The sequence below is a fragment of the Phaseolus vulgaris genome, chromosome 10, assembly GCF_000499845.2.
Source record: "Phaseolus vulgaris cultivar G19833 chromosome 10, P. vulgaris v2.0, whole genome shotgun sequence".
Lineage (NCBI taxonomy): Eukaryota > Viridiplantae > Streptophyta > Magnoliopsida > Fabales > Fabaceae > Phaseolus > Phaseolus vulgaris.
This window is the reverse complement of record NC_023750.2, coordinates 32,046,652-32,190,830: the sequence shown is the minus strand read 5'-3', so window position 1 is coordinate 32,190,830 and position 144,179 is coordinate 32,046,652. Positions and strand designations below refer to the sequence as shown.

At 39.6% G+C, this 144,179-nt stretch overlaps 6 protein-coding genes across 6 annotated transcripts; 2 read left to right on the top strand and 4 right to left on the bottom strand.

The window, feature by feature from the left end:
• Positions 1–27,857: 27,857 nt before the first annotated feature.
• On the bottom strand, positions 27,858–28,340 carry LOC137817922 (uncharacterized mitochondrial protein AtMg00810-like). The gene has a single exon (XM_068621148.1). The coding sequence runs from the start codon at positions 28,338–28,340 to the stop codon at positions 27,858–27,860; it is 483 nt and encodes a 160-aa protein (XP_068477249.1).
• A 14,865-nt stretch (positions 28,341–43,205) lies between these two features.
• LOC137817921 (uncharacterized) lies at positions 43,206–44,378 on the bottom strand. The gene has a single exon (XM_068621147.1). It carries the CDS (start codon positions 44,376–44,378, stop codon positions 43,206–43,208), a length of 1,173 nt encoding a protein of 390 aa, XP_068477248.1.
• A 2,815-nt stretch (positions 44,379–47,193) lies between these two features.
• LOC137818146 (uncharacterized) lies at positions 47,194–63,584 on the top strand. Its single transcript, XM_068621399.1, has 19 exons — positions 47,194–48,185; positions 50,545–51,087; positions 51,180–51,299; positions 51,378–53,348; positions 53,422–53,538; positions 53,858–54,040; positions 54,138–54,200; positions 55,379–55,450; positions 55,555–55,806; positions 56,565–56,684; positions 56,975–57,034; positions 57,327–57,367; positions 57,469–57,546; positions 57,630–57,714; positions 58,564–58,731; positions 61,868–62,185; positions 62,270–62,354; positions 62,815–63,139; positions 63,261–63,584. The coding sequence occupies exons 1-15, from the start codon at positions 47,373–47,375 to the stop codon at positions 58,687–58,689; spliced, it is 4,644 nt and encodes a 1,547-aa protein (XP_068477500.1). The 5' UTR covers positions 47,194–47,372; the 3' UTR covers positions 58,690–58,731; positions 61,868–62,185; positions 62,270–62,354; positions 62,815–63,139; positions 63,261–63,584.
• A 7,683-nt stretch (positions 63,585–71,267) lies between these two features.
• LOC137818574 (uncharacterized) lies at positions 71,268–72,965 on the bottom strand. Its single transcript, XM_068622082.1, has 2 exons — positions 72,523–72,965; positions 71,268–72,357 (listed from the first exon to the last, which is right to left on the bottom strand). The coding sequence occupies exons 1-2, from the start codon at positions 72,757–72,759 to the stop codon at positions 71,617–71,619; spliced, it is 978 nt and encodes a 325-aa protein (XP_068478183.1). The 5' UTR covers positions 72,760–72,965; the 3' UTR covers positions 71,268–71,616.
• A 2,872-nt stretch (positions 72,966–75,837) lies between these two features.
• Positions 75,838–82,286, top strand: LOC137817920 (uncharacterized). Its single transcript, XM_068621146.1, has 3 exons — positions 75,838–76,173; positions 81,968–82,159; positions 82,224–82,286. Exons 1-3 carry the CDS (start codon positions 75,838–75,840, stop codon positions 82,284–82,286), a joined length of 591 nt encoding a protein of 196 aa, XP_068477247.1.
• Positions 82,287–102,544: 20,258 nt separating this feature from the next.
• On the bottom strand, positions 102,545–106,099 carry LOC137819036 (uncharacterized). The gene is made up of 6 exons (XM_068622747.1): positions 105,746–106,099; positions 104,598–104,657; positions 104,388–104,500; positions 103,972–104,040; positions 103,176–103,227; positions 102,545–103,003 (listed from the first exon to the last, which is right to left on the bottom strand). The coding sequence occupies exons 1-6, from the start codon at positions 106,022–106,024 to the stop codon at positions 102,872–102,874; spliced, it is 705 nt and encodes a 234-aa protein (XP_068478848.1). The 5' UTR covers positions 106,025–106,099; the 3' UTR covers positions 102,545–102,871.
• Between the last annotated feature and the right edge of the window lie 38,080 nt (positions 106,100–144,179).

Here is a 144,179-nt window from a genome sequence, read left to right as displayed (position 1 = left end):
TGCGAGAGGCACTAAGTGATGGTCGTGCGATCAAACCACGTGTCAAAAGATTAAAGCGCAACTTAAGACGTCACGTCTTTAACGCATAAAACGTCACATCAGACTCTCAGGGAGTGTCAAGTCAAACTGAACAAAGGAATGTCACGTCAGCAAGAATGCCACGTGGATAATGGGCGAGGCCTTAGTCTTTTCGCTGAAACAAGTGTCAGCTCAAGACTGGGGGGCTTGTGTACCGCCCCGGGGCGTTGACCAAAAGTCAAAGTCAAAATCAATACATGGTGGGACCGTTTGGGGCCTCGCCTAAGAAAGGCGTCACCTCGCAAAGGCATCGCTTAGGAAAGGCGTCGCCTCGCAAAGGTGTCGCCCAAGAAAGGCGTTGCCCCGCAAAGGCGTCGCCCAAGAAAGGCGTCGCCAGACTAAGGCATCGCCAGGCTAAGGCGTCATCAAGTTAAGAAATAGTCAAGTTAACACATCGACAGTGTTACCCCGCGATACCCATGGGTAGGAAAGACCATGGAGGGGGCAACACCGTGAGAAAGTCTCGGGCTCCGATGACTCAGAACAGCAATGAAGAAAAAGGTGGCTTCAAAGCCATAAGTTCTAGTACCAGTAGGGGGTAACCTGACTCGTGAAGTACCCACACCACCGCTGGGAAACCCTGAGACAGATACGACCCATGAGGAGGCCACGACCAGGGGAGAACCACGTGCATGGTACAAGAGAGAGAGGTAGATACACCCCCAAGGTGAGTGACTAGAGGTTGGGGCGCATGAGTTGGCACCCAGAAAGTCACCCCACGCGCCAGATGCACTTCAAGGAAGGAGGACTCACACGATGGATTAACCCTAAGCTGGGTTACGGCGCTGCGAGGCCCTCCGCACAGAGTAACGATCAAGTCAGAAGGACACGTGGCAATTAGCACGTGCTCATTAAATGTTTAAGTGAAAGTTTGCCAAGGTGTGCGTTAATTCAGTTAAGATTCGAATGTTCCAAGGAATATTTTTATACGCATTCAATGCGCTTTAACGCGCTTTAACCATGAGAGCTGTATAAAAAGGGACCTTGGGGCATTTGAAAGGGATCCGATTTTTAATCTAATTCTCGCAGTTTCACACAGAGCACTAACCCTAGTTGTTCTCGCTGCGGACCCACTGTGAGCACAAGGCAAAAAGGGCAACTCAGTTTTAGTCATTCAACATAATTTTCGACCACCTTCAGAGGGTGTGTCACCTTTGATGTTTCTCGCTAGCTGACTTGATCGTCGGAGTGCAAACGGCCGCGAGGGCGCCCTTTTGTTCACTTCTTTTCAGGTATCACAGACGGAGCATAACGAAGGTGCCCTAGCTCGCAAGGACAAGCCACGCACAAAGACGACCCTGGTCAACCGGCGGGAAGAATCTTATATATTAATCCAACAAGAGAGATGGGTTTGTACTCATCCAAATTCTTTGGGTCCTTTACCTTTGGTACTAGAGCAATGAATGAACAATTACAGCCTTTTGGTATAATACCTGAGTGCTTAAAGCTTTCAAACGCATGTACAATGTCAAACTTCATAATTTTCTAACTTCCTTTAATGAAGTTGTAGTTAAAATCATCTTCCCCATGGCTTTTTGAACCTTCACATTGCCAAATTGCCTCCCTTATCTCTTCCTCAGATATCTTTTCAATCAATCTTCCATTTTCCTCCCGTTTGAGTTCCATGAAATCCACGTTCCCAAGCCTTATCTTAAAATAGTTTGACTCCGAAAAAGCGTTTTTCAAATATGCTTCTAGCCTTTATTCTTACAAAATCGGGTTCCTCGTTCCACACACCATCCACCTTCACACCTTTGACTTGATTAAACATTCTCCTCCATGAAATGGACGAGTGGTAAAATTTTGTATTGCAGTCACCCGACTTAATCCAATTAATCCTCGCTTTTTGCTTCAAAAAATGATTTTATTTGTGATTGATAGTCCTATTTCAAAATATTGGTTAATGTCTTTTATTACATTTTTGGTATTTCGGGGGTTTTAGGGTTTATAATGATTGTCTTAAATTTATGGTATAAATTTGATTGCATAGTATTTGTGATTGGTTATTGAAGTTTGTTTCTGATTTTGGAGGGTGAGTTGGGTACCAATCACTCATTAAATTTAATTTTAGAGACACCCATGAAATGTTTGATAAAATGCCTATATGAAAGTTATCTTGCAAATCATATGAATTAGTTGAAAATTGGATAAATAATTTTGGCATGTGATGGAGATCAAGATCAAGAGAACGTAGAGGCCAATCAACAAGATCAAAAGGAGGTGGAGGCACAAATAGAAGACGCCCATGGAGGTCAAAGTCCACCTCAAAGGCTTACAAGAAGCATGTTTAAAGCTTTAGGAACTAGAGGACATTTATTTTCTCTTTTTGTAATTTCTTTAGTTGAAGGTGCTTAGAGGGAAACTTTAGAAACCTCTTTTGTTATAGCATCTTTTAGGCTTTAGTTAGGAGCTTTAGGGGGGTGTATTAGTAGATAGGTGTAGGAGTAGAATATGAGGTGCCAAAGTGAAGGAAAGAGTCACACCTTCCTCATGCATGGAATAGGCGCCGGTTTTGAATAGTTTTAGGAGGGAATTTTGAATTCTCTTAGCTTTGTTTTTCAGCACCTTAGGCTATAAATAGAGGTGCTCTCCTTGTAAAATTCAGATTTGAATTTATCTAAAGAAACTATACTCAAAATTGGAGTGAGCATTGGAGAGCTTTTGAGCCTTCTTCTCTAGTCTTATCTTGGTGGATCCATGGAGTCCTCAAGTGGCGGCAGCACTCTCATCTAGGAGCATTCCACACTTCTAGTGGCGAGATCATCCATCATCCTTCCATCTTCATGAGCAATTCTTCTCTCCTTCCTTTCTTCTTTGTTAATTCCTTGTTCTAGCTTGTTGTCTTGTTGTTTGGTTCGGTTTTTCTTGTTTTCCAACACCTATTTTTCTGTTCTTTGCCTTTTAATTTCACTTTGTTCGGTTCAAATGTGTTCTTATTCAATTCTGTTCGGTCCTTTTAATTTTACCTCTCTTTGTTGATTCAATTTGACAATATGTGGAGCATCCAAATGAGTATGGGATTTGGTACTAGTTTTTGGTGAGTTCTTGTCTTAGAACAATGATCCAACTCTAAGAAAAGTGCCTCAATAATGTCCAGCTCAAGGTGATTCCTAAGAATGTCAAGAATCATTCTCTATATGGCTAGTGGAATCACATCAGCATGTCTACATTCTTTATACAACACTATGAGAGTGGAATTTAAATAAAATACTCCTATGATGTTTAAGATTCTTTATATATATATATATATATATATATATATATAAAATTATAGTGTTACAGAAATGGGTCGTATAAAAAGCATCGCAACACAAATTGCCAAAGGCAAAAGAGTTAGAATGGACACCAATTCTCTTGAACCACTATCAAGAAATAGGTTCAAAAACAAAGAAAAACAACGAAGATATGAAGAAATCAATAATTGGGCATTCATCTGTTTAGCCAATCATTCCAATCAAGTAAGCCCAACTGGGAAACCATGAAGAATACTAAGAAAACATAAGAAGATCTTATCCATCTAGGTAGTTCATCAGAGCAGCTAGAGCCCTCGCCCATGGATAAAGTACTGAAGTCTGGATGGTGTTTATGTTAGCTAATATGGTGCCCATTGGTCATGTGTGAAACTCGAATATATCTAGTTGTCATCTTCTCTATTTCCTCTTGAAAGAAGATTATTATGTTGATGTAGCTAAAATTATTTGTTATGAGATATATATAATTTTTTTATATTATAAGTGAGCCAAAATAATCAGAAGGCTAAAGGTTCCTTGGGGTTCCCTACTTTGATAACTGCTCTTTGTTCATCTCATTGATGACTATTTTACGACAATTGCACCTTATTGTCAGAAGTAATAATTTTTCCTTAAGGACGGATATTGAACCCACAAGGAACAATTGAATAATCAAGTAAAAGATTCACTAAATAGAAAAAAAAAAACAAAAGTTGGTTGGGAGTTTGTTATGATTAAAATGATTAAAGAGAAAAGAAGTCAAAGAGTTTAATGGTTCAATTGGGATTAAGGTTCATCCTTTTTACTCTTTTGTATTTTGATTAGCATGGTGATATTCTATCCTTTGATTGATGTTAATGCCCGTATGAATGTAATTTATAACAATTCCTCGCATACAAAATTATTAAGAGAGTCTCCTAAATATCGATTCCTCGCATATTTATAAAAACTTCTTATCATTACGATTAGACGTTGATAGAAATTAACATTTCAAATTTATTCCTAGCATTAAAATATGTTAAGCATTATCATTTGGATCAGAAACTTGGAAGTACTTTCCAGTCAAATCTAAGACTCTAGATCATAGAAACAAGCATTACAAATAAAATGACAATACCAATCATAAATCAAAAACAAAATATTATATTTAAATATCACCTCAATACATAAGAGTTTGAACAAATTACTCATAATCCCAAAGGTAGAATTAACCACTCATGTTGGCTATTATAAGCATGGAGAGCAAAAAAAGAAGATCCAAGATGTTTCTCCTTAACGACTATGTCCTCTAAGGTTTCTAACACCTTCTTTGATTTCTTGGGTTGTGTCTCAAGCCTCATATTTAACCTAATTGGGCTTCGGTTTAGTGATTTCTCACTTGGGTGTTATTGGGCTTGCTTGGGCGAGTTAAACGAAAAACAACCCAACGTCACTGGAGTAATCTCATCTGGGCGAGATCCTCTAGGAGGCTTCTAGCTTGGGCGAGTTTTAGCGAGCTTGGGTGAGTGCTGGTGCATTCCTGCATTCCCCTTTTACCTTTGTCTATTCTCATTTTGCCCTTTCATCTCCATTCTTCCCTAGAATCCTGAAATTAACATAAATTTGGGAATAAATCGTTCTAATTCAAATTATAATCATAAAATATGTAAAAGGGTTAAAATTCATAAGTTAGGGGTTATTTTATAGTATTTTATCAATTAATATTTATAAGTGTCTGTATTTTAATATGAAATATTACTAAATTCTGGCATTTATCAACTCCCCCCAACTTAGAACCTTGATTAACCTTAAGCAAAGTAAATGAATATAATTAAATGATATTTGAATTTAAATATCAAAATAGCTTAATTCACTAAACAACAGATTAAATCAGAAACTTATGTTGTTTCCAAATTCAATTATAGCAAAATATAGATACAATCAACTTCCAGGATCAAATCAAAACTATAAAATGACAATTCATCATGGAATTTCTTCTCATATGCTCACAGGTAAGTGTTTCTCTCTATTTTCACTTAATCATAACAAATCACAAATACTTTTTATTTCATCTTCATAACACAAACATATTAGAAACATGAATCTTGAAGTCTTTTACAAGGTTATAATGAGGCTAGGCTTCAAAAAAAGTATTAGTTTTTCAGATAACAAAATGTACATTTTAAAGAAGAAGAACATACCTACAATCCAATTATAACACATATTTTTATCTAATCACCTTTTGACTTCAAATTTTTCCTCATTTTCTTTTTATTTTTTTATGATTTTGTTTTTTCATCAATGGGAATAGATTCTTCCTATTTGAACTTTCAAAAATTAGAAGCAACCATTCCCTTGATATCTATATTTCATCTATGTTCTCCTTCCTTAAACATGTCAAAGGGTAGGAAAAGATATCATTAAAGGTTTAGGGTGCAATAATAACAAAAATTCTTGGCTCAAAGGGGATATATAAAAAAAATAAATTCTAATAACACAAATGGCTCAATCATCTTCATGCTCTTTTATGATGTAACAAAAAAAATAAAAATTAAGAAACAACAACTTTCAAGTCATCAATAAAACTCTCAAAACTTGTTTAAGGTTCACACACTCACTTGGTTTACTCATTCCTTATTGTTTTGTAATTCTCGGTTCTAATCAATCATCCTGTTAAATTTTCATGTATCAAAATTTCAACTACATTTGAATAGACTCAATCACATTTTCTTTTCTAACTTGTGTCTAATTCATCTCACTGTTTAATATTTAAACACAAAGTCCTTTTCTCCACAATTCAAATTTTAATATTCCAGATCTTTTTTATTTAAGAAAAATAAAACTACTTAAGAATTAAATTAAAACTAAAATTGATTTAAGAAAAATAATTCAAGACATAAAAATAACAAAATAGCAAAGAAAATTATTCAAAAATACCAACACAAGCCATTTAAAAAAATAAGAAAATAAACACATAAAACAAACTAAGCAAATAAGCAAATAAATAAAAATAAACAAATAAAGCAAAATTTAAAAGAAAAACTGAAAGTAAAAGAAAACTAGAAAAATAAACCATATTTTTGCTCAATCCTTCCTTCTTAAGAAGTCATTCAGCTGTGTTAAAGTTTTCATCTACAGTTGTGGACGACCCTACTTCGTTTGCTGGATCTGCCCCCTGAATAATAAAGTTTGTTGGGACTTTGTTACGATTTCAATGATTACAAGTTTATTTTTGTATCTTGCCATCTGCATGATAAATGTTTTAGCTTTGCAGGTGCTTATGGTGCTAACACATACTTGGCTAGACGGTTTTTGTGGAGGGATCTTAGTTCCTTCATAGGGACTTTGTGTATTTTGGGAGATTTTAATGTTGTGTTATCGAAAGATGAATGTAAAGGGGGTGGCTCCTAATTAGGTTTCTTGTAATGGTTTCCTTGATTGGATTAATACTAATGATCTTGCTTGTATGCATTTTACTGGATCTGGTTATACTTGGTGTAATGGAAGAAGAGGGTTGCATAGAGTTCATAGAAGACTGGATAGGGCTTTATGTAACGAAGTATGTTTGGACGAATGGCATTCATGTTCTTATCAGGTTTTTGTTAGGAATAGTTCTGACCATTCCCCTATTCTTGCTAGTCTGGCCAGTAATTCTTTGAAAAAGGTTAGCAATTTTCATTTCTTTTCTATGTGGCTTCAGGACAGTTCATGTTTGAAGGTTATTCATGACTCTTGGAGTAATAAGGTTGTTAGGTGTCCTATGCTTATTTTGCAACATAAGTTAAAAAGGTTGAAAATTGAGCTTTGTGATTGGAATAAGAACTTTTTTGGTAATGTTCACAATGTAGTTATTCTTAAGCAGGGTCTGCTCCTTCATATTCAACACATTGATATTCAACAAAATTTAGAGACTACTAGTATGTCTGATATTGATGGACTTCTCTGTCAAGAAAAAATAGCTAAGGAGGAGCTTGATCATGCTCTTCACTGTCAATATTTGTTTTTGGAAAGAAGGAGCTAAGATGCTTTGGTTTAAAGATGGGGATAGAAATACTGCTTTTTTCCATGTTGTGGTTAAAAGGCGAAATAATTGTGGTGGGATTCATCATTTACAATTTGATAATGTGGTTATTGAGGATCCTAAAATCATTGAGGAACATATTTTGGACTTTTATAAAACTCTTTATGTTGAGTCTATTTCTCATGATCAGGATACAAGTAATATGGAAGATTTTATTGGTACTTATGTTCCTAATCTGGTTTCCCTTGAGGAGAATATGATGTTGATGAAATGTCCTTATTTTTTGGAAATCAAGAATGTTGTTTTTAACCTTAATGGTAATAGTGCTCCTGGTCCTGATGGTTCTAGTAGTGTTTTCTATCATTCTTGTTCGGATATTATTGGCACAAATGTTTGCAGTGTTGTCCAACAGTTTTTTAAGCAAAGGTGGGTTCTCCCTAGAATGAACAGTAATGTGGTATCTCTTATTCCTAAGTTTCAGGGTGTTAAATCCATCAAAGATTACAGACCAATAGTCGTTGCTAATTTTAATTTTAAGATTATTTCCAAGATTTTGGCAGATCGGCTTGCCCTTGTGGCTACCAGAATAATTTCTTCTAATTAGTATGGGTTTGTGCAGGGGAGACTGATTCAGGATTGTATTGGTATTGCTTTAGAGGCTATTAGCATGCTCTCTAAAAAGGTTCGAGGAGGTAATGTGGCAAACAAAGTTGATATTCATAAAGCCTTTGATACTCTGAGTTGGAAGTTTTTATTATTAGTTTTGACACGCTTTGGTTTTCACCCCTCGTTTGTCGGTTGGATTAGTATTATTCTCCGATATGCTATGCTTTCTATCAGAATAAATGGCAGTCTGATGGGTTTTTTTCCTTGTAGTAGAGGGATTAGACAAGGTGATCCTTTGTCTCCTCTACTTTTCTATCTTGCAGAGGAAGTTCTTAGAAGAGGTCTTTCTAAGCTTGTGAATGATAAGAAGATTCTACATATGGCTGGTCTGCAAGGTTTTCACACTCCCTCCCATGTTTTGTATGCTGATGACATTTTTGTTTTCTGTAGGGCGGATAATAAGTCCCTTAGAAATTTGGGTACTTTTCTTAAAACATATGGTGATTTCTCGGGTCAATATGTTAACAATTCTAAGAGTAGTTTTTTCACCATGGATAATTCTACAAGATTTGTCACCAAAATTCAACGTATTCTTTCTTGTAGCCATGATTGTTTGCCTTTCATTATTTAGGAGTTCCTATCTTTGTTGGTGCGCCAAAGAGTCGTTTTCTTCAACCTTTGGCGAGTAAGGCTAAATTAAAGCTAGCATCTTGGAAAGGTAAATCTCTTAGCATGATGTGTCAGATTCAGTTGGTCAATACAGTGATTACGGGAATTCTAGAATATAGCTTTAATTTGTATAAATGGCCTATTTCTCTTCTTAAGTAAGTTGAGCAATGGTGTCGAAATTTTATATGGACTGGAGATATTCTTAAGAAAGGCATAGCTACTATTAATTGGGTTACGACTTGTTCTCCCCTTGAGAATGGAGTTTTGAAGATTATTAACTTTCACCATGAAAATAATGCATATCTTCTTAAGCTTGCTTGGAACTTTGCTTATAGCAACAGGTTTTGGTCTTTGCTCTTGAAAGCCAGAGTTCTTAAATCAAAATATGAGTTTAAAATGGTTTATAGATCCTCATCTCTTTGGCCTGGAATTAAGCATTTTTATTCTACTATACTTGATTATACTTCTTAGACTGTTGGTACAAATTCTTTTATTAATTTTTGAAATGATAAATGGTGTTCTACTACTCATTTAGCACATATTGTAGGGTTATCTGATGGTATTAGCATTCCGGATACAGTTTCTCAGTTTTGGACAAATCGTGATTGGAATATTCCGTTGTCTTTACAGCAGATGCCTCATCTTTTTAGTCATATCATGGTTAGGGTAGATCAGGTTGTTCCTAATTAGATTCTAGATAAGTCTGGTCGGTTCACTCTTAAATCGGCTAAGACTTTTTTCTTGGAACCAGTTGTTCCCTGTGGTTGGGGTAAATTTATTTGGTCTTCAGATATCCCACCTTCCAAAACTCTTGTCCTTTAGAAAGTTTTTCAGGGGCGACTTCCTACAGATCAGCATATTCAAAATAAAGGTCTCCATATTTATTCTATGTGTACACTTTGTGAAAGGCATGAGGAATTCATTCATCATTTATTTTTTGAATGCCCTAATGCTTTGTATATTTGGAGTTAGGTTCGGTAGATTTTTCCTACTTCTCATTTCTCTAATAAGGATGATCTTCTTTCTTTTATTAAGAGTGATGATAGTCCTTTGGTTAAATTGATTAAGCTTGTTGTGATAACTTTTTCTATTTGGATGTTATGGCGTATGAGGAATTATGCTCATTTTCAGGATAAGATTGAGGTTTCTAGGGCTATTTAAGTTATTAAAGATTTAACTTGTCTAGTGGGAAAATCGTCTAAAGCTTCAAGGAAGAATGATATGATGGATTTTAGTGTGATTATGTTTTTTGGTATTAATACTCATACTGGTAAAGTTCTTCGTCCTCTTTCTATAAGATGGGAGTTTCCTTCACCAAGCTGGGTTAAAATTAACACTGATGGAGTTGTTAGGGGTTATCCAGGTCTTGTCACTTGTGGAGGTATTTTTCGTGGGAGTATGAGGGAGTTTATTATAGATTTCTCTGTTTTTCTTGACGTTCAGACTGCTTTGGAGGAAGCTCAAAAGTTGGGACTTACTAATGTCTGGCTGGAATGTTACTCTGCCTTGGTTTGTGCTTTGTTTACTGCTTGGACAAATGTTCCTTGGATGCTTCGTAATTGATAGAATACTTGTCTTAATTACTGTGGAAAAATCAGGTTTAGGGTTACTCATATATTTCGTGAAGGAAATGCGTGTGCTGATAAGTTGGCTAATTTAGGATTTATTCATAAAGAATCCTTTCATTGGTATAATAGGCTTTCATCTAATCTGTTTTTAGAATTCTTTATTAATAGGTATAGTCTATACCTATGTATCGTTTTTGTTAACATATGGATTTTGGCCTAGTCCCCCCATATTTTTGTATTTTCTTTCTTTTTCTTTTTTGTAATAATACTTTTTTCATGTGTTGGCAAATGATTGTTGTTACTTGAGGTGTCAGCCTAGCTTGGATGTCAAGTAGCATAGTGATGCCTAACATGAAAGCATTTTATAAAAAAATAAAAATAAAACAAGTCAAAGAGTTTGTTGGTTCAATTGGGAAAATTGACATTTAGGTTCATCCTTCTTACTCTTTTGTATGTTGATTAGCATGGTAATATTCTATCCTTTGATTAATGTTGATGCTCGTATAAAATTCATTTATATCGATTCCTCACATATAAAATTATTAAAAGAGTCTCCTAAATATTGATTCCTCGTATATTTATAAAAACTCTTTATCATTACAATTAGATGTTGATAACAATTAACATTTCAAATCTATTCTTAGCATTCAAATATGTTAAGCATTGTCATTTGGGTCAGAAACTTAGCGATACTTTTCAGTCAAATCTAAGGATCTAAATCATGATAAACACACATTACAAATAAAATGACAATACCAATCATCAATCAAGAACAAAATATTATATTTAAATAACACCTCAATACATAAGAGTTTGAACATATTACTCTCAATTCCAAAGGGTAGAATTAGTCATTCATGATGGCCATTACTAGCTTGGAAAGCAAGAAAAGAAGATCAAAGATGTCTCTCCTTGAAGGTTGCCTCCTCTAGGGTTTTCTAACAACTTCTAATATGATTGTTATTGGAAGATGAAATGAAAGGTAATTGTGATTTGTTAGGATTCAATGAAAATAGAGAGAAACAGTTACCTATGAGCATATGAGAAGAAATTCCTTGATGAATTGTCATTTTATTGTTTTAGTTGGATCCTGGAAGTTCATTGTATTTATATTTTGCTATATTTGAATTTGGAAACAACATAAGTTTCTAATTTAATATGTTGTTTAGTGAACTAAGTTGTTTTGATATTTAAATTCAAATGTGATTTAGTTATATTCATTTACTTTTCTTGCGGTCAATCAAGATTCTAATTAGCATATTCTCCCCCTATTTGTCTTCACAACAATCAATCAATTAGTAATCAAACCAGCATATTCTCCCCCTATTTGTCTTCATAAATAGAGTAAAACAGTTTGATAATATCAAGTTTAAGAAAGATTTTGAGAATCAACAATTCCCAACTCATTTCTTAAGAGAAAGAACCTGTCCTTTGGCAAAGGCTTGGTGAAAATGTATGCCAGCTGCTTTTCTGTTTCAATAAATTTCACTTCACAATCTCCATTACGGACATGATCCCGGAAAAAGTGATGTTGGATCTCAATGTGCTTTGTTCTGGAGTGTTGAATCTGATTTTTTGTGAGATTTATAGCATTTGTGTTATCACATAGCAAAGGCACCTTGCTAACATGCAATCCAAAATCTTCCAACTACTGCTTGATCCAAAGAATTTGTGCACAATAGCTCCCAATAGCAATGTACTCAGCTTCTACAATTGACAAAGCCACACAACACTACAAAAAAAAATCACTTTTAGCGACACCAAATTCGGTCTCTAAAAGCACTATAATCGGTCACTAAACATATCTGCGACCGAAACAGTCACCAAATAAAGATGGAAGCGAAAACCCTAGTCGCAAAGCCTTTAGCGACCGAATTATAAAGTAGTCGCTAATTTGCAACCGAAATTTCAGTGGCTAAATTGGTCGCAAAAATTTGGTCACCAAAATTCAGAAACCAAATTAGCAACTAAAATTTTGGTGGTTAAATCAGTCGCAGAAAATTTGGTCACCAAAATTATGGAACCAAATTAGCGACTAAACTTTTATATAAAAATCGATGGCTAAATCGATGACTGAAATAGAAAATGATAGCGACCACCATTTTTGGTCGCTAATGGATTAAAATAATTAAATAAAAAAAACTTTTGTTGACTAATTCGGTGGCTAAATGAAGACCCCTATAGCGACAAATTTGATTTCGGTGGCTAAATATTTTTTTAATTTATAAAATGATCTCTAATTTAATTAATTAGTAATTAATTATTTTAATTTCTAAAATTAGTTTTATTTAATTATTTTTTTAGTGATATTTATTTTTATACTTATTACATATTTACTCTTTAAGTTTTTATAATTTATTTAACATAAAATGTGTACTTTCTCTTGATTTTACAACACCAAACACTTCTTGAAAGAGTTTAAAGAACAAAGTTAACATCAATTTTCTTTAACAAACAAATTGTTTTCGTGCCCTAATAATCAAGAACAACACAGTACAATCACGTATGAATGTATAAGTGGCATATCTCGAATGCTAAAGTAAACATATAATCCACACAAATCCCAAAAAGAAAAAGAAAAGACACGAAGAAACAACATAAAGAAAACCGTGGCCTTCAATTTGAAAATCTTGAACATGTGAACTTTCCCTGGTAGTGCAGCTGTTGATGTGAAATTCACAAAAAGTTGGGGAAGTTACTCAGACTTGGGGATATAATATAAACAAAAGCACTGGTCATACTCGTGTCCACAAAGGATGTGTGCATACGCAAATTTGGGATTCAGTTGAACAGCTCACTGAAAATTCTTCAGTGCAGTTTCATGATCCTTTTGCAGGCTGTAGCAATTACCCATTGCACACCTGCCAAAGCATTCAACCACAATTATAAACCCAGATAAAATTATAATAATCATAATAGAAAATCCCAATAAAGCAGAAACATCTACACACTCACGGTTCTCAAATAGCAGGTAATGATAATAAGTATACTTTATGAAAAGGTTTAGAAAAAAACATAGGTCAGGTAAGAAAAACAGTGATGTACACAAATGGGCTAGATATGGGAGAACTCCTACGTCAAATGGAAGTAGGTAAGAATATAGATGCTAAAGTTATCATATATATGTCTGAAATGTGGCATAAGCCGACAACAAATGCACTTGCAAACATACAACAAAGTTTTCACTCACCTCAAATGACCATTTGCCTACACAAAGCCATGCAATTTAAAGCATTCTGGTAAAGGAAATAATTTAAAAAAGAAAAATATAAAACCAGTACATTTTGAATAATCAGCAAGAACATATGAAGCCTACCAAGACTGAGGAGCTAAACGATTAGTGGATATCAGTTCCTGAGCCAGGTAACTTAACTTCATATCCTCCTTTAGGTGCTGCACCAGAGATAGCTTAGTCTCTTCGTCAAGCAATAGGCATAACAATTAGACATTAAATATAACCATGAAGCTAAGGAAAGCAATAAAACAAAATAGCTCAAGAAGGCTAGCTATGTCACACATTAATTTTCATGGTGCTTTTGTAGCTCCTAGATGAGTGCCATTAAAACAAGGAATTGTTTATATAAATAGCCCATAACATCAGAGAAGCGTTGGACTAAAAAATTCGCAGCATAATTTTACTGCAGGCTGATATTATTAATTATAATACTTTTCTCCAACTGGTGCATCAGACTAGTAAGAAAAATTAGCTCTCTTTGGATTCATCCTCAGCTCCCTAGTATCGTGAATTTGCTATCATTAATAGGGGCATATTTTTCTACCAAGAGGCTCTATTAATTGAACCATCGACTAATCCAAGTCCCAAAGACAGGGGAGGAAATCAAATCACATGCTTTATTCATACTAGAAACTTCGAAACTGAACAAACATCGCATTGTATAATTATTGTAGCTTGGTATATTTTAGATATGTTAGATAATCTCTTAAGAGTGATTTTCATATCTATCTTCCTTATTTAAGGATTTGGATAATTAGTATAAATATGGGTTAGTATATTACGTTTTGAAACACACCACCATCATTCAGATTTTGTTCTAGCTTTTTGATCCTGCCGGCAACTCGAACGTGGAGGAATCGCTTCGTAGCACTCTCTGCCCTGTCTACGCGACTGCGTCTTCTGCAGAATCACCCTCAGAACCTTCTCTTGCTACTCCAAACGTGACCTGCAAAACACACAGACGGCGCCTCTAGCGGCCGTTTGCACTCCGACGATCAAGTTAGTCCACAGAACCACCAAAGATGAGAAAACTAGCAGTGTGTGAAAAACTCTTGCTCTCTTTTTTCTCCTCCCTCCCATCTCTCCCTGATTCCCTCTTTTATGTCTCTCTCTCTGTTTCTGGGCATAACATAATTCTGTTATGCTTTTCTGGCATGTGTCAGAACCCTGTTATGCTTTTCAGAGACAGTGTACCTGCAGAATCAGTAGTGAGAGCGTGAGAGTCTGTGCATGTCTGCGCATCTCTGCGCTTGGTTGCGCCTGTCTGTACCCTTAGTGGTACGGAGTGCACTTTTGTCTGGACCGCACCCCTCTCAGATGATGACACGTGGAGGCCTGCAACTCACATCTAACCACACACGTGTCACTTACTGGAAGGGCTTTAGCGCTTCTCTTTGTGTGCCTAAGTTACGCCCTTGCGGAGTAACTTAGGATATTTCTCTCACCTGGGTAAATCGCATACTCTTAGGAGAACGTCAGGTGTGGCTGGTCTAGGCACACTCACCAAACGTTGCTCTCTGCGTATACAGCTTACCCTTCACGGTGCCACGCACGTAATGGGTTGAGGGAATCACCAATCACTGACTGGTTTACTAGTTCCCTCAGGCCACTCTCGTGCATGATTCCCTGAGATGTGCTCATGCGAGGTCTATGCGTAACGCTCTCGCTGGGAACCTCAGTCCCCGTTTAACTGAGTGTAACACGAGACCCCGATGACAATGCACCCGATGACTGATCAGTGTTTATTTGCTTCTCGCGTTCTGCCCCCAGGCGTTAGTCTGAGAACTGGTCTGTTGGTGGCCATTTGGCTGCTGACCACCGACCACCATTCTGGATGATCTGTCCCCTGACCTCTCTGCCGCCTGATCTGTCGGTGGTCACCTGGTCACTGACCCCCGATCACCGCTCTTGGCGATCGCCTCCCTGGTCTCTCTGTCACCTGGTCCACGTGTCACCCTGCGAGTGGTCCACGTGGTTCTCTGCTGCTAACGTCATCGACTACCGATGACCGATCGGATCACAAGCCCCCCAGTCTCGAGTCGTGAACTCGTTCTCGGCGAAGAGACTAAGTGGTCGTGCCCTCAGTCCACATGGCAAGTGGGACTGCATCACGTGCCACCTCACGTGCTGCTTCTTTAACGTTTGGACTTCCTTTCTTAATCTCGCGACACGTGGCCCCATCGACGGCCAGCGTTGTGCGTCGCTAGCGCTTCTCTTATTCAAATTGGCGCGCTCTTTCACTGTTCCTTCATCTTCTTCAATCGACTCTCAGACCTTCTGCGAGCTCTTTCTCTGCGCACCCATCTTTCTTCAAGTTTTCTACCTCCAAACCTCTCGCGATCATTCAAAGGTATGGTTTTTCTTCTTCCTGGGCTTATTTGGGTCATCTTTACCGATTGCATTTGTCTTTCTCGTTGTCATGCATTCATCTTCTCTATTTTCCCTCTCTCGACCCGCGCTAGGGTTTTTTCACGTTCTCGCTCTGACTTCTGCTTCTTCTTCTTTTCTCTTTTCACCTGGGCATCCCTCTCTCCTTCGCCCTCTCTGTTTTCACTGAAACATTCATCATTCCCTCTTCTTCCATTCATTCTGACTTTTCGTTTTTCCTCCATTTGCAGCTATCTTGCGATGGCTCGCTTGAAACAAACTGCGCGTATAATTGCCTCATCCTCTGGTGCACAGCCTTCCGCGAGTGCGCCAGCTCCACCACCGCCTGTTGCTACCTCCTTTCATGACAACGCCAGGGTCTACGACTGGGCCCCCCGGCGTTGCTGGCTGAAACATCCACCCTGCTACCACAGGGTCATCTCACCTCTCTCCTGAGCCATGACCCGGATGAACCCTTGTGCGCCATAGACAGGGAAAATGATTTCAATATCCACGTTCGCATCCCTCCTCGAGGGATGCCCATCTGTGCGGACGATAGGGCCACCAATGGGGTGCCCTTCGTCTTCGTCTACTCCGCCATTTTCAAAAGGTTGAAGCTGCGCCTCCCCTTCACCTTTTTCGAAAAGGAGCTGCTGATGGAGTTGAACGTCGCGCCCTGCCAACTCCATCCCAATGTCTGGGCCTTCATCCGGGCATTTCAAATCCTCTGCAATTATTTTGGGCACAACGCCTCCGTGGATGTGTTCCTCTACTTCTTCGAGGCAAAGAATCCTAGGGACAGGTCCTGGGTTAGCCTGAACGGGGTTGCTGGACGGGTGCTCCTGGGCCTATACCAGTAATCCTTCAAAGACTGGAAGGGCAGATTCTACATGATATCTGCCACCCGACAAAGTCCAAATCTACTCGAGGGGTACCCCCTCTACTGGGTTCCTGGGGTTGAATTCAAGAAATCCAGGGACCTCGAAACCATGGCCCCCTACGAGCGCGAGCTATGTGGGCTGCTCCTGGGGGCCAAGTACAACTCCGCTCGCCTCATCAAGGATGAATTTGATGTGGTGGCTCTGAAAAAATATATAGGTAGCTCTTCTTGCACCTCTTAGGATACTTGTCTCTTCTCATACATGCTTTTATGTGTTTTTTGACTTACTTGCATAACTTGGCCAACTAACCCTTCCTTTTCTCGTCTATGTAGACTCAATGTCGGGGAAAGACAGGAGGCTAGCCTTGCTGGAGCTTGCCAAGCGTCGGGGAGCCAAGGGAACTGGCTCCTCTTCTTCTACTACAGAGCCCATTGCAGCCCCTCCACTCTCGGTCGCGCCAGCTGAAGGCCCCGAGCAAGGAAAGAAAAGGAAAAGGCTGGTGAAGGCTTCCACTTCACTTGCTGCTGCTGCTGCTGCCTCAACTGAAGAGGAGAGCTCTGGCTCTCCTCTTATACACCGCCAGAGGAAGAAGCCAGCGGTTGAGGGGGCTTCGTCTCTCCAGCCTGGGGAGATCGAGGTGGTGGAGGTAGAGGAAGGTTCACCCCCTCCTCCTTCTACTCAACCTGCCTCAGAGCCCACACGCCTTCCTTCTCCATGCCAGCAATTGCCTCCAACTTCTCCACTGCCATCTTCCCCCCCAGCAGGCCAATCACCTGGTCCATCTGCTCATCCTGCTGGGGGTGCTTCTGCCCAACCTGGGGGTCCACCACCACCACTGCCAGTCTCCACCGCCACTGCTGAATGTGGTGGGTCCAGCTCGCGCCCAAGCGCTTCTGGGGCCAGCCACGAGAACTTTAGCAGGGTCATCACCCTAGTCCGACAGCTCATTAGCAACCGGGAGCTTGTCGAATGGAATGGTGATGAGGTGGACATGCACCTAGCCAGGCAGATGGTGCTCTCCCTGGAGTTCTCCACCCAGCATCGCAAGCAAATAGCCCTGGAGAAGAGGGTGAAAGAGCTTGAGCACGACAAGGAGTCACTGCGAAGTGACTTCGAAGCTGCTCAAGGGTCTGTGGAGATAATGCGAGGCATGGTGGAGAAAGCTAGGAGGGAATACCTAGCGCAGGTCCAAGAGACCATCAAGATGGAGATCTTGATGGGGCAGACTGTGAGCTCTTTGGACTGCGCGGTGGTGGAGCTACGGGCCGAGAGCTCCTCCCTGCGCCAACTGAACACTCAGCTAGTGGGGGAGCTCGAGTCCACCAAAGAAGCGGCTGCTGCTGGAGAGAAAAAGCTAGAGGAGGTGGCGGGCAAACTCTCTGAAGCCAAAGGCCAACTAGCAGAAGCTGCCTCCTCTCTTGCTGCCGTTACCACTGAGAGAGATGTTGCGGAGGCCTCAAAGCAAAAACTAGAGGCGGAGAAGGCTGATTTGATGAACGTGGGTGCTGATGCCCTTACTGATGGATTCGAGCTAGCACTCGAGCAAATCAGATGCGTTCTCCCAGACCTGGACCTCTCGCAGTTCAGCATCTATCACGAAGTGGTGGATGGAAAGCTCATCCCTCCTGCCCCTTAAACTTTTCTCTTTCTTGTAAATTTTCACTTCTGCACAACTTTTTCTCAGTACTTCAAAATTTGTATAAGACTTGGTTGTGAATATAAACTCTCAATTTGTATGAGCTTCTTCTCTTGTATTTTTCTTGAGTTTCACCTTTCTTTATGCGCGCGATTAACTGTTAGCTGGCTTAGGTTCAGCGCGATCTTAGGCTTTGTCTTTCCCTTCGCGCACGACTAAGTGTTAACCAGCTTAGGCCTAGCGCGATCTGCTTCTCTTGTTCTTTCGCTTCGCACACGACTAAGTGTTAACCAGCTTAGGCCTAGCGCGATCTGCTTCTCTTGTTCTTAGCCTCTACTTGATCACGACTAGCTATTCCCTTGGCTTGGTGTTTGACAGTCCTCGTGCGCTGCTTTGCACCACTAACCAATCACTGACGACTCATTAGTGATCGTTCTTCGATCTTTGCTTAGCTTCTCTGTCGCTCTAGCGCTAAGTGCATAGAGAACCTTGACATCGATCGCTCGAGGTGATGCCTTGTTTTGGGGAAATAAAAGTGTTTCTCGCTAACCTCTCTTACTTTCCCCAAGGTCATCACCCTTCGGGGCGTTGAGTCGTTCATTCCCTGCCTCACTCCTGGGGTGAGAAGGGTTTCGGACTAAGAGCTTTACTGGGCCAATATTGGTGCATGCCAAGTGGGTAAGGACATTTTCTCAAAATCTTTCCTTTCCCCCCCTTGGTCTTATTAGCACCCCTGGCTTTTCGAACCCTTAACTGCTTGCGCTCACACCTGGGGTGAGGAAGACTTAGATCGGTGCCAGTACTTGCGCCTAGGGCAAGTAGGGCCTAACCAATCACCTGCACTTGCACCTGGGGCAAGGAGGATTTTAACTTATATACTTGAGCACAATTGATATGCTGGAAATTTTTTCTTTACTTGGGTGGCCTCGTTAAAAACCCTCCTTAGGGAAAAGAGTGCCCCCTTGTCTGTTCAACTGTTTCCACCACATACAAAGCATGTATCTTTTAGCGCGAGAACGCAATTACTGTACAATTTTAACTGAAATAAAATTTTAAATGGGTGGCGTTCCACGTTCTGGGGATTGCTCCTCCCTCCAAAGTCTCTAGGCGATAGGCTCCGTTCTCCAGCGTCTCAACCACTCTGTATGGGCCTGTCCACTTTGGAGACAATTTGTTCTGCATGTCATTCTGATGCGCCTTTCTCATCACCAGATCACCTTCTTGGAAGCGCCTGGGCCTCACTTTAGAGTTGTGCCTCCGCTCTACTCTTCTCTTTACGGCTTCAGCACTGACTCTGGCTTCTTCTCGCACTTCGTCTAGCAGGTCTAGATTCACCTTACGTTCTTCATTGGACTCTTCAGCAATGAAGTTCAAGAATCTGGGGGAGCTCTCCTGTATCTCCACGGGAATCATGGCGTCTGTCCCATAGACAAGGCTGAAGGGCGTCTCATGGGTGCTGGACTGCGGGGTGGTATGATAAGACCATACAATTCTAGGGACCTCCTCTGCCCAGCCTCCTTTGGCCTTGTCTAGTCTTCGCTTCAACCCCCTGAGCAGTACTCGATTTGCTGACTCCACCTGCCCATTGGTTTGTGGGTGTTCCACTGAAGCGAAAACCTGCTGTATTTTTAACTCCTCACACATCTTCCTCAGCTGATGACTCGTGAACTGGGTGCCATTGTTGGAGACCAACCTCTTGGGTATTCCGAAACGGCAGACGATGTTCCTCCAGACGAAATGCTCGACTTTCTGTGCGGTGATGTGTGCGACCGGTTCTGCCTCCACCCACTTGGTGAAGTACTCGATGGCCACGATGAGAAACTTCATCTGCCTTATCGCCAGGGGAAAAGGTCCTAGGATGTCGATCCCCCATGTGTGGAATGGCCACGGGCTATGGATGGACCTCAACTCCTCAGGGGGTACCTTGTGCCAGTCTGCATGCAGTTGACACTGTTTGCATCGCTGAGCAAACCTTATGCAGTCTTCCTTCAGCTTTGGCCAGTAGTACCCCGCGCGGAGTACTCTACTTGCCAAAGCGCGACCACCTACGTGGCTTCCGCACACCCCCTCGTGCAGCTCAGACATGAGTCTGGTGCATTGCTCGCCGTGCACACAGATCTGCACAGGGTGAGAAAATCCAAATCTAAAGAGTTTTCCATCTATTAGAGTAAACTTACTTGAACTCCTCTTTATCCTTTTTGCCTCTGCCACGTCGAGCGGGAGTACACCATCTTCTAGGTACAACTGGTATGGCGTTATCCAGGTGTCGGGCTCCTTCTCCGCGTGGACTTCCATCGACTCATCGGTCTTCGACGGTCGCGATCTCACCCTCGGTGTTCTCAGCGTTTCTTGGGTCAACGACCGATGACCGATCGTCAGATGCTCCATTGATTTGCACACATGGAATACCTGGTTGTCCGACACGAATGCACGCGGTACCTTCAAGGTCTCCTGAATGACGGTCCTCTACTTCCCCCCTTTGCCTGAGCTGGCTAGCTTGGCAAGCAGGTCTGCTCTGGCATTTTGCTCTCTTGGCACGTGTACCAATTCAAATTTGGTGAAGGACGTCTTCAGGAGCAGTACATACTCCAGGTAGGCTGCCATCTGGGGATCCTTTGCTTGGAACTCCCCTGTAACCTGCCCGGTGACCAGCAAAGAGTCGCTTTTGGCCAGCAGATCTCTTGATCCCATTTCTCTTGCCAGCAACATTCCTGCGATCAGGGCTTCGTACTCCGCCTGATTGTTGCTAGCTTTGAAGGCAAAGCGGAGGGACTGCTCGATCATTACCCCGTTTGGGCCTTCCAGAATGACTCCAGCACCACTCACCTGCTGATTAGAGGAGCCATCCACCGATAATACCCATCGGAAATCTAATCCTTCTGCAGGTGTTGCAATCGACGACAGCTCGACTACAAAGTCCGCGAACACCTGCCCCTTGATCGGTCCTCGGGGCTCATACTGAATGTCAAACTCTGACAATTCCACCGCCCACTTGACCATCCTGCCTGCTACATCAGGTTTCTTCAGCACGTTCTGGATAGGCAGATCAGTCATCACCACCACTGTGAAGCTGTGGAAGTAATGCCTAAGTCTTCTGGCTGAGAACACCACCGCCAGGGCAGCCTTCTCGAGGGCCTGGTACCTTGTTTCAGGGCCTTGCAGCACCTTACTCACGAAGTAAACAGGCCTCTGGGTCTGGTCTTGCTCTTGCACCAGGACTGAGCTGACTGCTCTCTCCGTCACAGCGAAATATAAGCGCAGAGGGATGCCTACCTGAGGTTTTCGCAAGACTGGTGGGCTCGCCAGATACTCCTTCAGTTTGATGAAGGCCTCCTCACACTCCTGTGTCCAAAGGAATCTGCCGTTGCGTTTGAGACACTGGAAGTATGGGTGACCTTTCTCCCCTCCAGCGGACATAAACCGGGACAAGGCTGCCAAGCGACCGGTGAGCTGCTGCACCTCCTTCACCGTCGTTGGGCTCCTCATTGCCACGATTGCTGCACACTTCTCTGGGTTAGCTTCGATTCCCCGTTCTGTTAAGAGGAAACCCAAAAACTTCCCAGCCTTCACACCAAAAATACACTTCTCTGGGTTGAGCTTCAGCCTGTACTTGGCAATGGTGGTGAACAGTTCCTCCAGATCAGCTGCATGATGCTTCTTCTCTCGGGATGTAACCACCATGTCATCTACATAGGCATGTACGTTCCTTCCCAGCATGGGCGAAAGCACCCTATCCATGAGCCGCTGGTAGGTGGCCCCCGCGTTCTTTAACCCGAACGGCATGACCTTGTAGCAATAGCAAGACCGTTCCGTCATAAACGCGGTCTTGCACTCATCCATGGGGTGCATCCTGATCTGGTTATACCCCGAGAAAGCGTCCAAGAAGCTGAGCATCTTTCCCCCTGATGCGCTATCAACTAGGGCGTCTATACTGGGTAGGGGGTAAGAATCTTTTGGGCACGCCTTGTTGAGATCAGTGAAATCCACGCACATTCTCCACTTGCCGCTCGCCTTCTGAACCAGCACCACATTCGCTAGCCACTCGGGGTACTGGATTTCTCTGATGTGCCCTGCAGCAAGGAGCTTCTGTGCTTCATCGTGGATCACCTTCCTCTTCTCCTCATTGAATTTCCTTCGCCTTTGTCGCACAGGTCGAACCTTGGGATCCATCGACAGACGATGGCAAAGGAAATCGGGGTCGATCCCTGGCATGTCGGATGCTGACCATGCAAAGGCACCCATGTGCTTTTCGATCACACCAACGATCAGCTTTCGCTCTTCTTCGACGAGGGATCCCCCTAACTTGAACTTTTTCCCCCCGATGTCCACTTCGACCCATCCTTCGGCTGGGTGGGGCCTTCTCTCACTGGCGATGACCGCCCTCCTCTTCTTCTTCAACTTGGGCTACCTGGAAGCCCCCCACCGCAGCGTTCTCCATCCTCTGAGCTTCCTGTGTCTCCCTAACCGCTGATCGCTCTTCGCGCGCGCCTGGTGGTGGTTTCGTGGTGACATGACATACACTTCTTTTCTGCTTCAAGCTGTTCTCATAACAGCGTCTTGCCTCAGCCTGATCCGACTTGATGGTTATCACGGTTCCCTCCATCGACGGCAGTTTCAACTTCATGTGCCTCGTTGATGGTATTGCGCCCAACCTGTTGAGTGTTGGCCTACCCAACAAAATGTTGTACGCAGAAGGGGCGTTCACCACCAGGTACTTTATCTTTTCAGTGCGGGCTGTCGTTCTGTCAGTGAACGTTGTCCTCAGCTCAATGTATCCCCGCACCTCTACCTGATCTCCTGCAAAACCGTAGAGACACCCGGTATATGGCCTCAGCTGATCAGGGGTCAACTGTAACTTGTTGAATGTTGGCCAGAACATGACGTCTGCTGAGCTTCCTTGATCTACGAGTACTCTGTGTACTCGTCTTCCCGCTGTGATGAGGGAAATGACCACAGGGTCGTTGTCGTGCGGGACAGCATCCCGTAGATCAGCTTTCCTGAAGATAATGTCTACTTCAGGGTAATGACTCTCATTTACCGCATCTACCGCCATCACCGATCGAGCGTATCTCCTTCTCTGTGACGTTGTGCATCCCCCACCAGAGAAGCCTCCCGCGATTGTCTGCACTTCCCCATGTACAGGGACTTCATGCTGCTGTTCTCCGGTCTGGGACCCCGATGCGCGATCACCCTGCGGCTCACGCAGGTAATCTGCTAGGAAACCAGACTTCACCAACTCTGCCAGTTGGTGCCCCAACGCCAAACAAGAGTGAAGTGTGTGGCCAAAGGCCTGGTGAAACTCACACCACTCATTCTTCTTTCTGCCAAGTACCTTATCAGTCTTCTCTGGTACGCGTAGTCTTGCTGCTACAGCAGGAAGAGCGATGAGATCCGCCAATCCCACCATGAAATTGTATCTTAGGGGTGCGTTACTCTCCCTCGCACGCCCCCTGCTCTGCTCTTTGCCTGGTGCATAGGGACGAGGTTTTTCCCGCACCTTTTTCCCCTCCTTGGCCTCATGCACCCTTGCTTGCTGTGGTTTTCCTTGCCCACCACGCGGTCTCGGTGGTGCAGCACTTCCCCTCTTCTCATAAACCTCTGTTTCTGCCACTATGTGCACCACCGCACGTCGTCGGATCTCTGCAAAGGTGCTGGGATGGCTCCTGATGAGAGACTCGCTGAAGGGGCCAGGCAGCACTCCCTTCTTAAATGCGTGCACCAGCATATCTTCATCTTTGCTGGGCAGTCTAACCACTTGTGCTCCAAAGCGGTTGAGGTAATCTTTCAGCGACTCACCTTGGTACTGACGCACGTCGAACAAGTCGTATGACACCACTGCAGGTGCTTTGTTGAAGATATATTGCTCAGTGAAGAGCTTTGAAAACTGAGAGAAAGACGTGATATGCCCTTCTGGTAAACTCACGAACCACTTCATGGCGATTCCGCTCAATGTGCTCATGAACATTTTGCAGTACACAGCGTCTGAGCCCCCAGACAACATCATCTGGGTGTGGAACGCCGTCAGATGCGCCTCCGGGTCTTCTACCCCCTTGAACGACGCCTTTACCCCCACCAGGTTGGGAGGCACCATGGTTCCCATGATTTCAGGGGAGAATGGCATGGGGAAGGCTCTTGGTGGTGACGGCTGCCTAGCCATCCTTTCGTCTACCACGTGTTCCCTCTGCGCCTGCAACGTCCTTCTCAACTCTTCGTTGACGCGATTCAGCTCGTCGTTCCTACTTTGCGACGCAGCCAACTCTGTTTGCATCCTTTCCTGTTCAGCTTTTGACGCCGCGGCGTTATCCTGCAGCGTGCGCACCATCTCCAGGACCTGCGCCATTGTCACAGCTCTTTCGTCAGCAGATGGCGCAGGTGATGGTTGTCTGTTCCTTGGCATCTTTCCTTATCAAAGAAGTTGGTAAAACTCTGGTAAGCTTCAAAACTGTGGTGTATATGGGACCACGATTCACTCGGGCCTCACGGTGGGCGCCAAATGATCCTGCCGGCAACTCGAACGTGGAGGAATCGCTTCGTAGCACTCTCTGCCCTGTCTACGCGACTGCGTCTTCTGCAGAATCACCCTCAGAACCTTCTCTTGCTACTCCAAACGTGACCTGCAAAACACACAGACGGCGCCTCTAGCGGCCGTTTGCACTCCGACGATCAAGTTAGTCCACAGAACCACCAAAGATGAGAAAACTAGCAGTGTGTGTGAAAAACTCTTGCTCTCTTTTTTCTCCTCCCTCCCATCTCTCCCTGATTCCCTCTTTTATGTCTCTCTCTCTGTTTATGGGCATAACATAATTCTGTTATGCTTTTCTGGCATGTGTCAGAACCCTGTTATGCTTTTCAGAGACAGTGTACCTGCAGAATCAGTAGTGAGAGCGTGAGAGTCTGTGCATGTCTGCGCGTCTCTGCGCTTGGCTGCGCCTGTCTGTACCCTTAGTGGTACGGAGTGCACTTTTGTCTGGACCGCACCCCTCTCAGATGATGACACGTGGAGGCCTGCAACTCACATCTAACCACACATGTGCCACTTACTGGAAGGGCTCTAGCGCTTCTCTTTGTGTGCCTAAGTTACGCCCTTGCGGAGTAACTTAGGATATTTCTCTCACCTGGGTAAATCGCATACTCTTAGGAGAACGTCAGGTGTGGCTGGTCTAGGCACACTCACCAAACGTTGCTCTCTGCGTATACAGCTTACCCTTCACGGTGCCACGCACGTAATGGGTTGAGGGAATCACCAATCACTGACTGGTTTACTAGTTCCCTCAGGCCACTCTCGTGCATGATTCCCTAAGATGTGCTCATGCGAGGTCTATGCGTAACGCTCTCGCTGGGAACCTCAGTCCCCGTTTAACTGCGTGTAACACGAGACCCCGATGACAATGCACCCGATGACTGATCAGTGCTTATTTGCTTCTCGCGTTCTGCCCCCAGGCGTTAGTCTGAGAACTGGTCTGTTGGTGGCCATTTGGCTGCTGACCACCGACCACCATTCTGGATGATCTGTCCCCTGACCTCTCTGCCGCCTGATCTGTCGGTGGTCACCTGGTCACTGACCCCCGATCACCGCTCTTGGCGATCGCCTCCCTGGTCTCTCTGTCACCTGGTCCACGTGTCACCCTGCGAGTGGTCCACGTGGTTCTCTGCTGCTGACGTCATCGACTACCGATGACCGATCGGATCACTTTTCATTCCTTTCCTCCTAAATCCCTCCAGGTTCATCAATTCAAAGAACATCTATTATTATTATTATTATTATTATTATTATTATTATTATTATTATACAATATATGATATTACAGAAACTAATGAATGTAATATAAACTCACATAAAGGATTGTTGAGTATATATCCATTCCTTCCAAACTATAAGGCATGATCTGGCGAGCAAGGCCAAAGGCCTGATCAGCTTCTAAGTAATCAAACAACTCAAAGTACACTTTTCCAACCTGCTTAAAATATCCAAGCATCAAATTTGAACCTATTCAACAGGAAGAGGTTATCCTCCAAGCTCTTCACAAATTATGAAACTAAATCACTATCAATATGTTTAGGGAATCTGACAATAAAGGTACGACTTGCATTGTGTATTTTTAAAGTTTAAGCAACAAAATAAGCCATTTGTGGAGTTACTCTATAGTCCCATGATGAATGGCAAGAAAATTTTGGAAACTATTCTTTGTCCTATAGAAGTTGGCTCTGATTTCAACTATTAGATTTATGAAATTTTTGTGAAAGAAGGCTTAAGTAAAAAATTAATGCAAGCAATCAAAGTACCTTTGTTCGCACCTCCGCTCGCACCTCCATTCGCCTCTGCTCGTACCTCCGTTCATCTTCGCTCGTACCTCCGTTCGCCTCCGCTCATGCCTCCGTTCGCACCTCCGTTCATCTCACGACAACCACCCGCAACTTCCTGCTCCTCCTCTATTCGCACCATGACCAACACCTGTAGCTTCCTCATCCTCTTTCAATACCTAAAAGCTAACAGAAAGATTAAAGAAGAGCAAAATGAGAGAAATTTTGTAAAATAATAATATTCAAGAGTTTCTAGTTTATTACACACAAAAATTAGTTTCAACATCCCAATTATTTATTATTAGGAATTAATAAAATTATTATCTAATTTCATGACTTGCAGATACTTATTACCTCTTTACTAATTTTTATTTAAACAACTTTTTTTTAAAAAACAAGTGATAAAAGTGCTATTAATAAAAAATATTAATAATTAAAATATTATTTATAATTTAATCTGAATATTTATTTACTTTTATAAAATTAAAGTTATTTTAAAGAGATAATTTTATTTAAATTTAATTATGTGGCGTAATTTACTATTTTTAAAAGGATTAATTTTATTAATAATAATATTTTGTTATATAATTTTATTTAGAATTTTTATTGGAACTGATATTTAAAAAAAAATATTTAATTAATTTTATTTAAATTTAATAAATTACAAATATAATTGACACATATTTTTTAAATAGAAAAAGAAATTATTAATACAACTAATTATTTTTTAAACGGATGACTACTCATGAATATCCAAAAGTATGATCCTTGTATAGTTTTTTAAAATAAAAATGAATTATTATTATTATTATTATTATTATTATTATTAGTAAAATAAACAATTACATTTAGCGACCAAAAGAAATTTGGTGACTAGAAAATAAATATATTTGGTGGTTGATTCGGTGGCAAAAATAAAGAATTATATTTAGTGACCAAAACAAAATCGGTGGCTAAAAATAAACAAATTTGGTGGCTGATTCGGTGGCAAAAATAAACAATTATATTTAGCGACCAAAACAAAATCGGTGGCTAAAAATAAACATATTTGGTCGCTAATTCGGTCGCAAATATCTTTTTCCCAATTTATTCAAAACAGCCACCACTTTAGCGACCGATGGTTTTGTCACTATCATGTTCGGTCGTTGATTCGGTCGCAAAACTAACTAACATCATTAATAATTCAGTCGATTGCTATGTCGGTCGCAGATTTGACATTACGGGTATTCGGTGACTATTTTGGTTGCAAACTGCGACCACTTATTTTTGGTCGCTGAATTCAGTGACTAAATTGTTATTTTCTTGTAGTGCAAGCTTGCTTTTTGCAACTCCAAGATATAAGACTTGAACCAAGCAAATGACAAGTCCCATTTGTGTTTTTTTCTATCCAATTTACATCCTGCAAAATCAGAATCAGAATATCCAACAAAATGTATAGGAGAATGTGAAGAATACCATAAACCCACAGATGTTGTTCCTTTTACATATTTCAAAATTCTCTTGGCAGCTTTAAAATGAGATTCCCTTGGACTAGATTGAAATCTTACACAAAGACAAACTGAAAACATGATATCAGACCTACTTGCAGTGAGATAAAGTAAGGTGCCAATCAACCCCCTGTATGTAGTTTGATCCACTGTTGTTCCAACCTCATCAACACTTATGTAGCAGTTGGTAGACATGGGTGTTGTTGCAGCTTTACAATTTTCCATCTCAAACTTTTTTGAAAATCTCTTTGCAATACTTAGATTGACATAGAAAAATTCCATCCTTAGTTTGCTTGACTTGTAATCCCAAGAAGAAAACTCCCCCTACATGGCTGCCACAAACTCTTTACACGAGCTATCGTTAGTAGCACCCAAAATAATATCATCAACATATATTTGTACTAAAATAATATCAAAATTAGACTTCTTAATGAAAAGAGTCTTATCAATTTTCCCTTGTTCATACCCATGAGACAAAAGGAAATTGTTAAGCCTCTCATACTATTGTCTAGGAGCTTGTTTCAACCCATATAAAGCCTTTTTCAACTTATACACATGATTGGGAAGCAAATGATCCTCAAATCCAGGTGGTTGTGATACATATACCTCTTCATTGATAATTCCATTCAAGAAGACATTTTTCACATCCATTTGAAATAATTTGAACCCACTCATACAGGCAAAGGCAAGCAGCAACCTTACAGCCTCCAATCTGGCCACAGGAGCAAATGTCTCATCATAGTCAATTCCCTCTTCTTGGTTGTATTCTTTGGCAACTAGTCTAGCTTTGTTCCTTGTGATCACTCCAGATTCGTCTAGCTTGTTCCTGAAAATCCACTTGGTTCCAATGATGTTCATCTGATCTGATCTAGGAACCAAAGTCCACAAATCATTTCTGGTAAACTGGTTAAGCTTCTCGTGCATAGTAGCAATCCAACTTTCATCCTTAAGTGATTCACTAATTGACTCAGGCTCAACTTGAGAGACAAAGGCCATGTGTTTGTAATAGTTTGAGACAGTTCTTCTTGTAGACACACCTTTCTGAATCAGCCCAATAATGTTCTCCATAGAAAGATCCCTTGGAATTTTCCATTTTTGAGGTAATCCATCCTGCTGCAAAAATTCAACCGGTTGTTTTTCTAGACAATTCTCCAGATTCTTCATGGTAGTGATCTGCTCATCTTCCTCTGCAAGATTTCTTTGAGATTCCTTTTTCGCATGGTTAGTTTCATAAAAAATGACATGTATAGACTCTTCTATGGTCATGAGCCTTTTATTATATATTCTATAGGCATGACTAGATAAGGAATAGCCAAGAAAAATACCAACATCAGTTTTCTCATCAAATTTTCCATGACTTTCCTTACCATTATTCAAAACATAACATTTGTATCCAAATACCTTCAGATGACCAATGTTTGGTTTCCTGCCATTGAATAACTCATAGGGAATCTTTTTCAAGATAGGCCTTATGAGAACCTTGTTCATGACATAGCAAGCAGTGTTGACTGCATCTGTCCAAAAGTACTTGGGCAAGGAAGATTCACTCAACATGGTCCTTGCAAGCTCTTCAAGGGACTTGTTCTTCCTTTCAACAACTCCATTTGTTGATGAGTTCTTGGAGCAGAGAAGTTGTGGAAGATTCTAAGCTTTTCACAAAATGAACTAAATTTTTCATTTTGAAATTCTCCACCATGGTCACTTCGGATAGAACAAATGTTGTTGCAGGTGGTGTTTTGCAACCTCTTGGCAAGGTTCTTGAAGGCAACAAAGGCATCACTTTTTGATTCAGGAAAGAGTGTCCAAGTGAACCTGGAAAAGTCATCAACAACAACAAGGGCATAGTAGTTTCCCCCAAGGCTCATAGTTCTTGAAGGACCAAAAAGATCCATGTGAAGCAACTCAAGAGGTTTTGAAGTGGAAACCACATTTTTCAGTTTAAAGGAATGTTTAATTTGTTTTCCCTTTTGACAAGCTTCACAAATGTGATCTTTCTCAAACTTGAGCTTGGGTAATCCTACAACAAAATCTTTAGAAAGCTTATTCAAATGCAGCATGTGAATATGAGCTATTCTTCTATGCCATAACCATAATTCCTCATGTTTGGTTAGAAGACAGTCAATGGAAGAAGGATGGGAGATATCAAGTAAACATTGTTGACTCTTTTACTGATCCTGCCTGTTGACCGGAGCGCTGGAGAATGCCGCGTCAAGGGATCGACGTGCGCACCGCTTATCACCTTCGTTCCTCCCCTGGATCTACTTCAAGAACCTGCAAAGGAACGACACGGCGCCGCTGCGGCCGATCGCACTCCGACGCTCAAGTCAGTGACGGTATCACCAAATACTAAGAACTAGAACCGTGCAAATCCTCTCACAAACAGCTCTATCACTCGCAAGCGTAAAGTGTATGAACTGAACGTGCGTACCTCAGAAAGTTCGTTAAGAGCTCTTATATACCTGGTGACTTTCTCTCTCCTGGCAGTTGCAGACTTGGACACGTGGCCCGCATCCAACCATACACGTGCCATCATCTGGAGGTTCCCTGACTTGGCGCTGCTTCTACTCTCATATTGGCTAAGTTATGTATGCATGGTACTGCCCAGTGCATAGCAAACTTAGGAGTGCGATCTCTACTGAAACTGGCGAGTTAGGGCCTTCATACACCTTCCCTGTGGTCTCGCCGACCGCCTTCATAATCTGCTTCTCCTTCATCCTCGGCGATGTGCTTGTTCTGGCGATCTCCGACTGCTTGGTCGCCTGAGTCTACATCTGGCGACTTCATCTTCAACCTGGCGATCGCCCATTCTGGCAATCTGGAAATCGGAACACGCCAACTTAACAACTGGCGACTACACGTGCCTCCCGACTTCCTTCCCATCTGCCAACCTGGCGCCTTGTCAACACGCCTACACTGTAGCAGGATGCCACGTCATCACACCCGACCACCAGGGCGGTACACAAGCCCCCCAGTCTTAAGCGAGGACTTGTCTAGCAAAAAGACTGAAAGAGCCTTCGTTAACACCGGTCTACGTGGCACCGACGCAGAATTCCAAGCGATAGTACTTTCTGCTGCTCTGACGCTCCACCAACCCCTTCCTTCATCGTTCGACACGTGGCTTCCATCAACGGCTCTCTTCATCTGCCGTTAGCGCTTCCTAACTTATTTTGAAAACCCTTAAACCCATTACGCTCCACTGTTCCATCACCTTCCTTCGTGCTTGCAAAACGCTCTAACTTCCCTCTGCGAAAGCTCTCGACGTTCCTCGACGCTCTAGATCACTATCTCCCTTCACCGCGTTCCTGATCATCGAAAGGTAACTACTTTCCTTCATCTGCTGGGTTTCCTTGCATTTTCACCGATTTGCATCATCCTGTAACTGCCTGGTGCATACGCTGTGGGTTGTTTTTCCATTTCTCCTTCTGCGTAACTTAGGGCTTTGTTGATCGTCGCGACGAACATACACTCGTTCGTTTTTTCACCTTCCTTCTGTGATCGAGTCAGCCTCTGTAATTCCCTGATCGTTTTTTCTTTCTTCTTCCTTTGCAGTTGCTATCATGACTCGCACAAAGATCACCCCGAACCCCCCTCCTTCAGCACGAAACCCTTCTTCACAAGCACACGACCCGACACAAGTTCGTGGTGCTTCCTCTTCGCAGGCTGAGAGGCTTGCATCTTCCCAAACTGTCCCGGCTCAGGCGACTCCATCTAACGTTGGAGGAGCCCCCGCCCCTCTGCCAGACTTCAAAACGCTATATCCCTGGGCTAACCCAACCCTTCTAAAGGAGACTTCGTCGGTGAACACTGCGGGAGCAGTTTTGCGGTTGACAAAGGGGGACGAGGCCTATCAATCGTTTCACAAGGAGCACGACGAGAGGATGATGGTGCTGCCTTGCCCCGCCGCTCTGCCAGTGTGCGCTGACGACAAAGTAAGCGCCGACGGGCCCTTCTGCTTCGTCTACACAACCTTCTTCAAGAAGGTCAAACTCAGGTTCCCTCTCACCCGATTCGAGAGGGAACTCTTGACCGAGCTCAACATTGCCGCCGCCCAGCTTCATCCCAACAGCTGGGCGTTTGTTCGAGCCTTTCAAATAACGTGCGACCACCTGGGGCTGCCCGCGTCGGTGGACGTGTTTTTGTTTCTTTTTGAGGCCAAGCACCCAGGCGACCGCCTGTGGGTTAGCTTAAATGCAATTGTTGGGAGATCCATTTTTACCATCTTCCAGCAATCGTATAAGGACTGGAAGGGGAAGTTCATTCAAGTACGCGGAAACGATAAAGACACTTCCCTGCTTGATGGCTTCCCCTTGTACTGGGTGGACAAGGGGAAGAAGGAGTCCAAGAGCTGCTTCAGGAGGCCCAGAAGTCCTGATAGCATGGGAGCTTTGGACCGAGACCTCTGTCTATTCTGGAAGAGGGTGGCAGATGCCAACATAACATTCCTGACCCCCACCCTGATCTCCTTCGAGTTCTTCGAGGACCAGTTGGAATTCCAAATAGGTTAGGACGCTACACTCTTGTTTTGATATTGCTTCTGGTACTGCTTCTGGGCGTTTTGTGCGATACGCACAAGACTTTGGTTTTACCTTTTCTGCATATACCTGCTTTGCCGTTTCATTACCTCATGCACTTATCTTTTTCTTCTCTGAGCTAACTCATGCACTTTCGTTTCATGCAGACACCATGTTGGGTAAGAACATGCTCGCCGACTTAAAGGCGCTCGCCCGAAACCACGGGTTGGCGACCGGTTCCCAGACGGTTCCCAACTCGGCGGTCGAGAAGGCTATCGTTCATGGGCGATCACCGCCCAAGGAACCCACCCAGCGCAAGAAACTGGCCCTCAAGAGGCCAAAACGGAAAGCCCCCCAAATCGTCCAAGAGGAGGAAGAAGAGGACGACGAGGTCACAGAGGATGGCCTTGTCACGAAAAGGAAGAGGGTGGCACCATCTTCTCCACCTGCTCCACCCCCTCTTCCAACCTCATCACCACCATCAACGCCCGCTCCTCCTCCCTCATCGCCAACACCGCAAGCCCCTTCATCACCAGTCCAAGCAACTCCACTGGCCACTGCGCCGCCAGCAGCTGAGGCTCAAGAGCCAAATTTTCTGGAGGACCCCCCAAGTGCCTCTACGCCTCATATCTCAGCTGGAGGGGGCCCCCCTTCAAACGCTTCAGCTACGGAGAACGTTCCAATCGGGGATGAGGTTGCTCACACCTCTCCAATTCTAATTACCGAATCCCCGATTGCGTCGCCACGCCAGGAAGCAACAACTGAAAATCCTGCTAAGGAAGGTGGCGGCGAGAACCCTCAACAAGCCCCCCTGGCGCCTCTCCAAGCATCAAACCTTTCCCTTGAAGTCACAAGGATGTGGGAACCTCTGACTGCCAAACTCAAAACCATAGCAGAGGATATCCCATCGATTATAACGAGGGCTGTGGAGAGCTCCACCAGGCGGCTTCAAGACGATCTCTACAACCTCAAGACCGAAAATAGCACTATGAAGGTTGAGGTGGAGAAGGTGTCATTCAGCTTGACGCTCGCGGAAATGGAACACTCCCGAGTGGAGGATGCCCTGAGTACCGAGCTCAGGCTGGCGCGCAAGGAAGCTGCTGACCTTCACCGCAAAATTCATGATCTTGCCCAAGAGAAAGTCGAGCTAGAAAGCAAGATCGTGCCTCTCCGCACCAAGGCGAGCGACCTGGAGGCTCACATTCAAGCTGATGCCGCCAAGTTGAAAAAACTGGAGCAGAGGTCGGTCGAACGCGAGAAGCTACTTGGGCAAGTAGAGAAAGCAAGGGACGACGCCATGGCTGATCTCACCGAGGCCAACAAGGAAAAAGGGAAAATGGCTGCCGAGTTGACCCAAGCTCAAACAGAATCCAAGAAGGTTGCTGACGACCTTCTCCATGCTCAAGAGACCAACGAACAACTCCGAAAACAGGTCGAAGAGCTGGAGCAGCAGAACAAGGAGCTTAAGAAACAGGTTGAAGAACTTCAAGGGCAATTTGAAGAACTTAAACTAAACTCCGCTCAGGTTCTGGTTGCTGGATTCGAAGCTGCTCGGGAGCAATTCGCATGCCTATTCCCTGATCTCGACCTCAGCATGGTGTCGTTAAACAACGAAGTAGTAGATGGAAAGGTCGTTCCCGCCGAAGGCTCAACCAACTCCACCCCATCTGCTACTTTATAACTTTGCTTGTATATACCTTGTAATAAGAACTCGTGCATATGTGTTTGAACAGATACTTATTTCAATCGCTGAACTTGGATATTCTCTCCCTTGACTTCTTTTAAGCGCTTTAGCCTTCTTTGTATGTTTAACTTTGTCGGTCTTAACTTAACGATTTCGCGAACACAACCTTTTTGACTATAACTGCTTCGAATCACTTCAAATTTAAGCAATAATCACTTTAAACAACTTGTACTCTTGAGGCACTGACCTTATCATAAGAATGCCTTCCAAGCAACGAACTGTAACTCAATCATTGGTTCAAACAACGTCCCACTCGACCTGCTTTATCAAACAAGTCTTTCAATGTTCTCGCCGTGTTTGAACTTTTTCCCGATCGCCAAGACCTCTTGGCAACACCAGCTTTTCCCAGCCTCACGCTTTGGCAATCGTTTCTTTATCTGGGGTAGAAACGCCCTTTGGGATCTTCCTTTCCCCCCCCCCGAACTTCAGAGCAAAAAACCGGCTGACTAGGCGTTCTCTTCGAACCTACCTTAGCCACCTCTCAAGCTTCTTCCACCCTCTTCGCCATACCTGAACTCGTCCGAGACGAGAAGGATTTCATCTTGCCTATGCTCGCACATAAGCGAGAAGGTCTTTTAACTCGCCTGAACTCGCTCATCGGCGAGAAGGTCTTTAAATGGCCTTAACTCGCTCAACGGCGAGAAGGACTTTATCTGGTGCCTCAACTTGCCCAGGGTGTACATCTCCTCCCCCCTGGATGCACTGAGGACCTTTCTTTCTCTCGCCTGCACTCGCTCGACGGCGAGGAGGTCTTTAACTGGCCTTAGCTCGCGCAACGGCGATAAGGACTTTATACGGTGCCTCAACTTGCCCAGGGTGTACATCTCCTCCCCCCTGGATGCACTGAGGAACTTTCTCGCCTGCACCCGCTCGACGGCGAGGAGGTCTTTAACTTGCCTCTACGTTGCCCCAGGAGTTACATCTTCTCGCTCCCAGAAACACGGAGGACTTTTTCTCTTTCTCGCCTGCACTCGCTCGACGACGAGGAGGTCTTTTACTTGCCTCGGGACGCGCGGGAGCGTTGAGGTCTTTCATCTGGTGCCTCCGATCGCCGAAAGACGATGAGGACTTAAACTTAACTGGTGCCTCCAATCGCCGAAAAACAATGAGGACTTAAAACTTAACTGGTGCCTCTAATCGCCGGAAAACGATGAGGACTTAAAATCTTTTTAGAAAGCACGCGATATATCTTTTCTTGCCTTAAATCATGTACAAATGACAAGGTCTTTCTTCAAAACTTTTGGAAAACAGCGCGCATGCAATCTGAAAACACCTTATACTTCGAAAACTCTTCTTTAATTGGGTAGCCTCATTAAAAACCCTCCTTAGGGAAAAAAGAGTGCCCCCTTCAAACTGTTTTAACAGAGACATTGTAATATAACATTGTGTTTGTCTTTACTTACAAAGCTCTTAACTATAGTACAACTTCAAGTGTGTGGCGTTCCAGGTGCGAGGAATCGCCCCTCCTTCCAGCGTCTCTAAGCGGTAGGCCCCGTTCCCGAGCGCCTCGGTTATTCTGAACGGCCCAGTCCACTTGGGTGATAGCTTATTCTCCATCTCGTACTGGTGGGCCTTCCTCATTACCAGGTCGCCTTCTCTAAACTGCCTTGGCATCACCTTTGAGTTGTATCTTCGCTCGACCCTCCTCTTCACCGCCTCAGCCTTCAGCCTTGCCTCTTCCCTGACCTCATCCAGCAGATCCAGGTTCAGCCTTCTCTCTTCATTCGAGTCTTCCTCTACAAAGTTCTGGAATCTCGGCGAGCTCTCCTGGATCTCCACCGGAATCATGGCGTCACACCCATAGACCAAGCTAAACGGGGTCTCATGGGTTCCGGACTGCTCGGTGGTGTGGTACGCCCAGACTATACGGGGCACCTCCTCAGCCCAACTTCCCTTGGCTTTCTCAAGCCTTCTCTTCAAACCTCTCAACAACACCCGATTAGCTGACTCCACCTGGCCATTTGTTTGAGGGTGCTCGACGGATGCAAACACTTGTTGAATTCCTACCCCTTCGCAAAGCTTTTTCAACAGGTGGCTTGCAAACTGTGTCCCATTATCTGACACCAGGCGCTTAGGCACTCCAAACCGGCACACGATGTTCTTCCATACAAAGCCTTCGATCTTGTGTGCGGTGATCTGGGCCACTGGTTCTGCTTCAATCCACTTGGTGAAGTACTCAATCGCCACCACCAAGTACTTCATTTGCCTGATCGCCAGCGGGAAAGGTCCCAGGATGTCGATTCCCCAAGTATGAAACGACCAAGGGCTATAGATCGACTTCAACTCCTCGGGAGGTACCTTATGCCAATCGGCGTGCTGCTGGCACTGTTTACAGCATTGGGCATACTTCTTGCAATCTTCTCTCATAGATGGCCAATAGTAGCCTGCACGGAGAGTCCTCGCGGCCAGAGCTCGACCCCCGACGTGGCTTCCACATATACCTTCATGGAGCTCTGCCATAATTCTCGTGCACTTCTCGCCGTGTATACATTCCAGGAGTGGGTGAGTGAACCCAAACCTGTACAGATCGCCATCAATCAATGTATACTTGCTGGAATTTTTCTTTACCTTCCTAGCTTCTGTTGGATCTAGCGGGAGGAGGCCATCAGCCAAGCACCGCTTGTACTGTGTTATCTAAGTGTCTGGCTCATGGGTGGGGCAGACCTGCATCACGTCCACCTTCTCTCCTCGACGTGCTCTAACTCTCGGCGATCTCAGGGTTTCTTGCGTCAAAGACTTATGGCTACTCGCTGCTCTCTCCGTCGACTTGCTTATCTGAAGGACCAGGTGATCTGCTACGAATGCCCTCGGCGTCTTCAGAGTTTCTTGAATTACCGTCCTCTGCCTACCCCCCTTGCCTGAACTGGCGAGCTTAGCAAGCAAGTCAGCTCGGGCATTCTGTTCTCGGGGCACATGTACCACTTCAAAAGAGGCAAAGGAACTCTTCAATTCCTGCACATACGCCAAGTAGGCCGCCATTTGTGGATCTTTAGCTTGGAACTCGCCTGTTACTTGCCCTGTGACTAGCAGCGAGTCACTCTTAGCCATTAACACCCTGGCTCCCATCTCTTTGGCCAGCAAAATCCCGGCGATCAGCGCCTCATACTCTGCTTGATTGTTGCTGGCTTTGAAAGCAAATCTCAACGATTGTTCGATCAGCACGCCGTTGGGTCCTTCCAATATGACTCCAGCACCGCTACCCTGCTGGTTCGACGATCCATCCACCGAAAGCACCCAACGAAAATCGTCTCCTTCAACCCGCGTCGCCTCTGACGAGAGCTCGACCACAAAATCTGCAAAGATTTGCCCCTTGATCGGGCCTCGAGGCTCATATTTAATGTCAAATTCTGACAACTCCACCGCCCACTTCACCATTCTTCCCGCAACGTCAGGTTTCTTCAAGACCTTCTGGATGGGCAGGTCAGTCATCACCAGTATTGTGAAACTGTGGAAGTAGTGGCGCAACCTCCTCGCCGAAAACACCACAGCTAGCGCAGCCTTCTCCAGGGCCTGATACCTCGTTTCTGGGCCCTGCAACACCTTGCTCACAAAATAAATGGGCTTCTGAGCCTGATCTTGATCCTGGGCGAGCACCGCACTCACCGCCCTCTCAGTCACAGCGAAATATAACCTGAGAGGGGTACCCGCCAGCGGTTTGCACAGAACCGGCGGGCTCGCCAGATACTCTTTTAGCTTGACGAAAGCTTCCTCGCATTCTTTCGTCCAGGCGAACTTGTTATTGCGCCGCAGACATTGGAAATAGGGATGCCCCTTTTCTCCGCTAGCTGACACGAAGCGAGATAGGGCTGCCATCCGACCTGTCAACTGCTGGACTTCTTTCACCGTAGTCGGGCTTCTCATCGCCAAGATGGCGGCACACTTGTCCGGGTTAGCTTCTATTCCTCTTTCAGTCAAGAGAAAACCCAAAAATTTCCCAGCCTCCACGCCGAAAATGCATTTCTCCGGGTTGAGCTTTAACTTGAACTTGGCGATCGTCATGAACAATTCTTCCAAGTCTGCAACGTGCTTGCTCTTCTCCTGCGAGGTCACAACCATGTCATCGACGTAGGCTTGCACGTTCCTTCCCAGCATTGGTGCAAGTACTCGATCCATCAACCTCTGGTACGTGGCCCCCGCGTTCTTCAGCCCAAACGGCATCACCTTATAGCAGTAGCACGACCTCTCCGTCATGAAGGCTATTTTCTCTTCGTCCATGGGATGCATCTTGATCTGATTATAGCCCGAGAAGGCATCCAGGAAACTCAGCAGCTTGCACCCTGCAGCACTATCAACCAGGGCATCAATGCTTGGTAAAGGATACGAATCCTTTGGGCAAGCTTTGTTCAGATCGGTGAAATCGACGCACATGCGCCATTTCCCGTTGCTCTTCTTCACCAGTACGACATTTGCCAACCACTCAGGGTACTGGACTTCTCTGATGTGGCCTGCAGCGAGGAGTTTCTGTGTTTCGTCCCTGATCGCCTGTCTCCTCTCTTCATTGAATTTTCTTCTCCTTTGTCGCACCGGTCTCACCATGTTGTCCATCGCCAGATGATGGCACAAGAAGTCGGGATCGATCCCGGGCATGTCCGAACCGGACCAAGCAAACGCGTCCAGATGCCGCTCAATCACCTTGGCGATCTGATCCTGGAGATCGACCTCCAGAGATCTTCCGAGCTTGAAAACTTTCCCTCCGATCTCCTTCTCGAGCCACTGCTCGACAGGTTTGGGCCTGGATTCTCTGGCGATCACCGCCTTGGCGATTCCCAGTTCTCTCGCTTCCTCGGGGAGATTCCGCGCCTCTTCCTCCTCCAGGCCAGCATTTCTCTCCCCCAGCTCAGCGTCTATCATCTCTACATCCCTTCCGGCGGCCTCCCCTGATACCGGCGGTCTGGGCTTCACGCCGGGAGGTGGGGTGGTTGTTACATAGCTCACTGATCTTTTGTTTTTCAGGCTATTCTCATAGCACCTTTTCGCTTCTTTCTGATCAGACTTGATCGTGATCACCACCCCTTCCATGGACGGCAACTTCACCTTCATGTGCCGTGTCGACGGGATGACGTCTATCTTGTTAAGAGTGGGCCTTCCCAACAGGATGTTATATGCTGAAGGGGCGTTTACGATGAGGTACTTGATTTTCTCCGTCCTTGACCCAGCCTCATCTGTAAACGTGGTTCTCAGCTCAATGTACCCCCTGACCTCCACCTGGTCGCCAGTGAATCCATATAAGCACCCTCCATAGGGCCTTAGCTGGTCAAGGGGCAATTCCAGCTGCGTGAAAGTCGGCCAGAACATCACGTCTGCCGAGCTTCCTTGGTCCACCAGAACTCGGTGGACCTTCCTCCCTGCTGTTATCAATGAAATAACTATGGGATCGTTGTCATGAGGCACAACGTCCCGAAGATCCTGCTTTGTGAACGTGATGTCCACTTCTGGCGAGTGATCTTCAAACATGTCCACTGCCATTACCGATCGCGCGTACCTTTTCCTCTGCGATGCGGTGCATCCACCACCTGAGAAACCCCCTGCAATGGTGTGGATCTCCCCATGGATAGGCATCTCGTGTTGCTGGGCTTCTCCACCTGCTGGCTGGGAACTCGACGCTCCCCCCGTCCTCCTATCCAGCAGATAGTCATTTAGGAACCCGCTCTTAACCAGATCGTCGAGCTGGTATCCTAAAGACAAACACGAGTCCAGGTTGTGGCCAAAGCACTGGTGGAACTCGCACCAGGCGTCCGGTTTTGACCCCAGCACCTTGTCTCCCACCTTCTCGGGCGCCTTCAACCTAGCAGATATGTTAGGGATAGCGATCAGGTCCGCTAGTCCCATGACGAATTTGTGTTTAGGCGGGCGATTGTACTCCCGGCGTGCTGGTTGTTGGCGTGCTGGTAGTTGGCGCGCTTGGCTTCTTCCCTTATTTCTCCTATCGTAAGGATAGCGAGTCCTTTGGTCTTTCCTGGCCGCCGCCGTTTCCAACACCCTCTGCGGCTGGATCCTGGTCTGGGCGCGTGGCCTAGCGGGAGCCACGCTGCCTCTCTTCTCGGCGACTTCACTCTCGTCGGCGATGTGGGCCACCGCAAGTCGCCTGACTTCAGCAAACGTCGCTGGATGAGCCCTGATCAAGGCCTCGCAGAATGGCCCTGGCTGCACGCCCTTCTTGAAGGCATAGACCAGCATTTCTTCATCCTTGGCCGGCGATCTGACCATCTGCGCTCCGAAGCGATTGAGGTAGTCTCTGAGGGACTCCCCATGGTACTGCCTTATATCAAACAGATCATAGGACACCCTGGGCGGTGCCTTATTCACAATATACTGCTCGACAAAGATTTTCGAGAATTGTTGAAAATTGGTTATGTGGCCATTAGGCAGGCTCACAAACCACTCCATCGCCGTTCCCTGGAGCGTACTCACGAACATCTTGCAGTAGACGGCGTCTGACCCTCCCGACAGCATCATCTGTGTGTGGAACGTGGTCAGATGAGCCTCTGGATCCTCCACGCCGGTAAAAACAGCTTTAACCGGAACCACGCTCGTGGGAATAGGCGTGTCGGTAATCGCCTGAATGAAAGGCATTGGGAACACACGAGGTGGCGTCGACGGTGCCACCTCTTCAGCAGAAGAACGTCCCTGCTGCTCCTGAAGAGCTCGACGCAGCTCCTCAGCTACCTTGCTGAGCTCCTCGTTCCTGGCGCGAGAGGCGACCAGGTCCTCATGTATCCTTGCCTGCTCTACACGCGAGGCTTCCACGGTTGCCTGCAACGAGCGCATCATCTCTGCCATCTGCGCCATGGTCATGGCGGTGTCGCCTTCGGCAGCGACAGGAGCCACGGGACTGGAACGATTGCTTCTCATCTTTCTCATTAACTTCAGCGAACCACAGAAATACAGCAAATAACACTTCAACCACGATCGAACCAGCGATCAATCGGAGAAAACTCAAGAAACTGCGCAAGAATCTTAAGAACACCGCAAACCTTCGCAGAAAACCACAGCTTCACCAAAAACCACTGTTTCCCTGCGAATCAACCAAACAAACGAAAGAACTCGAATCCACCGATCGAAAAGCCAAACGAACGGTTCAAAACGCGAACTTCACCTAACGAAACTCAAAGAAATTGCGAACGACGGTTGCACCAGCACACAACCGCGCAGGAAACCTCGAAAACTTCCACGAACTCACGCTGTGGATGGGAGCTAGTTTTACACGGCCCCACGGTGGGCGCCTGATGATCCTGCCTGTTGACCGGAGCGCTGGAGAATGCCGCGTCAAGGGATCGACGTGCGCACCGCTTATCACCTTCGTTCCTCCCCTGGATCTACTTCAAGAACCTGCAAAGGAACGACACGGCGCCGCTGCGGCCGATCGCACTCCGACGCTCAAGTCAGTGACGGTATCACCAAATACTAAGAACTAGAACCGTGCAAATCCTCTCACAAACAGCTCTATCACTCGCAAGCGTAAAGTGTATGAACTGAACGTGCGTACCTCAGAAAGTTCGTTAAGAGCTCTTATATACCTGGTGACTTTCTCTCTCCTGGCAGTTGCAGACTTGGACACGTGGCCCGCATCCAACCATACACGTGCCATCATCTGGAGGTTCCCTGACTTGGCGCTGCTTCTACTCTCATATTGGCTAAGTTACGTATGCATGGTACTGCCCAGTGCATAGCAAACTTAGGAGTGCGATCTCTACTGAAACTGGCGAGTTAGGGCCTTCATACACCTTCCCTGTGGTCTCGCCGGCCGCCTTCATAATCTGCTTCTCCTTCATCCTCGGCGATGTGCTTGTTCTGGCGATCTCCGACTGCTTGGTCGCCTGAGTCTACATCTGGCGACTTCATCTTCAACCTGGCGATCGCCCATTCTGGCAATCTAGAAATCGGAACACGCCAACTTAACAACTGGCGACTACACGTGCCTCCCGACTTCCTTCCCATCTGCCAACCTGGCGCCTTGTCAACACGCCTACACTGTAGCAGGATGCCACGTCATCACACCCGACCACCAGGGCGGTACATTTACCAATCAACAATACTTCCTGTGAATTTGGTTGATGAATCTCGCATGTGCTGGATTTGAAGGTTACTTGATAACCTTTATCACATAGCTGACTAATGCTTAGTAAGTTATGTTTTAATCCTTCTACGTATAGAACACCATGAATTAGGAAGTTGCTCTTGTCACCAATGGTGCCTCTCCCAAGAATCTTTCCTTTATTGTTGTCCCCATAGGTCACATGCCCTTCTTGCTTTAAACTAAGGTTGATAAACATGGATTTCTCCCCTATCATATGCTTGGAGCAACCGCTGTCAAGATACCACATGTGTTGTTTTTCTATCATGGGATCCTGCATAAGACAAAAATCAAGCAACAAGATTTGGTCCCCTTACAAACTTGGGTCCATGATCATTAATTGGATTTGTTGAAGCTTTAGGATTCTTAGGAATCCATTTCATAACACCTTTAGGAATACAATTTTTTTTAATTTTGCAATATCTAACAGAATGACCTATTTTCATACAATAGAAGCAAGTAACAACCGATTGTTTTGATTTTTCAACTGGTTGAAATTTCCTGACAGTTGAATAAGGCTTTGAAACATCACTCTTCTTGCTTTGTGGATTAAACCCCAGTCCAGACTTCCCAAAAACACAGCTTTGAGATGCTAGGACAGTTTCAAAATTTGATTTTTCTTTAGAAAGCTTGTCCACAGTTTTTCATAAGATAGTGAATCTTTTTTTCAAGAGATTCACAATTTTCACAAACATTTGAGTCATTCTTGTAAGAAGATCTTTTGTAAGACTGTTTCTGATTTTCAAAATCATTTTAAAAGTTTTATAGTTCTTCTTCCAAGACTTTGACTCTCTTTTCCAGCCAATTATTCAACCCTCTTAATCTATTGTTTGAAAGAGCCAATTTGTTAGCTTCTTCATGTGTTTCCTTAAAAGCATTGAGAAGTTGACTATAGTTTCACTATCAATAGAAGAGTTGGAACTTACACTGCTAGCATCACTTTCCTGCCTTGTCATTAAACACAGATTTGCTTCTTCTTCTTCACTTGAAGAGGAGCTTGAGGAGTTATCATTGTAAACTCTTATTGATTTTTCTTTCTTCTCATGCTTCTTGAAGTCTTTCCTCTCTTTGTTAGGACATTCGGTTTTAATATGACCATGTTCACCACATCCAAAGCAAGTATATTTGTTAAAATTAAAATTGATAGGTTTCTTGATGTCATACTTGTTGGATAGGTGATTCTTGTTATTTATCTTTTTTAGGAACTTGCTGAATTTCTTGGGCAGCAAGCTAAATGTTTCCTCATCACTTTCATCGCTTGAGTCTTGACAACTTTTGTTCCCAACAGCCTTTAGTGCAATTGTCTTCACCCTCTTATCCTCATTTTCTTGAAGATTTAGCTTATCCATCTCCAATTCGTGCTCCCTTAGCTTTCCAAATAATGAGGCAACGGTCATGGAGGTGAGATCCTTTGATTTAGATATTGCAGTGACTTTGGGATGCCGTGACCTATCAAGACACTTGAAAACTTTGATGTTGAGTTCCTCTTTGTCAAAAGTCTTTCCAAGACTTAGAAGATGATTTACTATGCGAGTGAACCGTTTTTGCACTTCAACAATGGTTTCACCCTTTTGCATTTTAAACATCTCATACTCTTGTATGAGAGTGTGCTTTCTTGCTCTCTTCACATCATTTGTTCCTTCTTGAGTCACCTCAAGAGTGTCCCACATTTCCTTTGCAGACTCACATTGAGATACCCTGAAAAACTCATCAAAACTTAAATCAGATGTGATAATATTCTTAGCAATGCAATCATATTGAACTTTCTTACTCTCTTGCTCAGTCCATTGGGACCAAGGTTTTTCATAAATAAAATTTTCATCTTCAACCATAGGAATAAAATGTCCATTTTTAATTGCACTCCAAATGCCTTTGTCAATAGATTCAACAAAGATTTTCATTCCTACCTTCCAAAATTTGTAATTCACACCACAAAATAGTGGTGGTCTGTTTATAGAAGCACCTTCCTCAAAAGGTAGTTTATCAGCCATCAATTCAGAAAATTTGATCAACTTGAATATCTTTCAAGAACCTAGCTTTTGATGCGAATTGTTAAAATTGTAGGCCTTAAACAAGAGGGGGGTGAATTGTTTTCAAAAGTTTTTCGAAAGTTTTGAAGGTATGAAGAAAGTCAAAGAAGAATCATAGCCAAAGGAATTAAAGAATGGAAGATATAAAACAGTTTTAGTTGAATTCCAGAAATTCAACCGATTGTTTCTGCGATTCAACCAATTGTTTTTATCAGCAGTGTATAAAAACAACTAAAAGTAGATATACAAAAGTTAAGGGAGAGAAAGAATCACGCAAGCAGTTTTATACTGGTTCACTCTTATACCAAGAGCTACATCCAGTTCCCAGAAACCTCTAGGTATCCACTAAGTAATCGAAAACCAGATTACAAATACACAACCACCAAAGAAGTGATCTTGATGCCCTCAAGAACACACACTTCCTTTGGCACACACAATCACACCATCCTCTGACTCTGTGAACACAAGTCCTTACATAAATACAGTTGAATGAGGAAATAGGATTGATCACACCTGGTACAAATAAAATCAAAGTACACAACAAGTCCTACTTCACTCTTAGAGAAATATCCAAAGCTTTAAGCAATCTTGGAGAAAACTTGATTTAAAAAATGATCTTGTAACACTTTTGCTAGGAGAGTATAACGGAACATTTATACTCCAATTAGCAGTTGAAAACATTTATTGTAAAAGCCAAATCAGTTTCAAATCATTTAAAGCAGATTTAACAAACTTAACAGAATTATGTTAAGGCAGTTAAAAAAATAGTCAGTTGTTTTGTCGAAACAATCGATTGAATTAGTTTGACAGCAAAGTCAACCAAATTTAAATATGCCAAAACCAGTTTCAAAAACCTAGTATGAAACAACCGATTGAAACAATAAAACAACTGGTTGTTTTTCTACTTTTTCATAAAACACTTTTTTAAAAGGATTTGAATTAAACCAACTTTTGGATTCAAACTAAGAGTGAATTAACAAATTCAAACTACCCCATAACACACCCAACCAAGCTGCAATCAACCTTCAAGCTATCCATGGAGATTTGGAGTCATCAAAGCTCTTCTTCAACACTATATACTTAACATAACCCCCTGTGTGAAAGGCCTAGGAGGTCAGCAAAGGGTAGTAATGAACCTAGGGGTGCGCTTAGTGCGTATTGTCTAGTACGAGCAAAATGTTTTCTCTAAACCTAAGCCCATGTGTGCTAGGGCACAATGAGCTAGGTTGCATGTATGATGCGTAGCGCCTTGCCGAGGGTGCCTACGTGAAACAGATTGGACCCCTGAAGCTGGTACATGAGTTGGTACCCTGGTGGTTATTCTGTTAAGATTTTATGCACTCTAGAGAGGAAGAGTTATGTTCAGTTGCGACAATAAGAGAGTGTGCCCTAGAACAGAATATCTTCCTATTGCATAGGCTTTCAGTTGAGAATGGACTCTCATGATAGAAAGTTGTTACAAGAGGTAGGCTATAAAAGGGACTTGAAATCCCAGGTAAAGGTAGGTTGTTTCTAAGACTAAAACTAGTTACTTCTTGTTTCTACAAGCCCTGTACTGACTTGATCGTTAGAGTGCACTCAACAGGTGGGGGCCCCTTTGTCTCAATGGAGCCACTTTCCAACGTCTAAGGGGAAGAGTTGATTCCAACAGAGATAGACGGAGCTAGAGCTTGGGATTGGAGTCAACCGGCGACTAGGTCAACCGGCAAGAACAGTGCACATTAACGAAATATTCTTGTTGTTGAAATTATATTCTTGTTGATGAAAATTGTTGAAGGAACGTCTATAAAAAGGGTTTGAGACCCTGAGTAAAGGTAAGTTTTTTTTAGAACTCTACACTGATACAAATTTTATAGTTTGAATGCTCTCACTAACTTGATCGTCGAAGTGTGATCAACAGGTGGAATCTCCTTCGTTACAAAGTGTCTTCATCTCGGTTCAATACACCAAGCAAATTCGTTTCAACCCGGAGCTCACTATCAAGTCCGACCGAAGTCAACCAGCGAGAACGACTACTTTTAAGTATGTACATTGACACTTTGGTTGTTTTAAGACTAGAATGTTATTCATTAATGTTTGAACAATTTTAATGTTTAATTTATTTGTTTGACCAATTATACAAGTTAACACTTTAATTTTTAATTACCATCTTTATAATATCACCTCCTAATGGTGACAAATGTTAATGAAATATGTGAATATTCTAATTTTTACTGATATAAATAGGTGTGTCAAGTTAATATATTTTGATTGTAGTGCAAACAAATATATAAATTTGAAATATGAGTCAACCTAGTCGAGTCGAATTACAAAATTCATGATTTATCGAAAGATAAATCGAGTTAAGTTGACTTGTTTTTAATTCAATCCACGATGAGACGAGTTTACTCACTTTAACACTTTTAATTAAAATTTATTTTCTTCTAAATTTCTAAAATGAAAAAAAATCTGAATGACATATTTTTTAAAGTATATATATATATATATATATATATAATTGTGTAAAAAAGTGTGATGAAGATGTAATTTCAATTATCGTTTTAATATAGAAATGTTTTGAATTAAAAACAATTTTAGAGACACACTTGTAAAATAAAAAATAGTATTGTTTAATTTGAATTGTCGGAGTCAAAGTTTTGGAGTTATCGTGTGTGAAAAATAAGTTTGGAAGTTTGTGTAAGAAAAATAATTCTAAAAAATAGAAGCGACACAAAAAAACAGAATACAGGTAAACGAGTCATTTACTCGTCGTTTTAACTCCACCCTTTCTCTTTCTGAACTCTGTCCAAAAAATGTGTACAGTTTAGAAAAGAATGAACTGTAAGAAATAAAATAAAGTGAGATATACACAAAATTGTACTGCATACCAAAGCAAAATCCTGAAGAACAGACCATGATCATCCCTGCAACTTATTAAGCAAAGACCAAAAACAAAACGAGACCAAACTCCTTCCAATGGCTCACCACCAACTCATCGACTCGCTCACCTCGCACATCTCCCTCTACCACTCCCAATCCCCAAACCCCAACCCCAACCCTAATCCTAACCCTCGATCCTCCATTCTCAAATGGTTCTGTTCTCTTTCAATTCACCAACGCCAGGCCTACTTAACCGTCGTCGACGGGAATTTCGTCCAGATCCTCCTCCAGATGCTCGCCAAACTCCGATCCCACGGCCACGGCTCCTTCATTCTCCTCCCTGACCTCCCCTCGCCTAACAACCTCCCCACCCTCTGCTTCAAAAAGTCCCGCGGCCTTATCGCGCGCGTAGCTGAATCCGAAACCACAGTGCGGGCGGTCTTCGAGTCCGCGCGGTTGTTTGAGTCACGTGAGGGTGAGGAGGCCGCCAATTCACTGCCGCCCTCGGCTAGGCGGCTCGACGCGCTGACCCTTGCCGAGGGGTTTGTGGGGGATGTGGACCAGTTTGTGGGCGCCATGGACAGGATCTCTGGTGGCGGGTTCCTCCGGGGGGAGGAGGCCGAGCTTGGTGAGGATTGGGTGGAGCTGCATTGGCTCAAAGCGAAGGGGTATTATGGTATTGAAGCGTTTATTGCGAATAGGATGGAGGTTTCGATGAGATTGGCTTGGTTGAATCGCTGTGGAGGGAGGAAGAGGGATGTGAAGTTGAAGGAGAAGATGAGTGCTTCGGGTGTTGGTGTGAATGTGTTTTGGAGGAAGAAGGGGTGCGTGGATTGGTGGGGGAACTTGGATGCTGGGACCAGGAGGAAGGTCTTCACCACCTTCATTATGAAAGCTGCAAAACCCTTGGTACTTCCATGTGAACTTATTGAACTTTTAGTGTGATGTGTGAATTGCATAGTTAGTGTAATTTTTAGTACGATGTATGAATTGCATAGTTATGATAACTGCTTAACTTATTTCCATTTTGAAAAAAAGAGTTTACAGTTTTGTTAGGTAATGTGTAGGCATTTTAAAAGTCAAGTATAAAAACAAGAACTTATAAGTTTCCATTCCCATGTTATACATTGATTAGTTGAGAATGAGAAGAAGAGAGAAGTTAGGGTGTGTAACCTTTTTTTAAGTTGCATCAGTTAGCTTTGTTTCTTTTTTAAATCTTTTATTTTCATGTTTATATTTTTTAAAAATTAAGATTCTTAACTTTTGTAACGTTTTCTCCATATGTGTTTCACATAACTTTTTCTTTTAAGACGTAAACTCGAAAAAATTTACTAGATACTACTTAACTTGTGAAATTTGTGGGAGAGTTAATAAAAATTGATAATGGAAAACATATGTTGGTGGGATGTTAAGCAAAGACTAAGGATTCGTAAAGTGTAATGCTTTTATATGAGAGGGTAACAGTTAATGTTCCTAATGCATGCATTGTAGTTTATGGGGAAAGATATGTTTATTGTTTCTTTTATAAACCCTACTGGTAATGTCGTGCTTAACAACTGCTGATTTAATTGGGTAAACTATATTTTATATTTGTGCAAATTTGACTACCTGAAATAGTTTGGAGCAGTGGTTTGCGGACTGCAAGTTTTTTATTCCATATTACATTACAAATAAAATCTAAAAAATGTGACTAGTTATTCAAAGTAATATGCAATCATTCATTCTTTAAAAATTATATTAGAAATAATTATGATTCTACAAGATTGCTTCATTCCTTAAAAGGAAACTTTTGCAATGTCAAGGGAAAGCCTAATATAAGACACTGATATATTTTGTAGTGAACTTTGATATGTGCACCTGTGGTTTTGGGATCAGAATGCAATTTCCTTTTGCTTTTCATTATAAGCCTAATTGATTTGTGAATATTGAAGGTTACTGGTGGTGTTTACTGGTAATGAAAATGATGATGCTAATTGTTAATTATAAAGTACATTCTTTTATAGTCATTTTTGGCTACATAAGACTAATTAGTCTTTCATTTTTGGGTGGAGAGGGAATGCTGACTTCTTAGGGGGGAAGGGGGCTGGAGGAAAAGAAGAGGCCCTCATAAAAATCACCTGTACCTTTATTTTTGAAATTGGACGTATTTCATATTTTAGCTGGAGATGTTTATTGTGGCACGTTGAGTTTTCTGTAATAACCTAGCATGATTAAAGATATACTTTGCATATTGATGGATGGAATTATGGATAGATTCAAAATGATACACTAATTTCTCAAGGAATACTTAGATTTCTCTTTTAGAGTTTTATATTGCACTTGATAATTAGGAATCTGTGTTTTATAGAAAATAATATTGACTGTAATAGAAATATAGGAATTATATTAGGATGTGTAATAAAGAGAAGAATACAATGATACAGAGGACCAAGAAACTCCCATTTGTCTCTCTCTTTCTATTTTTTAAATGATTGCAGATATTCTAAGATTTTTAAATGAATCTCTAAATAGTGTAAAAGTTATTAAAACTGGACTAACCTTGTCAGGACTTGGTGGGTAGACTAGGTCAATTTAATGTTTAGACCGAAATTTCAGTCACGATGGGGCCAATTGATAACCTAGTTGGCCCAATCCAAAATTTTTAATTTTTTAATTTTTTTAAATATATAATATTTTTTAAAATTTTTTTTTATGGAGTTGTGTCATTCAGTTTTTTTATAAGGATTTGTGTTGTTATTAAGAATTCTATTTCGGATATTAGTTATTTTACTATGATAATGTTTTGAAATTTGAACTATGGAATCACATTGTCTCGAACATTTTTTTTCAGATATCAGTGCTTTATTATGTAAAGATTTTAACCGTTAGATTTGTAAATTATGTTTGACATGTATAATATCCTTTTATTTTTTAATGTTGACCAGGTCAATCAGTAACTTAATGGTTCGTCTATTGACCCAATGCTTTGACTAGGTCAATAACCACACTAGTTTTCACAACATTGTGTAACAATTTGGATAAAACTTGGTTCACCAGATTTTAGTGTTGCTAACTACTTCCATATTATTAACACATTAAATATCCTTTGCAATATCTAATCTTGGATGTGATGGATACTTTTCTACTTTCTATATTTATGACTTCTCAGTTCAATACTAGGGCTTATTATAAGTTATAGTATATTTTTACATGTTATGATCTATGTTAATTAATATATTTTGTGGCCTTTCTCTAAGTACTTGGCTGACTTATTTTCACAAGTTTTCAGACTCGTGATGTTTTGGAAGTGTCAAGTAGTGCCTCTGATGATGAGATTTGGCTATACAGTGTTGGAGTGGATAAATTAATGCAACACAATGGTCCTATCTCAGCTCAACGGATCATCTCAGTTCTTCCTGCCGATATGGAATTTGGAACAGTTCTTTCACCAGTCACTTTTTGTAAAAAACCAGCTGCTTTAGCGAGAGCCTTCAATTCTTTATTAGTACTTCATGAAGTTAATATGATTGTAACATCAAATCTTAATAGTGAATATGACATAGGAAAGCTTTTCTTTAGTTCGTTGGGTTCTGTCTGTACGATATCTGATTGTATATTAAGAAAACTGCGAGGATTTTTTATGGTTATTTCACTTGACTGCACAAAACTTGAACTATTAGGAGAGGCACTTGACAAGTCTTCATCAGGTAAACCTAAAGAAAAGCTTAGTGTTTCTAACCGGAAAAAGAAGGGACGAAATCGCAAAACTAAAAAGCAAAATCCTGTCTCAAAGACATGCACAGGTGATATTTCACATGAAAATCCACTCAAGGTACTAAAATTTATTTAAAGAGATGGCTCGAATAGTTTTATCACATTTATGCTACCATTTGCAATTCTGTTTTGTTCCATTTGATATTTCAGGACACTGATTGTAAAGGGGATAATAAAAAGAAGACCGATTTAGTGGGATTCAGGGAACTTCCTGCTGTTTGTATGGGGAAGGAGATTGCCATGGAGTGCTCATCATCAACTGTAAAAATGGTTGCAAAACTTTTTTCTTTAATCTAATTTATATTTCTTATAGATATAAATAATTTTTAACACGGAACTTATCATCAGGATCACACCCAAGGATTGGATGTTGGCACAGTAAAAGTACGGACCACTTCAAAAAGAAGTAGAAAAGAGAAAAATAAAAGTAAAAACATTGTCGTTGATAGTGCAGGTGAAAAGTCTCATAAATCAATTATGCATGCTGCCTCCACCACTGTTGTTTCTGAAGGTGAGGTGGCAATATGTGATAGGTTTTTGAATAGTTCTACCATTCAGAATGTCAAAAATGACAATTCAATTGGTAATGACATCATTACTTCAAATTCAAGCCTTTGTAGTAATCTTAGTGGGCTTACTAAGGAGAACAGTTCTACCGGGAAAGTTGAAGGAGAGACTGAAGATCTTGCTGAAACTGGCAATAGTTTAGGGCCTCAGTATTGCTTATTATCAGATGAAAGGAAAACTTTATGTTCTGGATTAGGTACTTTTACTTGTGATTTAGATTGTAATGCTGCTATAACTCCTCCTGTACCTGCATTGAAACAAGGTAGCTTCTTTGGCAAGGAAGATACCTGTCATTTGAACTCATTGCGTGTTGCCAAAGCTGATATAAAGTCGACTGCTCCTGACAAACCAATTAGAGAGGTTAATGTAAAAGAATTTGGGCTGTTGAATGAGCACGATAGATGTCTATTTGAAAGTAGAAATTCAGCTTTCTCAAAGTGCAGTCCATATGAGTGGCCTGGCGTACCTTCCATCTATTTTCCATCTTTTAATTCACACCTCCCTCCTGCCACAGATAGATTACATCTGGATGTTGGGCGCAATTGGCACAATCACTTCTGCCATCCATTTGTTCCCACATTACAGCAGGCAAGAAATCCTTCTATTGAAGGTGGATGCAACCCAATCCTTTCTCGTCCAATTCCTATGAGTTTCGACTGGCCCCCAGTCTTCCGAGGAGGCATGACCCCATCACCAAACTTTAAGTATGACTCTGGTTTTATATCTAGGAAGCAATGCACCTTTTCAAAAGGATTGGCTGTTCACAGCATGCAGGTTGATGCAACTGCTCCTGATGATGAAAGAAAAAAATATTCTGGGGATGCATGGGATTTACCTGACCTAACAAACACAATGGAACTAGCAGATGAATTTGACAATCACTGCTTATCTGAGGAAGAGTATGAGGTTCATGCTGTTTCTGGTATAGATTATAATCAATATTTTGGTGGAGGCGTAATGTACTGGAACCCTTCTGATTATCCGGGAAAAGGTTTCTCCAGGCCTCCCTCACTTAGCTCTGATGACAGTTTATGGGCTTTGCGTGATGCTGACATGAATAGAACTGTGGATGATATGGTTGCTTGCACATCTTCGTATAGTACAAATGGTTTAACGTCACCCACTGCTGCTGCATTTTGTTCTCCTTTTGATCCTGTAGGGACTGGGACCCAGACTGTTGGTTACATGATGTCAGGTAATGAAGTACCTGGAAAGATATTGCATTCTCCTTCAGTTACTGATCCAGCAGTGGATGAAGATACTTCTGGTTCATTGGGTAATAGTTTACCTGGAGAAGTTGAAGGAAAAGCAGGCGATTCACATCCATATCCCATTCTACGGCCAATAATTATTCCTAACTTGTCAAGGGAAAGGTTTGATCATAAAAGTCCCTGTGTTCCTCCCACCAGGCGGGAGCAGCCTCGCATCAAGCGGCCACCATCACCTGTTGTGCTTTGTGTACCACGTGCACCACGTCCACCTCCTCCTTCTCCTGTGAGTGACTCCAGGAAACACAGGGGTTTTCCTACGGTTAGATCTGGTAGTTCCAGCCCAAGGCACTGGGGGATGAGAGGCTGGTATCATGATGGGAGTAATTTGGAGGAAACTTGTTTAAGAATGGACAGTGCTGAAGTTGTGTGGCCTTGGAGAAGTAATAATCTTGCAGTACGACCTTTGATTCAGCCTTTACCTGCTGCCTTGCTGCAGGACCGACTGATTGCATTGTCACAGATAGCACGTGACCAGGAACATGTAAGAAAGATCCTTACATAAGTCTGATTTAGTATGTATATGTTGGTTTGACTGTGGGTTTTCAAATATGCAGCCAGATGTCACCTTTCCCTTGCAACCTCCCGAGTTACAAAGCTGTTCTGCACAGAGTGCAGCTTTATCTGTGATGCATGGCATTCTCCATGATGAGATTGACTCTTTCTGTAAACAGGTACTGGGCTTATTTGTTGATAATGTTATTAAACATGCTTTCTCACTTCTCACACTCCGCTGGAAGCGAGTGGATAACATTCTGTCCATTACAGCCTTTTTTCTCCTGCATGATCCATACTTTGAACTTCACATAGCTTGTTTTAATATCTTTATCCTTAGTTTTTTTATCAGTTTTATATTTGCATTCCAGTCCTTTATTAAAATCTTTACAAATAGAATTGCTATTGAATTTGTAGAAACCTTGTATTTCTTGATATCATCACCAGAAGACAAAAGAAGCTAATCATGTCGCTTATAATTTTTATAATGGAATCCAGGTTGCTGCAGAAAATATGGCCAGGAGGCCTTACATTAATTGGGCTGTCAAAAGAGTAACCCGATTTCTGCAGGTTCTGTGGCCCAGATCCCGGACAAACATATTTGGTTCAAATGCAACTGGTATGTCCCTTCCAACAAGTGATGTTGACCTTGTGGTTTGTCTACCTCCAGTGAGAAACCTGGTAAATTTTATAACTTTTTACATGTTTGTGTACTTGGCATCTCATTATTCTGACAGATTAACATTCTCTTTGTTTAACTTTAATAAAAAAAATCCAGGAGCCTATTAAAGAAGCTGGAATACTGGAAGGTCGTAATGGGATTAAGGAAACATGTCTTCAGGTATATATTGCAATAAATGAGGCCCTTTTTGCTCCCTGCACTTTTGACTCTCCATCTACTTGATGTCAATGTTGTTAAATGGAAGTGTCATGTCCATCATTGTGGAATGGCGAGGGGAATTTTGCTAGCTTCCATATTCAATTTGAAAAGGGGGGCTTGCTATTGCTAGGCTGCAGTGGCTTGTTTAAACGGCATAATTTTGGCCCTCTGCATATTCCACCACCTGGCATTGATTACTTAGCCTGTTGTGTGTGTGTGCACATCTACATTAATAAGATTAATATAGGATTTTGAGTTTTGACACTTGCCATGAATATATGAAGTGCACTTTAATATAAAATAATCCGCTCTTGCCTGCTTATTGTCTTGTTTTTTTTCTCTTTCAAATTTTACAAACTGGTTTATTTTATTTGGAAGAACTAGAAATAACATGCGATGATTAAAAATAAACATATTGGTATGATAGTAGTTGGTGGTTAGGACCTTTATATTCTGGAATTGAGAAATAGAATGTGTTGCTTTTCCCCTCAATCTTCCTGCACTATACAGATCTTTTGAATTGATCTTTCCGATTCTGTTTGGATGATATTTATTTGATCGCATTTAAAAATAATTTCTTATGGTGTTGTTTATTCTTGTCTGAAATTGACTTTTAATTTCCAGTTTCATCAATGTACAATTTTGATCCCAATATTTAATTGCAAGTGCTCCTGATTTTAAAAATTAAGTTATTCTGGTCCATTGCTTTTGCTAATACATTATCCAATATTTAGCAAAAAATGTTAGCATGCCTGTCAGTGATAATGATGTTAGTTACTTTTTCTCGCAAAATAATAATTGCCATGTTTAATAATAAGCTTTAACATCTCTTATCAATGAAAACATGTTAAACATTTTGTCACCAATCAGATGATATAATAATGTTGGACCATATTTGGTTATTTTTGGCAAACTGGAGGACCAAATGTGCTATTAAATTCTTATAGGAACCAAAATTACACATTGGTTAAACTATGGTGATAAGAAGTGGATTTAAACCTTTATTCTTTCTTTCTTTATGACGAAACAATATAGAGATTTCTGCTTTCTAGTGTGTATGTATATTTTGGCAATAGTAATACCAAGAACAATGTTGTTCAGTATATCAGACAATTGATGCTATTATATTTATGTGGCAGCATGCAGCTAGGTATCTTGCCAATCAGGATTGGGTGAAAAATGATTCTCTGAAAACAGTGGAAAATACAGCTGTAATACCTACCTCTCTTCTTTCTTAATCTGTTATTATCTATACTTAATAAGTGTACTCTTTTGATTTCTGGCCAGGTAACATTCTGTATCTTTTTTCTATCAGATTCCTATTATTATGCTTGTGGTGGAAGTACCTCAGGATGTTATTGTTACCACATCAGCTCCTATGATACAGTCATTAAATGAAGACCCACATCGTACTCCAGGTGAACATGGTAATGACAATAATTCTGATACCATCCAGTTAGAAGATTTGGGCACCCAAATGAAATTTGATGCTTTGAAATCGAAATCAGTTCGTCTGGACATTAGCTTTAAGACCCCTTCGCATACTGGACTCCAGACTACAGAAATGGTGATTTCCTAATGTCTATATGGTTTTTAATTACATAATCTAATCTTGTTTCAGTGGTTATATATGTTTTTCCCCTATTGGAACATTTACAAAAGCTCAATTAGGAAGTTTGAATATTTTCTTTGAAGTTAATTGACTCAAACATGCTAGTTTGTTTCAAAAATACATTTGTTTTTTTATTAATTTTTTTTTCTTAAATTTATATATTAATCCCAAGAGGTGTTAGGATTGCTCTGTTACATAAGTAGAATGCAGAATTGGATACCTACCAGTGAAGTGGTTCACTTATTTTAACTTTTTTAATGAGGAGAAATGTAACAAACAGTGCTTATTTGTACAAGGTCTTAAATTAGGGTGGGTTGTTAGGATTGCTCTGTTACCCAAGTAGAATGCAGAATTGGATACTACCAATGAAGTGGTCCATTTATTTTAACTTTTTTAATGAGGAAAAATGTAACTAAAAGTACTGAAAAGAAGGTTGTTACCATATTTATACAGAGTCTTAATGTATATCTTATGTTTTCCTCCTGTACTTCCTCCCTGGAATAATTCTTTTAGATATTTCAGCTTGATATATCACAATAAATTAGATGAAGAGTCTCAGATCTGAATAAGTCCAATGGTATGAATTGTTGATATCCAATGGTCTATCAACAAAATCAATTTTTTTAGTGAATGAGTCGTGGTTGTATATTCAGCTTTGATAATGTACTTGAGGTCAAATGTATCATGTGATTCTTTAATTTTGCTTCCTGTAGGTTAAGGAGTTGACAGAGCAATTTCCTGCTGCTACACCTCTTGCTCTGGTACTAAAACAATTTTTGTCTGATCGGAGCCTTGATCAATCCTACTCTGGTGGCTTAAGTTCCTACTGTTTGGTATGCATGATTACTTCCTTAGCCAATTTTCATTTCTCAATGAATTATACAAGTCCCTTTTGTACTGTAGTAGTAATCTTGTCCTCAGTAGTCTAGTGATGATCAAATGGAAAAAGTGAAAAAAAAAAAGATTTTACACAGTTTCTATGGGAAACTGTTCTTTAGATTCACTTTCCTTTTGAAATTGAGGTGGAAGTTGTGTTGGAAACAATTTGTTTTGGCAACTAAGTTTCTTGAAAAATTGTAGTCTGGATCTGCTAAAACCACATTTGTTTTTATTTTGCATGCAGGTCTTACTAATTATACGATTTCTTCAGCATGAGCATCATCTTGGCCGGCCGATCAACCAAGTAAACTCTAATCATTCTTGTTATTTAAGTCTGTATTTGTGGATAGACTTGGAGGACTAATAGTATTTTTCTATCATCATCTGAACTATTCTGAAACTAGGGTAGAATAGCATGCCACAATTTAAAGCGATTAAAAAAAAAATCATATTTTACTCTTTATTTTTCTTTTAATCAATGAGGATTTAGTATAAAAGAACTAAGCTAGCTATGGAGGGCTGTTATTCTTAATCCTCTGCTCCTTTATTATTTCAGATATTTTACGGCTAATAAATAAACTTTCATTTTCTGGCAGAACTATGGAAGCCTTCTGATGGATTTTCTTTACTTTTTTGGGTGAGAGAACTAGACTTAAATATATATTTATAGTTGCTACTAGAGACGACTTGTATAATTGTATTTTTGTTAGAATTCAATTCAATGGATTTTTCTTTTAGGAATGTGTTTGATCCTCGGCAAATGCGAATATCAGTTCAGGGAAGTGGACTTTATATAAAGAGAGAAAGAGGTTGTAGGTAATATGGACACCAAACTTTCTATCTACAGTGTGATTATCATTCCTTTTCCTACAGCCAAATGAAAATTATCTTATTTGCAGCATTGATCCAATTCACATAGATGATCCTCTTTTCCCAACTAATAATGTGGGGAGGAATTGCTTCCGAATTCATCAATGTATTAAGGTATTTATTACCAGTAACTTTTCCATATTTCAGTTGTCATACTTGGCCTTGCAATGCCATGACAAAAGGAGAAAGAAACCTGTGATTGATATTATCCACAATCTGTTAAACTAAATTTTTCATGCTTTTGGCAGTAAAGCAGTTTATAGTGTCTTTATTAACCAATCAAGCTGTCTACAAATTTTTCTGCAATGATGTTCCTGAAAGGCCTGAGGATGACGAATGTACTTTGAATAACCATGTGGGATGTGTCAGTTTGTTATTTTCTTAGAGGAAATGTATAAATGATTGTTGAAAGTTGCGGTTGAAGGACAAATTTGGTTAAGGTCTAGCAAGCAAGCTTCGTAAATTTACTATACAAAATTAGCTTCTAAGGTGAGAGTTGTTTGAGCTTTATAAGCTGAATATAAGTCATGTCTTTAGTTGATGTGAACTTAAAGACACCCTAAAAATTGTCTATGGCGGGCCAAGGGTACAAAATAATTGACATTAAAAGATTAAGTTGCAGTGTACCCACAAGGTGTGACAGAAGTGGCAAGTAGCTCGGACCCATTAAGCATATGATAACCACCATAAGGCGGCTTGTATTTGTTGGACTCCATTGGTTACATTTATGATATTTTTCTGAGTACTTAAGTTTTAACTTGATATGTTCATCGAAATCATTGCATATTATTGACAATTTATGGTTTCATCCTGAAGTTGATCCAATCACCTAATATTGAACTAAAACAAGATTCTTGAATTTATTTATGTTTGTATTGATTGCGTTGGTTTTATTTAAGAATTATGCTTTGATGAATCTGGCTTTTCTGGTAGTATTTCTCAAAAGTTATAATATTGGTGCAGGCATTTTCAGAAGCGTACTCTGTTCTTGAAAATGAACTCAAATTCCTAAGTAGTGATGGTGAATCAAGTTCCAGGCCACCTTACAGACTGCTTCCAAAAATCATTCCGAGTCTTGATACATCATAAGATTCTCACTACATGAAGACTGAAAAGTTATTTTTTCTAAAGGTATGGTTCAAGTCACCTTGGTGACACTTATTAAAATGTTTTTAATTTTATTTTACTTCATCTTAATCTAGATCTCATATGCCTTCATTACAGCAGGGGAAGTGTTCCCCTCATTCCTCTCAACCAAAAATTTTGCCACTTGAATTTGGGATGAGAGGGATATGAATACTCTTTTAGTTAAGGAAAATTATTCATACACAGCCAGTATTTCACTCATGTTTTATTTTATGCCAGTCAATAGTGTTAACATGCATATATTTTCTTTGCAAGTCAGTAATTGATTTCCCATTGTTACTAGCCTGATAACTTGGCAATACTAGATTACCCAAGATCTGTACATTTTTAACTAGTGTCAAGTGTGAAATAATGGGAGTGGGTGTACGCCCTTCTCTATAGTGTTACCTCACAAGATAAGTAAGTATGCCTCACACTGGCTGGCAGGGTGAATCAAAGCTCTATTTGTTGCATCTGTTATGTTTTTTCTTTCCAATGGCTTGTATGAAAGCTTATAAGGAACTTGATCTTCTGAGAAGAATTATTAAATCAACGAGTAAGTCCTTTGGATTGTATAGCATGTTCATAAAAGGTAAGAGTACATTCAATATTGTTGACCCTGTGCTTCAGGATGTTTGGATTCTTGACTCAAGAACAACTAATCACATGGCTTTGTTTCTTGTGCTATTCAATTCATACTTCAAAATGACTTGAAAACAACTCATTAAAGTTGCAAATGCTGATAGTGGATCCATATGCGTTTTTGGATGTATAACTTTAGAATCATCTATTGTATTAAAAGATGTTTTATACGTCCCATAATTGGCCAATAGTCTTGTATTGGTATAAAAACTCACAAAAGATTTGAATTGTTCAATAACGCTTTTTCTTCTATCTGTTCTGTCAGGAAGACGATTGTAATTGTTAAGGAGTAAAGTGAGTTATATCTTTGGATTCCAATGACCAAAATAAAACAGAGGTCTTAAGCCAACAAACATTAAAAAGATGGGCAAGTTCCCAAATAGGATTTCATCATAAAAGACTTGGACATCTCTCATTTAACCTTATCAAATCTTTGTTCCCTTGTTTGTTTACCGAAGAGTTTATTAAGTCTTTAAAAAGTGATAAGTGTCAAAGCATCATTGTGCATCCTATCCCACTTGAGGTAAAAGGAGTAATTTCCCACTTGGTTTAATTCACTCTAATGTTTGGGACTTGTTTTAGAATCTACTTTTGGAGTAAAATGGTTTGTTACTTATATTGAGGATTGAACTCATGTCACATAAACATACACTTTAAAATATATTAGAGGTCTTTGAAATTTTTATTAATTTTTCCATCTTGTCCAAAATCAATTTGAAAAAAGCATCAAACGAGTTAGATTTGATAGTGGCACTAAATATGTGAATCATGAATTCTCCAAATTTTTATCTCATAATGGTATTGTTTATGAAGAATGGGGTTGCAAAAGTGTAGAATTGTTGTCTTTTAGAAATAGCTAGAACCATCCTTTTAGAAGTTTGTTCCCAAAACCTACTAAGAAGAAGTTGTGTTAAGTGTCATATTCTTCATCAAGTTTCCTACTCATGTCTTAAATAACATTAATCCTATTGGGTCTCTATTGTCTTTTGTTTCCTCTTCTCCTTTAGTATTAAGTCTACAGTATCGAGTCTTTGGATGTGTTTTTTTTTTGTTCACTCTCAATCCTACTAATCACAATAAATTAGATCCTAAACCCTTAAAATTGCAATTATTTGTTATTCTTCTAACAAAAAGGGTACAAATCATTAAACACAATCTTCTTTTTGTTAGTCCTTCGCTTTAGGGGGAGAAAAGTCCTCCATCCTGTCATTATCATATATGTCTTAGTAGGATGCTCAAGATCTAAGTGATGAAGCTAACTCAAATAGGATTGAACTAACCTAATATGAGGAAGACTATTTTTTTGACAAAAAATACCTAAGAACCTACATTGACTCTAGATCATGAGAAAGAAGAGTTACGTGACTCGGTGGTGGGGATCCCTGAAGATAACAATAAGGAGATAAGTGTTATTGAGAATTTACCTATTATATTTCGTTGAAGAATCCACATCGGCTATAGATAAGGTCAAATTATACTATATTAGTATGTGCAAACCTCACTTTACAAGCGGATTTTTTATAGGGTTGAGTTGAATTTGAAGTCTTCTTTCTTAAGATGGTATCATAACCATTTAGAGCCTATCTTAGTCAAGTTTGTTGGGCCTTGTGTTACCCTCTATCGGGTTCCCCCCTAGTTCCTTGCTTGAGATGTTCAATGGTCGACATGATGTTGCGTGTTAAGGGGTCTACATCGACTAGACATAAGGCTAAATTATACTATATAAGTACAAACCTCATTCTTACAATCCAATTTTGTAGAATTGAGTTAGGTTTAAAGTCCGCTTAAGAATATTGATTAAAGGAAAAATATTGTTTTAAATATCTTTTTGGCCAATATGTTTGCTTCTTCCATGTTTTCAAAGTTTCTGTTTAATATTTGGCTAAGCAAGCTAAGCCCCAAATAGAGGCTTGCGTAGCCAGCCTTGATGCAGCAATAACCTTGCTTCCTCTGATCCATGTTCCTTGAATTATCCTTTGTTTTGCTAACCTTTCTGTACCAAGACCTAGCAAAAGAGTTTTAAGATGTTAGACGTGGCAATGAAAAATATAGTTAGTCTCTGTTTTCCTATAATTGTAAAAACTTAGAAAACTGAAAAATCAAGTTAAAAAGTGCTTAAATTAATATTATGCTTGACAAATTAAGTACAAAGAACACTTCTCAATGTGTAATGAATATTTACTAAAGTCAAAAACTACAGGAATCACCCTATTTGATTGAATGGGAGTCTAGTATGCCAATAGGTTAGTAAGAACCTAATTCAAGTTCATGGAAAATATATTTGAGCTTCTTAGTCTCCAGATGAAATGCTAATGTTTTCTCTTCTACTTTGTTAAGTATAAACATTCCTCGTAGAATGTTATATTTAGATTTTGTGCATGTAGGTTCTCTTGCAGTATTTAATATGATTCTGAGCTGAGTGTATTATTTCCAAGTTATTTTTAATTCTGCATTCTTTAATTAAAAATGAACGTTTTAGTAAAATTTCTCTGTTAAGCAGGTTCCTGGCTTGAGCAATGTTGTCCGTGCCAAAAAAATGATTTCATTCTGGTCAAGCAGAGTATGCATGGAAGATGATCACACATCTCGCAGGACAAATGGAATATCTTGAAGTTGGACAATGCAATATTTGTCATGCCTTGACATCCGAGCCCTGGTTATGTCAACTTCCAAGAAATGGATTAAAACTTTATCCTAGATATTGTGGTACTGATGGAGGGTGGTTAATCGTCGGTCTGCTTTATCATCTCGATTGGTTTAAGCTACATTATGCTCAGTCATTGTTTCAACTGACTTCTGTCAGGCATATTGCAAAATTGTATGCAGATTTCTTTAGTTGGAAGTAGTTTCTGCATCATTTACTTTTAAATATTTTGTCTTTTAATATTTAACATTTTCTTAGTTGATTTGAGGAGGCAAAGGTGGTAATTTGATGCTCAAGATTCATCTTCGAGTTGGCATTGTCGCCTAAAGAACTGCAAAGCCAGGCAAGTTTTCTCCGCTCCAGAATCTACATGAACGCTATAATTTTTTTTTGGTATCTTTTGATTGTTATTTTACCTTTTGTATTTGCTGATATAAGCATCTATCCTTAAATCTGCTTCCAACATTTGATTTCTTTAGTATTTATATACTTTCTTAGGAGTTATTTGGAAAGCTAGAGGGTCTTTCCTTTAGGTTTTTTGTTTGATATTTGATATCTCTTTTTCCTTTTTAACATCAAAATGTGCAGTTTTTGGATACATTAGAAATTCCTCATATCAACTGTCTTGCAAAGTAACTGGATTTTCTTATTGTTAAGGCTAAATAATCCATGAAATTATTCATTGTTTTGCAACTGATCGGAATAAAGATCTTATTATTGTGTGAAAATTTATAAAATGGTATTATCTTTATTTTATTTATTTTTTGCTGCTCTGTACTTAAGATTTCTAAGTTTTGGTGCAGTGGTAATGTTTTTTCTAAATGATGATTATGGATTCACGTTGCGGAAACAGCCTCTCATATAATGGAGCAGAGAATTTTTACCTGTGAACCTGTTAGATCCTCAAATGGGTTGTGGGCCGGAAAGAAATACGGGCTTAACAATTGTCTCGTGGGTCCGAATATCGAAGGTTTACACAAGAAGAAAGACCAAGAGGAACAGTTAGTTACTGATTAGTGGACTGTGATGAAAAGGAGGGGCGTGAGAAGGGGGAATCTCAGTGTATCATTCTGTTATGTAAATCCGTAAACCTGCTCGTGCTGCGGAAAAAAATCATTGAGTTCACTGGTAATGTAATTTTCTGTTGTATACTACATTACATTACCCCTGCCTTTTGGATTGTGTACAAGGAGGAACTTTGTTTTATCTTTTTGCTTTGTTTTTCACTTCTACCTTTCTATAATTACAGGTTGTTTCTGCTGCATAAGCAGAGGATGGAACATGGAAGCAACCGTGGAACAAGTTGGACGTACTAGATGGTTTCAGAAATGTGCTAGTGCATCAAATAATTGTTACCTTGTTTGGTAAGGATTGGAGTTGGAGATATAATTTTATATTTTTCAAATCTCCCAGAAGTTGACAAAAGAAAGCAAATACATTTCTGACTTCTTGGAGATAACATGCGTATCTCTTCATAAGGAAGTCTTGTAATGAATGGTTTCAAATTACACATCATTTAGTCTTTTCTAAAACTAAAGAACTTCAAAATGATGCTGAGAGAAAGATTCAATTAGTGTGCAGGGTCTATTTTAATTGTTGAACAGAAACACATTTCATTATATCGTCTAATCAATTAATGTAAAAATCGAAAATGAGAACGTAAAACAGGATAGAATAGAGGACGAAAATCATACACAACTTAGTGGTTTGACTATAATGAATCTGGGTTTATAACAGAGTCATCAATTTCCCTTGAAGTATATGAGAATTGTGTATCCCATAAAGAAAATGCCACGACCATTTTGTAGAAAAAATGAAACTTATGTATTTTTTCTTGAAATTAATTCCTTAATTTAAAATAATATTTAATTTCTAAAAATGTATTTTTTTGGATAGTTAAAAATGCAGAAAAATTAGCTTGAAGAAAAAGGTAAAGAATGAGAGCTTAATTTGTTTATTGCCGTGGTAAGAAAAGTGTAATTAATGATAAAAAAAATATCATGGTATGCTTTATTTCCTTATCACTTTACTTTTTGTAGGATGAATGTAGGATGAAGATTACTCAAATTGCCTTTTTTTTATATATTACACTACTTTAATAGTGGAACCCAGGTAAAATTCTTATTATTATTGTAAAATATATAAATAAAAATATTTAATTTATGAATAAATTATACTTACTTTTACTAATTATTTCCAATTTTTTTAAAATAAACACTCTCAGCTCTTATATTTTTAATAAAAGGAAATTCATACCTTATTTCATTGCGTAAATAGTTACCTCAGTACAATAAATTTAAAATAATCATAGTACACAATTTATTTGCACTCCTTGATGATTGAGACAATTGAGTATGTATTTTGTCTTCAATTTCACCCTATTACACTAGAACTAGTAGCTAAATTTCACAACATAGTTGCTAAGTTTCACACTTGGAGTCTTTTTATCAAACACACTGCTTTGGAAATTTTGTAGTTCTTTATTCTTTAAAAATTGGATCTGGCTATTCTTTTCCTATTTTCTGCTTTTGAATTTGTTCATATACTAAGCTAACTATGTACATTCTTACATATCCTTCTCTCCAACGCCTTCTATCCTCTTTATTTAAAATTATATTTTCCTTGTATATGTAAAATATCAATTCCCACAACAAGCTTTGTTAGAGTAATATTTAACAGACCTTACGAATTTTGATTAAATGTTGTTAAACAAAGTGCAAATATGAATATGTTTCATCTATTAGACGATGGTTGTTAAATATATTATATAAGACGCAGAGTATTTCATCTAACAGTTTCGTCTGACAAATTATATAACTCGTGTGTTCTCTTGTTTTATTTGATAAGCAAAGTATTTGTTAGAGGATATACGCATAGTTTCTAAGCTAACATTGTACCTAACGAAAATCATCATGAGTTTGTTTTGCACATAATGTTCTTGATGTAATATGAAAAAACAAAATAAAATGTATTTTCTTCGTGGCTTTAGCGTTGCAAAAGTGAATTAATCATCCCTAGTTTTAGTATATTTCATTTTTATTTTTTTTGGACATAAGTCTAGGGAAGAGAAGTGTTTTCGTAATCTCTTCTTACCACACTTTCTGTATTATACTCATTTTCATAACTTTAGATGAATAAAAATATGTGTGAATTCTTATCTTGAGTGTGTCATATAAGTGTGAATCACTTCTTCCTTTGCCTATACTAGAGTCATGCTTCTTAGGTTATCTCTTGTGTGACGCATTAAGGATTCATCAAAATTTAGGAAGTAAAATTTTTTTTCTCTTGTGGTTTCTTATCTGGTGAGCTAGGTCGTAAGTAACATTATCCATACTTGTTTATCTCATACATTGAAATGATGTAAGGTTCTTCCTAATTCTAATATTCTTGATTCTTATCTTGTGGGTTAGGTCATAAGTGACGAATCACCATTTTGCTTATCTCACGGGGAGTTTGAGTGGCATAAGTTGTTGTTTTAAACTTTAATATTATTTTGATGTTGTTGAATTAATAGAGGGCTAAGTTCAAGGAGGTTAAATTGTATTTAGGTAGATTTTCGCATTGTTTTTCAAAACAACATATTGATATTTTTAAAAGAACACTTATTCAAAAAAAAGAAATGGTTTTCATAAAAAACAATTGATAAAAAAAATTCTAAGCATACAATTCTTAAGGAACAAATCTGTAAATCATTACACTTAGAAAATGTTTAAATCTGTTTTAAGAAATAATTTCAAAAAAAAAATCAACAAATTATATTTGAAAACAACTTATTCTTTTTCTAGTTACAATAACAGAAAAAATATTAACATATTAAATTTGAAAACAACTGATTATTTTTATGGTTATAGAAAAAAATATTTCAACTTTCTAAGAACAAATCCAGCAAATCCAAACACAGTTTTTAAAGAAATTTTCTTATTTAAAGAGCTTGTAAACCTATTAATGAATGCAATTGTATATAAATAGAATCAATACACAGTGTTCCACACACAGTTGCTTAGCACATTAGTTTTTTCAATTCACATAGTCAAACAGATCTGCAGATAAAAAATAATTGATTAGTTTTAGAAAAAATCGATTGATTTTAAACCAATAAGAACAATTATGCAGAAAAATAATGTGCAGTGATAAAGAAAACTTAAAGCACAACAAGATTTATACTGGTTCACTTAAAACATAGCTACATCCAGTCTCACCTCAGAAGATGAAATTCACTAAATCACCAAAAGAAAAGAGCAACAAAAACAATTATTGAACTCTACAAGAACCAACCACTCACTGCAACACCCTAATTACAGTTGTGATTCCCATAAAGAAACCCTATCTTGGCACTTACACACAAAATTATAGAACAGTAATGAAAAGCAATCAATTCACCTTAACTATGAACCAAGAAATACAAAGGGATCTCCCAATTCACAACTACACTTTGAAGAACCTTTTGCCTTTAATTGGATGATGAAATTTAGGTACCAAGAACACTCAAAGATCCACAAAGACCAATTCTTCAAAAAACAACTCACTCTTAATTCTCACAAATTGTAAAAGTGTATTTTGTGTAAGAAATTCTTGGAACCTTTTTCAAAAAACAATCTGACTCTTTTATAGAAGCTAAAACAAAAATAATTTTAAAACAGAAAAGGGTATTGTCAGTAAATGAAACCGTTGAAAAATAAAACAATTTGTTGATTTTACTCAAAACAAGTAATTTGTGTGAAAACTAGTTTTTCTTACAAAGAATGTATTTAAACTGAAAAAACTTAATATTTTTCATATTAAAATGTAGTTTTTCAGAGGTCATTGCGGAAAAAAAATCTAAAACATTTCAGTATTTTCAATCAACTGATTTGAAAGATAGCAAATTGAAAAAAATGTAATTTTCTAGAAAACAAAAAATTATAACCAGATGAAAATATTTTTAATCAATAGAAAACCTTTTTAACCAATTAAAAAACATTTTAACTAGTTGAAAAAATATTTTGTTCTTGGATCCTTCATCATTCGTAAAGGAAAAAGATAAATCAAGACAACCAAAATAAAACCTAAGCTACCTAGACACATAAGGTAGCAGGTCTTCACTCGAGACTTCAATCATGAATTTATCAAACAATTTGGAATCCTTGAGATGTCCAACATATTTTGTATATTCTTGAATCTTTTTGGTTTTAATGGCTTTCACAAAATATAAGATCACACGTTATCGAAGAATTCATCAAAGAATCATTTCAAGAATCATTCCAAGAATTCATTTAGGAATTCTTCCTAAAAGCTTGAGTTGAAAGATCCTCCAAACCCAGGCAACCCTCCCTTGCGTTCAAAGATCTCTCAAAGCACATGTCAACGTCAAATATCTCTTGAAGGATGTGTTAAAACTATTTCACATTAACATACATTTTGATGTGCCTCATGTCAATTCTGAAAGGTTAATTGCCTCGTATGGTCTTATGCTTTACTCCAGTTTGGTTAACGAGAATTGATAAGTCATGTCAGTTATCAAGATGTTAATGTATTTAATGTTTCATGGAATGTATTTAATACATCTCTACATTCATTTGTGAATCGTCGACAACCTAAAGATAAACATTTGAAGTGAAATTTTCTCAAATCCATATATAAAGAAATATTTCAAGTTTAAGAACATAAAAAAAGTTATCAATAGTTATCAAAACGATGTGAAATTTGTTGCTCAAAGCTTTCAATGACCCAAGCTTCATAAGAATATTGTTCATGTTCGTTTAACAAATTAGTGGAGTGTTCAAACATTGCATTTATCAAAATACGTGTTTTTTTTAGATCACTCCTTAACCATGAATGGCTAGTGTTTCCTTACTTTTCCTAAGCTATTTTAAATTGCATGTTATATAAAAAGCTATAACAAAAGTTTTTTAAAACATTTTTGACAAATCATCTATTATATTCAAAACTTACTTTTGACATCACTCCATTAGACCTAATTATATGAAATTTGCGAAATTTTTTTATACACAATTCAACCATCCCTTCTTGTATATCTTTACTTGTTTTCACAATTTTTCTATTAGAATAACTCTCCTTCAAAGGAATCTCCAATCCCATTAATTCCTTATCCATATCTCCGTGTTACTTGCCTCACAATCTTTTTGTTCTAGCACTTGGTAAACTTTTCTACCGAAGTATTTAGTTCTTTCTACTTGTGGATCCATAATTTTGTCATTAACCCATTTCATTTCTTACCTGTCTATGAATGTTATTATCAAACAAATTTGGCTGATTTTGTTCTTAACATACTTTTTCAAAATCTATCCAACAAATATGGGATTTTTTTTTTTAATTTCACCTAACAAATTTTTCCAACCTCCATATTGAGATATTAATATTGAAAATAGATAGATTGTCCTACTGAGTTTATAGCGTCCATCGTAATTTTTTCATAAGTGTTTGTTAGATCAAAGTTCAACAAATCTTATACTTGATTTTATTATATGCTTAACAACAAAGTATAAAATATGATTTAATAAGCATTAGGTATCGACAAATGCAAGTATTTCATTTGGCCAAACCAACGCAAGCGTTTTGTTTATATGTTTAGTTTGATAAGCTCTTGCTTGGACATACACTAGCACGCTTACTTCATTTGGTAAGATTTTGCTTGGACAGACATAAATGTTTATACTATATTTGATAAGGTTTTTCTTGGACAGAAGGAAGTGTTTGCACTTTGTCTAACAAACCTTTGCTTGGGTAGACAATAAGTCTGAAGCATTTCATCGCACATGTCAAATACATATAAATGTTTATTTTATGCATGGAAAGAATGTTTATCTCTTAGTTTCTTCCAAGAGAATCTTTCATTGAAGTGTCTACATAAAGATATCTTGAAGAACACACCAAAATTTGTTTGTTGTTCTATGGTAAACTCTATGCTTTACTATAGTTTGGAAAAAGGTTTCCTGACTTATGCCTGAGAAGTTGTACCATGTATCAAAAAGTTATGTAAAGAATATATATGCATTTAATGTTCCATGAAAACATTTAATGCATTTACGTACATGAACGTGTAGAAACATTAGATGTAGAAGACCTTACAACGTCTCTTAAAAGATTTGCAATAACTTTTTTCTTCTCAACATTTATATAAAGAAGACCTTTTTGAAAAAGTAAAACTAATGTCAAAGACAACAATCACTATGAAAATTACAAAGCTCTTGCAATATTTAGCAAACCTCTAGCTTTTAATTTGTGAGAAAAAATATTGTTGTGTTTTTTACAAACTTAAAAGAGTGTTTTTCATCTCATATCTATCTTAGGATGTTACCCTCTCTTTTAGTGAGTGAAACTTGTGATCATTTATATCACAACCTTTGTGTAAACAAAGATGTTTAGTCAGGAGTGGTTAGGTCAAAGAATACTTATTTGTTTATCCAAGAGTGACTAGTTCCAAAGAATACTCTATTACTTAGTCAGGGGTGGGTGTGTTCCAAAGAATACTCTATCTTAGCCATGAGTACTTGTGTTCCAAAGAATATTTGGTCTTGCGAGGAGTTATTGTGTTCCAAACAATATTTTGTGTTTAGCCAGGGGTGGTTGGGTCCAAATAATACTCGATGTTTAGCCATAAATGACTAGGCCAAATAACAATTGCCTTGTATCTTGCAGCGTTAGTCTACTAGTAAAGTTTGATCGTGTAAATCTCTCCCATATCTCATCATTTTTATATTTCATGTTATAATGTGCAACTAATCAAAGAAGAAAAATTTTGCAAAAAAATAGTTTTCAAAAAATATTTTTGACAGTGGGTCATCCAAACTTAAAGTTGTGTTTGACTATCTTCATCATACACTACTCTTATGAAAATTGCTTGACAATGCATTTTTTAAGTTAAAGCTTTGTTTGCTCATGTTTATAAAACAAAGCTTTGCAAAAATTTCAAAAATATTAAATACATAATTCAACCATTTATTCTTGTGCATTTCACTTTTTTTTCCGTACTGCCCCATTAAAGGCATACAAATCTCTCAATCCTAGCCCTCCATACTCCTTACCTAATGTATTTTACTTTTTTCCTCCTTACCTCTCCATAAGAATCTACTTTTTATTTAATTAACTTTTCTAACTATTGATTTTGGTATCTTGAAGAAGGAAATATAAAAATTGGGAGAGTTGTCATCAGAGAGTTTAGGAGGGCATTATCTACCTACAAAAGATAGAATTTTATGCTTTAGACGTGATAACTTCTAAAAACTCTTTGTACAATTGATTTTCCTGTCTTTTCTCTCCTTGGATTGACCCCTCTACACGACTGTCCCTTGATATTTGATTGAGAACTTCAACATCCTACGCTTTTACTTACTTTCCATAGCCTATTAGCCTTTAATGCTTTTAAAAATATCTAAGTTTTTATTTATGGATGTTAAAAGTGTTTTCTTAAATGGTTTTATTGAAGAATATTTTGTAAAATAACCCCCTAGTTTTGAAGATCCATCAAAATTAAACTACTTGTTTAAATTGAAAAGGACTCTATACAATTTTAAACAAGCTCCCAGAGGTTGGTACAACACACCAATTTTCTTCTTGAAAAATGGTTTTGTATTGATTCAACCTTATTTCGGAAAGAACCCAACCAGAACTTCAATAATGTATAAATTTATGTTGGTAATATCATTTTCAGTGCTACTAATGAAAGCCTTTGCAAGAATTTTTCTAAGCTAATTCAGGGTGAGTTTGAAATAAGCATGTTGAGTGAACTAAAGTTCCTCATAGGGCTTCAAATCAAATAGTAGGAAATTAGCATTATCATCCACTAGCATAAATATATTAATGAAATGTTGAAGAAGTGCAATATGTCAAACGCAAAGCCCATGAATATGCATATTTTTCACTCCTTTAGATAAAGATGGAAATTATGAGGTATTATTTCATTCTCATGTTATAGACTTCTGATGTATTTATCTAGTACCCTGATGATGTTTAGTATCAACCTTTAAAGTTGAAGCAGGTTGGCAACAACAGTAGTCATAAACTAAGGTATGAACCAAAATTTTAAATGCTATTTTTTTCTACTTCAATATGGATACCTAAATCCAACAATACTACCTAAAACCTTGACAGATAATCATTAGCATAATAAACTTTCAAAAACCAAGTCTTATTTTACAGTTCACCATATCTTTTCACTCTTTAGAACTTGTTTGCTAATAGAAATGCTCAGCGTAACATTAAAATTTTTCTTCACGCGTGTGTGTGATAACTTATAACTGTGATCGACATAAATCTCTTTTCAGTCAAACTGCTGTGAACTAAGTATAAATCTCTTTTCCGTCAAACTGCAATATGGTTTTTCACCCAAAGGAGTTTTCGCAAATTGCAGTGACTGGATGGATTTCTGGCACATCCTAACATAGAATTAACTAGCAAAATCCATACACAATTCAAATCCCAACAAAATAAGTAACATTGTTCCAAACCATTGAACCCCAAAATGAAAAAAAATTGAAGTACCAGAGAACGCTTGAGTATTCTTTAGTCCAACCAACCGATGAGAGCTACATATTCTGAAGGTATTTTTAGTCATATAAAAGATTGAGTGGCCAAGGGTATCACACCTGAACCATCTTAGGGAAATTTCACAGCTGTTGTTTAGTTTCAGAACCCTCTCCACTTTTGGTGCTGACACTTGAACCTGCCTTAGCTTTTGACCTCAGTGGGACAGGTAACAGTTTTTGTTTCACCTCAGATGTGGTTGCAGGTACCTCAGCAGTCACGGCAAGATCAGTTTCTATTTCGCCAGAAGGATTTCCCATGCCAACATGAGCTTTGAATTTTGACACTTGAGTCTGCAACAACTGGGGTTCAAATCTTGGTCCAGACATAGATGTGGGTTCCGCAAGTACCTCAGCATCCACTGCCAGCACAGTTTTTGTTTGGCCGGAAGGATCTTCATTCTCAACATGAGCTTGGACTTCCGATGGCTGTGTCTGCAATAACTGTGGTGTAGAACTTGGTCCAGGCAGAGATGTGAGTAGTGGTATGTCAGCAGGCAAGGCGCCTCCCACCGATTCTCTTAGTGTAGCTTGTGTTTTAGATAGTACAATCGCGAGGAGCTCAGCAAAAAGTGCACCATTACCTCGTTGGGTTTGATCATTATTTTCACCAGATGCAGCCTGCCTGAGACTGGCAACTCTATTACTAAGAAGTAGTACTCTACTTATGTGAGCTAACCCTCCCATATGTTTGATGTAAGCAGCTGTTGACTTACCTTTAACATGGCAAAACTCACATTTAAAAGGCACTTTGACCTGTCCCTTCTTACGACCTTGTTTTTTTGCTTTCAACTGGGCATTCATGCCATGGGAAAGATTTAGTCCCTGTGGATTATCAAAAGCAGCAAACCACGCTTATAGATCCATCTACAAAACTAACTATGAACATTGAAATACAACTCCTACATACAATCAAAAAATTGAACCCTGCATAAGCGATAAAAGGGCCAAATTATAACCAGTGTTTGTTATATGAAGATATGGAGATACCTTTTTAGTCTTCTTCATTGTAGAGGGAGGCACAATATCTCCTTTTTCTTTTTCTTCTTTTTTGCTCTCCTTCACCTGTTTTTTCGTCTGCCTCTTCCGCTTCTTCGAACTCCCACCTTGGTTGGAGGCGTTTGGATGGGAAGCACTTTTGTCGTCAGTGATGGATCGTTGTTTAGATAGGGATTGGGCTTTGGGGGTGGCACAGGTAACAGAATCGGGAACGGAGGGAGAAGACATGGCGGCGTAGAGAGACAGAGATAGAGACTTTGTGGGGATTGAAAGAGGAAACCGTCTTTGGTATCTTGCAATCTCAAGACCTAATTTTTGTTCTTTCTTCCTGGTTTTGTAGCTCACGATGGGATTTTAAGGTGGGATTGGAAGGTGGATTAATGGTAATATGGGAAACGTCAATTGAAAATAAAAATATATAATTTTGTTTCCTGAATGGGCAAAAAAGTTTTATATTATAATTTAATAGTTACAAAAGAATAAATTATATATATGTTTCTTTAATTATTTTAATATCTCACATTAACTTAGCCCATTCATGCGATCAGATGAATTTGGTAATTTCTTCCTAAACCATATCCATTCTAACCTAACCTGTACTCTATCATTTTTCTAAATTTCCAAAATTATCCTTATTTTGAATTTAAAAATATGGAATAATAAATATAATTTAAAAATATAAAAAAATATATTCTAGATAAAAAAATTCGGAATACAAAATTGAAAATGTATTCTGGATAAAAATTTCCAAAATTCAAAAATGCGTTCCAGATATCTAAATTCCGAATATTTCTGGATAAAAGCTTCTGAAAGTAATTTTTATTTACACCCTTCTTTTTTAAGGTTATTTTTGTCATTTTGGAAGGGTATTTTTGTCATTTAAATAACAGGTTGGGAGTATGTTGGAATTGATATGGTGCAAGGAGCATTTGTAGATGAAGTTTTTTCCATGGGCATCAAGTAGTGGAATGCTTCTTCCTACATCTCCACCCCTTCTTCTGCCACCCCATAAATTTTTTAAATTCCTAAATTACCCTTTAATAAAAAGATATAAAGAGAAAGCAATGTTTTCACACTTTGTTGTTGAGTGAAGAAGAAGGTTATTATGGTGGTGGTGGTGTTTACTATGGTTGGTGCGACTTCGTTCTTCATTTTCATGTGAGTTTTTCACTTCATGTCCTAAAATGCTTATCTTTTAGATTGGGTAATCCATGAGATCAACTGGTTATATAATTCGTAATGGTTAATGTGAAGGAATAATGTTTCAAATTATGTAAAAGGGAACTTAGTTCTGGATCCGGAATAATATTATGGATTATTCAATCTGGAAAAGAACATTATGTTCTGTATTAGGTAATCCATCTGAAACTAAGTTCCGTGTTATGTAATTCGAAAGACAACTCACATTTCCAGATTGCGTAATCCGATAATAATATTTTAAGTTATAATATGATTTATGGATTACCCAATCCAGAAGTCATTTTATGACTTAAAATATGACGTACAGATTACTCAATCTCTGGAAGCCATTTTTTACTTTCCAAATACCTTACGGATTACTCAATCCGGAAGGTATTTTTGTGGCTATCAAATGAGTTTTGGATTATACAATCTAAAAGGGAAATTGAATGTTATTTTTAATTTGTTGTGTGAATTTATGAAAATTAGAATAAAATGGAAATTTATGTTTTATTAATGAAGGTGGAAGTATGGACATGGAGGTTGGCCTAATTACAAAAAGATCCGATGAAGTAGAAATAATGCGTAGTATGGAAGAATTAATGGATTTTGTGAATCAACATGAATTAGTTGAAGGGGACTATGGTACACATTTTGCAACAGATGAGATGAATAACATTTCATTTTATTCATGTTTATTGCATTATAATTTGAAGAATTGATTTTGTAATCTTGTTAGAATAACTTTGTTTAGGTGTTTCCTTCACGATAAGACTTACTTGAATGGGTCCGTAGGGTTGGTTGTGGACTTGGTTTCGTTATTGTCATTATTACCTCTGACACAGCAAATGGAAAGTAAGGGAGAAAGACATATGTCTTGTTAGGCTATGAAGGGGGGTAGTTACAGAAAGTACAAGGATGGTTTGGAGGTTATTGTAACTAGTACTAGAAAATGTCACTGTCCCTTTAAATTGCGAGGTAAACCTATTGGAAAGGGTCAAGATTGGGTACTTAAGGTAATATGTGGTACTCATAACCATGATTTGTATGATACATTAGTTGGTCATTCATATGTAGGCACATTAAAAGCAAATGAACATTCCATGTTTGTTGATATGACTAAAAGCATGGTTAAGTCAGATAACATACTACGTACTTTGAAGGAGAATAACGAGGATAATATGACAACAATGAAGCAAGTATACAATGCAAGATACTCGTATGAGAGATCAGTTAGAAGACCAAGAACTAAATTAAAACAATTAATGATGTTGTTAGACTGTGACAACTATCTTCACTGGAGTACGTGTCATGAGTCTTCCAATGTTGTTAGTGATATTTTTTAGACTCATCCTGATGTTGTGAAACTTTTGAATGCATTTAACATTTTATTCTTGATAGATACGACTTACAAAACGAACAAATATCAACTGCCTTTGCTTGAGATTGTTGGTGCGACTTGTACATGTTTGTCCTTCTTTGTTGGTTTTGTGTTCTTATCTAGCGAGAAAGAAAAAACTTCATATGGGTACTAAACAATTTAGAGGGACACTTTTAACATCGCATGTGGGGCCTGAAGTCATTATTTATGATAAAGATCTTGTTTTGATGAATGCCATCAATATTGTGTTTCCTAAAGCAACAAATCTTTTTTTTTTGTTTCACATCAATAAGAATGACAAAGCAAAGTGTAAAATGTAGGTAGATTCTATCGAGGCTTGGCAAGTTGTGATGGATTCGTGGAGGATTGTCATTGATTGTACAGAGATTGTTAAATTTGATGAGTTTGTTAAAAATTTTGAAATTATTTGTTCATTGTGGCCATTACTTGTTGAATATGTGAAGAACACATGGATTATTCTACACAAAGAAAAGTTTGTGAAGTGTTGGACACATTCGTTAATGCATTTGGAAAATACAACATCAAACATGTATACCAAAATATGCCTTTACTTTGTTTAGAACGTGTATAACGTCTAATTATTTTATGTTTTATACTTATACAGGGTTGAATCACCTCATTGTTCTTTGAAACGAGTATTACAAAATAGCATGGAAGACGTGTGCTCGTGTTAGAATGCTATAAAACACGTTATTATAATTCAACATAACGAAATCAAGGTATAGATGAGTCTACATGTCATAGGAAACACATTCAATGTGAAGTTGTATTCCATGTTGGTTGGTTTTGTATCTAAACATGCTTTGATTCGAATTGCTAAAGAATTTGATCGGGTCAATGTTGTGGGTTTTGATAGTGAGCATTGTGGATGTGTACTTAGACGGACTCACAGATTATCATATGCTTGTGAGTTAGCTAGATATGCTATGAGTGTCATTCCACTTAATGAAGTTCATGTTATGTGGACTAGACTGAATTTTTCATATTTATCTGAATGTCATTCATCATCTGAGTTGTCAATTCAACAAGAATGGGATGTCATTCTATCCCGATTCAAACAGGTTGATATTTGTGGCAAAGTGACAATTAAAAACAAGTTGCGTGAAATTGTCTATCCGTACATTGTTAGAATGTGTGGCCAAAACAAGAAGGGGGTGAATTGTTTTCACAACATTTTCGCAAAGAATGGAAGTAGAGTGAAAAGTTATGAAAAATCAATCAATTGATGTTCTGTTCAACTGGATAAAATATCAAATTTACAGTTTTTTATGAAAAATCAACCAGTTGTTTTTGTAAGAAAATATAGTTTTAAACTAGAGGGGGGGGGGGGTGAATGGTTTAAAGAGGGTTTTCACAAACTTTTAAGTCTAGAATGAAATTACTTCGAGAAAACTTGATTCAGAATTCATTTTGCCAAAAACACAAAGCAATTTAGCACAGCACCAGAAAAACAATTGGTTGTTTTGCAGAAACAATCGGTTGTTTATACTAGTTCACAATATAAACTTAAAGAGTTCAAGGGATAAAGAGATTGTACACACAGAGTTATACTGGTTCACTCTTAAACCAAGAGCTACATCCAGTCTTCATAAAAACCACTGGGGAATCCACTAAGCAATCAACCCTAGATTACTTACAACACCACCAAAGAAGTGACCTTGATCCCCTCAAGACACACACTTCCTTTGGCTCAGCACAAACACCACTAAGAATGCTGATCTTGACAACCTCAAGAACACACAACACTTCTCAGCTTCACACACAAAGTTTCTTCAAAGTACAAAAGGATTACACTTGTTACACAAAGATCTGAAATCAATACAAGATGAAAATCCTATTCCACACTCTCTTGATCCAAGCAATCTCAAAGCAAAACTTCAACTCTTCAAAAGCCAAATCAGTGAAAAACTCAAATTTGTTTTTCTTTGATTAAATCTCAGTTCTTGTTTGTTACATAAACATAACAAACTATTTATTGCTTTCGAAGACTAGTCAAAGCATTTAAAACTGGAGCGTAATCAGTTATAAAATCATTTAATGCTCAGTCAAAGCACAAAACAGTTTTCTGTTATGGTCCCAAAACAAACAATCGGTTGAATACTCGAATCAATCGGTTGTTTTGGTTTGACAACAAGTCAACCATCAAAAACAGTTTTCAACCTTTCTAGAAACACCTAAGTATAAAACAATCGGTTGTTTCGACAAAACAACAGGTTGTTTTTCACTTAGTTTGAAAAACACTTTCAATTAAAAGGTTTAAGAATGCTTAAGCTTTGGATTCAATCAAGAGTGGATTTACACAGAAAATTTACCCCAGATCCTATTCTAAAACACCTCTGCAACAGCAAGCACAACCAGCCTTCCATCAAACTTCAAAGGGTTTGGATTCTTCAAAGCTTGAACACACTTGATTCAACAGTTTTATTGCAACAAGTGATTGTTTATACCAAAAAACAAATAACATAATATAAAGTAGCTTATAAGAGTTGGGAAAGAAAGATTCATACAAAGAGATTTATATTGGTTCACTCTTAACCAAAAATTACATCCAATCCTCAGCTAACCACTAAGAATTCATTATGAAATCAAAACTAGATTACAAAACACACTAAGAATGTTCATTTTGAACCCCTCAAGAACGCACAACACTTCTTAGCCAAAACCACACCAAGAATGTTGATCTTGGACCCCTCAAGAACACACAACATTCTGGTTCAACAACACAGTTTCTAGAAACCCTTTCTAAAATTGACTAACACACAATTACAGTATTCAAAGAAGGAAATAGAATACATCTGACTTTACAAAGAATAGAAAACTTAGTTCCTACTTCACACACAAGCTATGATCCAAAAGCTCTTCAACTTCATTAGAAAACATTTGTAATAAACCCTATTTTTTTTCAAATGATCACAAAATAGTCTTTATATAGACTCAAAGAAGTGGTTAAAATTGTTAGATCATTAATCAAAAGTAGTTAGAAACATTTAAAAACAGTTTGAAATTCATAACAGAATTCTGTTAAAAACACAATTGATTGTTTTGAAAAACAACTGATTGATTTATTTTTCTGTTACGGATTTCATATAAAACAACTCAAAATAACCGTCTATTTCTATCTGACAGAAAAGACAAAAGAAAGCAAAGATTTTTCAAAACCTTTGAAAATCAATAAGTGACAAATAACCAGTTGTTTCAACAAATCAATTGAATTGTACCAACCAGTCCTCGGACTTGGGCGTTGACCAAAGTCATGGTGGGCCCCGAAGGCTAGGTCTACTGGGAGGCTAGTAGGACAAGCCAGAGTCTCTGTAAGCTCACGGATAAGGGCAGCCGAGGAGGGGTCGACATCAAGGCACGGGGCGTGGAGGCCTCGGACCTCGGCAATCCAAACAGTAAAGCTAAGCCGAAAAAGGGTGGTTTTAAGCCACATTCCAACACTCAGTAAGGGAAAAGTCAAGGTCATAGAAGGTCCATGCATGAGGTGTGGACGAGGCGGTAGGGCGCGTCACAATCAAAGAACCTGATATGATTCCACTAGCAAAGTAGAGATGATTCTTTGACATTTTATGGAATCAACTTGAGTTGGAGAATGAATAGGCACTTTTAATAGAATTGGATCAATGTTCTATGTTTCAAGAACTCACCAAAACTTGCACCAAACACCAAACTCACATGGAAGATCCATCTATTGCCAATTGAACCGATTAAAATGTGTATAAAAGCAAATGAACCGAATAGAATTGCTTAAAATTGAAAAGTACCGAACAAAACAAGCTAGAACAGAAAAGAATCGAACATAAAGTGGAAAGAAAGCACAACACCGAATAGAAAGAAGCTTAAGACATGTTTAACATTTCGTAAAGCATGGAAAATGAAATGGAAGATGAAGGAGAGAAGAACTTATGAAGATGAAGAGCTTGACTAGTGATCACGCCACTTGGAGTGTGAAGGATCCAAGATAAGTGAGCAAATGCCGCCACTTGAGAGAGTCAAGGCACTCAAGATAAGACAAGGTAGAGGAGAAAGCAAGTTCTCACAATTCTCTCTCAATTTGAGTAGAGTTTCTCTAATTCCAATTTCAAATCTGAATTGTGAAGGACCTAAGCCCTCCTTTTATAGGAGCAAGGGCCGGTCATATACAAGCTTATTCTAGAAGCTACCTACTCCTAAACACGCCCCCTACTAAGCTCACTCCTAAAGCTCACGCTCCTACTAAGCTCACACCCCCCAAGCTTCTATATTTTCCTAAACTAAGGCCTAGAGATGCTTTTACAAAAGAGGTGTCTAATGTTTCCCTCTAAGCACCTTTTATTACACAAGAAACTATAAAAAGAGAAAACAACCTCCCATTATTTCCTAATGCCTTGAATTTGCTCCTTGTAAGCCTATGAGGTGGGCTAATGACTCCTTGAGCGTCTAACACTTGAGCCTCTACCTCTTCTTGTCCTTGATTATTGGCCTCCATTTCGTCTTGATCTTGATCTCCATCATACTCCCCGAGTTGGAGAGAATTCGACCACGAATTTTGGAGACCTACAGAAAAAGGAGTTAGATCACTGATATTAAATGTATGACTACCAAGGTATGTATCAGGCATATCTAACTCATAAGCATTGTTATTAATCCTCTTTAGGACTTGGAAAGGTCCATCACCACGAGGCATTAGTTTGGACTTCCTTTGAGTAGGAAAACGATCTTTCCTCAAGTGAAGCCAAACCCAATCACCCTCATCAAACAACAATGCTTTTCTCCTTTTATTGGCAAGTTCAGCATACTTGCCAACCTTCTTCTCAATTCTCATCTTGATGTCTTTATGCAAAGTTTTCACAAAAGAAGCCTTTTCATCCCCATCTTTGCACAAGACATCCTCAAGTATGGGAATAGGAAGAAGATCAAGAGGTGTTAAGGGGTTAAACCCATAGACAACCTCAAAAGGAGAATGTGAGGTGGTAGAATTTACTACACGGTTATAGGCAAATTCAACATGGGGTAGTAAATTCTCCCACACTCTAGGATTCCCGGAAATGAAGCATCTCAATAGTTGGCCCAAAGTTCTATTTACCACTTCGGTTTGACAATCGGTTTGTGGGTGACAAGTGGTAGAAAATAAAAGCTTAGTACCAAGCTTACCCCACGAGTTCTTCCAAAAGTGACTCAAGAACTTGGAATCTCTATCGGACACAATAGTTCTAGGAATCCCATGCAAACGCACCACATCTTGAAAGAAGAGGTTTGCAATATCACATGCATCATCCACTTTGTGGCAAGGAATAAAGTGAGCCATCTTTGAAAAACGATCCACTACCACAAAAATGGAATATTTTCCCTTTGATGTCTTGGGTAATCCTAAGATGAAATCCATAGATATGTCAACCCAAGGCATTGAAGGGATAGGGAGAGGAGTATATAGACCATGGGGATGCATCCTAGATTTAGCTTTGTGGCAAGCTATGCATTTATCACACAAACTATGAACATGTTTATGCATATGAGGCCAATAGAAATGTTGATGCAACACATCAGTAAGGGAAAAGTCAAGGTCACAGAAGGTCCATGCATGAGGTGTGGACGAGGCGGTAGGGCGCGTCACAATCAAAGAACCCTTGGGAAAGACACGACTGGTAAGGGCCACATTCCAGGGGTGATCTGCATGCATGGCACGTGAATAAGACAGGGCACTCCCAGGGCGGATGACCCAGAGATTAGGTGCATGAGTTGGCACCCAAGTGGTCATCCTGCGGAGGTTGCGCTCCGGTGAAGGGGGTCTTGCACACTAAATGGCCCTAAGAGTGGGTGATAGTGATGCTAAGACGCACCTACAGTAAGCCTAAGTCACAGTTAGCGGAGGAAGCTGAAACACTAAAGAGTATATAAAGGGTAACAACCAACAAAATAAGGTACACATTCCTAATGCAAGTAACACACAGTTCTAATGAGGAAACACACACAGAGCTCTCAGAGTTCAGAGTTTTTGGTGTTTCATTGCCTGAAGTTTGACTTGAGCATTGGAGTGCAAACGGCCGCGAGGGCGCCCTTTGTCTCTTGTTTTTTTAGGTGATCCACGATGAGGAAAGCACTGTGAGTAGAGGAGGGAGTCCTGGACACGAAGGTTGTCACGAGTGCACGAAGACGTTTGGGTTAACTGGCGGGAACATGAATAAAAAACTTGTTGTAGTCACAAGACCTTGAACAACATCTTTTCAACCAATTGACTTGAAAAAAAAACTAACTAAAATTTCACAACATTTTAGAAAACACTTCTTTTGAAAGAGATAAAGAGTCAAGTGAGTTTGGATCAATACTATATGTGAATTGACAATACAAAATCTACTAAACAACACACACAAACATTGCAGCAGGTTCTTCAAGTCTTCAGAGCAGATTTGGAAGCATCAAAGCACCTTGTTCAACAGACATGACAACAATATGTGCACCACTTAATGCAATTAAGACAAAAGGATCTCAAAAGTGTCAAGCAAACAAATTTCAGAGGTCTACAAAACACACCTCTTCATATTTTGAACATGTAGATCGCATCCATTTTGTACACAATAGGTCATCATCTTTGAAGATCCTTAAGGGAAAGGTTATGGTGACGACTAACACCAATGAAATTCCCATTCTTGATCAATTTCGTTTTATTGCCTCATTGTTGGGGATGGGTGAAGAGTTATGGTCACTCGTCGTAATGGATTTATTCAAAGAAATATCTTAGTCGCATGAAGAGTACGCGATATCAAGAGGTCCCTACTGGTGTATGGGTTGTCAGTGGTAAGTGAATATTCATAAGAGTCATGTGCATTGATTAATTCAATTTGTATGCTATCTAATTAACATTATTGTATTTTGCAGGGTAGTGTTGAGAAATGGATGACAATACTGGATATGGGATATTTAATAGCAAGCAGATACAATGCTATCTTAGTTTGTTTGTCATTGAAACAAAATATTACTATTTTCCCATTGCGTACTTCACCCTCTACCAATGCTACTCTACATCGATTACTGTCTATTAGCCATGTGTATGATTCACACTTTGTGCAGGTATGGTTATTACTCAACACATTACCTATATTCCATTGTTTGCTAATTTCCATTTGTGGTGCAGGTAAAGATGCATGATGATTGTTCCATACCTACCGCTGACATTTTATGGTGTACACATTGTTAGCCAAAAGCAAGGTTATGGTCATCATATTACATTGGTCGGATGCAATCTTTTATCCAATTAATCAGTATTAGTCCGACATATGTGAATCTTTGAGACGATTGATCTAAATTAAATTTATTACATGAGTTTTGATTCATAATTTATTACTTGAGTTCTTATTCATAATTTATTAGCCTTTATATTAGATTAAAGTAAAATAGTAAACATTATAACATAAATTAATTAAACCAAATTGTACACATACGAAGTTAATATTATTACAATCATGTAATAAAAAACATATCAACGACGTCCACGAGCATTACATGATTGTCTAGTGTACACCGCCTTATCATCTGTCACGCTTTAGGCTAACTGCAACGCTACCTCCGTTATTCTCATATGTGTCAGTGCCTTCAGTGACCTGACGACAACCTATCATGCGCTGGGGAATACTGACAATGTGCCTAAGTATACCTTGCACCAACTTCAAATAAATTAAACTTATTAAAAATATTATTTAATTTCATAACAATAAAAAATCTTATTGAATGTGCACGCTTCTCCTGAGATGAGGGACCTACTTGCTCAACATATGGACTACGAAGGCGACTACGTGGTACAACATTTGGTCAATCTCCAAGCTCACCTCTATGAATGTATGGGTGTGACACTGTCCTAAGCCAAGACATGTACTCAGGAACACATGCAGATGGACAGGAAGCAATTGTCAAACCTGTCACCAAAGGGTTATCAAACTGCAACCACCTTTGGTCAATGACATGTGCACCAAGACCCTTACTCGGCATCGGTGGTGGTGGAATGCTCTACTCGTAGCCAAATTGGCACAACACATGCTCGGGCATATGTCTCTATGATAAGTTGCCCAATCGCAGGTGATCTGAGAATAAATAAATGGTCTCAAATGGCATGCTCAATCTGTGGTCCTCATACGGAGTCTAGATGATGTCATCATGTGTGAATCCATCCAACTACACCTGCACATCACCAACAACACAAATCTGATGGTCTACGATGTATTGTGTTGCCCGCATGTGTACCTCGTCATATGAAGGATTAATATCCCTTCTTCCCATTGCCGATAAGTGCTCATAAATCCATGCATGCATAATTTGATCATATTAATTATAAAATATTTAATACAACATTAAGGAATGTAACATGTGATTGTTAATTATTTGTATGGTTTCATACCTGAGTCAATGTCGCATAACCGCTCAACTGCTTCGTGTTAAAATAACATGCATCCCCCAACGACTCATATAGATGTGTCAGTGTTGCTACTCCCCATGCGCATCCACCACACATACGTAGATTGTTGAATAGAAACAAGTACAAAATAAATACAGAGGTTGCAATTTTATCTGCAAAAATAGTCATCCAACCAGATGCAACAAGTAAGCCTTGGCAGCACACTCCCAAGCCTCATGAGCACAACAATCCTCATATATATCTTGGAGCCATCTCAATCATACGTGGGTGCCTCGGCACTGCCTCATCTCAACCTTCCCACGACCCTCATCCACTCTTAGTAACTCAGTTAAAATTTTTGTAACTCCATTATACTATAAGGGAACGTATGTAGGGAATTGAGCCAAAATGGAGAGGTGTAAAAGAGATGACACGTCATCAAGTGTAATGGTGATGTGAGTTGATTTTAGGATTATTCATTTTATGGTGTGAGACATTACTTAGATTGAGATTTTAGGAATTTAAGAGTGAAGACCTTAGGAAAATCCCCACTGGACATTAACTTAACCAAATGGTTAAGTAGATGCGAAGGTTCATTTCTCAAAGGCAAAAGGAAAAGACAATTATAAGGTGAAAATGATGCTAGAAGGTGCGAAATTAAAGAACAAGGAAAAGAAGCCAAAATAGAATTGCTGAATGGAAACATGGAAAACCAAACAAGAACATGATACAAAGAGTAAAAATGGAATGACAATAGAAGAATAGATGAAGGAAGGAGAAAGCTTATGTGATGGATTTGAGAAGTGGAACACGCCACTTGGAGTGTGATTGGCCTCCAAGATAAGTGAAGATAGTCGCCACTTGAGAGCTCTCAATACTCACAAGATAAGACCTAAATGCTAAGAGGAATTCAAACCTCACTAACACCTCACACAATTTGTGCAAAGTAACTCTTCTTCTATTAATTTCTGTTGAACCAAGTGTGTTCAAGCTTTGAAGAATCAAAACCCTTTGAAGGTTGATGAAAGGCTGGATGTGCTTGTTGTTGCTGAGCTTTCTTTAGATAGGATCTGGGGTAGATTAATTGTATATATCCACTCTTGATTGAATCCAAAGCATAAGCATTCTCAAACTTTTTAATTGAAAAGTTTTTTTCAAACTAAGTGAAAAACAACCTGTTGTTTTGTCGAAACAACCGATTGTTTTATACTTAGGTGTTTTTAGAAAGGTTGAAAACTGTTTTTAATGGTTGACTTGCTGTCAAACAAAAACAACCGATTGATTCGTGGAAACAACCGATTGTTTGTTTTGGGACCATAACAGAAAACTGTTTTGTGCTTTGACTGAGCATTAAATGTTTTTACAACCGTTTACGCTCCAGTTTTTAATGCTTTGACCAATCTTTAAATGCAATTAATAGTTTGTTAAGATTATGCAACAAACAACTTTGTTTTAATACAAAAAAACAGATTTGAGTTTTTCAACAGATTGAGCTTTTGAAAAAGTTGAGATTACATAGAGATTGCATTTTTGATCAAAGAGTGTGAGATATGATTTTCATCTTGTATTGATTTCAGATTTGTTCTGTAACAAGTGTAATCCTTTGAACTTTGAAAGAAACTCGATGTGTATAGCTGAGAAGTGTTGTGTGTTCTTGAGGGGATTAAGATCAGCATTCTTAGTGGTGTTGTGTTGGACCAAATGAAGTGTGTGTCTTGAGGGGATCAAGGTCACTTCTTTGGTTGTGTTGTAAGTGATCTAGGGTTGATTGCTTAGAGGATTCCCAGTGGTTTATGGGAAGACTGGATGTAGCTCTAGGTTAAAAGTGAACCAGTATAAACCTCTGTGTGCATTCTCTCTATCCTTAATCTCTTTAAATTAAGTTTTTATATTTGTGAACTGGTATAAACAACTGATTGTTTCTGCGAAACAACCGATTGTTTTTTCTGGTGCTGTGCTTCTTTGCTTTGTGTTTTGACAAACTGAATTCTGATTTAAGTATTTCTCGAAGTGATTTCATTCTAGACTTAAAAGTTTGGGAAAACGCTCTTTAAAACATTCACCCCCCTCTGTTTAAAGCCATACTTTCTAACAATTGGGATCAAGAGCTTGGTTCTTGAAATTTATTCAAGTGTGATCCTAAAACTGTTTTTTAATGGCTTATAGACTACCTTTTGGGGAAGGTGCTACAATCAACAGACCACCTCTGTTTTGTGGTTTGAACTACCAATTTTGGAAAGTCAGAATGAAAATCTTTCTGGAATCACTTGACAAAGGTATTTGGGATGCAATTGAAAATGGTCCTTTTGTCCCAAAATTTGAAAAAGATGAATCTTCCATTGAAAAACCTTGGTCTCAATGGACTGATTCTGAAAGCAAGAAGGCCAAATTTGATTGCATTGCTAAAAACATAATAACCTCTGCCTTGAATTTAGATTAGTTTTCAGGGTCTCTCAATGCAAATCAGCAAAGGAAATGTGGGACACCTTGGAGGTAACTCATGAAGGTACCAATGAGGTGAAGAGAGCTAGAAAGCATACTCTAATCCAAGAGTATGAAATGTTCAGAATGCTCAAGGGTGAGACAATTGTTGAAGTCCAGAAAAGATTCACACACATCATAAATCATCTCATGAGCCTTGACAAGACCTTTGAAAAGGAAGAGCTAAACATCAAGATTCTCAAATGTCTTGATAGATCTTGGCAACCTAAGGTAACTGCAATATCTGAATCTAAAGATCTAACATCATTGAGTATGGCTTCTTTGTTTGGCAAGCTTAGGGAACATGAGTTAGAGATGAATCAACTCAATGTTCAAGAAAGCGAAGACAAGCATGTAAGGAGTATTGCCTTGAAAGCTGTCAAGCACAAAGGCAAGCAAGAATCCAGTGATGATAGTGATGAAGAGAATCTTAGTTTGCTATCCAGAAAGTTTAGCAAATTCTTGAAAAGGAACCGCAACAAAGACAACAACAAAGAAAGGTACGGAAACAAAAAATCCAATGATTTTAATTCCAATAACTATACTTGTTTTGGTTGTGGTGAGCAAGGGCACATAAAGGCAGATTGCCCAAACAAAGAAAGCAAGGAGAAAAAGTCTAGCTACAAGGAAAAGAAGGGAAAAACTAAAATGGCCTACATAGCTTGGGATGAGAATGAAGTATCCTCATCAAGTTCATCATCAAGTGAAGAAGAAAGAGCAAACATATGTTTGATTGCTGAAGGAGATGATGAATCTTGCAGCTCAAGTAAAGTAAGTTCATGCACTTCTTTAAATGAACAAAATTATAGTGAATTGCTTGAAGCTTTTCAAGAAACACATGATGAAGCTAATCGATTGGTTCTTTCAAACAACTGATTGAAAGACTTAACAACTGGCTTGAAAAGAGAATGAAGGCACTTGAAGAAGAGTTGGAAAAGTCAAAAAGGGATTTTAAAAATCTGAAAAGATAATTTCAAAAACTCTTCTTGCAAGTGTGACACTATCATTTGTGAAAATTGTGAAAACCTTGAAAAGAAAGTGCATTATCTTGTTAACACGGTGGATAAGCTTTCAAAAGGAAAATCTAACTTTGAGAATGTCTTGGCATCTCAAAACTGTGTTTTTGGAAAAGCTGGTTTAGGTTTTAATCCACAAAACAAACAAGATAAGTTTTCAAAAATAATTTTCAAGAAAGCCAGTAAAACAACCGATTGTTAAGTCGAAACAACCGTTGTTACATGCTTTTACTGCATGAAGAAAGGCCACTCGGTTAGATTCTGCAAAATAAGAAAGTTTTCAGTTCCCAGAGGCTTCATGAGACCATGATCACATGTGATGACCATGTGATTTTATGCTTTTTCTGACATTTTCTGTAAAGGTCTTGGTCAAGTCTTTTCTCTCTGAAAATCTGAAACCCACTCACGTCATTGAATGCTGTTTGGTTCTGTTTTTGCTTTAAAATCTGTTGCAGTTGTTCTCTCTCACAAGAACAACCAATTGAGTCATCTCTTGCAACATCTCTTGCTCTTCTTGTGTGAGTTTTCTCTGCTCCTTTTTCTGTTGTCATGGAATCAACTCCTCCCACTTCAAAGAGAGTTAAAACCAGAGCAGTGAGGTCTGGAGGGAGATTAGAAGACTGGTTTTCAGGAGACAATGATCTCATTGAAAGGTATAGGTTTGAAACTAGCATAAAGGTGATAAACAACCCCAAAGTTGTTTCCTTTGATTGGCTGAAAATCCAAAAGCTAGATAATGTGAGGAGGCTGCTCAAAGATCACTTACTCAGAAAGTTCTTGGAGATGAAGGGGAACATCTACCCTGATTTGATTAGAGTGTTTTACACCAACCTCAAATTTGAGGGAAACAACCTTGTCTCTCATGTGAAGGGTGTTGATATGGAGATCACCTATGATGTGTGGACTGCAGTTGCGGGTCTGAAGTATGCTGGCCTAAGAATCAACAAGGGAAATCTGGGAGTAGTGGAGGATTTCAACAAAGTCCAATACTACAAGAGTTGCTTGAAGAATCAAAATGCCCAAGTAAGGACTTATTCGGTTGGAGACCTAAAGCTTGATGAAAGCTTGATGAAGGGTTTAGGGATAGAAAGATTGTACACAGTGGTTTATACTGGTTCACTCCAAACTAGAGCTACATCCAGTCTTCTCAGAAACCCTGAGGATATCCACTAAGCAATCACCACTTGATCACTTACACCACAACCAAGAGAATGACCTTGAACACCTAAAGAAACACACTCTCCTTGGCCAACACTAAGATTGCTGATCTTGAACACCTCAAGAACACAGCCAATCTCAGCAAAACACACAAACAAATTGTTTAGCAGTTTACAAAGATTACACTTGTTACAGATGAATATCTGAAATTAATACAAGTAGAATCCTATTCCAGCACCTTGATCAATCTCTCAACTCTTAAGCAATCTCAGAACTCTTTGAAAAACTCTTAGTTGTTATTCTTAAACTTTGTCTCAAGATTCTTAAACCTTAAAAACAGTTTTTCAGAATATATTCAAGAATATAGTTTGTTATCAAATCTTAACAAACTCTTAATTGCATTTAAAATAGATTGGTCAAAGCATTTAATGACTGGAGCGTATTCAGTTAAAGCATTTAAAGCTCAGTCAAAGAAAACAGTTTTTCTGTTGTGGTTTCAAAACAAACAATCGATTGTTTCCTCGAATCAATCGGTTGTTTTGTTACTTAACAGATTTCACCATTCAAAAACAGTTTTCAAACTTTCTCAAAACACCTAAGTGTAAACAATCGGTTGTTTCGACAAAACAATCGGTTGTTTCAACTTAGTTTGAAAAACATTTTACTTTGATAAAGATTGGGATGCTAATTGCTTGAGATTTAATCTAAGGGTGGATTACAACATTAAACTACCCCAGAACAAAGCTTAAACCAGCACAGCAACACACAGCAAAGCAGAGGCTTCAACATCCTCCAAAGGATTTGGATTCTTCAAAACATTGAACACCACTTGATTCAACAATCTCCCCCTATTTGATGAAGACAAATCCATGATGCTTGTGTTGTACCTGATTAAATCTGAAGCAGTTCCTACAATAGAACTTTGAGCAATATTTTGAACTTCTGATATTCTGTTAGCATACAGATAAACATTTAAAACTTAAAACAGTTAATATCAGAAACAAAATACATGTTATTCAAATTGTTTTTAACAAAATGAAAAACAGAGATATTTAAACAAACTGGAAACACAAACACAGCATATATCTCCCCCTATTTGTCTTCACAAATAGACAAAGATAAGAGATAAAACAGGATATTGTTTCCATTACATCAGAATAAACCAGCAACAGCAGAAATTTTAAAACCAGAAAAGAACAGCTGAAAAACAATCTATTGTTTTGTTGACCAATCGGTTGTTTTTCCTTCATTCTTCTTCATCAGCAAACTGAAGATCAAAGATTTGATTCTGGACAGCTTCAATCTGTTCGTCCAGAGTCATAAACCTTGTTTCCATGTTGTCAAACCTTGTATCAATCCTCTGAAAGTTACTAACACACAGATCATGAAGGCTTCTATGATTTTCAGCAAAGCTATCTAGCCTATCCATCATTTGTCTTTCAAAAGATGACATGGTTGACATTCTTTCTCTTTGATATCCATCAGCAGCACTAGACCCTGCATCTTGAAAATCTCCAGCTGGATCTTCATGTTGAACATCCATATCAACAGGTTCATCTTGTTCAAGATGAGCAGCCCCACTTGATGAAGCACCATGATCACCATCCTTACTTATCCACTTTCCACCTACTTTTGTAAAGCCCATCTTGCTGAGTGATCCATTGTTCAACTCTTGAGTTGACTTGACCAGCTCAGAAGTTTCATCTTCAAGATTAACTTCAAAATAGAGTAGAAACTTAGATATTAAAACAGCATAGGGATAATGGTAATCGCCTAACCTCATGGCTTTTTGCATATGTTCTTTTATTATGTGAATCCAATTGATCTTCACTTTCTTGGTGATGCAGAAGATGTAAACCAGATATTCTTCAGTCAGCACAGAGTGATTACTCCCCCTTGGAGTTAGAATCCAAGTTACAATGAGAGCAAACAATCTCTCATCAAGCTTCAAACCTCCAACCGAGCATGTGCTAACTTGAGATTGATTGTTCTTCAAGCAACTTTTGTAGAACTGGATTTTGTTGAAATCTTCCACCACACCAAGGTTTCCCTTGTTGATTCTCAGACCAGAGAACTTAAGTCCAGCAACAGCTGCCCAAACCTCATGAGTTATTTCCATCTCCACACCTTTCACATGAGAGACTAGGTTGTTTCCCTCAAACTTCAAGTTGGTGTAGAATACCCTCACCAAATCTGGATATATGTTCCCTTTTAGCTCCAGAATTTTTTTGAGTGACTGGTCCTTGAGAAGCCTCCTCACTTTGTCAAGCTTTTGACTTTTCAGCCAATGAAAGCACACAAACTTGGGGTTGTTTATCTTCTTGACACTTGTTTCATACCTATACTTCTCAATGAGTTCGGTGTCACCAGAAAACCAGCTTTCAAGTCTTCCTCCAGACCTTACAGCTCTGGTTTTGATTCTTTTAGAGGTGGGAGGGGTTGATTCCATGACAACAGAGACGAAAACTCACTTCACAGAAATTTTGCAAGAGATGGTGCAAGAGATATTGCAAGAGATGTTGCAATTGGTTGTTCTTGATGGAAGAAATCTGCACCTGATTTTATAGTAGAAAGAGAATCAATTTGAATTTAATTTCATTCAATGGGTACCTGATTTTTCAGAGAGAGGACTTGACTCTGTTCTACACTGAAAATGTCAGAAAAAGCTGAAAATCACATGGTCTTCACATGTGATCTTTGACTAGTCATTAAGGCTCTTGAATTTCCAAGATTTTGGAATATATTCCTTTATGACTGTTGTAACTTCTTTCAGATCATGCTCAGCTTTCAACACAGATCCTTTGACCAAGATTCTCCCTTTGAAATTGATCTGCAACGGATAGAATTTCAAAAAGCAGTTAAATCAATTTCTTCACAGTGCTGTCAGACTCAAAACAATCGGTTGTTTCGAAGAAACAATCGGTTGTTTTTCTGCAGCAGTTAAAAACATTGAGTTTGAAATTTTTAACCATTAACGGAAACAGATTAAAGCACATGACATTGATTGAAAGACAATTAATCATAATTAAGAACTTTGAAACTGAAATTGAGAACAAATAAAGGAAAGTCTTATCCTTGTGTTGTTTCTTCAATGAGCCAATTGCTTGTTGATCAAGAAAACTTGTTTTCATTGTTTTGACCTTTTGCATAGCATTGATACAACTTCAATGACTGCCTTTTTCTTCAACAACTTTATCAGATGGCTCAGTTCTTCTTTTTCTCTTCATTTTTTCTGCATAAACAAATTCAAGTTGCAAGATTTGGTCCCCTTACAAATTTGGGTCCTTTTGGCTTTTCTTTGCGGTTAGAAACATCACATTCCTTAGGAATCCATTTCATAAAACCTTTAGGAACACAATATTTTCTAATTTTACAGAATCTAACAGAGTGGCCTTTCTTCATGCAGTAAAAGCATGTAACAACCGGTTGTTTCGTCTTAACAATCAGTTGTTTTTCTGATTTTTTTTTAAAAAAATTTGAAAACCTATCTTGCTTGTTCTGTGGATTGAAGCCTAAACCAGCCTTTCCAAAAACACAGCTTTGAGATGCCAAGACATTCTCAAAGTTTGATTTCTCTTTTGAAAGCTTGTCCACAGTTTCAATAAGATAGTGAACCTTTTTCTCAAGATTTTCACAATTTGTGCAAATGAGAGTATCACACTAGCAAGAGGCATTTTTTAAATGATTTTCCAGTTTTTCAAAATCAATTTTTGCTTTTCTCAGATCCTCTTCAAGTGATTTAACTTTCTTTTCAAGCCCATTGTTACGATCTTTCAATCGGTTGTTTGAAAGAACCAATCTATTAGCTTCATCATGAGTTTCTTGAAAAGCTTCAAGCAATTCACTATAGTTTTGTTCATTTAAGGAAGCACATGAACTTACCTCACTTGAACTGCAAGAATCATCATCATCATCCTCAGCTACTAAGCATATGTAGGCTTTTTCATCTTCACTTGATGAAGAACTTGATGATGACACCTCATTTTCATCCCAAGCTATGTAGGCTCTTTTTGTCTTGCCTTTCTTCTCCTTGTAGCTTGTCTTTTTCTCTTTGCTCTTTTTAGGACAATCTGCCTTTATGTGACCTTGCTCACCACAACCAAAAACAAGTATAGTTATTTGAATTAAATTCATTGGGTTTCTTGTTTCCATACCTATCCTTGTTGTTGTCTTTGTTGCGGTTTCTCTTTAGAAATTTGCTGAATTTTCTTGACAGCAAACATAGATTTTCCTCATCACTATCATCACTTGAATCTTGCTTTCCCTTATGTTTGGGTGCTTTCAAGGCTATGCTCCTTGTGTGCTTATCTTCACTCTCTTGAACATTGAGTCTATTCATCTCTAGCTCATGTTCCCTAAGCTTTCCAAACAAAGAAGCAACACTTAATGATGTTAGATCTTTAGATTCGGAAATAGCGGTTACCTTTGGTTGCCATGCTCTATCAAGACATTTCAAGATCTTGATGTTCAGCTCTTCTTTGTCAAACGTCTTGTCTAGGCTCATAAGGTGGTTGATGATGTGTGTAAACCTTTTCTGCACTTCAGCTATGGTTTCACCTTTAAGCATTCTAAACATTTCATACTCTTGGATGAGAGCATGCTTTCTAGCTCTTTTCACCTCATTTGTTCCTTCACGAGTGACTTCCAAAGTATCCCACATTTCTTTTGATGATTTGCATTGTGAGACCCTGAAAAACTCATCAGAATTTAAAGCAGAGGTTATAATATTTTTGGCAATGCAATCGAATTTGGCCTTTTTACTTTCTGCATCAGTCCATTGAGACCATGGCTTCTCAATGACAGCACCATCTTTTTCAAACTTTGGGATAAAAGGGTCATTTTCAATTGCATCCCAAATTCCTTTGTCAAGAGATTCCATAAATATTTGCATTCTAACTTTCCAAAACTGGTAATTCAAACCACAAAACAAGGGTGGTCTGTTTATTGAGGCACCTTCCCCAAACGGTAGTCTATAAGCCATTTTAAAAGATTTTAGGATCAACTTGAATGACTTACAAGAACTAAGTTGTTGATGCCAATTGTTAGAAAATATGGCTTTAAACTAGAGGGGGGGTGAATTGTTTAAAGGGGTTTTCGCAAACTTTTCAAAGCTAGAATGAATTTATTTCAGAAACCAATTGATTCAGCAATTCAGTTAGCCAAAACAGCAAGCAAAAACTGTAATACTAGAAAAAACAATTGGTTGTTTCTTCGAAACAATCGGTTGTTTATACCAGCAAACAACAAACAAACTGAAATTAAAGAGTTAGGGATAGAAAGATTATACACAGTTGTTTATACTGGTTCACTCCAAACTAGAGCTACATCCAGTCTTCTCAAAAACCCTGAGGATATCCACTAAGCAATCACCACTTGATCACTTACACCACAACCAAGAGAATGACCTTGAACACCTCAAGAAACACACTCTCCTTGGCCAACACTAAGATTGCTGATCTTGAACACCTTAAGAACACACAGCCAATCTCAGCAAAACACACAAACAAATTGTTTAGCAGTTTACAAAGATTACACTTGTTACAGATGAATATCTGAAATCAATACAAGTAGAATCCTATTCCAGCACCTTGAGCAATCTCTCAACTCTTAAGCAATCTCAGAACTCTTTGAAAAACTCTTAGTTGTTATTCATAAACTTTGTCTCAAGATTCTTAAACCTTAAAAATAGTTTTTCAGAATATATTCAAGAATATAGTTTGTTATCAAATCTTAACAAACTCTTAATTGCATTTAAAATAGATTGGTCAAAGCATTTAATGACTGGAGCGTATTCAGTTAAAGCATTTAAGGCTCAGTCAAAGAAAACAGTTTTTTTGTTATGGTTTCAAAACAAACAATCGATTGTTTCCTCGAATCAATCGGTTGTTTTGTTACTTAACAGATTTCACCATTCAAAAACAGTTTTCAAACTTTCTCAAAACACCTAAGTAACAAAACAATCGGTTGTTTCAACTTAGTTTGAAAAACATTTTACTTTGATAAAGATTGAGATGCTAATTGCTTGAGATTTAATCTAAGGGTGGATTACAACATTAAACTACCCCAGAACAAAGCTTAAACCAGCACAGCAATACACAGCAAAGCAGAGGCTTCAACATCCTCCAAAGGATTTGGATTCTTCAAAACATTGAACATCACTTGGTTCAACAATTGTGACTTGGATTCTTACTCCAAGGGGCAACAATCATTATGTTCTTACAGAAGAGGACCTAATGTACATCTACTGCATAATGAAGAAGATCATAATCAATTGGATCCACATCATCAAGGAACACATGCAAAAAGCCATGAGGTTAAGTGATTATCACTATCCATATGCTATTTAGATTTCTAAATTTTTGCTGTATTTTGAAGTGAATCTGGAAGATGAGTCATCTGAGTTGGTTAAGTCAACTCAAGAGATGAACAATGCTCTCTTAGAAAAATGGGATTCACCAAAATAGGTGACAAATGTGTGAGCAAAGATGGAGACCATGGTGCCTCATCAAGTGCTGTTGCTGATCTTGATGAAGAAGAGCATGCTGCTGACATGGATTTTCACCATGAAGAGCAACCTGAAACAAATCAAGATGCTGGAACCAGTGCAGGGAATCAGGGAGATGAAATGCCATCCATGTCTTCTTTTGAAAGATACATGGTCAATAGGCTTGATGGATTTGCGGAGAATCAAAGAAATCTTCATGATTTGTGTGTAAGCAACTTCCAGAGCATTGATGACATGTTCAACAACATGGATGCACGCTTCATGACATTGGATGAACAAATAGAAGTTGTTCAGAATCAAATTTTTGATCTACAATATGACAAAGATGACTAAAGAAGGAAAAACAACCGGTTGATGTCACAGAACAACCGATTGTTTTTAGGGCTTATATCAGTATTTCTGCTTCTGCTTTTTAATTCTGTATTATTTGAAACAATTATCTTTTTATCTCTTCTTTTTGTCTATTTGTGAAGACAAATAGGGGGAGATTTATGTTGTGTGTTGTTTCCGTTATCCTTTATTTATGCAAAACTCTATAATGTGTATGGATGTTTAAGTAAGTCTTATATTTCTGCTGGTTTTTAATCCTACTCTGATATACTGCTCTGATATACTGTTTTAATTCTAACCCTATATCAGAAGTACTATGCTTTGCTTAAAATTTTATCTTGCAGGAACTGCTTCAGATTCAATCAGATCCAACACAGGGATTTGTCTTCATCAAATAGGGGGAGATTGTTGAACCAAGTGTGTTCAAGCTTTGAAGAATCCAAACCCTTTGAAGGTTGATGAAAGGCTGGATGTGCTTGCTGTTGTTGAGTTGTCTTTAGATAGGATCTGGGGTAGATTAATTGTATATATCCACTCTTGATTAACTCCAAAGCATAAGCATTCTCAAACCTTTTAATTGAAAAGTGTTTTTCAAACTAAGTGAAAAACAACCTGTTGTTTTGTCGAAACAACCGATTGTTTTATACTTAGGTGTTTTTAGAAAGGTTGAAAATTGTTTTTGATGGTTGTCTTGCTGTCAAACCAAAATAACCGATTGATTCGTGGAAACAATAGATTGTTTGTTTTGGGACCATAACAGAAAACTGTTTTGTGCTTTAACTGAGCATTAAATGTTTTTAACCTGTTTACGCTCCAATTTTTAATGCTTTGACCAATCTTTAAATGCAATTAATAGTTTGTTAAGATTATGCAACAAACAACTTTGTTTTAATACAGAAAAACAGATTTGAGTTTTTCAACAGATTGAGCTTTTGAAAAAGTTGAGATTGCTTAGAGATTGCATTTTTTATCAAAGAGTGCGAGATAGGATTTTCATCTTGTATTGATTTCAGATTTGTTTTGTAACAAGTGTAATCCTTTGTACTTTGAAAGAAACTCGGTGTGTATAGCTGAGAAGTGTTGTGTGTTCTTGAGGGGATTAAGATCAGCATTCTTAGTGGTGTTGTGCTGGACCAAATGAAGTGTGTGTCTTGAGGGGATCAAGGTCACTTCTTTGGTTTTGTTGTAAGTGATCTAGGGTTGATTGCTTAGTGGATTCCTCAGTCATTTCTGGGAAGACTGGATGTAGCTCTGGGTTAAGAGTGAACCAGTATAAACCTCTGTGTGCATTCTCTCTATCCTTAATCTCTTTAAATTCAATTTTTATATTTGTGAACTGGTATAAACAACCGATTGTTTTTGCGAAACAACCAATTGTTTTTTCTGGTGCTGTGCTTATTTGCTTTGTGTTTTGGCAAACTGAATTCTGATTCAATTATTTCTCGAAGTGATTTATTCTAGACTTAAAAGTTTGCGAAAACCCTCTTCAAAACATTTACCTCCCCTTTGTTGAAAGCCATACTTTCTAACAATTTCAACTTGTAAAATACACTAGGTAGGCCTCCTATTTATAGGTGAAGGAGCCTTGGAGAACAAGTTAAAGGGGTAGGATGGGAAAAAGGAAAAAATGGGCAATTTTAGGGTTTGACTAAGTCAAACCCGCATCCTAGGTTTTTCCTTCTAAAACCTAGGTCAAAATGCCTTCCAAAAGGGCTAGGAACAAGCTAAAATGCTACCCACACCCCTTATTATGCTAATGGCACTTTATTCTAGCATATCTTTTTTATTTGGACCCCTAAAGAGAGCCCAAATTATTTACAACATATTTGTATCTTATAAGAAGACCAAAAGGAAGAATAGTTGTTGTGATGGTTTATGCTCAGCTCCTCTAGTGATGTCCATGTGATCCTTGGTGGGGTTATGAATTGGTCGTTGAGATGACGGTTCACCATGTGCTTTGTCTTTTGCTTCCTTGGTCATCTTCGTAGCTACTTAGGTTGTATCAAATGGTCATCTCACCTATGGGAAGGTGGAAGGAGTTCATCTCCCCTCTCGACAAAGGTTAAAATCAACCCCTTGTCCCCCACCTTATAACTTATATTGCACAAACTAAACAATCTAGAATTTTGAAGAAGAAGCTCAATATTAGCATGAGGCATCCCAAATTTACATAATTTTCTATCGTGGGATACCAATTTAAGTTCTCCCCGTTCCTAATACAAAATTTGTATATAATCAATAATTAAATCGATTTAAACAATAATTAATAAAGAAATTTAATTGAAGGTTTTTCCATTCTTACCTCTCTCTTCCAGCGCTTAACAACAACATGGTCAACAAAATTTACCAGCAACGACGTATCACAAGGTCCTCCAGGAAATCCTTCTCCCTAGTCCACTTGCTCATCATCATGTAATCCTTGTTGTAGCTCATTATCAATATGAGCATCAACACCAATCTTTTCCTTGAGACACCTCGATCTCTTCTACGGACTCATGTTGTCGGTCTTATCCGATCATGACCCTGAAATCCAACCCCTTTTGTTTTAGTCATATTTTTCCACAACACCATGTGAATTTCAATTATTTACAAATAAGATAAGGGATAATATAATCATATTTGAACCATGGCACATAATCTAAAAATGTTCTTGATTAACAAATAAGGAACAAAAAAAAAACCACATTCGAATTACATAATTCGAAACCCTAAAAACCAGTTCCAGATTACCTAATCCAGAATCCCAAACAATAATCACTTTGAATTACCTAACCGGAACCTAATTAAACAACAAAACTTCTAGATTACGTAATTCAAAACCTATTTAACAAACTAACAATACCTTATTATGTAATCTGAAACGTATTTAAAAACAAACGTACCAGTACACAATCGATAACCTATTTAACAAATTAACCCTACTGGATTACATAATTTGGAACTAATTAAACAAAGAAAAATATGTAATCCATTTAAAACAGTTCCACCAAAGAGTTACAAATTCAAAGAATCAAAGCTACTAACCTCTGTGAACCTCTATTGTGGATGAAGAGGGCAAGTATGGTGAATGGTTGGAGAGTGATTGGAAGAGAGATTTGGAGTGGGAGATGGGCGTCGTTGTTGCTTTGGAGGGGGGGGGGGGGTGGCCACTACTGGGAGTAAATCGAAAAGTGAAAAGTGTGAAAGTGAGAACATAGGTTAAAAATAAGTTAGGTTTAGTTTTTAATTTTTTAATATTATTTACTGAAGGGCATAGTGATAAAATCAACTTTACTATGGGGTGGTTGAAAAAGTGATGGAGGTGCAGGAAGAAGCATACTGAATTTGCCTTTTCTATTCTCATGGGCTTTTCTTCTATGGCTATAACTTGGTTAATTCTCCCCGCACCATATCAATTCTAATGTGCACCGAACATAAAATTTAAAACTCCAAAGTGCCATTGTTATCTTTATTTTCAAAAAAAGTTATAGAGGAGATGTTTTACTATGGTGGAGCGAAGCCATTACTCTTAGGTGTGGTGCAGTTGTCTTTTGAGGTAAGCAAAACCATTTTCACATTACTTTTTCAATTGTAAATGGTGTTGAGCTCTTACCGGATATCAGGATCCGAAACATTGCCTACGGATGAAGTAATCTGGAAGTATCTTTTGTGTACTTCAGATTTCCAAATCTGAATGAGGTCATTGTCTTCTGGATGTTGGTGTTCAGAAGGTCACTTTTTATTGTCCAATAAGCTTTCGAATGACCATATCCAGAAGTGACATATTATTTATGGACTTGCATATCCAGAACTTCGTGACTTGGGTTGTGGATATGGATATCTGAAAGGTAAATGTTGTTGTTATGTGTTTTTTTTATGTAGCAGTGTCAATGAATACTGTGAATTTATACATGAAAATTTAAGAAAAGATTGATGTGTAGGATGATCACAACCAACCAACACTGCCTTCTCCGGTGCACCCTTTTTCTCCATCGACAACTCCTTCTCTTCGTCCTTGCCGTGATAAAGGGGAATGAATTCCTCGGTGAAGTGTACCTCTTTAAACTCTAATAGTAAGGGCAAAAGGGAATTTTCATGTACATCAATAAAGGCAAAATAGACTTTTTTTTTTTTTTTTTTTTTTCATATGCATGTGTTGGTTGCAGATCTGTATTCAGATGTAGTGCAGGAAGAATCAACATTATAAATTTACCACTTTTATATTTTCTTTCAACATCTCTATATTTTCTTTTTAACACTTCCATATTTTTTTCATACATCTCTATATTGTCTCCCTCCACCTCATGTTTTTATACCTTCGTAAATGTATAAAAAGGCCAAATTATATATGAATTTAAAACATTTTAGATTACCCAATTTAGAAATTAAATTGTTAAATTCAAAATTTAAAAATGTGTTTTTAATTTTATAATATAAAAATATATTATAAATTATATAATCTAAAATATATTTTAAATTTTAAAAATATATTACAGATTTCACAATCCAAAAATTTAAAAATATATTATAAATAATATAATCTGAAATACACTTTTGGATTACACAATAAAAATATATATATTTTTATATTATTTAATTCAAAAATCTAAAAATATATTTTGAATTATGTAATATAAAATATATTTTTTTTACATTTTCACATCATACAATTCAAAAATTTAAAAATATATTTTGTATTACGAAATTTAAAATATATTTCTGATTACGAAATCAAAAATATATTCCTTAATTTAAAAATATATTATGAATGGTATAATTTAGAATATATTTTTAAAAAATTCCACAAGCATGAGCAGTTTAAATATTTTAAAAAAAATATGAAGATACAAATAGTAATTACCATTTCTTTATTGCTAATTGAACAAACCTTCATGACATGGACTTGATCAATATTGCGAGAGAAATTGAGTTTTAATCTTTTATGTGTTGCATTTGTTCTCTTATACAAATTTTCTTTTGTTTGGTTAATTGATTTGCAATGCATGTTGTTCTTTAAGAAATACAACATGTTTGCATAAAGTTCTCCTACTACCAATAAAGAAGAAGAAGAATGACACTTGAGAAAAATTTCCAGTTTATGTGATCAAAAGTATTTTTTATAAAACCATTTCCTCCTATTTGCTTTCCTAATTCAAGGGCTCATCTACATTTTTCTCAACAAAAGCACGTGTAAATCGTGTGAGACATATTGAAAACTGTGGGTTATAACTTACCTTTAACCGTTTTCTTGTCATAATTGGAAAGTTACTTGCCACCATCAATTGCAATCAATGGGAGGTTAATTGCCACAATCAATTGCAATCAAAGGGAGGTTACTCACCACAATTAAATTGTAATCAAATGGAGGTTTCTTACTACAATTAATTGTCATCAAAGGGAGGTTAATTATCATTAATTGTATTTATTATTGTTGTCTCCTAGAACCACTATATATAGTGGCTTCCTTCAAGCAATGTAACATACAACAAACAACAATACGCACTTGTTTCCTCTCTCTTGTTTAACCCAGAATTTGTTTTGGGGCTATTTATCTATTAGCCTTAGAGGAATTCATTGTACTCCCAGTACCATTATAGTGGAAGTTTTGGCTCTCTCGCCAGTGGTATCATTCTCATTTTCTTTGTTACTTTAATTTTTCATAATCTTTGTTGAAATTATTACGCTTCCGCACACGATATCCCTACAAAAACAATTTATACAATTTTAGGTTGTTTTAGATTTGGACAATGCAATGTACTAGATGAAGGGAGTGAGAAAATTTGCAAACATTTATACAATTTGTTTTCATTGATTTGTGTATAAATATGGAGAAAGTTTTGGAATCCAGTATGAGTTCTCATCCATGTTAATCACATGAGAATTGTCAAGAAATTGGAATTAATATGTGAAAGTATGGTTTAATATGAAACTAGGGTTTAAAATTGTAATATTATTACATTTTATTCTTCCATGTGTTTAACAATTTGTATTTATGTAATGTTAAACTAGATATAAAATTTGAAAGTAGGATTTAATATTTTAAATATGAAATTTTAAAGTAAGGTTTAATATTGTTATGTTTTTACTGGAGTTTATATTTTAAAATATTTTTTTTCTTTTGGTCTGTAATAAAAGACAGATAATTGGTAAGGATTGATAATTAATGTTATACTTAAAGGTTTACATTTTATTTTGTTCATTTGATGAGCACGTAAAAGAAGGGTAAAAACACGTTTGAAACCTTGAATTTGTGTAGAAGTGGATGGAAAAGAGGGGTAGACACAAGTTTAGATCCTTGAATTTGTGTAGAAGTGAAAACGAGTAATTCCAGGCGTGCACACTCTCGCTCAATTGCGAAGACTATGAATCTCACATATGCATGTGCAAAATACCAAAATACCCTCCTTTAACTATACATGAAAGCAATTTTTTAGCAAATAATTAATAAAAATAAAAATGTTATATATATATATATATATATATATATATATTAATAAAAGAATAATGATTAAATAAATTTATTAAATAGTAATAATAATAATTTTATTTTTTAATAAATATTTAAAAACATTATTAATAATTATAAAAATATAATTATAATATAGCAAAAATAAATATAGTTATTTATATAAAAAAAAATATTGTAATAATAATAATAAATTCTTATTTTTAATTGAAATAAAAAAATTCCTAATAATGTTACATGTTCCGACAATTTTATATAATTAGTATTTTTTTCAAAGTCAACTCTTACACCATCTTATTCTTTTATCAATTAAAATAAATAAATTTTAATCACACCCATCACATTATTCACAAACTTTTCCTTTACTTTCCACTCTATTTACCTTAATACAAACAACCCAATTTTTTCACCTTGATGGATTTGCGATGATTTTCACTGTTCGGATGTTCGGATCTAGTGATTTGCACTGTTCGGATCTAGTGATTTACATTGATTTGGAAGTGAGAAAAGACAAGTAAAGTTGAAAACATTATTTGGAGATATGTGGGAAGAAGTGAGCAGAAAGCCACCGTAATAACACCGCACTAACTTATATTGGTGTCGTTCCTTTTTTATGAGCAAAGTCGCGTTGTGGTGTGATAGTTGATAGCTTTTGTGGTGATCTTTGATGTTGTTGTGGTGATTTGAGGTAAGAATTGGAAGTGGAAATCAATTAGAAGAGCTGAAACCGATTACGTAACACAAAATCCAAAGATAATTGACTATGCATGGCATTGTTATAAATAAAATCAAGTATGCATGTTCAGTATTATGTTTAATTTTAAGGGATAATCGATGTTGTATAAGATAATCAATTATGCGTAATTATGAGGAATACTTGATTATCACATCTTCATAATCCATTTTTATTTAAATAGGACATTAAATAATTTATTATTTATATTTATTTAAGATTTTGAATAATTTAATAATTTTATTTATTTCAAATTTTTATTTAAATAGGATATTCAAATTTAATAATCTTCAAATTCAAACGAAGCAGAATTCGATCTAATTTTAAAACATTTATTTGCACTCTTGCACTACCTTACACATGGGTTTTCAAACATTATTATAATCTGAGTTGGTCTCATGCATAGAATGAGTTCAGGTTATTTAGTGTCGAAATAAACTTTTGCCAAATAACAGGCTATTAAAAAGTGAGTGTAAGTTGCAATATTCCTCCTATAATTTTTACAATAATTTCAATTTTTGATGTAAAATCTAAATCCTTCATCTTGATCACTGATTGCTGGAATATCTTTCTCTTTTCTCAAAACCTTCTCATGCATAATTGAGATTGGTCAACAACATGAAGGAATGGTACAAATAAGCTGTGCAGAATATGTTATCAACCCTTGCCAGGCATCACCATAAAATTCACCACAGAAGCTAATGGAACAATGCAAACATCCTGATTTTAATCTTCATCCGAGAAAAAATCAACATCTTTGGGAGGACCCCTTTGAAGTTTTGCTTGTAATTCTAGATTTTTGGGCAGAACAAGTTCAGTACCCTCACCTGAAGTGGAAAAATATCTCTCCAGTACCATCTGGTACACAATATATATATATATATATATATATAAAAAAAATAAAGTCAATATTCAAGAAATGTCTTCTCTTGTGATTGGCATTTTAAAGAAGATAGAGCATAAAATTTTATATCCCAAGTTCATATAACTTTGTAAGAATATAATATATTGCCAAAGAAAAATCACTTACCATGGCAGCAAAGGCATCAAGTTTCTTTTGCTGACAGGACTTACTCAAACCCCTGAAAGAGTAGTGTGTCAATTTCCCCAAAAAAATACTACACTACCACAAAAATTTAATTGACAACTTTTAAAAGGAATTTTTTAAATTTCATTTGACTCTCACATCCTATAGCACACTTCCTCTGATACCAACGACCCTTAGCTCACAGCCCTCAACAACATGTCATTTCTCCATTCCCCCATTAGAGCACAATAGGGTCTCCTATTTACATACACTAAAAAAGGGTTCAGAAGTTAAGCACGTAATAGCTTCAATGGAATAAAACAAAAATAGTCTCAACCTACATAAAAAAAATTTATAACATGTTTCTCATTGGAGACAACATGCATATTTCTTCTCAAGCAAGCCTTATGTGCGGATGAAGGTTTTAATTTCAGCCTACTAATTTAGTTTTTAAAACTAAAGAACTTCAACATGATTCTCTGTGAGAATGAGATTTCGATAAGAATATACGGTTCTTTTCCCATCAATTACCCTTCATGAAGCATACCAGAACTGTGTCCATAGATTAAACTAAATGATTAGTGAATGCAAGATCGTGTAGGAAGTACAAATCTTTTCACATTGGTGACATTGTGACAATGCACCAGATGCCAAATCATTGCCAAGATTACCATATCACTTACTAAATTATTTATTATTTATTATTTATTATTTATTTTGCACAAAAGATAGATTATCAAAGGATATAATACAATCAATAAAGAAGTTTAAAACAATAAAGAAGTTTAAAAACAATTACATGTTGACCATTCGATCCATGGCTTCTGTCGTTGTCCCATGTTCATCTTGTAGATATACTCTCCAACCCCTGAAGTAGAGTTGATATATAATAGAAGTTAAACTAGTAATACAAGTAGTTAACAGTCCAATAAACTCCTATCAGGAGCCATCCAGAACTCCAAATTTGTCATTCAAATTTATGAGTAACTCAATGTCAGTGAATATAATTGTTATTTGCTAAGGTCAATCATTTAATATAATTCAACATTTAAGGCATTCCCATAACTCACGGTTCTGGTGGCTTAGCAGCTTCAAGAATGAAGAGTATATAACATAAAACTAAGTCTGATACTATTGCTTTCATATTCTCATTACGGAATTCATAAATAAGGATAGAAGAATATAAATTGTCAAAGCTTCACTAAAATGGCTTACCTCTCAGCAGCTTGAACAGCAAGCCTTCCAGCAACACTTCGGACTTTGTTCGACTGAGGTGTTTCCTTCCCATCAGCAGATTTTGGAAGCCCAATTATAAACTCATCAACCTCCTACAGTTTCAAAATCATGTCAATTTGAAGGTTATGTACCCTCAAAGATATATATCCAATTCTTTAGAAGTACAAGAGAATAAAGATGATTCCTGACCTCTTGTTCGGCAATGTTAACAATCCGAAGCTCAAGCTTCTGTCCTCGCAGTTCCAAAACCTAAATCAACTGCAGGCTTATCAGAATGGATGGCTGATGAAACACAAATAACATATTTCATGATTGCAGTTGAAGTAATGAGCATATATTAATGTTGTCACATTTAACTGCAACATTTTCTCATCAATTGTAGTAATATGTGCTCCACTGGTAAATTTTATGCTTTAGCACGTTTTCTGTTCTAATAAATGCACTGAATTTTGGTTTTAGTCCCTCAATGATTTGGGTTTATTAAACCACCAATTACATCCTTGAAGGATTACTTTCTCTTCTAAGTGGTCCTTAATGTTAAAAAAACCTAAATAGCCTTAAGATATATTCAGAATCATGCTAAGTAGTGCCCCAAATGTTAAAAGACCCTTCCAATTAGTCTCTAAACTTTACAAAAATACACCAATTTAAGGACAAAGAAATATACAATACTTTAAAGATTCCTGAATAGTTTTATTACTTTAGAGACTATTTAGGAAAGAAGATACTACTCCAAGGATCCCTGACAAAATCAAATATTAAGCTAAATGCTGATGTGTTACTCAATCAGTTAGGAATTCATTTGGCATGTCACTACTTGGTATGTGTTTGGATAAGCATTGACAAAAATGATTTTAAATGAAATTGCTTTTAGTTAAAACTGATCTTCAAGTGACGTAATTATGTTTGGATGTTTTTAATTTTAAAAGTTTTTTTTTGTAAATCCAAGACAAATGCTACATAAATTTGTTTTCAACTCGAAATTAATTCTGGGTCAATAAACAATTCTGGACTAATATTACCTTCTGCGTCAAAGGGAGATTTTGATGCGGAAATCAAACAAAAAGAGCGTCAACAATGCCATTCAAACAAACATCAACAATTAGGTGACATTTCAACATGACTCCCCACAAACCAAACACGCACTAAATAAATCTATCATATAAGGAGAAACAAAGGACTCACTTCATCCAAATTCAATCCCAACATTTGGAAAAGATGCTTAGAAAAATGGACAAAGAACCCAAAACACAGTAAAAAGAATACAAGTTGAATTCACCCAAATTTCTATGAAATTGGAAATTTGAAAAGTAAAAGAGAAAAAGAGAATTTGTTACGGCTAAGGGGCGAATGGAGAAGCCTTTGCTGAGGGCAAGGCCAGTGCGAGCCAATCCCAAGTCGAGCCCAAGGCTGAAGCCTCCTCTCCATTGCGGCTCTCTCTTCCTCCGAAGAGCGTTTGGGGGAAGTTCATCCAAAGTTAGTGCATTTACTCTGCTGTAACTATGAACATACCCATTTTCACAATTCACAAAAGATGGGATTTTTCTAACATCTAAAGGGGAATAGCAGAGGAACAGTTTCTGGGGTGGCAGATGCAGCACCTGCTGCGTCAACATTATTGCAACTGAAGAGTGTAAGAGAGTTTCAAAAGCGAACAGAAAGGATAATGTATATGGAAACTATACTTTTCTCTTATACATATTTTATTAATAAAAGAATAGATATAAAAGTGAATAATATTTTTACTATTTTGTTATATTCAGTTTAAATAATTAAGTAACTAATACCAGTGATTAAAAATATCAAACAAGAATATATTACATAATCCCAGCTTTTTCATTTAATATAAATATACACTAAAAAATTATTAAATAAAAACTATTTTTAGAAAAAATATTTAGTTATTATATTGATTAAGTTAAATACTATTTTATACACTAAAAAATTGTTGGTATGTAATTTATATTATTAATTCTTCTTGCCGATTGACCTACTCGGTTGACTGTAGCGTCAAGTTCTGGCTCTGTCTATCTCTGTTGGAATCTGTTATTCCCTTGGTTGTTTTGGAATGCGATTCCGTTGAGACAGAGGGGGTCCTACCTGTTGATTGCACTCCGACGATCAAGTCAGTACAGGGCTTATAATAAACGAGAAGTATTGAGTTTCAATCTTAGAAACAACTTACCTTAACCTGAGATCTCAGGTCTCTTTTATAGTTTACCTCTTGTAACAGCTTTCTATCACGAGAATATAATCTCAACTAAAAGCATACTCGACAGAAAAATATTCTGTTCAAGGGCACACTCTCTTGGTGCTGCAACCGAACAAAATCTTTCCTCCATGGAGTGCATAAAATCATAACAGAATAACCACCAAGGTACCAACTCATGTACCAACATCAAAGGTCCAATATGTTTACATAGCCACCCTCAGCGTGGTGCTACGTTATCTTTTGAACGCATGCAACCTAACTTCTACATAAAGGTTTTAAAAGGAAACCTTTACTTAAGTTAGACCCCCTGCGTACTAAGCACACCTCAAGGTCCAAAACTACCCCTTGCTAGCCACCTCGGCCTTATGCACAAGGGGTTATATGAAGAGCTTAACTAATAAATACATTTAGGGCCCCATCTCATGACCCACCAACTTGGCCCAAGAGCCGAGCTGACCTGCCTATAATTGAGACTGAGGTCCGACCACCGAGCGCTGAGCTCTGAACGCGCTGGTCCAGTACATTAATAAAAAATTATAAAGTATTTTCTAAATTGATAATATTAACTATCAAAATTTTAGCTACTAACTATTTTATATTCTAAATTAATCTTTATAATGATTAATTTTAAAACTAAAGTAGTTAGTAGTTAAAACATTGATAACTAATGTTAAATACCAATTTAGAAACTAGTTTATAAATTTTTATTAATAATAGAAACTATATATACCAATAGTTTTTTAATTTATAAAATACTATCTAACTTAGTTAATATAGTAATTAATTGTTTTTTTCTCTAAATTTATTTTCTATTTAATTATTTTTTTTAGTGATATTTTTGGTAAAATTACTCCTCACACTACAATAAAACATAAAATTAGTTTTCAAATATCAGTGTTGACCAAATTGCAACAATATGAGATCTAACATAACACAAAAGGTTTTTTTTTAAGTTAAAGCATAAAATTATTTTTAAATAATTTAATTGTTCACAAGCTTATCCAACTCTAAGTCGACTTTAATAAAGTTTACTTAATTCTTTTTAACCTTTTTTAATAAGTCAAATTATTTATGTTCGTTTCATACTAGGGTCAGCTTAGCCAACACATACTAGAATAATTAAAATAAATAAGGTTAGTTGATATAGTTAACACCAATATTTATATGTATTTAAGTTAATATCGACTAAATCAAAATTAATTTTATTGATCTTATCATATATTTAAGTTAATGTCGATTAGACCAATGCTAATATATTATATCTTTAATATTTATTTAAGTTAAAATCGGTTAAATTGATCTTAATTGATATGTTATGAATCAGTACACTCTTCTGACAACAAATAAGAGTTGCAAATTACTTTAATCTTTAATCCAAAGGTACAAATTTAAAGATGACAAATATCCTCATTTAAATTTTCATTTCTCTCTGTCTATATAAATTTCCTCACATTCATCTTCTTCATGAACACCCATCTCATTTACCCACACTCATCTCTTTCGTCAACATTGATCTCTTTCATCCACACTCTTCCCCTTATCTCATTCATCCACACTTATATCCTCATGTCCTTCATTCACATTCATCTTTCTTCATCCACATTCACCTTCTTCATTCACACTCGTTTTCTTCATCTACTACATTTATTTTTCTTTTTTGTATTTTATTTTATTGAAGAGGAAGATTGTCATTAGTGTCGGTCACACCGACACAAATTAAATTATTATTAAAAATAAATTTTATTTAATTTTAAAATAAAAATGCATTAACGTCAACTTATCAATACTAAACTATTTAAATTAAAAATTAGTGATGAATTAGCTACAACCTAGAGTCGGTCGTAAAAATTCAACAATAATGAATTAACATTTATAATTAATTTTAGTTCAGGGGATTTGTATTTTTTAAATTTATAGAAAAGGGTCAATTACTATGAAAAGAGCGGATAATAATAATAAGAAATATAGTAAGAGGGATTTAAGTTAAGACCTTTTGGGGTAAGAATTTATAGTATTTTATTCTTTTATAATGACTTTCCATTTATATTATTATTTAGTTGATGGTGTAAAATTTTTGAAATTTTAAAAGAAAATAAAAGAAAATAATAGAGGTGACGTTTTATGCATTAGTTGTGGTTGTGAGTATACATAATTAAATAAAAATCAATTTTAGAAATAAAAAGGTAGATTTTATTTAATTTTAAAATAAAATTGCATTAACATCAACTTGTCTAATATTAAACTATTTAAATTAAAGATTAGTGATCAATTCACCATAACTTAGAGTCGATTGTGAAAAATCAACACTAATAAATTAACATCTATAATTACTTATATTTTAAAGGGTTTTTATTTTTAAAATTTATAAAAAAGGGTTAATTACTATGAAAAAAAGTGGATAACAATAATAAGAAGAAGAAATATACTAAGAGGGATTTAAGTTAACACATTTTCGGGTAAGAATTTATAGTATTTTATTAATTTATAATACATCCAATTTATATTTTTATTTAGTTGATGGTGTAGAAATTTTAAAATTTAAAAAATAATAATAGAGGTGATGTTTTATGCATGTGCATTCATCATTAAGTAAAAATCAATTTTAGAGATAAAAAATAATTAATTATTATATTAACTAAATTAAATACTATTTTAGGGACTAAACAAATTATTGGTATCAAATTAGTTTTTGTTGATTGATCCTGCCTGTTGACCGGAACGCTGGAGAATGCCTCGTCAACGGATCGACGTGCGCACCGCTTCTCACCTTCGTTCCTCCCTGGGATCTACTTCAAGAACCTGCAAAGAAACGATACGGCGCCGCTGCGGCCGATCGCACTCCAACGCTCAAGTCAGTGACGGTATCACCAAAAACTAAGAGAACTGGAACCGTGCAAATCCTCTCTCACAATCAGCTCTATCACTTGCAAGCGTAAAGTGTATGAACTGAACGTGCGTACCTCAGAAAGTTGGTTAAGAACTCTTATATACCTGGTGGCTTTCTCTCTCCTGGCAGTTACAGACTTGGACACGTGGCTCGCATCCAACTGTACACGTGCCATCATCTGGAGGCTCCCTGACTTGGCGCTGCTTCTGCTCTCATTTTGGCTAAGTTACTTATGCATGGTACTGCCCAGTGCATAGCTAACTTAGGAGTGCGATCTCTACTGGAACTGGCGAGTTAGGGCCTTCATACACCTTCCCTGTGGTCTCGCCGGCCGCCTTCATAATCTGCTTCTCCTTCATCTTCGGCGATGTGCTCGCTCTGGCGATCTCCGACCGCTTGGTCGCCTGGGTCTACATCTGGCGACTTCATCTTCAACCTGGCGATCGCCTATTCTGGTAAGCTGGAAATCGGAACACGCCAGCTTAACAACTGGCGACTACACGTGCCCCCCGACTTCCTTCCCTTCTGCCAACCTGGCGTCTTGTCAACACGCCTACACTGTAGCAGGACGCCACGTCATCACACCCGACCACCAGGGCGGTACATTGATCAAGGACTATCTTGAAGCTTTGATGTCTCCAAATCCATGGTGTTTGATGGAAGGCTGGAGTTGTTGTTTGTGTGGGTGGGTTTTGGGTAGAATGATGTGTAATCCACTCTTTGTTTTTATTTAAAATAGTTTGGAATCAAAACCTTTTTGAAAAAGATTGTTTTATGAAGAAGTGGAAAAACAATCTGTTGTTTTGTCGTTTCAATCAGTTGTTTAACACTTAAAGGTTTTTGAAAAGGCTTTGAAGCTATTTGACTTGGTTAACTTTGCTGTCAAACCAATTCAATCGGTTGTTTCGTGACTTCAACCGATTGTTTATTGAAAATCTATAACAAACTTTTTGTTATGTTTGCAAATCAGCTTTAAATGTTTTCTAATTGAATAAACTTCTGCTTTAAATGTTTTTAACAGCTTTTAGAGTATTTAAAGAGGTTGTTATACTCTTTTAAAGTTGGATAACAGTTTTGAGACATTTGTGAAAGTGTGAAAATAGATTTGAGTTTTCAAGATTTGCATTCAAGCTTTTGGGTTTTCTCAAAGAAGTGGAATAGGATTGCTATAATCTTTTGATTTGATCTTCATCAGGTGTAATCCTTTCTGTATCTCTTGTATTTCTGAATACTGGTGTGTAAGTGCAGAATCAGATGGTGTTCTGATTTTTGTGGTGTTTGTGTGCCAAAGGAAGTGTGTGACTTGAGGTGCTCAAGGTCACTTCTCTAGTGTGTGTTTGTAATCTGGATTTTGATTGCACAGTAGATACCTAGTGGTTTCTTGGGATAAGAGTGAACCAGTATAAATTATTTGTGTGCTTTTCTCTTGCCCTGAACTCATTTAAATTCTGCTTTTAAGTTTTTTTTAACTTTGCTGATAAAAACAATTGGTTGAATCGCAAAAACAACCGGTTGATTTTTTGATAATCAACTTAAACAATTTTTGTTTGATTGCTTTCTGGATTTCTATATCTGTGATTTTGTATTGAATTTCATTATACCTTCAAAGTTTGCGAAAATCTTTCATAAACAATTCACCCCCCTCTTGTTTAAGCCCATATATTCTAACAATTGGCATCAAGAGCTTGGTACTTGAAAAATACTCAAGTTTGATCATAAAAATCTTTTTCTTATGGCTGAAAAATTACCATTTGGGGAGGGTGCATTAATAAACATACCACCTTTCTTCTGTGGTTTGAATTACCAATTTTAGAAGGTACGTATGAATATCTTTGTTGAATCTCTTGATAAAGGAATATGGGATGCAATTGAAAATGCCCATTTTATTCCAAAGCTTGAAAAGGATGGTGTTTATATTAAAAAGCCTTGGTCCCTATACCGTCCCGTCATCGGACATTGACCGAAGGTGAAAGTCAACGCATGGTGGAACCCCTCCGGGGACCCATGGAAGAAGGTCAACGGGTTGACCGCTCGAGTCATCGCCTCGCTGAGGCATCGCCTAAGTAAGGCGTCGCCCAAGAGAGGCATCGCCCAAGAGAGGCATCGCCCAAGAGAGAGGCATCGCCAAGCAAGGGTACCGCCAGGTTAAAGCATCGCCAAGCTAAGACATCGCAAGGAGGCTTCGGGCGTCGCTAGTTCAGAACAGTAGCAAGGGGAAGAGAAAGGTGGCTTCAAGGCCCTAAATTCTAGTACCAGTAGAGGGTAAACCTGACTCGTGAAGTATCCACGCCACTGCTGGGAGGCCCTGGGACAGATACGACCCATGAGAGGGCCATGACCAGGGGAGAACCACATGCATGATACGAGAGAAAGGTAGATACACCCCCAAGGAGAGTGACTAGTGATTGGGGCGCATGAGTTGGCACCCAAAAAGTCAACCCACGTGACAAATGCACTTCGCAGAAAAGAGGGCTCACACGATGGAAAAAACCCTAAGTTGGGTGGCGGCGCTGTAGGACCCTCTGCACAAAATAAACGATCAAGTCAAAGGGGCACCTGGCAATACCCACGTGCTCATTAAAAGTTTCAGGGAAAGTTCGCCAAGGTACGCGTTAATTCAGTTAAGATTCGAATGTTCCAAGGAATGTTTGGATACGCCTTCAATGCGCTTTAACGCGCTTTAAAGATTAGAGGTGTATAAAAAGGGACCTTGGGGCATTTGAAAAGGGATCCGAGTTTTAACCTAATTCTCGCAGTTACACAGAGCGCTAACCCTAGTTGTTTTCGCTGCGCACCCACTGTGAGCACAAGGCAATTAGGGCAACACCATTCTAGTTCACAGTTTTTAGTCACTCAGCACAGTTTCTTCGACCACCTCCCAAGGGTGTGTCACTTTGATGTTTCTCGCTAGCTGACTTGATCGTCGGAGTGCAAACGGCCGCGAGGGCGCCCCTTTGTTCACTTCTTTTCAGGTATCAAAGACGGAGCATGACGAAGGTGCCCTAGCTTGCGAGGACAAGCCACGCACAAAGACGACCCCTGGTCAGCCGGACGAAACATTTGGCGCCCACCGTGGGGCCTGATATAAAACATCAGTCCCACCACACACGTTTTTCAGTGCCAGTTCCCAAACCCGGTCAAGTTGAGAAAATTTCCAGAAAGCCATGACCACCAGACCTCCGCGCTCGAGGAGCGAAGAGATGACCATGCAACAACTTGTGGGCATGGTGCAAGGGCTGCAAGAAGCAATGACAGCCTCCAGAGCAGATCAGGAACGCATGCAGGCGGATCTCACAGCCTCTCTGGCGAGAAACGAGGAGCTCCACCGTACCAACGAAGAGCTACGTCGCGATGTAGACGAGCCTGAGGCTGCCTGCCCACTTAGGGAATTCACCACACCGTTCTCACAAGCGATCTTAGGAGCAGCAATCTCCAACACGTTCACAGGGCCTAAGGTGATCTTTACAGGAACGGAGGATCCTGAGGCACACCTCGCGGCGTTCCACACACAAATGATGTTGGTCGGAGGCTCTGACGCCGTAAAATGCAAGCTCTTTATGAGCACATTAACCGGAATGGCCCTGGATTGGTTCGTCAGCCTTCCAGAGGGTCACGTCACGACCTTTGATCAACTCTCAAGACTATTTAGAGAGCAGTACTTAGCCAACAGGGCCCCAGCCCCGGTCTCGTACGACCTTTTCGACGTGAAACAATTCCAAGGTGAGACCCTGAAGGAGTACATAAGCCGCTTTGGAGCACAAGTAGTAAATGTGGGTACTACCGATGAACCCATGATTGTATACGCATTCAGGAAGGGAGTGCGACCCGGGTCTTTTGGTAAGTCACTTAACTGCAGGCTTCCCAAGACCTTTGCTGAAGTAAGGCGACGAGCGTTGGAGCACATTGCCTCAGAGGGCGAGGCGTACGAGAAGTGCATACCTGCTGCACCTGCATGACCAAGGGCGCAGATACGCACGCAACCTGCTAGGGTCCATGAAGCTGCCACAGAGAGATGGAACCCAGACAGAAAGCGCACCTACGAGGCGAGGAGGGCCCCGCCAAGGACCCGAACTGAAGGAATGAGAGAGGGGGGTAGACCGCTGAGGCATAAATTTGTGGTGGAGCTCAAAGACCTCATCGTTGTGCCCAACATAGCAGACAGGTTGAGGCCACCGACGAAGTCTGACAAAATTCTGGGGCCCCACAAGGAGTCGTGGTGCGAATTCCATGAAGCATTTGGACATCATATTAACAACTGTTTGGCGCTGGGCTATCAGTTGGATGAGCTTGTGAAGAGTGGCTTCCTAAAGGATTACCTCGTAGGATCCCCTACGACGGCAGCCATGGCAGTACAAGAGGAGGGCCAGGCACACGAGATGCCAGTCCATGGGGAGGTTCACACCATTTCTGGTGGATTTTCTGGAGGAGGGCCCACGGCCTCTCAAAGAAAGAAGTATGTGAGGTCAATAAGTTCAGTTGCAGAAGAATTCTCGGATGACCCTTGGGAATCAGACCTCGTATTCACAAGGGCTGACCTATGGGATGTCGTCCCGCACGATAATGACCCCGTGGTCATCTCAGTAGTTATAGCAGGAAGGAAGGTACATAGGGTTCTCGTCGACCAGGGGAGTTCCACTAATGTCATGTTCTGGACGACCTTTAACAAGGTACAGTTTTCCTCGGACCTCTTGAGACCCTACACCGGATGCTTGTATGGATTTGCAGATAACCCAGTGGAAGTACGTGGGTACTTAGAGCTGAGGACGACGTTCACTGATGGAACGGCGTCACGTACCGAAAGCATCCGATACCTGGTGGTTAACGCCAACTCGGCCTATAACATTTTGTTGGGCAGGCCCGCCCTAAACAGGTTGAGGGTGGTACCTTCCACTCGCCACATGAAAATGAAGCTGCCAGCCCTCAGCGGCAAAGTGATAGTCATCAAGTCGGACCAGGAAGAAGCCCGGAAGTGCTATGAGAACAGCTTAAAGACAAAGAGAGGCGTGGTCATGGTAATTGAACGACCACCCGCCTCACGTTCATTAGCAGAGCCAGGATCCATGGAAGAAGCGATGCCTAGGGATGACGCATGCACAAATGGAGGACGCCTTGACGCCTCGACTATGGAAGAAGATGCAGAAGAGGCGATGCCCGACGATGCGACGCCTATAGAAGAGGACCCCATGAACGAGTCTCGCCCAGTAAACGCGCAGTGTGAACAACCCCAACCCGAGGACAACGTGGTGGAAAACCAAATAGGAGGAAAGACGTTCAAATTAGGACGCCACTTAAGCCGGGAAGAACGAAAAGAGGTAACAACAATGATCTCACGACACCTCGACGCGTTTGCGTGGACCGCGGCAGACATGCCTGGCATCGACCCAGATTTCTTGTGCCATCGCCTTACCATGGACACTAAGGTCCGCCCTGTGCGTCAGAGACGGAGGAAGTTCAATGAGGTGCGATGCCTCGTCGTGAAGCAAGAAACTCAGAAGCTACTAAACGCGGGGCACATCAGGGAGATACAATACCCTGAGTGGCTAGCCAACGTAGTCCTAGTCAAGAAAGCAAATGGGAAGTGGAGAATGTGCATAGACTTCACGGATCTAAACAAGGCATGCCCGAAGGATTCGTACCCACTCCCCAACATTGACACGTTGGTAGACAGTGCCTCGGGCTGCAAGATGATGAGTTTCCTGGATGCGTTTTCAGGTTACAATCAGATCAAGATGCATCCCCGGGACGAGAGCAAAACGGCGTTTATGACAGACACATGTAGCTACTGTTACAAAGTAATGCCGTTTGGTTTGAAAAATGCAGGCGCCACCTACCAGAGATTGATGGACAAAATCCTTGCACCAATGCTAGGAAGAAACGTGCAGGCCTACGTAGACGACATGGTGGTAACCTCGAGCGAGAGAGGGCGACACGCGACTGATCTGGAGGAATTGTTCGCCACCATATCAAAATACCACCTGAAGTTAAACCCAGAGAAGTGCGTCTTCGGAGTAGAGGCAGGAAAGTTCCTAGGATTCATGCTCACAGAAAGAGGGATAGAAGCGAATCCTGACAAATGTACAACCATCATCGCCATGAGGAGCCCAACCTCAGTGAAGGAAGTTCAACAACTGACAGGGCGAATGGCAGCATTATCGAGATTCGTATCAGCTGGTGGGGAAAAGGGCCACCACTACTTCCAATGCCTCAAGAGGAATAGTCGCTTTACATGGACAGACGAGTGCGAGACAGCGTTTATCAAACTAAAGGAGTACTTGGCGACGCCACCTGTGCTCTGCAAGCCACGGGTGGGCGTCCCCCTCCGCCTATACTTTGCAGTAACACAGTGGGCCATTAGCTCTGTACTGGTCCAGGAACAAGACCAGGTTCAGAAGCCCATATACTTCGTAAGCAAGGCCTTGCAAGGCCCAGAGTCAAGGTACCAATCGCTAGAGAAGGCAGCACTAGCAGTGGTATTCTCAGCACGAAGGCTTCACCACTATTTCCACAGTTTTACGGTGGTAGCAATGACGAACCTTCCCATCCAGAAGGTACTCCAAAAGCCAGACGTGGCCAGAAGGATGGTACGCTAGGCAGTGGAGTTGTCAGAATTTGACATTCAGTACGAGCCCCGGGGATCCATCAAAGGCCAGGTTTATGCTGACTTTGTAGCGGAACTTTCACCCGGAGGAGATCCTCAAGAGTTAGAATTAGGGGCACAGTGGGTGCTCTCAGTGGATGGATCCTCCAATCAGCAAGGGAGTGGCGCCAGAATAATCCTCGAGGGGCCCAATGGGGTCTTAATCGAGCAAGCTTTACGCTTCGCCTTCAAGGCAAGCAACAATCAGGCAGAGTACGAGGCGTTGATTACGGGGATGCTTTTGGCTAAAGAAATGGGTGCTCAGAGCCTCTTGGCAAAGAGTGACTCACAATTGGTCATAGGACAAGTAACAGGGGGATACCAAGCAAAGGACCCCCAGATGGCAGCATATCTGAGGTATGTCGAGGTGTTGAAAAGAGCCTTCGTTGCGTTTGAGCTGGTGCACGTCCCCAGGGAGCAAAATGCCAGAACTGACCTGCTCGCCAAGCTGGCCAGCTCAGGCAAGGGGGGAAGGCAGAGGACCGTAATACAGGACACTCTCAAAACGCCGCGAAAATTCGTTGCAGATAATAGGGTGGACGTCCTTCATCTTAGTACAACAAGAGGAAAACTAAGGAGTCATCGCTCGTTAATTCAGGATACGGCGAGGGCACCTTGCATCCGTACTTACGCAACCTCGCCAGGTGAAGAAAGAAGTATACAGGTGTGTGCTGTGGAGGAAGGCGACACGTGGATGACCCCTTACAGGCGATACCTAGCGGATGGAATCCTCCCAGCGGAGCCAGAAGAGGGCAAGAAGATTAAGAGGAACGCCACCAGGTACACCCTAGTAGATGGGATATTGTTCAGACATGGGTTTACGCACCCTATCTTGACGTGTGTAAGCGGCGATGAGTGCACTAGGATAATGGCTGAGCTCCACGAAGGCATTTGTGGGAGCCACGTGGGAGGAAGATCCTTGGCATCCAAGGTGATACGCGCAGGGTTTTTCTGGCCAACAGTAAGAGAGGATTGCGTGCGATACGCCCAGCATTGCAAGCAGTGTCAGATGCACGCTGATTGGCACAAGGCGCCGCCAGAGGAGCTGAGATCCATATACAGCCCGTGGCCCTTCCATACTTGGGGGATTGACATCCTAGGTCCATTGCCATTGGCGATAAGGCAGATGAAGTATCTGATCGTTGCCATCGAGTACTTCACTAAGTGGATAGAGGCCGAACCAGTAGCACAGATCACCGCGCACAAGGTACAACACTTTGTTTGGAAGAACATTGTGTGTCGGTTTGGGGTGCCAAGGCGTCTCATTTCAGACAATGGCACCCAGTTCGCGAGCCAGCAGTTGGGAAAGTTGTGCACAAAAGTAGGAATCAAGCAGGTGTTCGCGTCAGTCGAACACCCCCAGACGAACGGGCAGGTCGAATCAGCAAATAGAGTTTTGTTGAGAGGATTGAAGCGCAGACTAGAGAAGGCTAAAGGGGCATGGGCATAAGAAGTGCCAAGGATTGTATGTGCTTACCACACCACGCCCCAATCCTCCACTATGGAGACACCTTTCAACCTAGTGTACGGATCGGACGCCATGATCCCCGTGGAGATACACGAGAGCTCGCCCCGTTTTCTAGGTTTCGTGGCGGAAGAATCAAACGAAGAAAGGAGGGTGAACCAGGACCTGATAGACGAAGCTAGGGAAGAAGCGAAAATTAAGGCCGAGGCCGTGAAGAGAAGAGTGGAACGTCAGTACAGCTCCAAAGTGAAGTTGCGACAATTCCAGATTGGCGATCTGGTCATGAGGAAGGCTCACCCCTACGAATTAGAGAACAAGTTGTCTCCTAAGTGGACGGGACCGTTCAGAGTAACCAAAGCCAAAGGGAATGGATCGTACAAGTTAGAAACTCTAGAAGGGGGCCCCATCCCACGCAGTTGGAATGTGGCGAATTTAAAGTTTTATTTTAGTTGAAATTTTGTAAAGGGGACACTCTTTTTCCCTCTCGGGGATTTTTTAACAAGGTCACCCAAATAAAGAAAAGAAAAGTTCAAAGATATTCCCATTCTAGCTTTTTCCTTTTCATACGATTTAGGATCAAAGGTCAAAGAAACAAAGACAAAGATAAGGCGTCGCCAAGATAAGGCGTTGCCAAGATAAGACGTCGCCAAGATAAGGCGTCGCCAAAATGAAGCGTCGCCAAGAGAGGGCGTCGTCGGAACATAAGGCGTCGCCAGAAACAGGCGTCGCCACCAAACAGTCAAGTTGAAGTCAAGTCCAGGGTAAGATAACAGGTATGCCAGTATAAGTTAAAATCCGGGCGCCTAGTCCTTGAATAGGGGTTAAGGGATTCCTTCGGGACGCCCCCTCCTCAAGTAGGAATAACCAGCCCCGGTACCAGATAAGTTAAAATCCGAGCGCCTAGTCCTTGAATAGGGGTTAAGGGATTCCTTCGGGACGCCCCCTCCTCAAGTAGGAATAACTAGCCCCGGTATCAGATGATAAATATAAGTTAAATCTGGGCGCCTAGTCCTTAAGCAGGGGTTAAGGGATTCCTTTGGGACGCCCCCTCCTCAAGTAGGAATAGCTAGCCCCAGTACCAAATGAGTTAAAATCCGGGCGCCTAGTCCTTGAATAGGGGTTAAGGGATTCCTTCGGGACGCCCCCTCCTCAAGTAGGAATAACTACCCCCGGTGTCAGATGATAAATACAAGTTAAATCTGGGTGCCTAGTCCTTGATCAGGGGTGAAGGGATTCCTTCGGGACGCCCCCTCCTCAAGTATGAACAGCTAGCTCCAGCGACTGATGTTCAGAACAGATTGAAAGTCTTCAGTGCATCCGAGGAAAGGGGAGTACCCCTGGGCAATGTGGAGGCACCAGAGAAAGTCCTCCTCACCCTCGAGTGAGTTCAGGCGAGAACAAGACCTCTTTGCTTAAGCAAATGGAGGCAAGATTGAAAGTTCTCAGTGCAGAACCAGGCCAACGAAGTTTTAGGCGTTAGCATAGAAATGTGCATGACACTTAGCAGTTCAGGCGAGCGACATTTTAGATATTAAGATTGACCCAAGCCACTGCCTAGGTTAAGCACCGATGTGTGCTAAGTTGATTTCTCTAAGACAAGAGTTAGTCAGCTATAACAGATGATTACACAACAGAGTAAAGGCGAAACAACCGAGAAATACGTTGAAGATAAGTACCAGTTGAGCCTTTGATATAGAAAAGAAAGAAGAAACGGTAAGAGTGCAAGAGAAGTTAGAAGCGGACAAGAATGTAAAGATGAAGTTCAAATAAGCATTAAATAAAATCCAAAGTCATAATTACAGTCAAGGTTCGCGATAATTATAATTACAAACCAAGCAAAAGGTAACTATCAGATAAATCTGTAGAGGCATGGGGGCATGGACTATTCTTCAGAGGTCTCCAAAGGCACCAACTTGCCGTCGACCACCTCGTTCAAGGGGCTGCATCCAGAAACGTTGATGCCTGGGTTCGCACAAGCAGCCTGAACAAGGGCCTCTGCGAACCCCTCAGCAAAACTGGTAGCAGACTCCCCTACCAACTTATCTTCAACAGCTTTGAAATTAGTAGCTTGAGCTACTATTTCTTGGTCTTTGGAGGCCAAGGCGGAAGACAACTCTTGGACTTTGGCTTGAAGGGACTTATTCTCAGTGGTCAACCGAGAGCATTCATCAGTTTTGTTTGCAAGGGCGACCTCAGTCTTTCCCAGTGTTTGCTCCCAATTCACACACTGATCCTCAAGTTTCTTCTGGTAAGCTTTGGAGGTTTCAGCAACCGCTTCAAGATCAACAATTTTTGTGCGAAGAGGGACCACTTCATTAAGAAGCTCTGCCTGGGTTTGGGCCACCTCGTGCAGCCGTTTGTTGGCCTCCTCCCTGGCCTTTTGCGCTATCCTCAGGGACTCCTTGTAGGCACCCTCTTGATGCCCCCAGTGGGCGGCCAGCCTCTCTTTTTCCTCTTTGAGCTTCTCCTGCCCCTCTTTCAGAGAAGCGACTTCCTTCTCCAGAGCTTGGAAGGCAGAAGCTTGGGCGGTCTTGGCCCTGGACTGTTTGTGCCAAGTGTAGGCACAAGACATGAAGAGGCCCATGTAATAGTACAGGCTCTCCCTCTGAAGTTCTTCAGCTTGGCCCCTAGCAGATCCCAGGCTCAGGAACCCCCTCAATGACTCCTGCATGGGAAGAGGGATTTCTGGGGCAGGGGGAAGAACGACCACGGGTTCAGCTTCGCACCCCCTCTCCTGATGCACTGATTGGGGAGGGGAGGTGGCGCTCGGTGGATCCTCCCTTAAAGACTCCGCCCCATGAGAAGAGGAAGTGGCGGAGGCGACTATCTGAGGGGCATGTTGGGTCCTTTGTCGTTTGAAGACTTGCCCCTCAGCAGAGTCCTCATCATCAGAAACAACCTCCACCACCCGCTTACCCTTGTCAAGGGGGGCTGAGGAAGCACCGACCTCAACCTGCGCGAGGGGGACGGCTGCGATGGGAGGTGGACGGGGAGAAGTTGGGGTCGTTGGATTCGTTGGTATAGTTGCAAGTGGAGGATGGGGGTCAGCAGAGGATGGAGGTGCGGAAGAGGCCGAGGGAGGAGATGCCAAAGCTCCATCTTTGGGCCTCAATAACTGGGCTAAACGCAACCGGCGTTGCCTATATTTTTGAACCTGCACCAATAAGGTAAACATAACAGAAGTTAGGCATCGGGCGAAAGTATAACACAAAGAAGCAGGAAAATCGCACATTAAGCAGAGATCCAGCAAGAGCAAAGCCCAGAAAATCGTAGGAAAGGACGTTCATACTTATGTATTTTCCCAAAGCATCGGCGTTGAACTCCAGGCTTATCAGAGTGGCGGTATCGAAGCCTCCCACACTGGTCAAAATCTTGCAAGCCTCTCGATCATTCGAGGGCAATTCATCCAGAGACTTGGACTTCATGGTTTTGACCTCATTCACCCAATATAGGGGAAAACCATTAAGGGCAGAAGGGTCGTAGTCAGAGCAGCAGACTTTGAAGAATTTCCCCTTCCACCCCTTGAAGGATTGTTGGAAGAGAGTTAGGAGCACCCTTCCAGGGATATTGCTGAGGCTCACCCAAAGGCTTTTCCCCTGTTTCTTCACTTCAAAAAAATGCAGGAAGATGTCAACGAAAGGAGTGCCCCCGAAGAAGCCGCACAAAACGCCAAAGGCCTTGACGAAGGCCCAGCCATTGGGGTGCAGTTGGGCTGGGGCGATGTTAATTTCCGTCAACAGCTCCCTCTCAAATCGGGAGAAGGGCAGGCGCATCCCGATACGCTTAAAAACGACTTGGTAGAAATAAAAGAAGGGGACCCCGTTATTGGCCCGCTCATCCCCACAGACAGGCTCTTCTAGCGTGCAAGGGAACACTGCAATGTCATCATCATGCCTCTTCCCAAAGGCACGGTCGTAGGTACATGGTTCCCCTACGTGGTCCCTCCAGGCTTTTGTAGATACTAAGCTTGAACACTCGTCGAGCAGTTCGACTGGAGCCCACGAGTAAAGGTCTCTATAGTTAACACTGAGGGGTGGAGGATTGGCTGTTGTTTTAGTACGAGCCATTGGCAAAGAGGCTGAAGAATAAAGATGAGAAAAAAGTTTTAGCAAAAAAGGATAGGAAGGGCGAAGAAGCAAAAACCTTACGAGAATCCCTACCCGCGCGAAGAAGCTCAGAAAAGGGGAAGGGGAAAAGGAACAGAGAAATGCAAAAGAGAATACAAGAGATACGAGGAAAATAAACAGTCTCAGGCAGTTGTATCAGTACGAAGGTTAAAAAGAGGGCCAGGGATGGAGAAAGATCATACCTTTTTGAGTATCTGGAGATTCAATGATCGAAAACGCGAGAGAGAAAACGAAGATTGCAGAAAGAGTTTGGGGAAGATGAACAGTAGGGAAAACGCAAGAGGTGAATGAAACAGTGGATTAGAGCGCGCGTTTTCGAAAGATGTAACGTTAACTTGGAAGCGCAAGCGACGCTCTTCCTCAGTCGTTGGATCTTACCACGTGTCAAGAGATTAAAGCATAAGTTAAACGTTGAACACGGGGAATGTCGCGTCAGATGTCCCGAGAGTGTCAAATCAAACTGAACAAAGGAATGTCACGTCAGCAGGGAATGCCACGTAGGTAGTGGGGGCGAGGCATTTCTCTTTTCGTTGACCAAAGATTAAAGTCAACAAGAAGACTGTTCAAGTCATCGTCGTGAAGGCATCGCCCAAGTATGGCGTCGCCCAAGAAAACCGCTAAAGTCATCGTCATGAAAGCATCGCCCAAGTATGGCGTCGCCCAAGAAAACCGCTAAAGTCATCGTCATGAAAGCGTCGACCAAGTATGGCGTCGCCCAAAAAGATAGCTCGGGTCATCGCCCATGTAGGACATCGCCCAAAAATGCACACGCTACTTAAAGAGTTAAGGTCGAACACTAGAAAGGCAAGTGCAAAGGGCGACGCACGCGGTATAACAAAGAAAACGGAAGCGGACGCGACCAAGCAAAAATAAATCGGATTGCGTTTAACATAAAGGAAAGCACAGATCCAGAGTTATGATTACAGATAAGAGTTCATGACAATTGCAAGCAAGGTGAAAATATAATCCTATACACGTTCTAACATTTGCGCAGGAAGCAAAAACAGGTCACTCGTCAGTGGCCCCTGGAGTTGAGCGATGCGACGAAGAAGCTCCGTCCCCGAATCTCAAGGCTTGGGCCAGCAGCGACCTTTGCCGATTGTTTAACTTCGAACCTATGCAAAAGAGACGGGCACAAAAGAAAGCACTTCAAAACAAAACCATACAAAAATCCAATGAAAACAAGGAATAGGAAGGTCATAAGGGAAATCTCCCGCACATATGTATTTTTCCAGTAACTCGGCGTTATATTCTAGGCTTATCAAGGCAGCCGCGTCGAAGCCTCCAGCACCCGCCAGGATCTTGCAAGACTCCTGATCCCTCGGGGACAACTTCTTGAGAGGCTTAGATTTCAAGGCTCTAGCGTCCTTCGTCCAATACAAAGGAAAGCCGTCCAGAGCGGAAGGCACCAGGCTGGAACAGCACACCTTGAAGAACCTGCCTTTCCACCCTGTGAAGGTTTGCTGGAAATGGGTCAAAAGAATCCTACCGGGGACGTTGCTAAGAGTCACCAGAGGTTGTTTCTCTGCCTCTTCACCTAAAAAAAGTGAAGGAAGATGTCTACAGAGGGTGCACATCCTAGGAAGCCAAACAGAATGTCAAAGGCTTTAACGAATGCCCAACTGTTAGGATACAGTTGGGCTGGGGCAGCATTCATCTCAGTTTGCAGCTCTCTCTCGAACCTAGAAAAAGGAAGGCACACCCCGACGCGCTTAAAGACCACCTGGTAAAAGTAGAAAAAGGGGACCCCATCGTTGGCCCGCTCGCCTCCGCATACCGGCTCTCCTAGGGTGCAGGGAAGCATGGTGATCATAAGAGCTCGAGTCCCCCACGTGTTCCCTCAAGGCTCTGCCGGAGAGTAAGCTCGAACACTCATCATGGAGTTCGCGCGAAGCCCACGCGTAAAGATCCTTGGGGTTCACCCTGAAGGAAGAAGGGTTAGTAGACATGTTGAGACAAGATGTCAATAAAGGACCTAAACGATCAAAGAAGGAAGATCCGGCGGTAACGCAGAAGGAAGAAGTCGACGATAAAAGAACGCAAGAAGAACTCTTTAGAAAGAAGGATGAACTGCGCAGGGAAGATATGGAAAATACGGGAACGATGGGTGCAAGTACGGGATTTCGAAGACCCAAACATTACAGTTGAGGCGCCAAAGGATGCCAAAAGGGGGCCGTGTGATTGAGCCACATGTCATAAGATTAAGGCATGACCTGGAGAGTCACTTTTCTTGCTCAGAGAATATCACATCGTCAGAGTCCTCAAGGGTACGTAGCGCGGACGGTACAGAAAATGTCACGTCAACCAGTCAGGGATTGACACGTTATCAAGATATCTCAAGAACAAAGGGGCGAGGCCTTAGCCTTAGTCTTTTCGCTGAAACTAGTTTCAGCTCAAGACTGGGGGCTTGTGTACCCTCCCGTCATCGGACGTTGACCGAAGGTGAAAGTCAACGCATGGTGGAACCCCTCCGGGGACCCATGGAAGAAGGTCAACGGGTTGACCGTTCGAGTCATCGCCTCGCTGAGGCATCGCCTAAGTAAGGCGTCGCCCAAGAGAGGCATCGCCCAAGAGAGGCATCGCCCAAGAGAGAGGCATCGCCAAGCAAGGGTACCGCCAGGTTAAAGCATCGCCAAGCTAAGACATCGCAAGGAGGCTTCGGGCCTCGCTAGTTCAGAACAGTAGCAAGGGGAAGAGAAAGGTGGCTTCAGGGCCCTAAATTCTAGTACCAGTAGAGGGTAAACCTGACTCGTGAAGTATCCACGCCACTGCTGGGAGGCCCTGGGACAGATACGACCCATGAGAGGGCCATGACCAGGGGAGAACCACATGCATGATACGAGAGAAAGGTAGATACACCCCCAAGGTGAGTGACTAGTGATTGGGGCGCATGAGTTGGCACCCAAAAAGTCAACCCACGTGACAAATGCACTTCGCAGAAAAGAGGGCTCACACGATGGAAAAAACCCTAAGTTGGGTGGCGGCGCTGTAGGACCCTCTGCACAAAATAAACGATCAAGTCAAAGGGGCACCTGACAATACCCACGTGCTCATTAAAAGTTTCAGGGAAAGTTCGCCAAGGTACGCGTTAATTCAGTTAAGATTCGAATGTTCCAAGGAATGTTTGGATACGCCTTCAATGCGCTTTAACGCGCTTTAAAGATTAGAGGTGTATAAAAAGGGACCTTGGGGCATTTGAAAAGGGATCCGAGTTTTAACCTAATTCTCGCAGTTACACAGAGCGCTAACCCTAGTTGTTTTCGCTGCGCACCCACTGTGAGCACAAGGCAATTAGGGCAACACCATTCTAGTTCACAGTTTTTAGTCACTCAGCACAGTTTCTTCGACCACCTCCCAAGGGTGTGTCACTTTGATGTTTCTCGCTAGCTGACTTGATCGTCGGAGTGCAAACGGCCGTGAGGGCGCCCCTTTGTTCACTTCTTTTCAGGTATCAAAGACGGAGCATGACGAAGGTGACCTAGCTTGCGAGGACAAGCCATGCACAAAGACGACCCCTGGTCAACCGGACGGAACAGTCCCAATGGATTGATCGAGAAAACAAAAGAGAAAAGTTTGATTGCATTGCAAAAAATATTATCACCTCTGCCTTAAATTCTGATGAGTTTTTCTGGATCTCTCAATGCAGATCTTCTAAGGAGATGTGGGATACTCTAGAGGTAACTCATAAAGGAACGAACGAGGTAAAGAGGGCAAGGAAACATACTCTAATCCAAGAGTATGAGATGTTCAGAATGCGCAAAGGAGAATCAATTGTGGATGTGCAAAAGCGATTCATTCATATTGTCAATCACCTGATGAGTCTTGGAAAGGTCTTTTACAAATAAGAGTTGAATATCAAGATTCTCAAATGTCTTGGTAGATCTTGGCAACCTAAAGTCACGACTATCTTAGAATCAAGGGACTTGACATCTTTGACTACAACCTCCTTGTTTGGAAAGCTTAGGGAGCATGAGTTGAAGATGAATAGACTCAACATTCTAGAGAGTGAAGATAAGCATGTAAGAAACATTACCTTGAAAATTTTCAAGCACAAGAACAATCAAGTTTCAAGTGATGAGAGTGAATTGTGACTCTTTTGTTTGTGAAAATTGTGAATCTCTTGAAAAGAAGGTTCACTACCTTGTGAAAACTGTGGATAGGCTTTCAAAGGGTAAATCCAACTTTGAGAATGTCTTGGCATCTCAAAATTGTGTTTTTGGAAAAACAGGTTTAGGTTTTAATCCATAGAGCAAGAAGAATGAGTTTTCAAAGTCTTTTTTCAAAATTGCCAGAAAAACAACCGATTGAAAAATCGAAACAACCGGTTGTTACATGATTTTATTGCATGAAGAGAGGCCACTCGGTTAGGTTCTGCAATATTAGGAAATATTTTGTTCCTAAAGGTATTATGAGATGGATTCCAAAGAGTTCTAAGGTTTCTCATGATAAAGTTAATGTCAAAGGACCCACATTTGTAACGTGACCAAATCTTGTTGCTTGATTTCATGGTTTTGCAGGATTACTAAGAAATCAAGGAGTCTTGATTCATAAGATCAAGCTTATGAAGGGACCTTCTGGACTTTCAAATACTGTGTTGTACCAGCTTAGTCCTCTTGGAGGCCAAGTGAAATTTCTTGATCATGGACAATGACTTATTGAAAGAACTACTTTGTCAAAAGGATAAGACTTTCCTTGTTTTTATTTTCTTCTCTTGAATTTTTCTTTAATTATGCAGTATGAAAAATATTGATTGATGTCTTTATCTTTCATCTATGTAATGTGTATATGAAGCCTTTCTTTCTGATTCATCTTTGCTTGTCAATTCTTAATCTATGAAATGCTTAAGTTGCTGTCACAGAAAAACAACCGATTGTTTTCACGAAACAACCGATTGTTTCCCTTTGACAACACTGCATTAAATTGAATTAATTTTTTTTGCATTCTGTTTGTTGCAAATTCTTTCCTCAAGCAATTATGGGTCAAAGTGCATTTATCATGGGTATGATTTCATTCAGAAGGGTGTTACTTTTGTCATAAATGAAATATATTCCATAATTTCTTGGAAAATTAAGAACCTTTATGACTAGTCAAAGTCTTCATGGGCTTCCATGTGAAATCTGTCACTAAGTGACGTGCCACTGTGTAGTCTTGGACCAGATTCTCTTTCTTGAAGTCTGAAACCCACTAAATGCCAAGGATTGGAATTGTCTTCTGTTATTATATAAACTCATATGCAGTTGTTTCTCTTCACAAAAAATGTGTGGTTCTCGGGTGAAGATGAAAAGATTGAGAAATATCTTCATGAAACAAGTAGGAAGACAATAAACAATCCAAAGCTCATCTCTTTCAGTTGGTTAAAGGAGCAGAAGCTGGCTGAGCTGAGAAGTCTTCTCAAGGAACAGATGCTGAAAAGGTTCTTGGAGATGTCAAGGAACATTTATCCTAATCTTCTTATAAGGGTATTCTATACCAACCTTCAATTTGTTGGAAATAACCTTGTTTCTCATGTAAAAGGGATTGATATGGAGATTACACATGAAGTATGGACTGCCATCATTGTATTAAAGTATGTTGGATTGCGAATCAACAAAGGGAACATTGGTGTGGTGGAGGAATCTAACAAAATACAGTTTTACAATAATTGTTAGAAGAATCCTGAAGCAAAAGTGAGAAATTTTTCAGTGGGAGGTCTTGAATGAAAGGCTAATTGCCTTGATTGTGACATGGATGCTCACACCTAGGGGGAGCAATCATTCTATGCTTACTGAGGAGGATCTTGTCTACATGTATTGCATTATGAACAAGGTCAAAATCAATTGGATCCACATCATCAAGGAACACATGCAGAAATCAATGAGGTTAAGTGACTATCACTATCCATATGTTGTATTGATTTCTAAATTCTTGAATTATTTTGAAGTGGACCTTGAGGAAGACCAGACTGAAGTTGTGAAATCATCACTTGAAGTGAAGAATGGTTCACTTAGTAAGATGGGTTTCACCAAGATTGGTGGAAAATAGGTGAGCAAAGATGGTGATCAAAGTGGTTCCTCAAGTGGTGTGCAAGCTGGACAAGAAAAGGAAGATCTTGATGCTGCTGAAGGTGCTGGAGTTGATGCTCAAGAAGAACATGTTGTTGCTGATATAGGTGTTGGAACAAGTCCTAGAAATCAAGGAGAAAGGATTCTCTCAATGTCTTCTTTTGAGAGGTTTATGGTTAATAGGATGGACAACTTTGCTGAGAACCAAAGGAATCTCTACGAATTCTGTGCTACATATTTTCATAACTTTGGTGACAGATTCCAAAGCATGGATACACGTTTCCAGAACCTTGATGAACAGATTGAAGTTGTTCAAAACCAACTATTTGAGTTGTAGTATGGAAAGGAAGATTGAAGCCAAGTTTAGTTGTTGGTTATGCTTATCTTGCTTTAATTTTTGGAAAATTTCTTTCTTAATTATGTTTTTATCCCTTTCTTCATTTTATTTGTGAAGACAAATAGAGGGAGAAGGTGTTGGTTTATGCGTTGTGTATGCTACTACTACAAACTCTGATTTGAAGTTCATATTTTGTTGCATTCAATTTGTTTCTACTGCTGCTACACTCACTTGTTTGGCACTATTTTGGACTGGTTTTTTTTTATGTTTTGATTATGCAGAAAACTAGTGAGTGTGCCTTGATAACCTGCTGCTATATATTCTTTGTGTTTGCATAGTTTCTATTTTGCAGGTACTGGTTAAGATTCAAATAGATCAACACAAGCAACCAGGGATTTGTCTTCACTAAGAGATTGTTGATCAAGGATGATCTTGAAGCTTTGGTGTCTCCAAATCCATGGTGTTTGATAGAAGGCTGGAGTTATTGTTTGTGTGGGTGGGTTTTGGGTAGAATGATGTGTAATTCACTCTTTGTTTGAATCTAAAACAGTTTGGAATCAAAACTTTTTTGAAAAATATTGTTTTATGAAGAAGTGAAAAAACAACCTGTTGTTTTGTTGTTTCAATCGGTTGTTTAACACTTAGAGGTTTTTGAAAAGGTTTTGAAGCTGTTTGACTTGGTTGAATTTGATGTCAAACCAATTTTATCGGTTGTTTCGTGAATTCAACCGATTGTTTGTTGAAAATCCATAACAGAATTTCTGTTATGTTTGCAAATTAGCTTTAAATATTTTCTAACTGAATAGGCTCCTACTTTAAATGTTTTTAAACAGCTTTTGGAGTATTTAAAGAGGTTGTTATACTCTTTTAAAGTTGGATAAAATTTTTGAGACATTTGTGAAAGTGGAAAACATATTTGAGTTTTCAATATTTGCATTCAAGCTTTTGGGTTTTCTCAAAGAAGTGGAATAGGATTGCTGTAATATTTTGATTTGATCTTCATCAGGTGTAATCCTTTTTGTATCTCTTGTATTTCTGAATATTGGTGTGTAAGTGCAGAATCAGAGGGTGTTCTGATTTCTATGGTGTTTGTGTGCCAAAGGAAGTGTGTGACTTGAGGTGTTCGAGGTCACTTCTTTGGTGGTATGTTTGTAATCTGGATTTTGATTGCATAGTAGATACCTAGTGGTTTCTAGGGACTAGATGTAACTCTTGGAATAAGAGTGAACCAGTATAAATTGCTTGTGTATTATTCTCTTGCCCTGAACTCATTTAAATTATGCTTTTAAGTTGTTTTTAACTATGCTGATAAAAACAACCGGTTGAATTGCAAAATCAATCGGTTGATTTTCTGATAATCATTTTATAGTTAAAATCTTGTAACTAATTGGATACTAATTTAAAAATTATTTAACGATTATAGAAACTAATTGAAATACCGATTATTTTTTGTTTATAGTATAAACTTTAGATCTTTATCAAAGTTATAGTATAAAATGATTGTAATATAGGTCTTTCATAGCTAACAACTTAATTTTTTTTAATGTGACTAATAAAGACTATATTAGTGTTGATCAAGAGTGATCAAGTGCTTTGAAGAATCCAAATCCTATGTGCTTGATGCAAGGCTTGTGTTGCTGTTGTTTTTAGGGAGGGATCTGGGTAGAATAGAATGTGATCCACTCCTTTGTTGAAAATAAAGTGTTTTTCCAACTAAGTGAAAAACAACCTGTTGTTTTGTCGAATCAACCGATTGTTTTACTCTTAGGAGTTTTTGAAAAGGTTGAAAACTGTTTTAGTTTGGTTGACTTAACTGCCAAACCAAACAATTGGTTGTTTCGTGGTTTCAACCGATTGTTTCTTTGAAAATCCTAACATAATTCTGTTTTGGTTGTTGAATGTGCTTTAGATGATTTCCAACTGAATACACTCCTTCATTAATTGCTTTGACCAAACTTTGGAAAATATAAATGGTTTATTTATGTTTTCAAACATAAAAGAGAAAACAGATTTTAGTTTTTCAGTTGTGAAGAAGTTGATTCTAAGATTTGAACATTCACATCAAGCTTTGGGTTTTCAAAGAGAGTGGAATAGGATTGCAATTGTATTGATTTCAGTTTGTACTATAAACAAGTGTAATCCCTTCTCAACCTACTCTATTTCTGGTGTTGTGTTGCCAAGGAGTGTTGTGTGCTCTTGAGGTAGTCAAGATCAATACTCTTGGTGTGTTTTGCCAAAGGGAGTGTGTTTCTTGAAGGGTTCAAGGTCACTACTTTGATGGTTTGTGTGTTGTAATCTGGTTTGATTACTTAGTGGATTACCCAGTGATTTTCTGGGGACTGCATGTAGCTTTTGGCTTAAGAGTGAACCAGTATAAATTGTTGGTGTATCTCTCTCTTACCCTAAACTCATTTAAATTCTGCTTTAAGCTTTACTGGTATAAACAACTTTCGAAGAAACAATCGATTGTTTTTCTGTTGCTTTGCTGTTTTATTGCTTATATTCTTGGCTAACTTGATTTTTGTTCTGAATTCACACAAAGAATTTTGTTAAACATTGAAAAGTTTTCAAAAACCTCTCTTAAACAATTCACCCCCTCTCGTTTAAGGCCGTATATTCTAACAATTATAATATTCACATCAAACATGAGTTGTATGAAAGATCTGAGACTAAATCTAATCTTAACTTTATTTTTCTTATACAAAATATTTTTTATATATAAATTGATTTAAATATTTAAAAAATATATTATAATTAATACTTTTTTTTATATTAAAACTAAATCTTATAATTATAATAAATATTATTATTGTACTAGCCAGACCTCGGACCTCGGCTGAAGCAGAGGTCAACATTAGACGTCGATATCGGATCTCAGTGGTCCGACAGTAATAATGGGCCACGTAAGCTGGGCCCCACAGATAGTATGAGTTAACACCCAAATACCAGAAAGACCTAAGTGACGAAAGGATCATGCATGGGGTGTATAGTACATTCGGGTACAACACAAACAAGTGTTCCCTGGAGGCGCTAAGGCTCGTAAGGGTTAGGGTTTCCAAGGAAAGACTACATGCATGGCACATGAATAATTAGGGCACCCACAGAACAAATGGCACCGCAGTGTTGGTACATGAGTTGGTACCTTGGCGGCCATGTTGTTAAAAAGATTGCACTCCAGAAGAGGCAAGTCTTGTGTCGCGGCTATGCTAAGCTTGTGCAACGCGTCACAAGATGCCTCACCAGTAAACCCTAATTCCACTTAAGGAAAGATCCTTGAGGGATAGGGAAGTTGACCTAATTACAGCCTATATAAAGGGTAGTAAGAATCTTAGAAAGGTACGCCGTTTCTAAGACTGAAACTGCTTTACATACATATTGTTTCTTAGCCCAGTACTGACTTGATCGTCGGAGTGCAATCAACAGGTAGGGCCCCATCTGTTTCAACGGAGCCACTCTCAACTACCCAAGGAGAGAGCGTAAACCGCCAGGAGATAGGAGGAGCCACCATCTGCCTTTGAAGTCAACGACAGCTGAGTCAACCGGTGAGGACATTTGACGCCCACCGTGGTTCCCATAAAACTAGGTCCCATTCACAATCATGTTGAGAGCCAACCAGCAACCATGAGGAACACGAGGCAAGGATCAGCCGTGACAGAAGGAGGGGACAATGTCACCATGCAACAGCACATGGAGACCATACGTGCCCTTCAACAGGCGGTAGCGGCGTCCAAATTTGATCAGGATCGTTTCCAGGTCGACCTAGCCGCATCGCAAGCAAGCAACAAAGAGCTGCACATAACCAATGAGGAACTGCGCATGAATTTACAGCATGTAGGAGAACGTACGGTGGATGAGCGGGCCCCGCCAATGCCAGTTAGGGCTCGCCTCATGCCGTTCTCTCAGGCGATCATGGACACTGTGATACTAGTCACATTCACGGGCCCGAAGGTCACCTTCACAGGTGTGGAGCACCCAGAATCCCATATCATAGCTTTCCACACCCAGATGATGCTTTCATGAGGCTCCGACACCATGCACTGTAAGTTGTTTAAGAGTACGCTGTCAGGTACAGCGTTGGACTGGTTCGTCAGTGTTCCTGATGGACACATTACATCATTCGATCAATTCTCAACACTATTCAAAGAACAATACATTGTCAACCAGGCTCCCCCTCCGGTCTCTTATGATTTCTTTGACGTAAGGCAATACCATGGAGAGTCATTGAAAGATTTCTTAAACAGGTTCGGGGCACAAGTGGTGAAGCTGCACACCAAGGACGAAGACATGATGGTGCACGCCTTCAGGAAGGGAGTACTGCCAGGATCCTTCAGTGATTCACTGATAAGATGTCTCCCCAAGAGGTTTTGCGAGATCAAACGTCGAGCGGTTGCCCACATCGTCCCAGAGGGAGAGGTCATAGAAAAATGCAGTAGCATTGGCCCAGTCTGACCTCGGGGAACCAGTCGACCTCAGCCTTTGAGGGTGCTTGAGGCCACAACGGAGAAGAAAGCCTCGGGAGCACAGTCGTCGTACGAAGCAAAGAAGCCCCAGACCAGGGCTCGCACGAGAGAAAACGCCCCCACTAGACACAATTTTCGGGTGGACCTTAAGGAGCTGATCGCCATCCTCAATGTGGCCAACAGATTAAAGTCTCCACCGAAGACCGATAAGAGGCTAGGGCCCAACAAAAACGCTTGGCCCGAGTTTCACCAAACCTTTGGCCACAGCCTGCGCAACTGTCTGGCATTGGGATTCTAGTTAGATGAACTGGTAAGGAGCGATTTCTTAAAGGACTACTTGCAAGAGTCGCAAGGGGACCTGACGACAGCGGCCCCAACGGGAGATCAGGGGCACGAGGTGCCCATTCATGGAGAGATCAGAACCATTGCTAGAGGATTCTCATGAGGAGGGTGTACCGCCTCCCAACGTAAGAAGTACGCCAGGGGAGTGATGACAGTAGAAGCGCAGAGGTCGGACCAGACGCCCGAGCCCAACCTCCAAGAGTGACTTGCAGGACGTAGTCCCACACGACAATCACCTAGTGGTGATCTCCGTGGTAACAGTGGGCAGAAAGGTACACCACGTCCTTGTTGATCAGGGAAGCTCGACCGACGTGATGTTTTGGTCGACCTTCAACAAACTGCATCTGTCTCTTGACCAATTGAGGCCTTACGATGGTTGTTTGTATGGTTTTGCGGGAGACCAGGTAGAAGTACGGGGGCACGTAGAGTTAAGGACAACCTTCACTGACGACACAACGTCCCGCACTGCTAACATCAGGTATCTTGTTGTTAACGCTCCCTCAACCTATAACATCCTTTTGGGCAGGCCTGCTTTGAATAGGATTGGAGCAGTAGCCTCTTCGAGGCATATGAAGATGAAGTTACCTTCCCTTGAAGGAGTCGTGATCACCATGAAGTCTAATCAAAAGGATGCCAAGAAGTGCTACGAGAATAGCCTCAAGACCAAGAGAGAAGTGTACGCAGTCACCACCCAACCTCCAAGGGAAGAAGGGGTTACCAGTCTCGAGATCACCCGGGACAGACGACTTGAGCCTGCAGAAGAAGTGCTGGAGAGGGAGATCGGGGGTAAGAAGTTCAAGCTTGGCAAGTCTTTGAGACAAGGAGCACAGGACCAGATTGCCGAGGTCATAGCACGACACATGGATGCTTTCGCATGGTCAGCCTCAGACATGCCTGACATCGACCCCAATTTTCTGTGTCATCACCTCACCATGGACCCACAGGTCCGACCTGTTTGCCAGAGGAGGAGAAAGTTCAATGATGATAGGTGTTAATTCATCAGAATAGAGACCCAGAAGCTGTTGAACGCTGGCCACATTAGGGAGATCCAATACTTAGAGTGGCTGGCGAACGTAGTGTTGGTCAAGAAGGCAAGCGAGAAGTGGAGGATGTGTGTGGACTTCATAGATCTCAATAAAACTTGTTCGAAAGGCTCCTACCCGCTGCCCAGCATTGACACCCTGGTAGACAGCGCCTCAGGGTGCAAACTCCTTAGCTTCTTGGATGCCTTCTCAGGATATAACCAGATCTGCATGCATCCCAGGGACGAATGCAAGACGACGTTCATGACGGAGCTCTCCTGTTACTGTTACAAAGTGATGCCCTTTGGGCTCAAGAATGCAGGTGCGACCTACCAGCGGTTGATGGACAGAGTACTTGCGCCCATGATAAAGCTAAATGTCCAGACGTATGTGGATGACATGGTGGTCACCTCCTAGGTGAAAGACTAGCACGTCGTTGATTTGGAAGAGCTATTTACCACAATAGCTAAGTACCGGTTGAAGTTGAACCCTAAAAAGTGTGTGTTTGGGGTAGAGGCATGCAAGTTCCTAGGGTTCCTACTCACTGAGCGTGGGATAAATGCAAACCCTGAGAAATGAGCTGCAATCATAGCCATGCGCAACCCGATCTCAGTGAAGGAGGTACAGCAGTTGATAGGACGGATGGCCGCTCTGTCCAGATTCGTGTTAATAGGGGGAGATAAGGGGCATCCCTATTTCTAGTGCCTAAAGAGAAATATCAGGTTCGTTTGGACCAAGGAGTGCGAGGAATCCTTCCTCAAGTTGAAGGAGTACTTGGTCAGCCCACCAGTACTGTGCAAACCACAGCTAGGCACCCCACTTCGCTTGTACTTCGCAGTCACAGATCGGGCAATCAGTTCGGTCCTGGTCCAGGAGCATGACCAGGTACAAAGGCTGGTATATTTCGTGAGGTAGCAGGACATAGAGAAGGCGGCTTTGGCGGTAGTATTTTCAGCGCGAAGACTTCGCCACTACTTCCAGAGCTTCATTGTGATCGTGATGACAAACCTGCCCATTCGCAAGGTCTTACAGAAGCCTGATGTGGCAGGACGAATGGTGCGCTGGGAGGTGGAGCTATTAGAGTTTGATGTGCAGTACGAACCCAGAGGACCTATCAAAGGCCAGGTTTATTCAGACTTCGTGGTAGAGCTCTCCTCGACAACCATGCACCAAGAGGAAGAAGGTTTCAGGTGGGTCCTCTCCGTAGATGGATCCTCTAACCAATAAGGTAGTCGAGCTGGTGTCATTTTGGAAGGACCAAGTGGATTGCTAATCGAGCAGGCCCTGTGGTTTGCTTTCAAGTCCAGTAACAACCAGGCGAAGTATGAGGCCTTGATAGCTGGAATGCTGCTAGCTAAAGAGATGGGGGCGGAGAGTTTGATGGCGAAAAGTGACTCCCTGTTGGTAACAGGGCAGGTTACAGGAGAGTACCAAGCCAAGGACCCCCAGATGGCCGCATACATACAATATATCCAAATCCTGAAGGAGACTTTCGCGGTTTTCGAGTTAGTACGTGTCCCTCGAGAATAGAATGCCTGAGCTGACTTACTAGCAAAGTTCGCCAGTTCAGCCAAGGGGGGCAGGCAGAGGACAGTCATGCAGGAGACCCTGAGGACACCTCGAACCACCACATATGTCACAGCGGAAGTCCAGCAAATAAGCACCTCAGAAGGTGTTAAGAGAAGTCACCGGTCATTGACTCAAGAGACCCTGAAAATGCCAAGAATAAGCACATACACGTTATCAGGGGAAGAGTCAATGCAGGTTTGCCTAATTGAAGGAGGCGAAACCTGGATGACACCCTAGGAGAACTCACCACGTTTCCAGAACTTCGTGGCTGAAGAATCCAACGAAGAAAGAAAGGCGAATCTGGATCTACTGGATGAAGTCAGTGAATAAGCAAGAATCAAGGCTGAAGCCTTGAAGATAAGGGTGGAGTACAAGTACAGCTTCAAGCTAAGACCTCGACAGTTCCAGGTCGCCGACCTGGTGATGCGAAAGGCCCACCCACACCATTTAGAAAACAAGTTGTCTCCCAAGTGGATTGGTCCCTTCCGTGTGACAGAGGCCCTTGGGAATGGAGCATACAGACTCAAGACCCTAGAAGGTGGAGCAATTCCTCGTACGTGGAACGCGTCCAACCTTAAGTTTTATTTCAGTTAAGTTATTGCATTGTACACAGTTTTTAGGGGACACTTCTTATAAGGGTTTTTTAATGAGGTCACCCAATAAAATTTCAGTTCAGCTAAAGAGATATATTTGCAAGCATTTTGTACAGTGCAGTTAATGAGCCTCTCCCTTTAGAAATACCAAGATTGGGAACAGTATGGTTACTAGTGAGCCTGCCTCTTGCGTGGGAACGCCAAGCTCGAGACAACAAGGTTCTCAGTGAAAATCCTCTCTTGCCTCTATACGCGAGGACGAGGTCAGTTAATGAACCTCTCCCTTGGGTTAGAAACACCAAGATCGGGAACAATATAGTTCCTAGTGAGCCTTCCTCTTGCGTGGGAACGCCAAGGTCGAGACAACAAGGTTCTCATTGAAAATCCTCCCTTGCCTCTATACGGCGAGGACGAGGTCAGTTAATGAACCTCTCCCTTGGGTTAGAAATACCAAGACTGGGAATAGTACGGTTCCTAGTGAGGCCCCCTCTTGTGTGGGAACTCCAAGGTCGAGACAGAAGGTTCCCAGTAAAAATCCTCCCTTGCCTCTATACGGCAAGGACGAGGTCAGTAAACAAAGTAAACACCTCCCTTGGGTTAGAAACACCAAGACTGGGAATAGTATGGTTTTTAGTGAGCCTCCCTCTTGTGTGGGAACACCAAGGTCGAGAACAGTTACCAGTTAAAATCCTCCCCTGCCTCTGCACGGCCAGGGCGAGGTCAGAGAGAGGAACCTCTTCCTTATCCTGTAAGGCAAGGTTAGGATGTTTTCCAGTTATACGTCTCCCTTATCCCTGTGTGGAAAGGTCGAGTCCAGCTAAATGAACCTCTCCCTTGTCTTGTAAGACAAGGTCGAGAACAGTATGGTTCCTAGTCAAAGAGCTTCCTTGTCTTGTAAGACAAGGTCGAGAACAATATGGTTCCCAGTCAAAGGTCTCCCTTGTCTTGTAAGACAAGGTCGAGAGTGACGCGGTATCTAGTTAAAGATCTCCCTTGACCTTATGAGCCAAGGTCGAGAGTAGCATCTCCCTTACCTTTGTTTGGCAAAGGATAGGACGAAGAAAGAATTCGAGTAAAGCACTGCCTCTACCCTAAGACGACGAAGAAAGATTAAGGTCAAACGAGCGGTAAAGAAGCGTGCTACCTAAGTCAGAAAGGCCCTAAAGTGTTGTTAGACTAAGCAAGTCAGGCAAAACAGTTAAAAACGAAAAGGGAACAAGATCAGACAGAAAGCAGATTTTATAAATGAAAGGAAAATGTACAAGTTATCAAATTGTGCATCAGACAACCAAATAATTACAACAAGAAGGAGTCACTCCTTGGCATTAACCAGCTGCCCATCAACAATCTTCTTTGACAAGCCGGTTTGAGAAAGATCCACCCCAGGGTGTGCGCCGGAAACCTAGACTATGGCATCCTCAAACCCAGCGGCATAGGCGTCGGTAGCATCGTTGGTGAGTTCCACCTTAGTCTGGTTGAAGAGTTCGTCCTTGCGGGCTAACTCTTCCTCCAGCTGGCCAAGCCGTATCTCCTGCTGGGTTGACCTTTCCTCGAGCCTAGCCATCTTAGCTTGCGACTCTTCTGCCTTCTCTTGCAAGCCAACGATCTCAGTTCGGAGAGTCAAGATCTTTGAGTGAGCGCTCAGAGCTTCTTGGGAGTTCTTAAACAGAAGCTTCTTGGTCTCCTTGTCAGTTTGGTGAAGATCTGACACCTCCAGATACAGTGTGGTTTCGCGATGCTTGAGCTTCTTGATCTGGAGGGTGTCTTGGCTTGCTGCCTCCCTTAGTTCCTGCATCTTAGTCATGGTAAGACTAGATGCAACGAGGAAGTCCCCGAGACACTTGGCTGCCTGCTCTTGCATGGGTCTTCGTCCATGCTTTCCATCCTTTCCCGGTCTTGGAAGGACAGAAGGGCCCTTTGGAGGAAGGCGGGCAGGTCAACAGGAGGCGCGTCATGATTGCCCCCAGAGGTACTCTCCCGCCCACCTTCTCGTACCACAAGGTCATGAGGGGAAGAGGCGCTTGGGGGTGTTTCCTGAAGGATGGGGCACAGTCATCCGAAGCTGAGTTCGCAGGCACCGCAACATCAACCTTCCTTTTCCTCTTGAAGACGAGGCCTAAGCAGGTATCCTCGTCTTCAGAGGCAGTGGCCTCAATCACCCCCTTTTGCCTTTGATCTACAGAGGCATCAAAGGGTTTCTCTGCCCAATAGAGGGGAAACCCTGTACTTCTTTTTTCTACTCTTTTATAACACTTTGAAGACCTCAAATCCAGAATTTCAAAAATTTCCAGTAAGCAAATCAATTGCAATAAATCGAAACAGTCAGCACGTTTTCAGAAAACAGAGGAAACCTAACAGGAATGAAAAACAGAATTAAGAACTAGCAAAGACATAATAGAAATGATGTTTAAGAACTTGTATAGGTCTAATACACAAGTGTGAACTCAAGGCTAAAAAGAAAATACACCAAAGGATCAAGAAACAAACACATAAAACTGTACTTAACACAAAATCAAGAAACAAAAATTACAGCAAAAGGACCACAAAGAAATGATAACATTTTTGGAGAAACATGACTTTTGACAAAACTTATAAGGATTCAAAAACTAAAATGACACAAACACAAAGTAATAACAACAAGAAAACAGCAAGAAATACTAAAAAATAACCTAAAACAGAAAGGTAACAACAAGAATGTAAAGTTCTTGAATTAAAAGTGCCAAAACAACTCAAAAACAAACAAGAACAAACCTAAGACTCATGATACCACATGATATGATTCCAATAACAAGAATTAGATGTTTCATAGACATTATATGGAATCAACTTGAGTTGTAAAGTGAATAGGCACTTTTATAGAATTGGATCAATGTTCTTTCATTCAAGAACTCACCAAAACTTGAGCCACAAGCCAAAACTCATGTAGAAATCCATTTCTTGTCAAATGAACCGATTAAAAGGCACAAGAAATCAAATGAACCGATTAAAATGTCTAACTAATGAATTAAACCGAACAAAAGCAGTAAAGAAGAAGATGAACCGAACAAAAACAAGAAGAAAGCCAAAGAACCGAATAGAAATGCAAGAAAAGACCTAAGACATGTTTTAAGAGTTTATATGGACATGGAAATGGAGGAATTTGATGGAAAAGGGAAGAAGACTTATGTGGTTGGAGTTCTTGGAGATGAACACGCCACTTGAAGGATGCAAGACTTCAAGATGAGTGTAGATGCCGCCACTTGAGGTTCCAAGATGCACTCAAGATGAGACAAGAAGAAGAGAAGACAAATCTCACTCACTCAATCACCAATTTGAGAGAGTTTCATTACTCAAACAATCAATTCTGTATTTAGAAGGACCCAAGCCCTCCTTATATAGGAGAAGGACCGGTCATGAAGTTTACAAAGCTTACACAACAAGCTAACCAAAAGTCCCTTGCATGCTACCCACTTCTAGCGCCTATAGTGAGACATAAAGGGTCAACTTCTAGAAAGTTCTAAACTAATGTCTAAAGATGCTTTACATAAAAGGTATCTTTAAGTTTCCCTCTTAGCACCTACCTACACACTATTCTATATTATTTACAAATTTATACAAAAGAAACTATAAAGAGAGATATTAATTGAAGCCCATTCTTTGAAGGCTTGTAGACTTCTTTAGCTTTAGGCTTGGTTCTCTCTTTATTTTATGTCTTCTTTAAATTTTGAGAAGACTAAAAGGAAGAACTTCAAATGTGTGGGTGAATGACCTCTTCCTTCATTAATAAAAGCCTCTCCTATTGGATCTCCATCACAGGGTCCCTCTTGTTGCATCGAACCTTGAAGAAGTGCCCCTTGAAACCTTTGTAGGATTGTTGGAAGAGCGTCAGCAGAACCCTCCCAGCGACTCCGTTAAAACTGACCCACAACTTATGGCCCGGGTTCTTCGCTTTGAAGAAGTAGAGGAACACGTCCACTAATGGTGTATGGCCAAGGCAGTGGCACAGGATTGCGAAGGCCCTCACGAATGCCCAACTGTTTGGATGAAGTTGAGCGGGAGCAACGTTTACTTCGGTGAGAAGGGCTCGCTCGAAAAGAGTGTAAGGAAGGCGCAGGGAGAGCCTTCGAAAGACAGTTTGATGGAAGAGGCCCAAGCACAAGCCCACATGCAAGCCACCAAAGGGTAGATTTGGGCCAACCACTAGAGCTATGGCCAAGAGGATCCAAGAAGACTAGAATGTTGCTACTGATGGCAGAGAAACCTTCTTATACATGTCCAAATCCCATAAACTCTAATGTAGAGTACACTTTAATTTCTTGTCAAAATTAGCATAGGAACTTTATTTGTAATTTTTCTTAGAATTAATTTTGGCACCTAAAACACCAACCTAGGTAAACTTAGAGTTTCTAAAAACTTCTAAATTTACCAAGGCCAGTCTAGAAAACCCATAGAGGGGGGTGAGCATACAAACTAGCCACACCCCTCCCATGTGCTTCTTTGTGCGCTACTTTTTAGGAGAGAATTCATTTGAATTTCCCTCCACTTTCTTTTGAATTTCTAGCCCTCTAAACACTATAAATAAGAGGGCTTGACTTATGTAATTGGAAGATTAATCATAGAGTGAAATTGCTGCCAAATTTGTGCCAATTTGTCACTCTTGTCTACTTCCTATCTAGGATAGGCTAGCTTAGTCTTCAACCTTCACCTTCGAAGTGAGCTGGCCGAACCACTCACCTTCCATACATTACATGCACCTTCAAGGAGCCCACACCTCTTAGGAGATCCTTGCATGCCTCTTTCATAAGCTTCCGCCACCATCAATTCAAGTTTCATCAACATGAAGGCACTTCTTCCATCATTTGGTATCGTAAGCTATGGTCTTCAAGAGATAAGTGCCTTTTCTTGATTTTAATTTTGTGCTGTTCTTAAATCCGAGTTGTTTACCATATTCCTTATATGTATTGATGTTTTAATTTCATTTTTGGTTCATGTTGATGTTTGAACAATTTTAATTGGTGCATTTGGCTCAAATTGTTCTTGAGTTTCCATTTACAAACTGTTTTTAGGTTCCTAATTGTGTGTTGTTCTGTTTTTGCTTTGTTTGAGTCTTTATGGCAATTTTAATTGGTTCATATGGTGTTGATTTGAGTGATTTTAATTTTGGAATCCAATTGTGTTTTGTCAAGTCATGTGTTTCCAAGAATTGTCATAAAATCCTAGTAGAACTTTTCTTGATTGATTTGGTTTCTTGATTTAATTTTGAGTCCAGATTATAATATGAATTGTTTGATCCTTTGGTGCATTTTTCTTTTAGATTTGAGTTCATGCTTGAGTGATAGATCCACACAAGTTCTTATATATCAATTCCATGGTGTTTTTGAAGTTTCTTAAAACTGTTTTTAATTCCAGAATTAGGATTCCTCTGTTTTTTATTCTGTGCTGGTTGTTTTTGCTTATGAAATTAAAATTCGTTGGATAAAAATTATGAAATTCTGGATTTAAACAGTTTGTAGTGTTAGGAAAAATTGAAAAAAAAAAGTGAAGCAAAATTCCAAATAGAAAAAAAATGATAAATCAAATACAATCAGTGTACAATTCTGGCGCGAAAAAAAACGGTGAACTGGCATTAGATTTAAAAAGTTTATCAAAATTAATTGGTGGATTGTTTTGGTGTGATTCCAACGCCAAATTTTAGTTAAGATCTTGATCTGTTTGTGATTTAAATTTGAAATTCAAATTCGAACTATACAGCTCAGCATAAATATTTTAAGTTACACATTTTGTGCTTCAAAATTCCAGTAGTATTGTTTTGGTTTAATTAATCAATTCTAGTGTCATTCTTTAGGTTCAATTTGTGTGCCACCTTTTGTTGAGTGCCTTGTTTGTTGATTTTCATATTCATTCAATACTCTTTCAAGTTGTGTCATATAATTATTCCCTTTGTTGTTGTCCAATTCCAAATTGATATTGATTGGTGGTAAAATTTTCAAAATTAAGTTGGAGCTAACCTTTGTGGTGAGTCCATTGTCACTTATTGTTGTTTTAAAGATCTAAATTGAATATTTGTGGGAGGTTGAACAAGAGTGCAGCAGCAAGTGAGTTTATAAAATACACAAAGAGTGGGTGCCAATAGCAAGAGTAACAACAACAAGGAGTGCCAACAAGCAAAAGAAGAACATAGAATAGGATTTTTAATTTCTTGCCAATTCAACTTGTTATTGTATTTCTTTGAATTGTAATTGAATTAAAATTTGATTAATTAGTGGAATAATTACGCATTAGGCGGTGAGTATGTCTTCCATGGTTCTAAGTGCCTAGAAGCCTCACCTTAGGTTTCGTCTAGCTTAAAAGCTTTCCAGTTAGCTAGCTTTAATTGTGTTTTTGTTAATTGCTTTGCATTGTTTACTTGCTTTGTATTGTTTAATTGCTTTGCATTCTTCTTGCATAAAATTGTTTTTTTCATCCTTAATTGTGATCTAAGTGAATTACTTAGAAAAAGATTTGTGAAAAGTCTTAAGGGATAGATTCTGGCAAGGAAAGGTTTGGTACTTAAGAGATTCAAGTGATCCACCTCCCTTTCCTGGGAAGCTACCTTCATTACTCTCCTTCTCTTTTTTCGGGTAAATTACTTACAACACATAGCTTTAACCATGTCTTCTCATCATTCTAATGAAAGCGAAGGAAAGTCTATCAAATCTCTTTCGAAAAAATTAGTACAAGACTTTCAAGCACTTTCATATAGACAAATGCAACATGAGACCCTTCTCAAAGAAAGGGATACTCAATTTGCTTTAATACAAGATGAGTTGAAAATGGTTAAAGAAAGAGATGATTACACTAAATCCAAAAAGAGTTCTCATGCATCTAGCTCTAGGGGTAATGATTCTTTGGGAGAACAAAGTCTTAGAATTAATGAATACTACCAACCACCCCCTAGGAGAGCTAGAAAGGAAAGAAAAGAAAGCCTAAGAGAGGTTAGGGTAGATCTACCTTATTTCCATGGCAAAGAAAATGTAGAAGCTTACCTAGATTGGGAAATGAAGGTAGAACAATTGTTTGTTTGCCATAGAGTAAGTGAGGAAAGAAAAGTACCCTTAGCCACTCTATGTTTCCAAGGTCTGCAATGTATTGGTGGACGACCCTTGAGAGAGATAGGCATCTTCATAAGGATCCTCCCGTAGAGTATTGGAATGATCTTAGGGGAGCCTTGAGACGCCGCCATATTCCCTCCTACTATAATAGGGAGTTAATAGACAAGCTCCAAAGACTCCAACAAAAGACCATGAGTGTAGAAGAATATTGGCAAAAAATGGTGTTATATATAATAAGGGCAGGGATTAATGAAGAAAACTATACCACCATATCTAGGTTTTTAAGTGGTCTCAAACTTGAGATAAGAAACAAAGTGAATCTTTTACCTTATAAAGATTTAAATGACTTGATTCAACTTAGCATTAAGTTGAAAAACAAATTTTTGAGAAAACAATCAAGTCAAAAACAGAGTTCATACTTTGTATCTTATGACAAGGAAGAGTTCCAAAGAGGGGAAGAGCATATAAAAGAAACATCTTTAAAACCTATCCAAATACGAGCATATCTCACACACTCAAGGTAGAGAAATTCAGTGTTTTAAATGTCTTGGTAAGGGTCATTTAGCATCTCAGTGTCCCAATGAAAGAACTATGATCTTAAGGGACAAAGATGACAATAGTAGCCAAGAAAAAGAAACTAGCAAGAGTGAAGAAAATATAAAAATAGAAAATCAAGAGAAAGTCCTTACGGACCAACTTGAGGTGTGGGAGAAGATTGTTCCTTCCCATAAGGTCATTCGGAAAGAAGAAAGATTTGAAAGCAAACTAGAAAAAGATACTTCTTTCTGAACAACCTTTAGACCTCCTGTTTTGTAAAGGAACACATAAATTTTTTTTAAAGTCTCATGAAGGAGAACTCATGGGCCAACTTGGAGTTGATAAAACTCTAGAGCTTTTAAAAGGAAAATTCTTTTGGCCACCCATGAGGAAAGATGTTCAAAGACATTACCATAGATGCATTTCTTGTTTAAAAACTAACTCTAAGGCAATGTCTCTTGAACTCTATGCT

Coding starts and splice junctions, on each gene's coding strand:
- LOC137817922 (XM_068621148.1), bottom strand. CDS start 28,340: ATGGAATTTTTCTATGTCAATCTAAGTATTGCAAAGAGATTTTCAAAA.
- LOC137817921 (XM_068621147.1), bottom strand. CDS start 44,378: ATGGCTGATAAACTACCTTTTGAGGAAGGTGCTTCTATAAACAGACCA.
- LOC137818146 (XM_068621399.1), top strand. CDS start 47,373: ATGGCTCACCACCAACTCATCGACTCGCTCACCTCGCACATCTCCCTC. Junction 55,807..56,564: donor GACTCCAGACTACAGAAATG/GTGATTTCCTAA, acceptor TGCTTCCTGTAG/GTTAAGGAGTTGACAGAGCA. Junction 57,035..57,326: donor TTGGCCGGCCGATCAACCAA/GTAAACTCTAAT, acceptor ATTTTCTGGCAG/AACTATGGAAGCCTTCTGAT.
- LOC137818574 (XM_068622082.1), bottom strand. CDS start 72,759: ATGTCTTCTCCCTCCGTTCCCGATTCTGTTACCTGTGCCACCCCCAAA. Junction 72,358..72,522: donor CAATGAAGAAGACTAAAAAG/GTATCTCCATAT, acceptor GATAATCCACAG/GGACTAAATCTTTCCCATGG.
- LOC137817920 (XM_068621146.1), top strand. CDS start 75,838: ATGAGTCTACATGTCATAGGAAACACATTCAATGTGAAGTTGTATTCC. Junction 76,174..81,967: donor TTCTATCCCGATTCAAACAG/GTTGATATTTGT, acceptor TGTATTTTGCAG/GGTAGTGTTGAGAAATGGAT. Junction 82,160..82,223: donor ATGATTCACACTTTGTGCAG/GTATGGTTATTA, acceptor TTTGTGGTGCAG/GTAAAGATGCATGATGATTG.
- LOC137819036 (XM_068622747.1), bottom strand. CDS start 106,024: ATGTTGACGCAGCAGGTGCTGCATCTGCCACCCCAGAAACTGTTCCTC. Junction 104,501..104,597: donor TTAACATTGCCGAACAAGAG/GTCAGGAATCAT, acceptor TTGAAACTGTAG/GAGGTTGATGAGTTTATAAT. Junction 103,004..103,175: donor TTGATGCCTTTGCTGCCATG/GTAAGTGATTTT, acceptor ATTGTGTACCAG/ATGGTACTGGAGAGATATTT.